The sequence below is a fragment of the Panonychus citri genome, unplaced genomic scaffold (genome assembly GCF_014898815.1).
Source record: "Panonychus citri isolate SS breed McGregor unplaced genomic scaffold, ASM1489881v1 Contig00063, whole genome shotgun sequence".
In the NCBI taxonomy this organism is placed as follows: domain Eukaryota; kingdom Metazoa; phylum Arthropoda; class Arachnida; order Trombidiformes; family Tetranychidae; genus Panonychus; species Panonychus citri.
The window spans coordinates 613403-729512 of record NW_026515468.1 but is presented as its reverse complement, the minus strand read 5'-3'; the positions used below and the strand labels follow the sequence as shown (position 1 = coordinate 729512).

The 116110-nt window shown below is 31.5% G+C and overlaps 9 protein-coding genes, 1 long non-coding RNA gene and 1 pseudogene across 17 annotated transcripts; 5 read left to right on the top strand and 6 right to left on the bottom strand.

Moving 5' to 3' along the window:
• The first annotated feature begins 1766 nt into the window (after positions 1-1766).
• LOC128385950 (keratin-associated protein 19-2-like) lies at positions 1767-3716 on the top strand. Its single transcript, XM_053344888.1, has 5 exons — positions 1767-1923; positions 2074-2248; positions 2347-2482; positions 2786-2910; positions 2981-3716. Exons 1-5 carry the CDS (start codon positions 1912-1914, stop codon positions 3187-3189), a joined length of 657 nt encoding a protein of 218 aa, XP_053200863.1. The 5' UTR covers positions 1767-1911; the 3' UTR covers positions 3190-3716.
• A 1468-nt stretch (positions 3717-5184) lies between these two features.
• Positions 5185-28068, bottom strand: LOC128386001 (muscle M-line assembly protein unc-89-like). The gene is made up of 6 exons (XM_053344953.1): positions 27714-28068; positions 26259-26427; positions 25743-26078; positions 24547-24843; positions 8008-8325; positions 5185-7222 (listed from the first exon to the last, which is right to left on the bottom strand). The coding sequence occupies exons 1-6, from the start codon at positions 27960-27962 to the stop codon at positions 7044-7046; spliced, it is 1548 nt and encodes a 515-aa protein (XP_053200928.1). The 5' UTR covers positions 27963-28068; the 3' UTR covers positions 5185-7043.
• A 1417-nt stretch (positions 28069-29485) lies between these two features.
• Positions 29486-31095, top strand: LOC128386204 (uncharacterized). Its single transcript, XM_053345200.1, has 4 exons — positions 29486-29497; positions 29696-29850; positions 30153-30277; positions 30348-31095. Exons 1-4 carry the CDS (start codon positions 29486-29488, stop codon positions 30554-30556), a joined length of 501 nt encoding a protein of 166 aa, XP_053201175.1. The 3' UTR covers positions 30557-31095.
• Positions 31096-33766: 2671 nt separating this feature from the next.
• Positions 33767-34516, top strand: LOC128386203 (baculoviral IAP repeat-containing protein 7-B-like). Its single transcript, XM_053345199.1, has one exon. The coding sequence runs from the start codon at positions 33959-33961 to the stop codon at positions 34514-34516; it is 558 nt and encodes a 185-aa protein (XP_053201174.1). The 5' UTR covers positions 33767-33958.
• A 10879-nt stretch (positions 34517-45395) lies between these two features.
• On the bottom strand, positions 45396-45824 carry LOC128386202 (uncharacterized). Its single transcript, XM_053345198.1, has one exon. It carries the CDS (start codon positions 45822-45824, stop codon positions 45396-45398), a length of 429 nt encoding a protein of 142 aa, XP_053201173.1.
• A 21325-nt stretch (positions 45825-67149) lies between these two features.
• Positions 67150-71624, bottom strand: LOC128386003 (ATP-binding cassette sub-family C member 4-like; annotated as a pseudogene).
• Positions 71625-77529: 5905 nt separating this feature from the next.
• Positions 77530-84002, top strand: LOC128385948 (mediator of RNA polymerase II transcription subunit 14-like). Its single transcript, XM_053344883.1, has 15 exons — positions 77530-77755; positions 77931-78063; positions 78202-78296; positions 78369-78447; positions 78526-78655; positions 78739-78867; positions 78941-79048; positions 79130-79413; positions 79484-82243; positions 82341-82436; positions 82528-82620; positions 82722-82829; positions 82994-83122; positions 83249-83453; positions 83537-84002. Exons 1-15 carry the CDS (start codon positions 77631-77633, stop codon positions 83611-83613), a joined length of 4551 nt encoding a protein of 1516 aa, XP_053200858.1. The 5' UTR covers positions 77530-77630; the 3' UTR covers positions 83614-84002.
• Positions 84003-84323: 321 nt separating this feature from the next.
• LOC128385949 (atrophin-1-like) lies at positions 84324-95602 on the bottom strand. Of its 3 annotated transcripts, none has more exons than XM_053344887.1 (5): positions 95173-95602; positions 94828-94921; positions 90453-90520; positions 89654-89697; positions 84324-87367 (listed from the first exon to the last, which is right to left on the bottom strand). In XM_053344887.1, exons 1-5 carry the CDS (start codon positions 95291-95293, stop codon positions 85037-85039), a joined length of 2658 nt encoding a protein of 885 aa, XP_053200862.1. In that variant the 5' UTR covers positions 95294-95602; the 3' UTR covers positions 84324-85036. The 3 variants fall into 3 exon arrangements, with proteins under 3 accessions (XP_053200862.1, XP_053200861.1, XP_053200860.1); XM_053344886.1 differs by having other exon boundaries at positions 94828-94930; positions 95173-95601; XM_053344885.1 differs by lacking the exons at positions 94828-94921; positions 95173-95602 and adding an exon at positions 91653-92141.
• A 5709-nt stretch (positions 95603-101311) lies between these two features.
• LOC128386133 (uncharacterized) lies at positions 101312-103799 on the bottom strand. 3 transcript variants are annotated; one of them, XR_008324875.1, is made up of 5 exons: positions 103661-103799; positions 103089-103466; positions 102756-103014; positions 101940-102179; positions 101312-101815 (listed from the first exon to the last, which is right to left on the bottom strand). It is a non-coding gene; the product is annotated as an uncharacterized LOC128386133 (long non-coding RNA). The 3 variants fall into 3 exon arrangements; XR_008324874.1 differs by having other exon boundaries at positions 102344-103014; positions 103089-103460; XR_008324873.1 differs by having other exon boundaries at positions 103089-103460.
• On the top strand, positions 103556-115708 carry LOC128386131 (thioredoxin domain-containing protein 15-like). The gene is made up of 4 exons (XM_053345114.1): positions 103556-104210; positions 104342-104598; positions 114502-114701; positions 114822-115708. Exons 1-4 carry the CDS (start codon positions 104093-104095, stop codon positions 115174-115176), a joined length of 930 nt encoding a protein of 309 aa, XP_053201089.1. The 5' UTR covers positions 103556-104092; the 3' UTR covers positions 115177-115708.
• On the bottom strand, positions 107366-113400 carry LOC128386129 (nuclear transcription factor Y subunit gamma-like). Of its 4 annotated transcripts, none has more exons than XM_053345111.1 (5): positions 113110-113400; positions 112972-113030; positions 112693-112802; positions 109437-111340; positions 107366-108980 (listed from the first exon to the last, which is right to left on the bottom strand). In XM_053345111.1, the coding sequence occupies exons 4-5, from the start codon at positions 110763-110765 to the stop codon at positions 108495-108497; spliced, it is 1815 nt and encodes a 604-aa protein (XP_053201086.1). In that variant the 5' UTR covers positions 110766-111340; positions 112693-112802; positions 112972-113030; positions 113110-113400; the 3' UTR covers positions 107366-108494. The 4 variants fall into 4 exon arrangements, with proteins under 4 accessions (XP_053201086.1, XP_053201085.1, XP_053201088.1 ...); XM_053345110.1 differs by having other exon boundaries at positions 112693-112763; XM_053345113.1 differs by having other exon boundaries at positions 112693-112763; positions 112972-113000.
• Positions 115709-116110: the final 402 nt, after the last annotated feature.

Below are 116110 nucleotides of genomic sequence, written 5' to 3'. Positions count from 1 at the left end.
TCCAAGGATGATTAACAATTTAAATTGTTTTAATCAATTTTCACCTTAACCTGTCCCTTTAAATATTGTTAATTGTCATCATTAACAATTATAATTAAACAGTCAAAATACTGTTGATCATTAATTAACTGATTCATTCCTGACAGTTGCTCATCAATTAATAACAACAATCAGTTAACTGCAACAATTTAGCTAAAACAAAAGTTCAAGGAACAATTTAAATTGTAAATATAGTTTAATTCAAAGTGAAACAATTAAAAGGCAAGTGAAAGTAATTTTAATTGTTGAAGGTGAAAGATCAATGATTATGTTGATTATTATGATTATGATCATTTGTATTAGATACACTGATTACAATTAACAATCAAAATAGACAATGAGTCGATGATATAATGTTAATTGAGTCCAGTTTAAGTGTTGTGGTCAGTTAATATTCAAGAAGTTGTAAGAAAAAAACTTTTTTCCATCCATTTAATTTTGAAGGACAATTGTTGTTCTTGTGACTATTGTTAATTCAGTTGCTGACCGCACAACAATTTAGCTACAATTTAAATGGTTTTAAGTGAATTGTCGATAAGATAAGTTGATAGTAATAGTAAATCAGCAAACAATTAACCCTAAAGTTATCAAAATGAGAGAGAATTTTCTGATCATTAAGAATTTAGAGTTGGTCAGTTACTTGATTGTCTATTTAATCAAACTATTGAATAAAGATTTAATTGTAACTATGATAAATAAATTATTTCAGAATGTAATTATGAAATAGTTAATTAAAAATTGCGAATGTGAAAGTTGTAGCCAAGTTATTGATCTGGACGGAAGTCTAAGCTTACTCTTTAATTTCCGCTTCCAATTGATTGTCAAATGGACATTCATATGATGGTCAGTTGTTTTGCTTTTGTTTTTGATTCTGATTGTTGTGAATCTTTTTTTAATTGTAATATATTCACTTTCTGCTGGACAATGGTAACAATGAAAAACTTTAATGATTTAACAGGTTGACCAACGTGAGAGTGAAAGTAGATCAACTGATTGTTACCTTTCTCACGTCCAATTAAGGTAATTCAAGGCCTGAGTAATCAGCGAGTTAATTAAAAGTAATCAAATTTACTGAGATAAGTTCAACATCATTTCAATTAAATTGTGTAATATTCAAATTGTTGCCCTGTTGACCATTTGATAAGGGGCAAGTGATAATACGAGAAGATGACAGAGTTAATGGTTAGAGTGAAAATTACGAAATAGTAGATAATATGAATGGACAATCTTAATGAACGAGATTTGGAAACAATAGAGAAAAAAGTGAGTAAATGAGACTGGTCAGTAAGAGAAAAGGTGAGCCTTTATTTTATCCTCTTTCGTAAATGTCTTACTTTCATCCTGAGCAACCAGGAAAGTTTATTCTTGATATATAAAGGTCAAAAGTGGGTAGTGTCCAGTTGAATTTCTTGTCATCATCATCATCAGCATTCGGGGGTGATGATAACAACAATTAAGCATAAGAAACATTTTAACTCTTTGTGACTCCCATTTGTTGTATTGGTCAAGCGTAAAAAAACATCGCAATATTAGAAAGTGGCCACTTCGGGTTACCTTTGCGCTAATCTTGAAGAGGTTACCTAAAGAGAGAAAGAGAGAATGAAAGAGAGAGAGAGAGAGAGAGAGAGAGAAAATTGAAATAGAGGAGGAGAAAAGGAGGAGTGAAGTTCATGGACATTAATTGGAGAGAAGTCGAAAAAAAGCGAAAATTTCAGTATAAAAAGTCGGTGAAGCTCATCCATGTTCATTCATTGGTTGACTTGAAGTCGCAAAGTGTTCGTGTCCAGTGTTTCTCGAAATTGTATAAAATTTATCGCTTCATTTTAGTGCTCAATATTTTTCGAAAAGAAAAGTTTTCAACGAAATTATAAAATGAAATACTTGGTAAGTTTCCTTTCTCCTGTGTGTCCATTATACTAGTGGTCATCAATTGGATTTCTTACCTTTTCCATGTCTCTTCGTTAATCATTCCTCACGAATTTGTTCACAATCGGATTAGTTTATTGATTATCTGTTTCTCTCTTAAATTATCAGATTGTGTTAACTGTTTTATCCTCATTTTCCCTGAGCTTTGCCTCTGAAACAAAGGATCTTGTTGTTGCTGAAGCTGCTTATTCATCATCTCACTATGGATACCCTTCATCAAGTAGTCACGATGATTATGGTAAACACGCTTCCTCATGGGGCGACAATGGTCATGGTGCTTATGGTTAGTAAATTTGTTTAATTGTCAGTTGTTAGTTATCATACAAATTGTATTATCGTTTACTAAAAGAGCATCGAATTAACTTGATTGTGATATAATAGGAAGTCATGATGCTTATGGTGATAATGGTTGGGGATCCAATGGATTGAAAAAGTATGGAGGTTGGGGTTCAAATGCAGGTTACGGAGGTCAACATGGTAGCCATGGACATAACCAAGGTTATGGACTTTATTCAAGGTAAGTTGACCATCAGTCACTTAAATTTATTCCTATGAAATTATGAACAAGAAATTGGTTAATTTCAATTTACAAAAAGATCAGAAGAAAATCAAAATCAAAAGTGTTCAGTCAAGTTCAGGTCAGTTCCATGAAATCAGCTTTCCGAGACATTGGATTGGAACTTTTGACCTGGAAATTTTACTTCAATTAAGCAATTAGTTAATTAATAACAGTTTCACGGTTAACAATTTCTAATATTTCATTGCCAATGTCCATCACCAAATGATCAAATGAATGATTATCAACTTTTAATCAACTTAGAAACCGAGGTTATGGTTACGAAAAGCAATGGGCTTACGATAAAGAATACGCCAAAAAGGCTCATAATGGAGGTTATGGTGACCATGGTTCGAACTGGGGTCATCACAATAATCATGGACACCATGGTAAGATTGTAATGGTCAATGTGAATCGAATGGTCAGTTAACCATTTTGTTGTTCTCTTCCAAATCTCAGGTCTTGACTCACATGCCAACTATGGACACAACAAGTATGGAAACCACGACAAATATGGTAACTCAGGGCACGGACGATATGGTCACATTTTGGGCGCTTATGGATCGTCAGGCCATCAATACGCTGCTCCATCTTATGGACACTCATCCGGTGGCTACGGTGACCACGAACCCTATGCTAGTGCTCCCGTTGGTGTTACTTACTATTAGATTAATTATCAACTCTTATCATTATAATTATCATCAAATTCACATGAAAATTGGTTAATGGAAAACATCAACACTTATAAACTCATTTCAAGTTAATTCACAATTAACTTTTGTAATTAAGATCATTTATATAAACCTCAATCTGTTCTCATATTATTCTCATCAAACAATCAACTTTAATATCAATTGGTCAACAATATCACCAGAATCAAAAGATAAAATCAATGTAATGATCATTGATCAAAGTTTTTTTTCACTAGGAATAATTAACTAATTGGTAACAATTTAAGCTTAAAAATACAATGTATTTACCATATTTTACTTTCCTAAAAATGTTTGTATTTAAAACTAATTGTTGGTTAATTAACTGTTTTCTTTAGCTAAATTAACTTTGATCATTTTTTATTATTTCCTGTCACCAATACTCATTAATCATCTGAAATCTTGACTAATTCAACAACAATCAACCGTTTCTCAATCATCACAGACTCACAATTGTAATATTTAAATAAAGATTATTTTCAATTAATTAACTTCTGAATTATGAATATTCTCACTACCAATTGATAAACAAATCAGTCAATCGATTGTGCGTGAACGTGATTAGAACTTAATTTGGATAAAAAGACAATTATTTTAGCCGAAAATATTTCGTGATTGAATTTTAGATCAATTTACAAATTTTAATTGAGTTTCAAGATATTCAATTGAAAAGAAAAGGTAAACAAATACAATAAGAAAATATTTACCTGAACCACTTTGAGTGTTTTGTGAAGGTGCTGATGACATTAGACTCAGATCATTGTTATCGAATGACCCTGAGGGCTTCCTAAAGGTCCAATCAGGTGTGGGCAATGGACGCTGAGGGTAACGTTGAGACCAACGAGGTGAAGGATATGGTTGACGGGGATTACCCGGTGATCCTCTATTATGATTATTATTATTACTGCTATTTTCTGGATCGTTACTCAGATCATTATTACCGCTCTCTGGATAAACTGGACCATCAGGGGGAGATCCTTTGGATGCACACATTACCGAATCAATCAATTAATCAAATATATTTACCATATTTTGCTCTCTTAAAACTTTTCTAATGCAAAAACTAATTGTTGGTTAATTAACTGTTTTCTTTAGCTAAATTAACTTTGATCATTTGTTATTATTTCCTGCCATCTATACTCATTAATCATCTGAAATCTTGACTAATTCAGCAACAATCAACAGTTTCTCAATCATCATAGACTCACAATTGTAATATTTTCGATTGATTAACTTTTCTGTGTCAATCATTGACTAATTAACTAGAACTGTCTAACCTTAACAATCAATCACAATTAAGGGTAAACAATTTATTCCCCAATATAATTTACATTTGATTGTAGTAATTTTCTAATTTGTGTAATCATTTTGATTAATGAACATGCAAGAATCAATTAATTGTTTCAAAATTCATATTATCCTTAGAGGCAAATATTTGATACTAAACTAATTGGTTGGTAATCAATAATAGCTCATGAGAAACATTAGTCTACCATTAATGAACAATAATCGTCATAAATGAATTCAATCGTCCTACGACTATACTTACAATCACAATCAACTCATTCAAAACATTAATCACAACAATTAAAACTAAATTTGAAACAATTAGTTATCATTGCAACTTCGCCATCTACCGATTAAATTGGAAAATTTTTCTTTTTTCCTAAAACTTCCACCAGATGTCACTCACTTTTCTATTAATAAATCAATTTTTGTGGAGAAAAATTTTTCTCAACAATTAAAAGTTTTCTGGCATCGATTAAATTATTGATTAGAATTAATTACTGTTGATTAGATCAACTCTTTTGATAAATTAATTATCCGTCTAGGGATAAATATCAACTTCAAGTTTTATCGAGAGAAATGTGATAACAATTTCCCTTCACTATCATTTTAATTACTTTGCTAATTAAATTAAAATTCAATCATGTGAAAGATGTTAATTAACTATTTACATTGTATTAAATTTCATTTATTAATTAAGTATATGTGTATTTATATATATTACATTTCACTATTTTATACATTTATCATAGTCAAAGTTATTTACAGATTTAAAAGTTTAAATAAATTTACAAATAGTTGCAGTTGAATGAAAATTAACCACAACAATTAAAGATTCAATACCGAACCCAATTAAATAGTGTGTACACAAAAAAAAGAGTGAGAGTTGATTAACTGATTAAAATCAATTGTGGAAATATCTGATAATACAATTTGATTGTTTCTCATTGAATCAATAATTAAATTACCAGACTAGAAGACCATTTATCAAGATGGAAATTAATTGATGTAAATTTAATCAGCTGATAGACAGTTAGATGATTTGAAGCATCAAGTTAACGGTAAACAAACAGAATGAAAAAAAGTACAATTTAGCAAAAAGGTAACAATTTATATTGATAAGTAAGATTAGATTTGAAATTCAAATTAATCTCATTCAGATGATTGGATGGAAAAGTTCATGAATCTAATCAGCATGATGATGATGATGATGAGGATGCTGATACAATGTATTAGATGAACCCAATAGCCTGAGAGAGATAAGCTGATGATTCAAGACCGATGTTGATAATGGTATTGATGAAAATAATGATACAAGAAAAAAAAAGGTTGTTACAATATTGTTATTACTTGAAATTGATTCAATCGATATGTTCAAATTGATTGTGTTACATATTCATTCAGATGAAATAACCTCATGTAATTTGCACTTTTTTGCATGATAAGTTCAGTGAAAGATACTGAGAGAGAGAGAGAGAGAGAAAGACATGATAGATCATTTTCTTTATTCTCGAAAAAGATAATTTTTTGTTATTATTATTATCATCATGGTGATGATAATATTGTCTAAGAACTGAAAGGAAAACAGAACTTTTTTTCCCTGTTTCTTGCTATTTATCAGAATAGTAAACAGAACAAAAAAAGTTCTGATATCAACATGACTATTATTATCATCGTGATTAGATTGACAATAGGAATAAGATGTTACTTGCTTTGTCTGATTTGACAGAGGAAGATGAAAAATGATGATAGAGAGAGAGAGAGAGTTACCTTCGCTGTAATTGCTGTTTGTTATGTTAACCTGAGCTTCAGATCATCTGAAGACTCAAATCATTATCACAGTCACAATTAAAAGATTACTAGGTTTTAGCCATCAGATGTAGATACTTAATCGATGATTGAATAATTGTAAGGCGATTTTATCGATTGGCTTGAAATCGTTTGAAGCGGGAAGAGAAAGAGAGACAATTATTGTTAGTCCGTTAATTGTTACAGTTAATTAAAACAATCAATTGATGAAAGATTGTTGCTGAATCACTTTTAGGGGTTTGATGGTAAAACGAAAATGATAAATCGCTTGGGTGGATAAGCTTTTACACTTGGTGGGCTAAGAGATTTGGATTTGCTTCATCTTCTTGATTCACTTTGATTGTGGACGATTTCCCATTGGCTTAACAGCTTTTCAAGGCTGATAATTCATCCATTTCATTAGGAAAAAAAGTTCAATTGCTTTTTTTCAGGACCATTTCTGATTATTTCTTTTTCCTTCTTTATGATTCTGAATTATAATTCTCATGCAATCTCATGAGTCAATAGAGATGTTCCTTTGATCTGGTTTCTTGTTGACAGAGTGATGAAATGTCAAGCCCTTGGTTTGCTTGGGTAAAGTACGTGCGTAGGTTTTGATCATTTCATGATTGTTGGTTGATTGTTTAGGACAAAACAGCTTATCCTTAATTCATTTCACCGGCATCATTAAGATTAATTAATTGATGTTGATTATCCTTGATTACTTTTGACTTCTTTCAAACGATTCCAATTACTATTCCTCCTCCTTGTAATTGAGTAAATACAATTAATGCAATATTGCAACCAATCAACATGAAGATTACCAATTGATTAGGATATTGAGCTAATCCATGATTAAGTGATTTTCCAGATTTAAAGCGACTTCGCCCATTTTGTTGATCCTTTGAACTGAAAGCTAATGGAAATGGGAAAATAAAATAAATAGAAAACAAAATAAGAAATTATCATTTAAACAAACATAAATGACAAGAAGATAATGATGAAAAGGGAGGAAAAGAAGGTTAAAGGTCAATTTTGTTAAAAGCTTTTTAGTGACATTTCCGGTTCCCGTTGACTGTTGCCCGTTAATCAATGTTGACAAACAATAAATGATAAAAGGGGTTAATCTATGTTTACTTTGTCTTGAGGTTCAAATGATAATATAAAAGTGACCAATTGAAAATGAGATCTAATAAATGGATTGGTCAAGTGATTTATGAGAATCATGGTCCACCCTTACACTACGATAAATGAAACATTATTTGAATGTTCAACTAATCATGATTAACTTGAAATTATCTGAAAGATCAACCAGTCGCTCCTAATGATTGAGAAAGGAAATTGATTTCAATTGATTGTAATAACAATTAAACAAATTGGACATAACTGTCAAATTGATCATTCAAGTGTATACTATGTTTGTGTGTGTGTGTGTCCAGTGAGAAAGTGAATGAAAAGGAAGATGAAAAATGACCATCACATTGAGTTGATTGACAAATAGAGTAAATAAAGAGCAAGTCAAACCAGAAAAGGATAGATGACAAAAGGATAAAGATGGAGAAATCAATGAACAGGGTGGAAATAAATAAACTGAGAAATCAGTTTATCCACAACTGAGTAGGCGTTTAAATTGAGTTTCAAGAGGTTTAAGATGTTCAATTGAAAAGAAAAGGTAAACAAATACAATAAGAAAATATTTACCTGAGCCACTTTGAGTGTTTTGTGAAGGTGCTGATGACATTAGACTCAGATCATTGTTATCGAATGACCCTGAGGGCTTCCTAAAGGTCCAATCAGGTGTGGGCAATGGACGCTGAGGGTAACGTTGAGACCAACGAGGTGAAGGATATGGTTGACGGGGATTACCCGGTGATCCTCTATTATGATTATTATTATTACTGCTATTTGCTGGATCGTTACTCAGATCATTATTACCGCTCTCTGGATAAACTGGACCATCAGGGGGAGATCCTTTGGATGCACACATTACCGAAGACCATTCTTTAAGAAAGGATCGACCTGTGATGATGATTAGAAAGAAAATGAATTAAATTAATTAACTCTCTCTATATATAATCGAATCAATTAATTAATCAAATTTGACTTTAAGCGATCGCTAATTTCATGAGTGAAAATGGAAGCGGGATTTCACTAATAAAAGGTGTTGCAAGATTATATGAACAGAAATGAGGCAAAAATGATGAAAATATAATGATAATAATAGATGATCAAGATGAAGAGGATTAGGTGAATGTCCGTAGGGATAAAGTGATGTTGGGCGGTCTGAGGGATGATGAGGATCATAATCATCATCATCATCATGACTATGGATGATAATATAAGCTGACCTCTGATATACTATTTATACCTTGGCTTAAATGAGATTTTTCCAGATAAACTGGTTCCTTGGGTTCTAAGATTTTTGGTTACCTGCACCCTTAGGTGTTGTTACTTGATTGTTGTTCACTATTATTATGCTAACCTTTTGTTGTTAAAAATTAATTGTTTACCTTTTCATTAACTCTAATATCTACATTAATGGGCTAATTGTAACCTTTAATTTACTATTAATTTGTATTACTAGACCTTTCGTTTACCTTTTCAAAGGAAAAATGACCGAAAAGAGGAGGCGGATGATGAGGATGCTTAAAGATGATAGAGGAGAAGATGATATTAATTCGAGAAGAGGAGGAAAGAGAAGATGAAAAATTATCATCAACTTTCTTGCCTCAGAACAGTTTCATTAATATTACACAATTAAACTTTTTTTCATTTCAATTTTTTTCTCTCCTGAATTTCAATTGTTTCAACATGTTTACCTCATGACAGTCTAGTTTTTTTCACTCTCTCTCTCTCTCTCTCATATATTTCATGATAATAATAATGATGATGACGGTGATGATGATGAGTAAAGTTGATGAAGTTAACTAATTTTTTCTTCTTATACATTAGTTTTCCAATTTGATGTTGATGCAGGAATCGTGATAACAATCATGATTCCTTGTTACCTGTGTCAACACTTATCTTGAAATTGCATGTTTATCAAAAATTTTCAATGCAAATTAACTGGTTGAAACATGGAGATTCAATTGAAATCAAACAACAATCTAATTGCAAATTGTTTCAATTTTGTTCAATTGACTCAAAGTAAAAAGGTAATTGTATTTGATTATTTTATGTATATATAGTAAATTGGGTAACAATTGACTTAGAGGAGAAAATAAACTTTTTCAAATTGCAATCCAGTGGAAATCAAATTTGTGATTTAGGATTAAATTAATGTGAATTTACAACAATTGATTAGATCCTGGAACACAAAGAAACTGGGATTGCATTAATGATGATGATGATGATGATGATGATAACAATAATGAAAATGTATTTGAAAAGTTTGTTAAGTTAGTTAATCAATTGAATTGTTAACAGAGTTGATGGATAAGATTGATGATGATGACGATTAAAGTAAATACATTGTGTAGTATTGAAGGGAAACAAAATGTTACCTCCTAACAAAAAGGATAAATAAAGGATGAGGTTAAAAATTAACGAAGGATAAAAAAAGAGAGGGAATGAGATTCATAGTTAATCCACTAATTAGTTGATAATTAGGAATGTTTCGTAAGGTTTAGTTTCAATTAGAGTTTAACTTGAATACCATTCGTTGATTAAAGAGTAGCAATTACAGTGTAATGAAAAAAAGAGGATAATTTTGACGTTAAGTTATGCACAGCCACTTTTGAACATCATCTCTCCATCCTCATCTTTTTTTTCTGGTTTTTCTTGTTCACATTAATTTCAAGGTTACTTGGCATCAGGATGACAAGACAATATGAGATGATGAGGTGTTGGGATGCTGAGGTTGATGGTAATGGTGAAGATGATGTGTGATGATAACAAGCAAGTGAGTGAGAGAGAGAGAGAGAGAGAGCAAACTAAAGTGATATAGTGATGCTAATTAATATTATCAACCTCTATGGTTACCCTAGATAAAAGGATGAGGAGGAGATGATGATGATTGAGACCTCAAGATGAGAAGGTTTAATATTAGGAATAGGAAACAAGATATTGTTATGTTGAAGCTTTTGTTTATGTCTAAAAGGATGTATCCATTTTATTCACATGAGAATAGATTAGAGAGAGAGAGAGAGAGAGAGAGAGAGAGAGAGAGAGAGAGAAGAAAAAGACGAAATGATGATGATGATTAGGATGAAAAAAGGAGATGAGAAGATGCTGATAATGTGAAAAGATGTGATTAGATAAAAAGAAAGCATGATGATGATGATCAAGAAAATTCTTATGGTAAATATTAGCTATTCTATCTTCCTGGCTTCTGAATTTCTATCACCATAATCACCATCAATACTATTATCATGATCATTTGAATCTTTTGTTTGAAAATTGTCCTAAATTATTGGTTCTGTTTTCCGGAAAATTGGTTGACATTAAAATTCAATTGAAAAAGAAACAAAAGAATGAGAATGGCAACAAAAAGAGAAGAGGAAAATTCATTCCATTCTGAGGTTTTCTTCATGGTTTTTGCCTCAGATAACATGATAGGTGAAGATTGTGTTGAAAAAGTTTCATTTCAGTTTCCGAATTGTTATCAAAACCAAAAGAACTGACACTTAAATAATAGCCTAATGGAAACCATATTAATCTGTGCACTTTGTATTCAGGTGATGATGAAGATGAAGATGAAAATAATATCGATGTTTAAATTCAATTTCATCCTCTGCTGAGTTTTTGCCTCATGAAATAATGATGATGATAATTGACGAAAGTGAAAGAAAGAACAATAAAAGAAAAAAAGAAAGAAAGAAAAGGAAGATACGATGAAAAGAAGATGGATGAAGATGATGAGAAAATCAAGTGCAAGAGTTTGGTGAATTGGAGATGAAGACGAATCTTTAATACGAAAAAAAGAAGATCACAGAGATGCTAAAGATGAAGGATGACTTTCTCTCTGGACTTTCTCTGTCTAATCTACCAAAAGGAAAGATGAAAAAGAGAGAGAGATGATAATCATGATGAAATTTCCTCAGGAGAGATATTAAAAGTTCAATTGTATGAATAGCTTATTACTGATTCTTTACCATGTTAACTTTCATTTCCAATGGTAATTCACATTATCTTTCATCTAAAATTGGAGATTTTTATTCAGCCTCGTTCATTATTTTTACCTCTTATTCCATGTGAATGATGCTTAAGATGCTGAAGATGTTTAAATAGAGAATAAAAAAGGATACACAGGAAGAAAATATTCTTTTCAAGAGAAAATTTTGCCTTCAGGGTTTGATTTTATCATGAACATGGTTAGATGAGGTTAAGGTTTTATGGATTCTTCAGATTTTGAGTCATTCTTTGTTACAAAGAAAGAGTAAAAGTTGAAAAAGAAAAGTTCTAAAGATAAATTGAACTAAATGGAAACATAAAATAAAATAATATAAAACATATACAATAAGGAGACATAACTTGATATTGATCTAATGTGTTCGCAGTTAGAAAATCATAATATCGCAAAGGCAATAGGATGAAAGAGGAAGGTGAAGGAGGAAGAAGAAGATGATGATGATGATGATGAAGATGTGAAGAGATTCTGAAGAGGGTGAAAGGAGAGGCTATATAAAAGCTTTTCACTATTGGGTGTGAATCAAATTTTTCGAAAATTGATGAGATCTTAAGATGAAATGCTCATAGTCATCAGTTATATTATTTTGGAATCAAGTTTCATCCTGGGGAGAAGATGAGAGAATAAAAAAAAATTCGAACAAAAAAGTGAGAGCAAAAAAAATAGTGGGAAATTTATGCAATTCATTCATAAGAAATGACTTGATGTCGGGTTTCATATTGGACATAAGAGGATGATGAAAGAATGGAGGATGAGAGATGATGATTAGAATGGTAAAAGACAAAAGGAAGATGGTGATTATGAGACTAATGAGAAAGACAAAAAAGAGAGATGCTCAATGATGATAACTGTAATGATACTGATGGAGATAAAAATGATTAGAGAGAGAGAGAGAGATGAAAAAAGAGATGAGGATTAAGGATAAGGGATCAAGATGAGGGTATATAATGAAGGCAAAACGAGCAGAGACTTATAATGAAAGGCAAAGAAATGATAATAATATTCTGAGTCCTTGGGATGAGGATGGAGATAAGGAAAATTTGATATTATCAGTTATCTTCATGACTTGTGAGTTGAACCATTTGAAAGATTAGGTTAAAGGTTTTTAAATGCAGTTACCTTCATCTATGGTGAACTTTGTGGTTATCATGAAATAGTAACATAGCAAAAAGGGAAAACAAGTAATAATATCATTCTGATTCTAAGTATTCAGTGTGTGGTTCAACCAGATCAACTGGAGCATGTACATAAATACACATGCATTATAAAAGGGATTAACTATACGTTGCAACTCATTAATTAAACTTAGAGTCTCTTTAATTGTCATTAGAGGATTAGGAGGAGTTAGTGTAATAAAAAAAAGGTAATAGTAAAAAAAAGTGATATTCATTTTAAATGGTGAAAGAGCAATGAAAAAATCCTCATCTTCGGTGTAAGTGGTTTAGATGCTTTTTTTGTCACATTCTTGTTGTTATTATCATCAGCTTTTAAATCTCTCCACCCAAAATAGTTGCCCAGGATGGATTAAGGTTACTAACCTCGATAATTAAACTTGATATTTGGGTACAAATCTAATAACAACAGATCAAAATATATAAAGAAGATGAAAACAAAATATACCAACAACTTAAAACTTAATCCAGGTTATATCTTGTTGTTCATCTTCTTCGGGGATATACAAGCAATTGTAATGGAAAACAATTCGGATGCAACTTTGCCTATTTATCTGTCATCTGAACAATGAAATAATGATAAAATAAGATGATCATCTATGGGTTTCGAGTAAGGAGAGTGAGTGAGTAAGAGAAGGAGAGAAGGAGAGGAAGAAAAGATGAGGAAGATAAAGGTAGATGTGAATTGAGATTTGATTTTTTCTCTTCTCTTTCTCTCTCCTTCATCTCTCCTTCATCTTTCATCCATTTTGTAGTCATTATTGTAAAGGTGATTCTCTTTTCAATCTTGGTCTTTATTGGATAAAAATCAACATGGAAAATTGGATTCACTGGGTAACTGAGAAGTAAAATAACCCCCAATGGTGCAGACCAACACACACAAAATGCATTCTCAGCATCGATATTTTTTTTTCTTCTTCTTCTCCATCCTCATCATAATAATCATCAGCTCAACTCCACCCATCTTTACATCAATACATTGAAACATAGTTTTCACATGGTCTCACTTATTATTATCAACAGAAAATAATAAAAACAACAACACAACCAAATGCCCACCGTGAGATATACAAACAAAAGGTATTAAGGTTAAGCAGTTACACGGTGTTGATGATAATGAGGATGATTATGATAATCAGTGTGATAATAATTATCATCATTTGAATGGAGTTTATAAGTTGATTGAGTAAAATGGAAACACAGAAAGAGGATGAAAAGGATTGATCATTACTTGGAATCAACATTAATATTCAAATTATCATTATTAGTATTGGTCAACACGGTTGGTGTTACCATGAATCAAGAAAAATGATCGTGACCATTGGCTAACTGATTAACCTTCCTGGCTTTTTAGTAACTGATTAATGATAATGGGAATACATAATCATGGAGTAATATCATTAATTATAATCAATAATATTTAACTTAATGTTAATCACAATTATCATGGATAATCATCATCAACACTGACCACCAACTAATCATAATTAAAACCTATTAATATGGTTTTTCCTATTATCGTTTCCATCATGATTACTATCACAATCAACATTATCATCGTCAAGATGATGATAATTACGATTAATTTAAATGTGAAAACAAGATCAAGTGTTTGCTTGACTCACAATAATCATCATTATAATTATTAAGATTGGAAGAAAAAAATTGAGACCTGAATACAAAATAGTCTAACATGTTGGGTCAAAAGCGGATTACAAGTAGATTAAGAAATGAGATTAAGAGCTGAGATGATGAAATGGATGATAAAAGAGTGAAAATGAAGAGATGGCAAAGAAGATGAAAGATGAAAATAGAATTATTAACATTGCAAGATAATGAAAAGAAAAGAGAGAACTAAAAATATGAACAGAGAACATGATTATCTTCATGATGATCATCATCTTCTCTTAAACCGTGATTATCTGATTCTCGATCAAGATAATTGTTAAGAATCAATCAACTAAATAGTTACAATTCCTCTAATTAACTTGAATCAATTTCATTGAGAAAAATCAATCATGAAATACAACATGTAACATCAACATACAATAAACAACATTTATACTCACACATAATTGTTACTAATAAAAACTATGATTATTGTTGATTGAACAAACAGCAACAATCAACAAAAGCAATCAAAGAAATCAACTAAACAAAAGCAAAAATCTATTACAAATAATAGTAATAATCTAATTGTGGTTTGTACTTTTTTTTACTGTATTAGTTTTTCACTATCATCTGATTAAGTTAATTTACTTTGCCAACGACTAATAACAAGTCACTGATTAAGTCAATTAGGTAACAGTAAATACCATCAACATGGTTAAGATGAGAATGAACAGAAAAAAATGAATTGAATTCACCATCATGTTATTGTCTCTCTATTGCAATTCAATGAATATTTGAGTTTATATTTGTTGTAATAGTTGAAACAATTTATCACAATTAGAGTTGATTAAGTTGATTTTTTCTTCTTCTTCTTATAATATAACATGTATTAAATCACATTGATTCAGCTTTTTGATCTAATAATAGATTCACATTGGTAAGGAAGTCAATGTATTGAAGGGAAACTGTAATTGGCTTCATGGAAATGAATATATTTCATCAATCGGAATGAGTTATGTTGGAACATGGAAACTTCATATTCAATTCTATTATCATCATCATTATTATTATTATAATGTTGATGATGATAGCTAATTCTTCAGATATATTATCATAAATATCATCATTATGGTGATAGTCTCATATTGAGGTAATGATTATCTTGATGAAATCTGATTATGGAGGCAGAAAGTGATGAAAACTCATAGGAAACATGGAAAAGGAGATGTATTTAAAAAAAGAGAAGATGAAGAAGAAAATGATGATGATGATTCTGATGAGCTGAGGGAAGACAAGGGTGGAAAAGGAAGTCAGTGATTTGAATATAAAGTAATTCATATGGAGGGAGAATGGAAATATAAGATAAGGAATGGATAAGTTAAAAGATCTTTTCTATTCTTTTTCATTATTTGGATGATAGGAGTAAGTTGAATTAGTTGTCATGGAGAAGAAAATAGAAACGATGGTAGAGAGAGAGAGAGAGAGAGAGAGAGAGAGAGAGAGACAATGAAATAGAAAGTGGGTTTTGAAGACAGTTATGATGATGAAGATTGGATGTTGGTATCAATTCCCTTGGGTGAAAAGTAATGATAACTATAATGTAGGAATAAAAGAGTATCTATCCTGCTCAGCATCCTTATCATCCTTATCATCATCATCATTTTCTTTCTCTTCTTCTGGACTTGATGTTAAAAAATGACAAAAGAGAGAGAGAAAAGGAAAGAGAATGAAAAAATAAAGAGAGAAAGTATATAAAAGACTGAGTAATTTCAATGCTCTTTTCGATTCCGAGAAACTCAATGTCTCTTGATTTATGAATACTCAATTAATCACGATAAGATAGAAAAAGAATATACGATTTTTTTCCTCTTTCTTTCTTCTCTTTCTTCTTGTCAAACTCCTGAAGGATGATAATGATGGCGATGATGATAATGAAGGTGATGATGATGAGGAGGATGAAAAATGATGCTGATGACAGATACAGAGCAGTAAGAGAGCTGAAAAAAGTCACGATGTTTCATGAAATGAATTTAAAACTCAAACAAATAAACTGTAAACAAGATGCTGTTAAACCTTCACATGCGGTTATTTGCAATTTTCAATCAACATGTTAAATCTGATCCATACAATCATCATCATGGTGATAAGAATCAACTAATCATAATGTAGAGATGAAAGGACCACCAGAATTGAAATTACATATCATGACATTTATATTAAGGAAAAAAAGGAAAAGATGAAAGAATCAAAGGTTTAGGAAAGTATTTCATTTCCATTGTGATCTGATTGGTGAAATTGATCATCATCATCATCATTCTGATCAATATAATGGGAATGATGGAAACCAGAAAATGTTCAACAGAAAATTCTTATCATCATGATTGTTGATTGTCTTAATCATTTTTTTTGCTCTTCTCTTTGATTATCGATATCAAAGAGAATGAGAGAGAGCAAAGGTAAAATGATGGAGATAAAAATGATGATGGTTATAATGATAAGGATGATGATGATGATGAACACGATACTGATAAGCAGAGGTAATAATAAGAAAAGATTAGGGATGATAAAAGGATAGATATTAGAATGATCCAAATAAACCATTAAGTGTGAGCATAGATCATCAATAAAGTCATTCTAATTCACATCTTTCTCATCATCCTTCTCGTCATCATCATCTTTTGCTATCTTCCAATCACCATGGATTACCTTTAAGACGATACCTTTATTGAACATGGAAAGGAACATGATTTGTTGCTCGATGAACCTTATAAAGAGATAGAGGGAGAGAAAAATGATTATAATGATGATGAGGATAAAGATGTAAAAAGAAAGAGAGAGAGAGAGAATAGAAAATTTTCATCATCATCCGTATCCTGATAATCGAGTTCACAAAGTTAAGAATTACCATCAACAAAATTGACAGATCTCTGAATTTCTATGACAATGAAATCTGTTGAACCAATTTTATATTTCTAATCTTCCATAGACTTTTTTTGTTTGTTTGTCACCGAATTAGTTTTAACTGTGACAAGAAGACAATTTTGTTACATCATCTTCTCAGCTTGTTTCATGCATTAGGATGACTGGAAGACAAGGGGATGAAGATGAAAACAATAATAGTAATGATGAAGATGATATGGAACAAGAAAACATGGAATAGAAACAGAATGGAAAGAGGAAGATGAAAAAACATGAAGATGAACAGTCAACATGAAATATCAACAAACAAGATTTTTTTTTTCTTTGTGAAACAGTCAAAGTCTTCAAGTTATGGTTACTTGTTTGTCCACATCATTTCTGTATCTATCGTCAGCTTCATCCTTGATAATGATGACGATAACAAAGTGAGCATCATCATCACAACAGATTAAATTGTTATCCATGTTGATAATTTATCTGTCTAACCTGTTAATAAGTCAAGTTACATGTTAAAGGAAATGATCAGAGTCAATATTCATCATGATAATTGAAGCAAAGATTATCAGTTAGTGAGCTTGTCAATCGAGTAAATGATCATTGTAATTGTTTCTTTGTAAATGTTCATGATTAACATTATGATGATTAGCAAAAGGATGAAGGAAAAGGATGAAAATGAGAGAGAGAGAGCAAAAATTATCCAATTAACTCGTGAAAACCACACAAAAAGGTTTTCAGTTGGTGAACATGTTTCTTGTTTATTAGTTTGTTATTATTGTTGATACTTTGGCTGATTGATCAGAAGCAAGTAAATTGTTGATAATCATTGGGTTTCAATATGAAGTTGAGGCTACTCGATAATTTACATTAATGAAGGAGGGAAAATGCTTCCACCATGAGATGACCTTAAAAGGCCCAAATATAACCTGTTTTCTTTGTAATAATTACATTCAAATAGCATTTGCAATAATTGAGAGAGAGAGAGATGATGATGAAGATAAGGATAAGTAACTGAATGAATGAAAGGCACAAGATGAACGGAAAAGATGATGAAGATAATGAGAGAAGATGAGGGAGTGATTGATGTTGAAACAAAGAGGATACAAAAGGGAGACAGTGAACAAGACTGTAGGATGATGCTCATCATCAAGCATAATCATCATCACGATAATTAAATGATGGATACAATTGATAAAGATAAATCTAAATACCAATTGAAAATGTTTATCCAAAAGTCTCAATGAAATATTAGATTGAGTTCTAATAATAAATGACGATTCCTAGAAAGAGGGAGAGTAAAAATTACGAGATGATGAAAAAGATACAGTCAAAGGAAAAGATAATTGAATGTAACAGTGAACGTTAATCAATGTGCTTTCTTGTGTGAGTGTATCAATAAGTTTTTATATGGTAAAGTTACTTGTATATCTACACAATATAATGCAAAAAAACATCGTTCAAATAGCCTGAGGGTATTTGCACATATTTCAATCAATTAAGCAAAAATCTATTGGGAGGTAACTGATGAGGATAATGTGTACACCGAGATGGAGGTCTTGTTTGAGAGAGGGAGAGAGAGAGAGAGCAATAAAATGATAATGAAGATCAAGATGAGGATGACAACGATCAAATGATGACGATGATGATAAAGGAAAAATGATGAAAATGATGATGATGACCGCGACTTTGAGCATCTACAATTTAATGTCTTGTTTAGCTGATTTATATTTTTGCTATTACTTTTTTTTCAAATACCCTCAAGTATTATAATCATCCTACTAATGATGATGATAATAATGATAACAAATAATATGTTATTGCTTTGCTACTGCTGAGCTCACATTAAATCAAACATGAAGGTATCAACAATGATGGAAACCTCATCATGTATTATCATTATTATTATTGAGTAGCATCAACAAGATATAAAACTATCAACAATAATCAATATCATCAATGAATGATCATCATTAATAACACCAAGTCAATGTTTTGTTTGTATGTCTGTTGACATTTTGACATGTATATATATTTTTACCACTTATCATGATAAATATTTCAAATAACATTCACAGAATCAACTGAACTGAGAAAAAAAGAAAAGAAAAAAAAATTTAGAAATTGAAATTTCAATAATAATAAAGTTGAAATTCATGTTCATGTGGATTCATGATTATTTGTCTAATGTCAAAATGTAACAAGTTCATTGAAACAGTAATCGTTTGTTATCTTGATCACTTTTAAAAAGCTTGATTATCATGATTAGAGGAGATAATTGTTTAAATAGTGAATATAATGATTAAGATTGGATCCAATTAAGGTAAAGTTAAATTAACTAACAACGACTAGTTACTTATTACTTTTGATTGCAATCAAAATACATAATGATAATAATAATAGTTAATGCTGAATGCTAATAGCAACCATGATGATGAGGATGAGGATGATGAAGATAATGTTAATAATAATTATATTCTTGATAATGATAATGATAATAACTTTGTCCAACCCTGGCAATTAGTTTCTCATCATGTTAATTAAAAACGCATTTTGATTGGTAACAAGATAACAAGTTGGTTAATCTTTTTTTAGCAACAGAAAAGCAAAATCTCAACAGAAACAAAACAAAAATTAACTTAATCATGATAATAGATAATAAAAATTACTCAAGATGATAAACTTCATCAACATTGAATTGATTGCAATCTTTTAAATTTAATTTTACATTATCGATACAATTGATCACAATCAAAAGCTATTCATCATTTTTTCATCTTCTCTATGTGATTCTCTACCTGATCATCATCTTCAATCATCATATTGTCTTAAATTTTTTTCTCATCTATTCATCATATTTCCTCTTTCTCTCTCTGCGTCAACTTATCTTGTGTCTTCATCATTTTTCCATCCTCATCATCAACATAATCATCTTTCTTGTCTTCATAATTCAGTCTTGATATTATTTAATTGCTGAGTCCAACAGAAAAAACTAAGATAAGAAAACCCTTATAAATGTAAGATTGTGTTGATTCCTAGTTAAGAGTTGGCTCTTTTTTTGTTCAAATTCACATTCAAACAGTCATCATGTAGTCTTTCATGGTTGAGGTAAGAAGATGATGACAAGATGATGATAACAAGATTTGTTGATACTGTAGCGACAAGAGGAGGAAGAAGAAGATGAGCAGAGAGAGAGAAGACAAAATGAAATTAATTCTGTTTTATTATTAATTTCAAGTCACTAACCATGAAGAAGGTGAAATTTAAATTACCATGTAACCCAATTTCAATGGGAATTTAATGTAACAAGTTACTTTCAATGATAGAAATTGGATTTCAAACCTTTTCTTTTCACAAAGAATCAGATAAAAAAAAACAGAGGAAAAAGATTATGATGATAATGGTGAAGATGAGAAGATGAAGACGATTTACAAAAGAAAAAAAAGAGAAAAAAACAAAAGTTCATTCGGTATTTCTCATTGATGGTAACAATTCCAATGATTAGTAATTCATGGAAAGAGCACCTTACAGACCAACCTTTTCATTTAATTCAAACTCTATTTGTCTAAAGAACTTGTTTCATCCTCATCCTCATCATCTCCATCATCTTCCACTATCATTATCATCCTTTTTTTCTGCTAAAACTTAAGACGAAACCATCATTCTCATAATCATATTATTCATTGCATTCAGCTATCAACTTACAACCTTAATCATCTTTCATTTCAAATGATTTTCTCAGCATTTTTTTTCCAGTTTTTCCTCTTCCTTTAACCTCAACATGATAATATGGATACAAGAATTCAGATAAAACCTAAAATAATGAAAAAAAGAGGAAAAAAAAACTGAACGGATAACCTCAACATTGCTTTTTCTCAGGTTAATTATAATGTTTTGATTTGGAAAAGAATATTTTTCTTCTTTTCATCTTGTTCATCCTAAGAAATTATTATAGCTCATCATTTTTTTTCTTCATCATCATCAGAACAACAACAACCAATTCAATAGATATAAACATAAAATTAATGTTAGAAAGAAGATAAAAATTGATGAAATTGTTGGTGGGCCATTTAGACTTCACGCAAGCTCAAGTTCAGTTGCGTTAATATTAAATTCAAAAAGTGATTAGATAGAAAGTAGATGGACAATGGTCACTAGATGTAAAAAAAGAGCTAAATTTTCTTGATCAGAAAGCAGAAAGAAAATCGTACTTCTCTCTATCATAGAAAACTCATCATTTTATATTATTATTATCATTATATTAACATTATGGCAAAAAGAATATCATTTTTTATTCTAAAATGGAATAAAATTTTTTTCTTCTATTATTGTTTTTCACTTTCACCTCTTCTTAAGCCAATTTTATCAATTACTTTGAGTAGTAACGGTTTATTGATTTTCATGTTTCTTTTTTGTTCCCATTCAAGGAATCAAGATTCTGATAGCATGCTGATAGCATGGTGACAGTGAAAATGGTTATGCTTGGTAAGTGGGAGGTGGTAACATCAGTGTGGAAAACTGGGAATTCATGAGATGAACTCAATTCAAAGTGATGAAGATAATGGATAAAAAAAGATGAAGACAGAATGACAATGAAATAGACAACTTATTACACTTAACCACTTGATTTTGATGATGATAATGATTATGGTTTTGTCTCTTTACTGTTGTTTTCTGATTTCAATCTCTCATGAGATAATTCAGTGCAACTATAACTCTCAAGTAAACATAACCATAATCTCAAGTTTTACTTTACTCATTGTGTCCAAAATAATTAATATCAATTGATAATCTCATCATTAACTTGATATTACATAATAATAATCAGGGTAAAAGACAAGTAGCAACTTAAATCACGGAAATCGCAACAATAATGGACATGTAATAATAGTTATTCATGTCCAGATTCATTCAACATTCATGATCAACTCAAGTGATAATAATGTAATGATTAACTTGATGAAAAGTGAATCAATTCACTTACAAGTAAACATTTAGATACAAATTATTCATTAACTAAGGTTATTAATTTACTATCATAAGCGGCATCAAGGATATAAGATGGAGAGAGACATGAATGAAATTGAATTTGAAATGTAAAGTTATACTATTTGAATCATTTGAAGCTCTTTGTAAACAGTAAATTGCAAATATAATTCAGAATCTAAAGGGAGAAAAAAAGTTCTGCATCATTGAAAGTTACATCAAAGTCAATGGATAAAAATCTCATTTCCAGTTCTTCTCATCTTCATCTCTTCATCAACAAGACAAGTTATTGAGAATGAGAGAGAGAGAGTCTGTTTATTTTCTTGTGTAACTAATAATAACATGGATATTGAGCTGATCATCATGATATATATCAATAAGAAATGTTAATAACAACAATGGTAACAATAATGATGATAATGGTAATAATAACAATCAGATAGGCAGAAATCAATGATATTTACATGGGGAGGCTGCTATTGGAAAGACTAATAGTTAGATAAATAAATATGTCAACTTTGATAAATGTATCTTTGTTTTTCAAGTAGAATTGATAAATTTTATATTATCTCCATTTGCTTGACCATAAAAGGTTGTATTAGTTTTTTGTTATTTATTTATTCATTCCCATGGTTAATACACTATTCAATATGATAACTGAATCAGAATCACAGATTACAAATGATAATTCCGTTACTTCTTCTTCTTTTTTTTATAAATCTAACTGTCAACTGATATTTCACAAGTCAAAGATAAAGTGATTTCCATGATAATGTATATTAAATCTGAAAATCTGACGCTAAACTTTTTTTCTTTGCTTCTTCTTCCCTATCCTGCCAACTCAAAATGCAACATGATAATATCACCATGATGATATTTCATGTGGCCAGAAAAAAAACTAACAAATAATATAAAGTAGCAATATAATAATATCCATATAAACGTTGGTAAGAGAAGCATTTTGATTGGAATCGTCATGTAATGAATTATGGTTAAGGAAAAAGTGAAAAAATAGTAACTGAAAACCATGAAAATTATTTAATAAAATTATTCAGATTCATGATATTAAAGTCAAGATGAATCTTTGACTTTTACTGATGATATTTCAAGGCTTAGAAAAAGAAAATGAAATCAAAAATGAATACATGATGAAAAGTTGAACAATATTCATGAATTATTTAAGTCTCAAGATGAACAAACATATTTGCCTATCATGTTTTATTGTAATACTTTTCAAAAGTAATCATGCAAAAAGTATGAAATCATTGAATGAATTTGAAGAAAAAAAAGTTCTGTAATTGAAAGAGGATTTTTTTTCGCTTCTTCTTTGACAATGGAGAGAGAGAGAGAGAGAGTAGAAAAGCAAATAAGTAAACAAAAATATAGTGGAAACAAAGTAAACATTCATCTTGATTGTGATTCTAGAAAAGTGATTATCATGATATACTCATCATAATGATCATGTTTATGATTATTATTTATGGTTATTGATATTGGCTAATGATTTATATTTCATAATTTAAGATAATTTAAGATGAACATGATGATAGAATTATCTTCACCTAAAGGAGACTTATAAATATATCACTTCTTAAAGTATCTCTCATGAGGGTTAGAGGTTGACTGTAAGTTGTTTACATGGTGAAAATGAATAGTTTCAAGTTAAAGTAACTGATAATTGTTGATAACCTATTCCAATGTTACAAATTGTTTTTATTATCATCAGCCATCAATTCAAGTGATGCAAAGTTATTAATATTTCAATTTCCATGGTAAATATTAATATATACAAGAGGTGGAAGAAAAAAAAAGTTGCATTACAGTTAATAACTAAATTATTCAGGCTCAGAGAAATTTCAACAAAATTTTATCACACTCACTGAGTATTTTCATCATCAACATCAGAGTGTTTTATTTTCATAGGTATCATGTTTATCCCCTTTCAATTTCATGTTGACTATTTTGCTCTTTTCTTTTCTCTTGGTTAATCTTTTGATTTTATTTCCAATCCCCTTAATTCATTTCATCTTAATCTTTTTTTTCTTATTCAAGCTTTTCCTTCCTCTCTCTTCCTATTTATCCTTTTCTTCCTCTTCCTTTGCATCATCTCCTCTGATTCTTAATATCTTCATGTTGTTTCATTTTGACTTGAATGTTTTTCTTTTTCCTGTTTAACTACTAGGTTTCAATCGTGTCTCTTATTTGATTCTGTTAAATTTGGTTAATTAGCTTTTCTCGTGCAATTGTCAGTTCAAATGAAGCTTAAATAGTAGGAGAATCATGATCACATCATGAAATGAGCCAGAATGAAATTTGTTACCAGGGAAACTTAGTGATGATAATAATATCAAAATCATCAGAGAAAAAAGGTAGAATAAAAATAAAAATAACCAAACAGGAAGATAAATAAAAAAGAAAGTGGTAACTTACTTCTAACATTAAGATAATAACTGAATGAATCAAAGTGTCCAAATGAATGGTCAGTTGTACATCTATACCATCCAGTATCTGCGAATGATACTGATGCAATGTTAAGAGAACCGTCAAGTGATGTGAATAGATTTTCCTTTGTTAATTTTGAAGATCCTGGTGTTAATGAATGATCACGAATCCATTGAGGTTGACTTGGTGGATTAGCATCAATTACACATCTTAATAAAATTGACATTCCTTCAACTATGGGATAACCAAAAACTGGATCACGGATTAAGGAAAAGGCAGGTTCATCTGAAAGAGGAAGAGGAAAAAAAGATGAAACCAATTAATGGTGATTAGTACATATATTAATAGATTATCTCACATCATCATCATCATCTTCACCATTTTAATGAGTCAAAATTATTAACATAATCATGATAATTTTCATGGATAATCATCTATGTCTGCATCAGTTGAAATTCATCTCTCTTTCTTTCAAGTTTTATCAAAGTTGTTGTGTCAGTATCATTACACTTAATGAGATGACACAGAAAAGGATGAGGATGATAATAATAGATTGCCATTGGCGTTCATCACTTAAGTGATTATAATGATCAACAATCAGTTGATCACCTCCCAAACCATGTTACCCTCATTGAAATAAGGTTAAACCAACTGTAAATGTATCACTAGTAACTCACACTCATTCATAGTTAACTATTAACTCCCTGTGACCAAAAAAGAGGGAAGTAGACACACACACACACACATACAGGGTGGAAGAGGTTCAATGTGAATGAAAGAGTAGGAGGAAAATACTTGTTACTCATTTCACTTTCTTTCTCTTTCTTTCTCTTTCTTTCTTTTACCCTCTTCCAGTTGAATTTATCTTCTCTTTATCATCATCATCATCTCCATCTCCATCCTCCTCCATTGTTATCATTCAATGTTTACATTGTTTGCTTATTCATCTTTTTCTAAATTTCTACTTCTTTCTTTACTGTCTAATTATCTGTCTAAACCATTTGTCTTTCTATTTTATCAAAATAAAAATTTTTCTACAGCCTATCAATCAATTGAGCTATTATTGAATTCTTTGTCATTATATTATTATTATCATCATCATCATCATCATGGAAAAAGCATCCGCATCACTTGTATTCATTTTCCTTCAAATTATCAACATTCCTCTCTTTTCCAATACTTACATTGAATATTAAGATTTGTTCTAACGGACATTGGCTTGGACCAAGCAGAATGTTCAGCTTGACAGACTAATGTTTTCTTATGATCTTCCTTGGTAACATTGATTGTTAGAACACTAAAAGATTCATAACTATTATCATCAGCTGAATATTCCATTAACAATTGACTAAAATCAGTAACATTGATTCCATTGATGGACCAGCTAATTGAACGAGTTGCTGGTGAAGCTCCTTTAACAATACAAGTGATGGTCAATAGCCTTTTATCTCGAACGGTTACTCGACCATTTTCCTCAATTCGTTGTCCATCAACTTGTAAAAATGGACCTTCAGGCACATCTAAAGAAAAGAGAATATCAAAATAGTGATGACATTGTGAATACAAATTAGATTCAACCAATCAATAGCCCACCAACCAATCAATAGGGGCTGATTAATGAAATTAGATACAGTTAGTAAGGAAACAATTGATTGGTCAAGAGTAATAATAATGTTACAAATGTATCAGAATCAACTTACTTGCAACCGTTATCTTCATAACATGGGATTTCTGTTTAACATTACCATTGTTATCCAGTTCCCAGCATTCCCAGATTCCTTCATCAGCTTTGGTTACCCTATTAATTGTCAATGCTGCTTGACCATCTTTAGTTATATTCCAATGTCTCCGTTGGGATGAACTAAAATCCTATTATTGTTCAGGGTAACGCAACACATCATTCATGGTCATCCATGGTCATCATCATCATTATCAGTATCAAAAATATCACAATCATCATGGTAAAAGAAGAAGATGAAGATGAGAAAGCAAATAGGAAGAGGAAAGATGATAAACAAAAGGTTAGCAGGTTGAATGTAAATAATCAGATAAAAAGGGAAGCCAATAACTTGGACGAGAAAATAATTCTCAATAGACGATGAAAAGAGGAAGATGAGGATAAGGATATTACAAAGAATGAGAGAGAGAGAGAGGATGAGGATGAGGAAAGCGGGTTATCCTGGTAGAAAAAGCTAAAGATGAGGAGCAAAAAAAAGATGATGAGGATGAGAAGAGACTCAAGAGACCTCTTTAACTATAATTGAATGCAATAAAATTGGACAGTCGAGAAGGAGCAAAGTAAGGATGAAGATGATGATGAGATACATGAGATAAAATAAAAGATGAGAGAGAGAGAGAGATGAAGATGAAGAAAAAACTGGATGATTTGGATGAGAAGAGGATATAACCTGACGATTGCCATTGGATAGCGTTTTCTTTTTTTTCCTGATTAATTGCATTTCATTTGCAATGAAATTGTAAAGAGCTGCATCAATTTTGATAGCTTTTTGTTATCTAAAGCATCCTCATCCTTATTCTCCATCTTCAAAACCTTATATCATCATCATTATCTTTTTCATTGTTCATTTAACCATAAACATTGAGCCAACAGCTTTTCATCGTAATTATTATCATTGGTAATTCTTCAATTGAAAACTAATCGATAGACACTCGAAATCGAAAGAAAATAACAATAAAAGTCTAATACCCGAAATAAGTTAATCAACAGTCACCCCACTTACACTTACACTTGGAATTGTTTTGATTAAACTAACAATCAACAACAATGAAACCAACAGTTGATGAAAATGATTAATGATTTTTAGATTAGATAAACAGTTGAGATGGAAAGTAAATGTAACAAAAACTCAATTTCAAAACTTAATCCACATTTTCTGATGATCATCATTCTCATCATTGAAGATAAAGATGATTACCAACAATCTCCTTGAGGATTAGCATCTCTCCATGATTCATGAAGTAAACAAAAAGATTGACACAAAAGCCACACACAAGGAAAACAAAACAAAAGATGATCACAATCACTTAATCATTTTCTCCTCTCACTTGATTAAATGATACAAAATGGCGATTTAAACAATTTAGATGGGCGATGAAGGTTTAACCTTTTCTTTTTTGAAAACCGTTTTACTTACCAATAAAATGGGTTGACCATTTTTAATCCACTGGATTGAACCACCAGGATTAATCATAGTACAAGGGATGTGAAGCCGTTCACCGGGATTAGTCATCCTAATGTCAGTTGGATCACTTTTAACATAGCAATTTAAAAAAGAGAATTGGATTAATAAGAAGATCGGAGTAAACTTGATGACAATTAGTAAACATTTTCTGATGACACTTGATTGATTTTTCAATCGATTGATTGAAAACTGAGGCAACATGAGTAATGAAACTTCAGAAAGAAGAAGAGAAAAAATTAACTATCGAGACATTTGTTGTTCATTCAAAAGAAAGAGACAAAAATGTTTCTTTTTTGCCTCTTCTTGTTTTCTTTCTTCTTCTCCCGAGAAGAGAACAGCTCACATGAAGGGGAAAGAAAAGTTGTTCTTTTATGCGCAGTTTCAATCAACTGAAAGTACTTTTGGTCTGATGCGCATCGAAAAAAATTCAGCCCCCTTAACGTGTTTTCTTTTTCAAACTGTTTATATTTTCCCTCCTCTCGGTTGACCAATTTGAGCGAATCTGCTTCCATCTATTGATGCTCGTTACAACTGCAAACCATTTTAATTTAGAAACGTGTCTAAAATTTAAGGTGAATTGATTCATTTAGAAGAAAATTATTATAGTTAAAACATAAATTGATGAAATTATTGATGATCATCAAGTACAGCATCAAAATGGATACAAATAATCAAGGCAAGAACAATAATAGTACAAATTAATATAAATTTATACTGAGACCCACGCCAAATGTTATATGCAAACTATGGTATTAGGTAGATCGGAAAGTTTTGCACGAAAAAATGAAAAAAAATCTTTTTTCACCATTGAGCCTATGGAAAAGTTTTGACTTTTTTGAAAAAAAGACACAATTTAGATTTAAATTTTTTCGGTAATTACAATTAGCTGATTATTGAATTTGATAAAAATTGAAGAAAAAGTCTTGAATTTAGACCAGTTTGATTAAACCTAATAAAAAATGAAAAAAAGGCCATTTTTGGCCCTTTTAAAACACGAAGGAAAAAAATCTCGAATTTAGGTCATTTTCGAAGTGCTTTTTAGCCTGGTTCGAATACAAAAAATTATGATTTTTTTAGATATTTATGTACATGCAACTATGAATTTTATACAGCCAAAGACTTTGAGTTTGCACCCACTTTTTAAATCATTCACGCAGGTAATGATAAGCAAGTAAAGATAACTTTTGATATCTAATCAGTTGACCATTTTAAGACTAAATCGCTTAAATTAGTGGACAAATTCATCTTCATATCTCTGGGTTAACTTTATCTCTCATTGATTAGATTCAACTGCGTGAATGATTTGTAAAGTGGTAGCAAACTCAAAGTCTTTGGCTGTATTCTCAGGAAGTTTTAACTATTACAATTAATAACCTTTGCTCAATCACACTTTTATTGATAAGCCAGATTTTCGTGCAAAACTTTCTGATCATCCTAATACAGATTAAAATGGGATTTTATATTTCGTTATCAATTGTATTTACATTCATATAAATTGTTGAACTAATCAAGAACTACTGTTTGGATATTCACTTCTCAAATCAAATAATGTAAAATTCACCTTCACAAGTGGTGATTGTACCACTAGAGTAGCTAAGCTATTCAACACTGTAAAAGTGATGTTTATATTAATAAAGAACTTTTGTCCAAATTTTTATAAAATTTATCGCTTCATTTTAATGGTCAATATTTTCGAAAAGAAAAGTTTTCAACGAAATTATAAAATGAAATACTTGGTAAGTTTCCTTTCTCCTGTGTGTCCATTATACTAGTGGTCAGCAATTGGATTACTTTATTGATTATCTGTTTCTCTCTTAAATTATCAGATTGTGTTAACTGTTTCATCCACATTTATCCTAAGCTTTGCCTCTGAAATAAAAATGAAAGTTATCATACAAATTGTATTATCGTTTACTAAAAGAGCATCGAATTAGCTTGATTGTGATATAATAGGAAGTCATGATGCTTATGGTGATAATGGTTGGGGATTCAATGGATTGAAAAAGTATGGAGGTTGGGGTTCAAATGCAGGTTATGGAGGTCAACATGGTAGCCATGGACATAACCAAGGTTATGGACTTTATTCAAGGTAAGTTGACCATCAGTCACTTAAACTTATTCACATGAAATTATGAACCAAAAATTGATTAATTTCAACTAACAAAGAGACCAGAAGAAAATCAAAATCAAAAATGTTCAGTCAAGTTCAGGTCAGTTCCATGAAATCAGCTTTCCGAGACATTGGATTGGAACTTTTGACCTGGAAATTTTATTTAAATTAAGCAGTTAAATAATTAATAACAGTTTCACGGTTGCAATTTCTAATATTTCATTGCCAATGTTCATCACCAAATGATCAAATGAATGATTATCAACTTTTAATCAACTTAGAAACCGAGGTTATGGTTACGAAAAGCAATGGGCTTACGATAAAGAATACGCCAAAAAGGCTCATAATGGAGGTTATGGTGACCATGGTTCGAACTGGGGTCATCACAATAACCATGGACACCATGGTAAGACTGTAATGGTCAATGTGAATCGAATGGTCAGTTAACCATTTTGTTGTTCTCTTCCAAATCTCAGGTCTTGACTCACATGCCAACTATGGACACAACAAATATGGAAACCACGACAAATATGGTAACTCAGGGCACGGACGATATGGTCACATTTTGGGTGCTTATGGATCGTCAGGCCATCAATACGCTGCTCCATCTTATGGACACTCATCCGGTGGCTACGGTGACCACGAACCCTATGCTAGTGCTCCCGTTGGTGTTACTTACTATTAGATTAATTATCAACTCTTATCATTATAATTATCATCAAATTCACATGAAAATTGGTTAATGGAAAACATCAACACTTATAAACTCATTTCAAGTTAATTCACAATTAACTTTTGTAATTAAGATCATTTATATAAACCTTCAATCTGTTCTCATATTATTTTCATCAAACAATCAACTTTAATATCAATTGGTCAACAATTAATATCACCAGAATCAAAAGATAAAATCAATGTAATGATCATTGATCAAAGTTTTTTTTTCACTAGGAATAATTAACTAATTGGTAACAATTTAAGCTTAAAAATACAATGTATTTACCATATTTTACTTTCCTAAAAATTTTTGTATTTAAAACTAATTGTTGGTTAATTAACTGTTTTCTTTAGCTAAATTAACTTTGATCATTTTTTATTATTTCCTGTCACCAATACTCATTAATCATCTGAAATCTTGACTAATTCAACAACAATCAACAGTTTCTCAATCATCACAGACTCACAATTGTAATATTTAAATAAAGATTATTTTCAATTAATTAACTTCTGAATTATGAATATTCTCACTACCAATTGATAAACGAATCAGTCAATCGATCGTGCGTTAAACTTAAACTTAATTTGGATGAAACAACTTATTACGATTATTTTTTGGCGAAAATATTTCGCGATTGTATTTTATATAAATTTACGTTTTCATTACTGTCATCAATCACGGGAAGTTCGCTTGATAAGATACGTCATTCAACGTCAGATAAGAAATCAACCTCCTTATAGACGAAATGAAAATGATAAATTGCTTCCCTTTAACATGGTGATTCGATATGCTGATAATACGGTGGATGCAATAAATACTAGAAATTCAATTATTCGTATGATCAAAGTGAAAGAAAATCGATCAAAGTTATTGGATATAAGTCTATTAACTAAGGAATTAATAGATGTTCATGATGTTTCTTACTTCGTTCGTTTGAAACGTCGTCAAAAATGAAGCCCGTAGGTCCGATCTTTTCTGCGAGGGGAACGTGTTACTTTATATTAATTAATCGCGATTTAATAAAGAGATCGCAGGTCTCGATCACTATCGCCCTCTCATCTCAACAGAAAGATGAAAAAGAATAAGGACAAAACTTTCCCAATTAAGCCTGACTACATCCCAATTAACCAATTATTCTAATTTTAAGTTTTATTTTATTTCCCCTTTATAAGATACCCGATGATAATTCTCCTTTCCTCTTTATCACTAATATATTAATCCTGACTCGATATTTACGAGGAATATTCAACAAGTTTGGTGTTCCTGTTTCCAATTCAATTAGGAATAACAAAAAATTTGTAGTTCAATGAACTCAACTAGAAAACAGAAAAAAGGTCAAGGTAACGATTTCTGCTGGAAATAAAAAGGATTTAGATGACGGTTATCAAGAAACCAAGAAACTCCTTAAGTTTTGCTCGATAGTCTCCAAATTAAGAGAAAAACACTGTGCAACCTGCTTCAGATACGCCCACGAAACGAGAAATTGTACCTTCTGCGCTGCTTGTCTTGAGGATGGTCACAAAATAGCTCATTTTTCCTGGTTGAGAAAAGGTGAAGAGCCTCCACGAGTCAACCTCATCTCCACGGATGACCAATCTGCCTCAAAACGACGTAAATTAGAAGAAAATCCCATCTATTGGAAAAACGTTGGAAACTTGGACTTCAAGTTGCTCGAGAAATTAAAGCTTATTGGGAAAGTTGGAGAAGAAAAACCAACCCTTGTTATTGACACTGAAGGCATGGCCACTGATGGGAAAGCACTTTTCGTCACCCTCGCTGGCTGGTTCAGAAGCAATATTCTTGATGACCAAGTGATTTACAGCGAATATATAAAGACCATGAACGTCACTCACTTGACCATTCCAATTCAAAGGGTCTAAAAGGAGATTCAAATAATCCAATCAATGGTCATAACCCAGGATTGGACTCTTGTTTCACCATTAAACTTTATCGAAAGTATCTTGAAATAAACAAAGAAGGAAAACGAATACCATCAGCGGATGAGATAAGAATGATGTTAAATTCCAATGTAAATTATTCAAATTACAATCTACTTTGTTACCTTTAGACATTCGCAGGTACTGCTTCAAATTGGTCAGTCGGAAGTGTTATGAAAATGTCAAACAGAGAGAGATTAAGTTAATCGTTTTATTACTTTGTTTCCAACAACAGGTAAAAGTCACCTTGACTTTTATCTTTCTCTCTCTCCCGCATAAAACACTGTATTTTAGACTAATGGATTAATCAAGTGAGTTGAGTCTTCGATAAGTGAAGATTGAAAGGTTTTAATTTAATAAATAAAGTGTCCAAATGAATAAAAATCAATTGTTTATGTTCAAGTGAAAGTTTGTGGTCACATTAACGGTTAAATCAACAACATTAGCCAACAAACTATAATGATGTATTAATATGGTAGATTTAATCAATATGGTTGAGTGAATTTTAAGATGTTAATTAATCGTAAAAATTAGATTTACATATCAACCTTAAGGTTGATATTAATTTCAATCTTTTTGTATAAAAAGTAAATTGTTTTTGATTAAAATAAAACTGTTAAAAGTTACTATTATAAACAATTAGTTAATTAAATTTGTTCAACAGATTGATAATGCTTTAATAATAAAAATTTTTGTTCTCAAGTACGCATCAACTTCATCTTCATCTTCATCCTTATTTTATCCTCGATGTTTTTCGCGATTTTTTCAGCAACTGAGAGTCAAAGAGACTTGAGTGGTATGAGTTTTGGTGATGTTCAATTGTCATATTGAAGATTAAGGTCATTCAGGTCTTTGTTGAAATAGAACATTTAAAGGTCATAGGAAGGTAATTCAACAAAATAATGTTCAGAGATACTACCGGCAGGTTTTCAGATTTCTATGAGCTACGAGCTTTGCTATGCATGTTAAGATAAATTTATTGGATGGGAGATTTGCAACAATAGTAGTAATAAACTGCTAGCTTTGAATCATGAAATTAGACAAGGTTCAGAATTTTAATTATATGTTCATTAAAATTTTCCATTCATTGAATGTTTACAGATTCGAAACAAAGAAAAAAATCCGTAATCTGTTTGCTTTTTTCAATCTAAAATTGTAATTCCAGTGGTTAGAGCACTTGCTCATCAAGTTAACCCGCGTTCAAATCTCACTTGTGATAGTAGTAGTGAAAGTACACAAGATAGCGCAGTCATTCACCCCATGTGACAAACATTTTAGACATTTTAATTAGATCAATTATTGACAAATCTATGAATAATTATTGATTATTGATTTCCAATTAAAACTATTTATATCTGAATTTGACCTACTAACCGAGTGAGCAATTAGTATAAAAAGAGTGTTCAAACTTGGATCAACATTCAGTTTCAAAATGGAATCTTGTAAAGCTTGTGGTTTTGGTGCTAAAGCTGATTTCGATCAATATACCATCGATTATTATGAAAGTATTGGTTATCAAACTTGTTACTCTGAAAAGTATAGGACTCCACAGAAACGAATGGAATCATATGTCAATTGGCCTAAACCAGAATTGGACATAAAAAAGTTGGTAGATGCTGGATTTTTCTACAGGGGGGTAAGAGATTTAGTATCTTGTTTCCATTGTGGCCTCAACGTACATGAATGGAAGCCAGATGACGATCCATTAATCGAACACTTGAAGTTTAACGCCAAATGTGACTACCTATATGTAAAATGTGGTACAATGTTCCTGGCCAAGACATGCTTTGACCTAGAAGGAGAAATACCACTAGCTGAACTATCAAGAACCGAAATTGATCGATACAACTGTAAAGTTTGTAAAGAGATGGAGGTTGGCTGTATCTTCTATCCATGTGAACATGCAGTAGCATGTACAAATTGTACTGTCAAGCTCTCGAAATGTCCGATATGTGATCGTCTAATCAGAAAAGTATTAATAGCTTACTGATTAATCTTTCATTTAACGAGGATGACTCTTTGTGAAAACATTACAGTTAATAATGTTGTCATGTCATTTACTTTGAACTCAAATCTTTCTCGAAGTATAATAAAAATGTATTACCCATCAATAAGGTACCCCAGGAGATTCTCCGGGGGAATATTAAAGTATGTTGATGGGTGTTTATTAATTTTTGATTCTGGTAAAATTATTGTAACTGGAATTAAAAACTGTGTAATCTCTTTCAATTTAATAAATCGTTTTTGTATCAATTATCCATCAAAAATTGATTACATTAATTTCAAAGTTGTCAACATCGTGGCTCACTCAAGGTTATCAAGTGATTTTGATTATTCAATACTCAAAAGGTTTCCAAAGTACTCATACGAGCCAGAGTTATTTCCAGGAACACATATAAAAGTGGACAATACCAAGGTTATTTTTATCGTTTTTAAAACAGGAAGGATAACAGTAACCGGCATCAAAGATTATAATGATGTTTCAAAATATTTTGAAAAGTTTAAATCTTTAGCAGAATCAATATAAAGAGAGACAGGGCTATAAATAACCTAGTTATTCAAAAACCATGGATACAAACGAAACCTACAGAATTTGGTGTAAAAAAGTTCTTTTCACTGTACAATTAGTTGTATTGATATCAATGTTGATAACAGCTATTGTTAACATTGTCTTAAAACTGAAATCTACCGTTATGGACAGCTTTACTTGGATCTTCACTTGGTTATCTTCTTCCAACTCCAAGGTTTCGATCGGGCAAGAGTTCAGATAATGGTGCTACAAGCTCAGCTCCTTCCTCAATTGTATCATGAGAATTTAATATAAAAAATAAACTAAACTTGAAAATCATCATCATGTCTTATTCAATTTATTTAAAACACTTTCACAATGTACATATCAGGCCAACTGGCTCTGGTAAAACTTATTTTGTACGTAATATGATAAATGCAGCTGGTAAAATATGTGATCCAGCACCAAAGAAAATAACATATTTCTATGGTGAATATCAGAAAATGTTTAATTCTATGCCTAATGTAAAGTTTATAGAGGGACTATCAGAAGAACATCTATCTAATGCCGGAGGGGATGAACCTGAATGGATAGTGATAGATGACTTAATGTTAGAAGCCAGTAACCAAACATTGATAAGTAATTTATTTACAAGAGGTTCACACCATAGAAATATCTCTGTAATACTCATAACCCAAAACTTTTTTGTTAGAGGAAAGGAAAGTCGGAACATAAGCTTAAATAGTCAGTATGTTGTTTGTTACAAGAATCCAAGAGATAAATCTATGATAACAAACATTGCTAGGCAAATGTTTCCATCAAAGATTAAAAATTCCAAAACATTTTGAAAACGCTACAATTAAACCTTATTCATACTTATTCATTGATCTGAAACCTGACACAGATGATAAAGTAAGATTAATCACCAATATTTTCAATGAGAATGATGATCCAATGATAGCTTATTCTCTTTGAATTTATATAAAAGAAATTATCAATTATCAATCAATCAATATGTCTATCGAAGGCGTTAAAAAAGTTCCCTACATTAAGAAAACTTGCAACGCAAAGACAAAGAAAGAGAGAAACATCATATTAAAAAGGCAAAGTCGTGTATCTATTATTCAATATCAGAGATAAGTAAAAATACATTAAACGGGAATATTCCAATAGATCAACAACAGAAGATAAAGATTTTACCCTACAAAAAACAATTGAGAAGACTTTCCAAGAAATCTGGTGTTCCTTTGAAAGAGAGAAAAGAAATTATTATTCAATCAGGAGGAGCTTTTCTTCCTGCTTTACTTTGGCCAGCACTATCTTATCTCGGTGGTAAACTGGCAGATAGATACATGTAATGAATGTACTTAATAAAATGGTTTTGATACCAGAGAAGGAATATCAAATTCTTAGAAACAATGAAATAAAAGTAGACCTCTCGGAACCAGCTGAACAAGAAAAACAATCAAGTATTGATAAAACTGTATTGAAAGATTATCAAGATTCATTATCCAAAGCAATTAAAAACTTTAAAAAGAATAAGGTCATAAGAAAGTCAATAAAAAAGGAAAAATCACAATCGGTTCCTTCAACTAACATTAAATGGAGCGATATCAAAATCTTTTGAAAAGTGTTTACTATGATATCAAGAGTAAAGGAAGTTTTGGTGGAGCTGATAGATTGTTCAATGTTGCTAAACAAACCGATTCAAGTATACAGCTTCAAGATGTAAAGGAGTGGTTGAAAGGTCAAGATACATACACTAATTTTCGAGCCAAGAAACAAAGGTTTTTACGATTACCTATCTTGGTTGATAGAGTCGATGAGCAATGGCAAGCTGATTTAATGGACATGTCTTATTGGAGTTCGGAGAATGATGGTAAAAGATACATTCTTGTAGTTATCGATGTCCTTAGTAGATACGCTTGGACAGAACCTGTGGTCAATAAATCAGCCAATTCAATTATAACAGCATTCAATAAAATTTTTTCCAAAGGAAGAAAACCTGAGAAATTACAGACAGATCAAGGAAAAGAATTTAAAAACAAATTTTTGACCCAGTTCTGCTTAACAAATGGAGTCCATTACTTTACAACGACTGACAATTCAGTTAAGTGTGCTATTGTTGAAAGATTGATTAGGACTTTACGTTCACGAATATATCGTTATATTTATTGGAAGCATACACAGCGATATATTGATGACTTACAGTTGATTGTTGATAATTACAACGATTCATATCATAGAACAATAAAAACATCGCCTAGCTCTGTCAACACAGAAAATCAACAATCGATTGTCACAACTATCCAATCATCATTGAAATCAGATAAGAACAGAAAAAGAGGTTTCAGTGTAAACGATAAAGTTAAAATTCCTCTAAATGAGACATCTGATAAAGGAACAACACAACGATGGACAGATGAAGTATTCAAAGTAAAATCTGTTAAAGAAACACCTACCAAGTTCGTATATAAGCTTGAAGATCTAGCTGGAGAGAAAATATCATCAATTTTCTATCCAGAAGAGCTTCAAAAAGTTTCATTTGACCCTAATGCAAGATTTAGAGTATCAAAGGTCTTGAAAAAAGATTACGATAGAGAAAAAAGATTATATAAGTACTTTGTGAGATGGGAAGGATGGCCAAAGAAATTCGATAGTTGGGTCTGGGATCTGGACAATTTATCTGAAAAGAAATGACAGAACAATCATCATTCACAATTGACTTAGTTTCAAATGGGTCAATGGACATATATCCAACAACACAATTTCTTCTTTTCAAAACCGAATTGACCTCCTTTAGAGTTATCTGGTGATTGGGAAGTTGCATTAACTGAAATTTATTTTCCTCTCAAGTTCTCTGGAGAAGCTGAAATAAAATATAAAATAAAATCCAAATACTTTTACAAGGCTACAGGACAAGATCCTATTCCAGGATGCTGAATGGGTTGATGCTTCTCCTGAACAAACGATTAGTTTTTGTATCAGAGCCTCGTAAAAGTGTTTGAAAAGTTAAATCAGAGTTTTAAAGAAGCATTCAAACCTCCTTCCTTTGCCCCAAATGATGTCACAAATCAGAATCTTGAAATAAGTGAAAATAAATTGAGCTTGGGGATGATTTTTGACAATGAAACAACAAAACATATAATTGAACACGTGCTCCCAGAACACAAAGACACAGTTTTATTTGACACTTGGCTTGATGGTAATTTTACGAAAGCAAATCAGTTTGCTTTTGGTAAAGCTCCATATCATTGGGTTTACAGCGGTCTAATTTATGCTCCATTTTTCACTACAGAGGTGAAAAAATATTTAGGAATGAATCATGTCCAAGATTCAGACCTCAACTTTCATAAGCCGAAGATTTATCTTCAACCTACAGAAAAATTTAACCTTGAAGCCAAGAAAAATGACGCGATATTTCTAATGTATCTATATACTGATATTATCCAAGATCATATAGTAGGTGGGACTCAATCACCTGTGTTACGTGCTTTACCATTAACAAGTGGTATCTACAAAGATACTGGATATTGTACGTTCTCTCATCGAATATATTACCCTGTTCGAAAAAACCACATTGGTGAAATATCAGTGCTTGCTACTCATGACTCTGGAGAGCAGGTATACTTTGAATCTGGTGGAAGAATGTTTTTGAGTTTAGATTTTAGAAAGAAGACAAAAGTTGTATAAAGAACAAATATCAACTATTTGTCATCTAAACATGTATCGTAAATCATATTGTCCTAAAGATAGTGATTTTAATCACTACTACACAAATCAAAGTGGTTCAGGGTTTAATGACATAAGAATTGTACGTGCTCCTAGATATCAAAGAGGTTATGGATTTGGAAGTTTTTTCTCAAGACTAGCCATGCCAATTTTGAAATACATTGGAAAAGAAGCCTTAGATAAAGGTGTTACTCTCGGTAAACGTGTTGTACAAGATCCGCAGATTCAGAAAGCTTTCAAAGACAGTGTTTCTGATTTGGCCACAAAAGGTTTAGAAAAATTAAAAACAAAGTCACAAACCGGTAGTGGAAACAAAAGATTATATAAAGAAAGAAAACTGTCACAAAAGTAACTTTACGAAAAGTGAAGAAACGCTCACCCAAGAGCGTAATCAAAAAGAGAAAGACAACTAAACGAGACATTTTCAATAATTAAGATGGAATTTATTCACAACTCCTCAACACCAGCAACAATAGCTGAACTAGATTTATTTAGTGTTCCTTCAACACAAACTGTCATCGAGACAATGTATGATGTAGAGTACCGCCCAGTTGGGTCATTAGACAATTCAAAAATATTTGAATTTGTAGTTCCCGCTTCTGAACACTATACTGATCTTTCAGCTACATATTTACATGCTAAATTAAAAATTGAATACAAAGATCCAATAAAAGATGGTGATAAAATTGTTCCTGTTAATAACTACGCTACCTCATTGTTTGAACAATGTGATGTTTATCTTGGTAGTGTCAATTTAAATCCAGGTAATAGTTTATTTCATTATCAATCACATCTTGATGACTTGTTCTTCAAACATGAGTCACCAATTGATGCTTGTCAGCTGATTGATGACGATGAAAATGTAAGAGTTGAGCGTGTTAAAAAGGACTTTGATTTGATTCTTCCGATACATGCCCCAATGTTTCAACAAGAAAAATTTTTGATCGATGGTGTACCGATAACATTAAGATTTAAATTGGCACCAGATACATTTGGATTGACCTGTTCCACTCAAGGACCAATCAATTTGAAATTTCAACAGCTTTCACTTTTCGTAAGACGAGTGAAACTTTTTATGCCAGTTCAGATGACAATTGAAAAAAACTTGACCAACTCAATGGTAAAATACTATTTCCAGCGTAATGAGGTTAAATCATATCACCTTGTGAGTGGATTCGCTGCCAATAGCATTGACAATGTGTATAATGGTCAACTACCCCGAAGGGTCATTATTGGTTGTATCTGACAAGTCTTTCAACGGAGATACAAACTGATCCGTTCAAATTTGAACACGGAAATATTAAAGAGATTGCTTTTGTTGTTAATGGAATAAAGATACCAGCTTCTGCTTATAAACCGGATTTCAAGAATAGTATTTATGTTCGTGAATACTACAACATGTTCCGTCAATGAACCAAGAGAATGGAATACCTAAAATTAATATCAAGTACAAAGACTATGCAAAGAACCACCCTTTGTTTGTTTTTGATTTAAGTGATGACGGTACTCTTACCAATGAATCTGGGGCTCTATCATTGATTAAACGAGGTAGCGCTCGAATAGATATTCAATTTACTGACGCTTTAACCACAGGTCTACACATGATAGTTTTTGGTGTTCATGACAACGTACTACAAATCGATTCATCGCGGAATATAATTACAGACTATTGATGGCATTAACTACAATCGATATTGATTCGAGATTGAAAAGTACTCACAGTTCAAAGGTGTTTATCCTCTTGATAAATTACCTTTTGAAATATTAGCTAAACCTTTTGGTATGGTGATAAATCTTGATCCAAGTTGGAAAACTGGGTCCCACTGGACAGCTATCTATATTCCAGAGTATGGACCAGGTTTATATTTTGATTCATTTGGTAATAGACCATTGGATTTAATCACTTCCTTTTTGGAAAGAAATTGTAAATTCAATGGATTTAAATATAACCATTACATCTACCAAGGAGATTTATCAATAAAATGTGGATTGTATTGTATTCTCTTTCTAGAGTCTTGTTTTGAAAACAAGGATTTACCATTAATTAAATGTAATTCAGAAATTAATGAATTTATAATAAAAAATATTTATTAAAACAACTATTTTTGTACAATTTTATAATGTCCGTGAGCTAGTGTAGATACTCCATCGTCAAGTATAAATCTTTTATCATCCATTGGTGATAATGAAACTTTGTTTAGTCTTATAGAAGAAATTTGATGATTTTTAGATTGTAATCTATGATTAATATGATGATAAATGGTGTTGTCATAGAGACAATCTCTGTAGTTTTCTATTGAGATTTCATTTTTAATCACAGCCTTTTGTACTCCCTTGGCGGTAAGTTTTTTTCTAGTTCCATATTTGATAGCATAAAGTTTTGATTTCAGGGCAATAACTTCATCAATGGTTTCTCCATTCATCTCATCTTTAAGGTACCCGAGTTTTTTCTTATTCGAATTATCATGGAGAATATGTGATGTTGGATAATCAGAAAAGTCCATGATATAATCTAGTTCTTTTAAATCAGCTACAATGTCTTGAGTTTGTATATGATATATGAAACTGTCAGTGTCGGTATATACAAGTGATAAGTTTTCACCATATTTGGGCCGGAAACAATCATAATGAAGTTTATACATGTGTAACTTAGATAGTTCCAACACAGTGAACCCCAAGTAAATGGGTTTATCGAGCTTGACTTCAAACTTTCGTAATTTAACAATGGCTAAATCATTTTCTAAGATGAAAAACTGTTCAAACATTGGCTTACGAATTTGTTGAAGAGCTTGTTTACCATTCTGTATCACCTTGACTTTAGTATGTTTCCTCTTATCTTCTATACTTTTTCCATACAATGAGTTGACCATGAGTTTCCAAAAGTCTTTTTCAAAGGTAGTTGCCGCTTTTTGTCTGTTACTTGTACACATTTGAATATAAGGTGATAACCAAGCTGATTGATGAAAACTAATTATTCTATGGATTTTATTCAATTTTAATCCTTGTCAAGATAGAAACGTAAATTTCGACCATGAACGACGTAATGATGTTTATCAAACAAATTTGGGATGAGCTTTTCAGTTTCAGTACGTTTTAATCCTTGACTTTCTATTTTAGCAACCAAACTTTTGATACTTACTCATCCATTCAATTTTAACTGATAATCTTTCAGGCGCTAAAGGATAGTCATTATGATAGTCATGTAATTCACTTGGATATAACAAGTCTACTTCTAAAATATAACCAGTATCACCATCCAAATTACCATTTCTTATCGTCTCAATTGTAGAATCAAACAAATCTGGTGACACCCAAGAAAAGTTCTTCATGGAAGGACATCGTTCAGTGCAAATCCATACAAGTTGTTAACATCCAAATATGTGATGTATGATGAGGGTTTTGTTTCATCATAATTCTCAGAGTTTCGGTTGTTAGCAATGACGTGTCTCTTCATTGCACACGAGATACCACCTCTGATACCTTTTCCAATCATTAAAATCATATCAATATCAGTGAGAAGATCCAACTTATTTTTCGTTGACTTGAGAGCGGCGTCCCATGTTAAACCTGGTGTTGAAAAGTAATGACATGGGTCCAAGCCAAACTGATTAATACTTGTAGCTCTGAAATTTTGAAAGATACAAGTCAAAAGTAGCACATCAATTTTCAAATAAATATCATGAAATTCACCCAGTGTTTCACAACCAAAATGATTCCACATATCAATCAATCGATCATAAGATTGTTGATCGATTGATTTTTTCGTGAGATGAGAGTAGAAACATTCGATTGGTGGTAGCGCGCGCTCATTGAATCTATCCCAAGAGTCCATGTACTCATAAGGTAGAGATCCTTTTCCAAGTATGTGGGGTAGATCATCTTCTTTGAACATTTGTAACAAGTATGTTGATTTAGATTCAGTAGACAAGTTATTAGCCAATGTATCTAAACTTGAAAGGAGAAAAGCTAAACTATCTAGAAAGATAAAGTCATCCATAAAGAAAGCAATGTACTTTTCTGTATTTTGAGGGATGACGGCTATGTTCTGAACTAAATTTGATCTTAACCCACTGATTATAAGGTGAGCATCGTAACCTTTGAGATTATGAAAAATAATAGGTAGTTTATGTGGTAGTCTAAGTTTAAGATTACATGAGTTATGAGCTGGCCTCGATATGATCCAGTTAAATGGCAATGATCTAAAACCTTATCATTAACTAAAGGCTCATTACATACATAACACTCTAAAGCTTGTTCAAATGCTTCACGTTCCTCATTGAAAGTATTGCTGGTTTACTATTGCTTTCCAAGTGTTCTCTTAAGAACATCTGTAGCTCCAATAAAGTTTCAATAAGTTTTCAGCAGCTTTTTCCCTCGATAAAATTTCTTTGATAAAATTTGATTATTCCAATCAACTGCCACGAGTCCAAATGAACAAGCTTGGTGTTTTTGATATTCAAAGGTATTATTACCTAAAGTTTTATCTGATTTAACAACCAGGGCCTCAAAATCAGCGTAAACAACATAAGGATATGCTATTGTTTTATCTAAACGATAAAACTCACAAATCTTTGGTACTTTTCCTTGACCTGGTAGTAATATACGTTGAGCGGTGACATCTTTACAGTAGGTTTGATGGTTCGATAACAAATACTCTTGTCTGAATCCTGATAAACAATAAGGACAGTAAAACCTTTCCCAAGCCCTGTTGTTTCGTACAAAAGCATTGAAGTTGTTTATACAGTAATAATGGTCATTATATAAAAACAAGTTTACATGTTTACTTGAAGGGTTTTTATTGACCCTCAATGGAACAATCTTTCGATGTTTATCCATTGTCAGTGTATAAATGTTGATTGAAATCTTGTTTCTCCTTTCGAATTTATCGATTTGGGAGAACGGTGTAATCGGATCAATACCAGTAAAGTCGTAGAGACTAGTCAGGTTCCTATACTTTGATACTCTTTTTCTATCCTTAACCTGAGGATGTAAGGATATTAAAACAGCCCATTTAAAACAATGGGTTTGACAGTTTGGTGAAATTAAACTTTTCTTTTTCAAGAGCATTGGTGGTAATTTAACTGATGAACATCCACCACTATTTTCTTTCAATTTACATATTCTTATTTCGATTGTACTTATCGATTTAAGTACCCAGCCACTTCCTCTTTGAGTAAATTGATCAACAACTGAATCGAGATGTTGAGCCCAGGCTGACATCGTTTCATCGAACTGTGATATATGAGTAAATGGTCTCATTTGAGTCACTTTGTAAATCTCAGTTGTATCAATATCACCATCCATTTTTTGTTTAACAAATCTTAGTAAAACACAGACTTGTACTTTATGTGACCCTATTGTTTTTAGAATTGAATCTAATAAATTTTCAATATTTTGACGCTCATTTGTAAATAAACTTTCCAATGATGACCATTTTCCTGTTTTGACATAGATGGCAAAACATTTTGAAAGCTTTCTTGTGTAGGGTGTAGGTGAAATCACTGGTTAAAGTTGATAAATTTCTGTTGAAATTTTTGCAGAGTAGTAGATGGTCTACGAATAGACTATTTTTATTGAAAATTTTATCACATGTTGAACATTTAACAGACTTGAAACTACAATCTCTTCTATGTATAAGATAAGATTTATGTTTGGTAAAGCTTTCCTGACACTTGCTACACTTGAACATGTTATACTCTGAATTGTAAACAGATTTTGTATTCGATTTATATAAGGTTTTAATCATGTCAATAGGCGTATCTATATCCTGATACCATCATATTCTAAGCTATCTAATAGATATATTCTTAAAACAAGTAACAGAAGGAGTATAATAAGTACTAGAGTAATGAAATAAACAGCCATCATTCATGTAATTATTCTTCCTTGGTTTCTTTTATAGTCACGAAATAAGTTAAATAGGTCATCATTTGAGCTCATGTTTTTTTTTATTAAAATTGAATTTTAACGGATACAAAGTAAATAGGATAAAATATAGTCAAAATGTTAGTAAATAATGATAAAGATAAAAAGATTAATAAATGAATCAAGTTTCAATTCACCCCCAGATGATTTCCCCATTGCAGCAAAGACACTGTTTGGAATTGAATAAGCCGCAATTTACTTATCTCAGAACCAGTAAGAGTAAGAACAGATTCTTTCACCTCAGTTTTGATTGAAAAATGCCAACATCCATCAACTCGAAGATGACCGGATACAGTTCGTCCTGGAGCTATAGTAAACTCAAACTTCCGTTGTTCACCTTCAGTAATACATACCAATCGATCCTTTAGCTTTTCATACTCTTCCAGACGTAAGAAGAGTCCAGATTTTGTAGGATAAACATCTTCACCATTGACCATCTTTTCTCGTTTCTTCCGTATATCAACAAATGTTGAATCGATTGATTTTGATTTGTTTACGGAGATCCAGATAAGAGGAGCGATTTCACAGGTCATGAGTTGTTGAAAATTGTCCTCGAAACGGGTCGATCTTGGTCTTTCAGCTGGCGGAGAATTTTGTTGAGTTGGAACATTATTGGAGTTGCTGGAATACATTTTGATGTTGTTTCACTGATGAATCAAAACTGAATGATGAAGTTCTCTTTTCTATCCTTCCTTTTATACAATTATCGACCTGAAGAGCCAAACCCACAATCACATCGAGTAGTGATTGTCTCCACCTCCTCTTTCTGATAAAGAACAGCAAATGTAGCTTTTTCACATATCATTTGAGCGATACGCATACCTTTTGTGATGATAAACTGTTCATTTGTATTGTTAGACAGAATAACCTTAACTTCCCCAGTATAGTCAGGATCGATAACTCCACCTTGAACTGTTATTCCTTCTGAGGCCAAACTAGACCTTGAAGCTAAACGTATATACGTCCCTTTAGGTGGAGTCACTTTTAACCCAGTTTTAATAATAACTTGACCTCGAGCAGGAACAATGGTATCTTCATAAGATGATACATCAAATCCAACAGACCTTGGTGTAGCTTTAAATGGAACAGGAACATCAGGAAACATTTTAACAAAGTAGAGTGATCGAGACATGATTGATTAATAAACTGTACATGTTAGTTGTTGGTTTTATATTGAAATCAAGTGAGATAATTGGGCGTTAACTGACTCATTTATCCTTGATAAAGTTATTAAATTTGACCTGAATCTTTCCATTGAATCTGATGTAATTGAGTATTTATTTATGTCAATGCCGAAATAATCCAACAGATAAAGTAGTTGAACTTTATCTCCGATGGTTAATGGTTGAAAAACCAATTCGTTGGACCAAAGAAAGTATAGAACGACATCTATCAACCAGTCATCAACATTACCTAAATGAAAAAAAGCTTTAGTTACGATTTGTTTCTTGAAGGGATAGGTTGATCGTACATCTCATTTTGATTTCAAGCTTGTTGGTTCGAATATAAGGACCAAATAATGTCGACTTCAAGGTTAAAGATTTTGTAAATGATATCGTTGGGTATTGTTTTTTAAGTCTCTGTATGAACACTGGCTTCAACAATCGATACTTAGTATTCGAAATCCAAAACACAATATCATCTTTCTCCTTATTCTTAATGAATGTTTCGACATAATCGCGTTGGTTGAATAAGATTGATGAAACCATCTGAAAGTATGTATATAAGAAAAAACAAAATTTTATTAATTAAGGTTTTATTACACTAATTCTCTTTGTAATTGTTTGTCAACAAATGGGACAAGGACTTTTGTTTCTCAACAAAACTTCATCACAATCAATACATGTTGCTAAATGAGCACAAGGTAAATACAGCATTGTTTGTCCCTTTTCAAGACAAACACAACATGAATCCTTTTCATTCGTCTCATAACTCGACTCTGCTATAAAAGGACATTCAGGTGAAAGTTTCTTATGAGCCACCATAGGATGTTCAGGTAATTTTCCATCAATTGCAATCCGGCAAAAGGCACATTGTACAACCCTTTCAAAACCGGTCCAGAAGAATCCACTTTCAACGAAATAGTTTTTATGAGCTACCGGAGGAGGAGCGTTGTTAAAAGAGAAAACACGGTTCATCCTTATCTTGAACAGGTTAAAAACTTTCTCAGGGTTGATGACAAACTCGTCTTCAGAGAAAATTTGTAACAAATCTTCTTGAGTCCTAACAACCCGTGAAACTTTCAATTTGACTGGTAAGTCCTTGTTTGGTATGGAATCGAGTATTGGTTTTGATGAATATAAATTCACACAACCAACTTTTTTCAGTTTCAAGTTTGGTTCTTTTCCATTCACGAAAGAACACTCTGGACTGAAAAACTTGTGAATGTATGGGATTTCCTCTCTAACAAGTGACATTTCAAGCTCAAGACCACAAGCAAAACATTGAAGACATTCATCTTTAATGAAAAAACCATTTTGAATTGCTGTTGTCCATCTACCTTGAGCCCATGGACATGATGAATATCTGTTTTTTTCTTGTTTCATACAAAGATATTTTTCTAGGGAAGCTTTCATAGTGGGACAGTCCCAAACATCAAATATTGGTGAAAACATTACCTTTATTTCCTAAAATGAAAAAGAAAAAAATATTAAATTATAACAATATTTTATTTAATAGAATTCTTTTCAATTCTATTTCTTTTTTCAGGTTCAATGTATACAGTCGATGGTCAACACATTTCTTCATTTTGTGTCTCAAATATCGACACTTGATCAACCAAGATTCAGCTTGACTGACCCTAGGACACTTGAAAGTTGAAGCAAAGATACAAAGGTTAATATATTTTCCATGGTTGATTTTACACTGAATTTTTCTACTATCATCAAGTGATAATATTTTGTTTTTAGAGCAAGGGTTACAATGAATTGCTTTGAGCTCCATTCTTTTGTGTATCTTTTTCAAAAGTTTAACAAGTGATGAAGCTAAACAAACAGAACCAGTGTTTTCCGTTGGACAACAATCATTTATGGGAATTGAAAGGTAGCGCTTCATTTGAGACTCAAGTTTATTCACTTTAATTCTTTTTTCAAATGACGAAACCTTCGATGGAATTATTGAACCCGAAATAAAAGGAGTGGAAGAAACTGTTTCCGAAATTATTTTCATCTTACCTTAAGTAAAAAAAAACAAACAAAAGAAAATAAAAACAAAATGTAAGTTTATTAATAATATTTTGTGTAGGAAATGTCAATATAATCATAGAACAAAGGGTCATATTCATGACAAAAATTGTAGAATTGACGATTATTGATTATGAAAAACCAATGTTCATAATCAATTGAAGTTATTGTGCTTAACAGCTTCTTCTGCCATTCAGCATCGAAATGCTGATAAATGGCGAAAAAGTCTGTTATTTTGAAACGGTAATCAGCAAGATTGATTGGTTCATCATCTTGCTGATCTTCAATAGTTGCTTCAGAATCAATATCTGATTCTTTCACAATTTTAAGCTTAAGAGGTGACATTGGGAAGGCTTTAAACATGTTATTTACCTGTGTGATGTAAAAATAAACAAAGATGATTAATAAAATGAGAAAAGAATTATAAAATGAAACAAGGAGAAAGTGCAAATCTAAACTGTCATGGGACCAAGGAAAACGAACAAAAAAAAATTGTTTGGCTAAGACGATGAAGTACCAGTGACCAAACCAAAATGAAAGAGAACCAAAATCCAAATAGGAAGAACAGGATAGAAATAAGACCAATTTGAATAAGATGACCAAGATAACCGAGATAACCAAGATAACCAAGAGACTCAAACAAGATTCCAGAAAGATTCCAACAAGATTTCAAAGACCAAAAGAAAACTGATAAAAATTAATGAATCAACAGGTGAATAGAAAAAATACAGTGACTAAAAATATAACAGAAGATAAGACTGATGATGATGATGAGCACAAATAATGTTGAAGTGAATGGTGTGAAGACTGAAATGAACTGATAATTTACTCTCTCTCTTGCTTGTTTTTATACTTTTGTTTGAGGAAACAATTCAAAATGTTTGTATTGTTAAAGCTATGATTGTGATTGAGGAAAATTTTCAATAAAGAAATTAATTGAGTACAGCCTTTACTCTACTAAATTAATTGATATCGTGATGTACGATTTGATTGATGATCAAATAATCCTTGACTTTTTGAACTTTTGACCATTCATAAATCATCAATATCCTCAAACTGTCAAACATGAATTGTTTGAAGTTTTTCCTTGATCTTAATTGACTTTTGTTGCTGATAAGTGACTGAGAAGGTCAACAAATACTTTCATTAGTCTTTTCCTTGTTTTGAAAATGGAGCGAGAGCAATAAATAATCAGAGTTTCCTTCAATATCAATTAACTTTATGCTTACAACAATCCTCCATGTTACGGAAATGGAAAGTAGGTCAGGTCATCAATTTCGTTTTTTTTGTCATACAATGATTGAGAGTAGTCTGTTAATCCGTTGAACACTATGTTTTTCAGTGAAAACTGTATATTTCTATGATTAAGGGCAGAAATCATTGAAAAGTGATAACAGACGATAACGGACTATTGGTAAAGTGTTAATGGATATAGCATCCACCCCATCTTGTAGAGAATTTTATGCCGGTCAAGAATTCCTATCGCATGTTGGTTAAGTCATAATAGTTTACGTCGTAGGAATTTTCAAAGTTTTCAATAGGGTCACTCATGCCCCCCTTCGAAAAATTCTCCGATTTAGACGTGTTGTATATTGGCTGAAAGAGCGTAAAAAGTTGATTATAATGACATGGAAAAACATATGAAGAATGACATTGGCTCTCTGTATTAAATACATAAACTGTTATTTTCAGTTTTAAAATGACCCATGTGGGTAACTTTGTTATTTTTTATCGTAGAGTAATTTTGAGTACATATTCTGAATGGCCATTAAAAGACAAATTGAACGGTGAAATCTGTTTTCAAATCGGATAAGAAATAAAGGATTTAATATTATATTAATATTTCACATACTAGCTGTAGTAGCTGCTGCCACCTATTGGTAACAATTAATGATAAAATGAGTGATTTTTAGTGATCAAAAGTCAATTTTGCTATTTTTTGAACGGTTAGAGTTACATGGATATCTTAGACATTTTTGAACTCGTCTCGTCAAGACGAATCCAACGGTAGTCTTCTTTTCACAATTGGACCAAGAATGACAAAGTTGACTTTGTGCTCCATAGTCAATTTTCGTATCCTTCGAACGGAATGAGATAAATTTACGTGGAGGATTTTTTTGGAATCCTCGTAAAAAACTGAGTCAGGACATATACAACACTGTCAAATCGGTTGAGAAATGACGATTTTGACAAAGTTAGAAAAAAAGTCCTTCTCTATGTAATTTTTTTACAGAGACAATGTATATAAACGTCATGTATATTTTTAAAAATTTTTGACCCAAACCAGTACCAGTATATAACGAATACAAAAACTGACATGTTGGCAGATTCAACGCGCACTCTAAAACGCAGGTGGGCGGAGTCTAAAAGTTTGAATTTTTACATCGTTCTGTTTTATTTACCGTTATAAAAAGTTTCTTTGTTAATTATTTTTCACCCTTTACTCTAATTACAAATATGACCCGTGTCAACCTTACACCATTCTCTGCCATGCTGATTGCTTCCTTTCTCTACCGTCTTCTTCTAATGGTTGCCAGAGAAAATCGTGCTAATGCCCGGCGCTTCATCATCACCAATTGTCATCGCTTGTTCACTGGATTTGGTCGAACAACTATGGCTGAAAGACGTCTTTTTATCGACCCTGCTAATGGTGCCCATTTAATCCCGTTACGTGGTGATGATAATCCCGAAGAACAGGAGCCGGACAGTGATTTACAGGATAATACTGTGTCTTCATCAATTGACCCACTTATTAACCCTTTACCTCAACATGATCCCCAAAATTCCAGTCACAGTGAAAGAGAAGAGTTGGTAAGCACAGGTGAAAGTTCAGATGAAAATGAAGACCCAGAAGTCAGGTATTTGTCAAGAGCGAGAGAATTCTTCGATAGAATGCGTCGAAATATGTCCTTGGGTGCTGCTCCAGTTATCTCTGCGATTGCAACATTGGAAGAGGCAAGAAGTGTTTTCCGTCAATTGCGAAGGAGAAACAACCGTCAACCCATTATATTGGCCGTAAGATTAGGACGTTTTATAAGTATGGACATATCCCAGACAAATGAAACAATCGCCCAGTGGACAGATCGAATGAGAGGCCGAATATCATATACCCAGCTTATGTTCGATTTCTTTTATCTCGTTGAATTGACAAACGCTATCCCAGGCTACTGAGAGTCACTTTAGCGCTTGAGAAATTCATAATCACCGTTATTTTGATGCTTTTAGATTAGATGATGAATTAGTTAACTTTTGGGAACGAAATTAATCATTATATTCATTTTAATTGAGAAAATGTAACAATAAAAGGTTTTGGTTAAAGGGAAAAATATATCAACAATAAATCAATTAAATAAATCAATCAAAAAAAATCTCCATTAAATTACCATTCGAATGATGTGTCACATGGTATTAATAATTGCTCTGATTTAATTGTCAAAAAATTATCTATTAAATGATGTGTCGCATGGGGTGAATGACTGCGCTATCTTGTGTACTTTCACTACTACTGTGATAAAAATATTTTTTTTAATTATTGAATCATCGCTAGATGCTGCTAATGATAATGATGGTGGTAATGGTGATGGAGGTATCGATGATGAGAATGATGGAGGAAATGTTAATGAAGACAACGAGTCTCAACGAGCTGAACAATCAACAGCTGCACTCGATTCCCCTGCTTTTGAAACCACATAGTCACCAGCATCCCGTCATAATGTCGATATAACAACAAATAAATCCACCTTCATAAACAAAATTATACAGAAAGCTCAAGCTGCCCCAATTCTTTTAAGCCATTGTAAGACAAAAATGTGAACAATTACTCCAGAGAATGAAATATTAACATGGCAGACTTATAATGAGATTAGAAAAATTTCAGATTTAATTGACCCAGAAGAACTGGACTCTGATACTTTATGAAGAGTTCAAAAAATTTGCTGATAAAAGTGTACCAATGGATTATGATGAAGAGGTTAAAAGACAAAACTCGAATTGAAAAAGGATCCTTTCAAGTATTCATGCAATTATGGCCATGTAACCATGACAGACGTGCCTTGTCACGTAAGACGATTAGAAGAAAATATACCGACAAACCGTTGTCCGAACCGATGGAAAACCATAGGCCATAATAAATTTCTATTGGCTAGCATTATATGCGATGACTTGAACCTGACAATGACGATTTCGCCATTCCTGAAGAGCATCAAAAGCAAATGGACTTGTACCAGTTCGAGGATAGAACTGATGAACAAAATCATGATTCTGAAGAATAAATTGTAGCTTTTTTGTAAAATTTTTAAACAAAAATCCTTTTTACATTAAAACCATCATTAATACTTGCAAAGTTTGATCAGTTAAATTTTGCACAAAGCTACGGGTTCAGCAATTTGTTAATAGTCTAGAAATGATCAATAGAGTTGCTCAACAATAAGTTATCATCAAAATTTGCACCAGAAAGTTCATTGTCTTCTCTCTCACATCAATGTTAACTTAAGTGTAAATTTGTTAAAATCTAATTTTTTCACAAAGCTATGAGTTTCGTGATTTGTTAATAGTCTAGAAATGATCAATAGAGTTCAGTTATTAATGAAAAGTGTTTATTCTAATGGCTATTCAGCTATTCTTATCGATGTTTTTTTGCGATTTTTTCAGCAACAAAGAGTCAGAGAGACTCGAGAGTCGAGTGGTATGAGTCTATGGATACTCAATTGTCATATAAAAAGATCAAGGTCATTCAGGTCATTGATAAAATAACACGTTTTAAGGTCATCTGGAGGTGATACAATTATTTTCCACATTTTTAACTGAGAATGAGTTTAGAGGTCGTTGTTGTTACAGATCTTGAGATATCAAAGTTAGATCGCATAACTGTTGAAAATCTTCTTTTCAATAAATTCATCTTAACGTGTATAGCAAAGCTCATAGAAACCTACAAACTTGTCAGTAGCATCTCTGAATATTATTTTTATTGGACTACCTTCAGATGACCTTGAAACGCGTTATTTTACCAATGACCTGAATGACATTGATCTTTCGATATGACAATGAATATCGCTCAAACTCATTCCACTAAAGTCTCGTGTCTCTCTGAGTCTTAGTTGCTGAGAAAATTGCAAAAAACATCTGTAAAAATAGATCAATAGCCCTGTATTCTTTGGTTAACAATTAACGTCGTAAAATCTAAAATTAGATGCGATTCCCAAGAACCATTTTCTTCTTCTCACCAATCACAATATAAAGCAGCAACTTTATGAAGATGATTAAATTTTCATCTATTTATTTTCATAGATTGTTTCAATATTCAGTTCTTATTATCATATAGAAAAGTTATTTAAAACTTTTACTACAAATTGTTTGTATTACAGAGATAACTATCCTGTCCATCAGTTGAACGTGATAATAGTATCGCCAATAAAAATAGATTCTACTAAATGTAATTGGTGAAATTTTGGTTACTGTTTTCGTATTTGTTTGTGTTTTATCACTAAACTATTATCTATTGAGTGCTGGCAATAATTTACTTGCAAGTTTATTGGTAAGTTAACAATGTTTCACTATATGTTATCTTATTACTACATTTATTCTAAAATAAGTTTTTCTCTTAATCATATAATCGAAGGGTGACTTAAAAATTCAAATCAAATCTTGTGATGTATCTTTTGGTTAAGATTTCGAACCTATTGACGATATGGAATTTCAAATCAAGTCTTCAACTGTGTCTATTTATGCAGATTTTGAATCTATTGACGATACGCGTCCATATGGTACAATCATCCAAGTTCCGAAGTAAGTTGTTTCTTCGACCCATTGGATCACGTCAACGTCAATTTTAACATAATATGAAAAAAACCGTTACTATAATTATTGATACAATTCGGTTTTAATTGATTGGATTTTTGTGAGAAATGCCCGAAGAAGAAGTGAGAATTGACCTGAAATGCACATCAAAGAAATAAGTTTAAAGGCAAAGTGTTGCCAACTTAGCGATAAAACGACGCGTAAATAACGGTTTTTAATGGATACACAATCATCGGTATCATCTTGTATACAATTAAAGTAATAACTTGTAAAAAAGGAAGTTTTTATAAACAGAAATTAATTATTATGCGTAATAATAAGTTGATATCATCCTATGAATTACCTTTAATTTGATGTAAATTTTATCTGAAATTAAATTTACAATCATTCAGAAAAAATTAAATTATTTGAATTAATACATTAATTATTAATCTTTTAATTTGAATTGTGAGCTACAGCCAGCAATTTATTACTACTAAAAGTTATTCAATTAAACTGTAATATCTCAAGATCTGTGTCAACAGCTATCTCAAAACTCATTTTTCATGGATAAAAATGTGGAGAATGACTTTATTACCTTCAGACGACCTTCAAACGCTTTCTTTCAACCATGGACTTGATCTTCAAGATGACAAACATCACCAAAACTCATACCACTTAAGTCTCTTTGACTCTTAGTTGCTGAAAAAATCTCGAAAAACATCGATAAAAACAGATGAATCACCTTGTATATATTATAACTATAAATAGTATAAAATTTGAAAATCTTTCATTAAATAAGGCAACAATGGATTCTTAACTTTAGCTTGAGAAATTCACTGGTAAGTTAAAATTTATCTGTCTGTAGATTTGAGCATTCCTTGTGTTTTTCTCAAGGACAAAAAAGTTATCCAAGAAAAGTTTGTTGGAAAATTAGTGCTTGTTTTAATTTTTCATCCAAGAAAGTTTTTCTCCCACTCACTCTTCTGCGTGAGTAGTATATAAGCGTACGTTTCTAATGCATCTGTGCATCTAATTTCATTTGTTATTCATCGGCATCTTTAGTTCTTCTCACCAAAGTTTTCATCTCAATTCAAAGGTAATTAATGTCTGTTTCATACTTCAGTTCTCTCAAACTCGTACAAATCCTGATCGAGCTTCGATCGACTAAGGGCTCAAACGAACCCTTGAATTTCGCTGATTTCAACATCAAATCAAGTGATTTTCTTTCGATAGTAAAGTTACTTGATCCTGAAGCAAAAGAAAAATTTCTGCAATCAATCATTTCTTTTGATATACAAACGTCTTCAATTAAATTCAACAACAGGAAGTTTTTAAGCTCACTTGAGTGAGAATTGATCATCAGGCTGAAATTCATCGCAATTTCATTAATAAATTTTATTTGATTTAAGATGAAAATAATTTCAACGACGATTTCAACAAACAAGGTCTCCAAAGGTAAGGGCCCGTTAGCTCCAACAAAGGTTTCGAGCTTCAGGAAACATATGGATACAAAAAAGAAGAAAACACCAATTGTTTGTCACTGTGGTCAACTATTATTAATACTTAAAAAATTCATTTAAAACTTGAATCTAAATTAATTAATCGTAAACTCTGTTCATCATTTACCGATGATCAGAGTGTTTTTTCACATTTGTCAACAAAAATAATCACTTGTTCTGCAAATTGTAATAATTTTAATGATGTTAAACTTTGGTGTTTAAAATGTAGTCATTTAAAACTAATCATGAAAAATTGTAAACTACATTCAGCCTATCTCAAGATGATGAGACAAAAAGCTGAAAACCGATTAATGATTTTTAATAAAATTATGCTTTAATCCTTTTTAATTTAATTTTTTTCTCTTTTACCTTAATGATGAACACAAATATCACGCCTGCGATTGAAAACTGGACTTCCAAGATGACTGGTTGTCTTAGAACGTATTCAATAATGAAACAAGAGTTGAACAGAATGATGTCCTGTATCGCCTCAAACGAGAGGTGGTTCGATGCTGTAAAAGATGGATTTGATCCGATTTAACTAATTACTATTATTTAACGCTAATTACTTGCAGTGTTTCTGCTGTGGACTTCAAATCCCATTCGAATTTCTGGACGAAGACGTTATCGCTCTTCACGCTAGCTTCAGTCCTTCTCGTAGCTTTGTCCTCAAAAAAGAACCCAATTTGATGCACAGGATTGAAGGCGATCTACATCGATACAGTGATGCTGTGCAGGTGCAAGAGATAGATGATGAAACGTCTATATCTCTGCCGATATCTTCTCTTGTCCGTTCAACAGATGGACAAATAAACTTTAATATCTCAAGATCTGTGTCAACAGCTATCTCAAAACTCATTTTTCATGGATAAAAATGTGGAGAATGACTTTATTACCTTCAGATGACCTTCAAACGTTTCTAATGCAGTGTACTCTTCTAATGCAGAGGAGTTTTTTAGTGCAAGTACGTTTGTTTTGCATCTAATTTCAAATATTTACTCGAATGCTAACCTAATTAGTTTTTTATTGCTTTTTTCCTGAAATGAAAAAAGGGAAAAAATAACAGTTATCTAATGAGGCGAAAATAAATAAGAATGCAGGGTATAAGAGGCGCTTTACATTGAATAAGCTAGTAACGAAAACACGTAAAAATAATACGTAAAAAGTTCAAATCTAACAATTGATTAAATCGTGTTTCAACTTGATTTGTAAGTTTAATCAGGTAGTATTAAAAAATAGTATAAAAAGCCAGAGAATGATAAAGAAAAGTACCATTCTGCAAAGTAACGAAGAAGAACTTCTTATCACAATCAACAACGACATCGTCATCGATCTCTCTCTCTCTCTCTCTGACGAACAACTGGTCTAATCTCTCCCTCTCAAGAAGTCCTCTAGAAATTCGGTTTCATCGCTATCTTCAACTTGTCCAATCTCTCTCTATTTGGCGAATCATTTAGATAATTGTCGTCATCATCTTCTTCAACTGGTCCAAGCTCTCTCTCTCTAAGGACATATTCGGGAATATGATATGATTAAATGCAGTCAATTAAGAGAATATTTATAGCTGGAGCAAGTAAACTTTTTAGTAAACCACCTTTTTGAATTTTTTCAGCTTTTTAACGTGTTATCTTCCCACCAGACTTCAAATTTCTTTCATAAATTTTTTTACACGAGCTTTTTGTTTAGTTGTTAAATCTATATGACCTTTCAATATTTTATGAGCTATTTCTTTTATAACTTGCATCATATTACATGGACATGTAAGCATCAATTTTTTAGACAATTCATTAAGTGATTGTGATGAACATACATTTTTATGGGCATTGGGTCTGTAGCTGTTGGCAAAATAATGTCTACAGGATGTACACTTGAATTTCACTTTTTCTTTGTTTTTTGTTAGCTTAACTTTTCCAGTATCACTGATAATAGATTCTTGTTGAAGAAAAAGGTCCATTCGTCTATCCTCTGTTGAATTACACTCATGAGATATAAAGGGCAATTCAGCTAGCTTGTTGGTTTTAGCACGATTACTCCAATATTACTAGAAATTTTTTAAGTCTACCTGTGATGTTTCATCATTCATGTACTTACAGGGTCTGATTCAATTTATTTTCTGTAAAAAGTTATCTAAAGTAACTAATTGTGTTTTAGTGCAATACCAACGTTGCTTTGCGATATTTTTATTTTTTAACTTTATGACCAAACTTGAAGAAATTTCTAGTTTTCAAAAAGTTTTTCAAATGACCTTCAAATACGTTCTTTCATGAATAACCTTTATGACCTTGAAATATGAAAATTGAGTATCAGTCAAACTTCCGTAGACGAAATATGGACCTTATCGGCCAAGTAGTTTTGGAGTGCTTGTGAAAAGAAAACCAACAAGTTAGTTGAATTTCCCTGTATAGTCAATTAATATCTCAGCTTCAAATTGACAACTTGAACAAAAAAAAGTCCTTAGATTTTTTAGCTAGGGATTGCTCAAAAAAGTCTATTCTTTTACAATTACTGACACAACAATGATGGGATAAATATTCAACGAGATTAGAAAATGAATGATAGCAACAAGTGCATTTCATAACCTAAAAATTGATAATTAGTTACACATTAATCGATTACACGATAAATGAATGAGAAAAGAGTTTAAAATTGATTTCAGTTAATAATTTTGTAAATAAAACTTCCAATGGTTTACACTTCGTTTCAATATGGAAATTGTTTCATTAATTCTTGATATAACAATAAAGTTCTTAGAATTTTTAACTAATTTTCTTTTCACTCTTTCAAGCTCGATTATCTTTCCATAGAGTTCAATAATTTTAGATTTAACTCTTCCTCGCATTACAACCTTTCTCAGTCGCTTCTCTCTACCGTTGAAGTATCCAAAGTAGCTCGAGTCTCCCACTGTCCAATTCCATAGGGTCAAATATATGATATACAGGGCTATTCAACTTCATTTTACGCAGATTTCTAGTTGTAAGTCAAGACCCAATGAGTTTAAAAAGATCAAACCTCGTACAGATACATATCGAGACTGAAGCACTTCGTATAAAAAGTTTCAAGGTCATTGAGGTCATTTCACGATAAACCTATCTAGAGGTCATTTGAAGGTTTTTTTTTGAAAAGAAGAACAAAAAATTGGTCCATGGTCCAATCTGCAGGATCTTCAATACAATCGGTTAATATGACCTTTTCAATCCTAATGTATGGATCATGTAACAACGGAAATCGAGATTGAAACTCATTTGCAAATTCATTATTTGCTTTCAACAAATTTTGCAAAGAATCTCTAGACTCTAAAGTTAAACATTTAACTTTTAAACAACCATAACCAGTTGAAACTTTATTCACCATTGATGAGCAGTTTTTTGTAGCAAAAATTTTCGTCACCTTCTTAAATAAACCAGAAACTTCCATTTGAGGATCTTTTAGCTTGATTATCAACATCGGAAATAACTGGATATTCTTGAGATCCAACCAAGTTTCGGGTTGATGATACTTAGAGTACCAAATGAAAACTTCAACATCTCGTTATTTAGCGGCAGTTACCTTCTCTAAATCCAAGCTGGAACTTTCCTTGATCTCATTGATAACTTCATCAGAATCCAAATTACGCCAATGCTCATATTGAATTAGAAATGCCTCGACCAATTCCTTTGCAGTTTCTTCCAACAATAAATAATTTTCAGGTCGCTCATTAAAACCTTTCAGAAAGGTAACCAAATCATTGAATGCATTTCCACCATAAGAATTTATTAGTTCATTCATCATATCTCCAGCACTACCATGATGAAAACGGTCTAATGTTTACAAACAAGAATCAATGTCTGAAAAAGGTGTGGATGATAAGGCTATCTGATTGTCAGATAAAACACTTTTCCTCTTTTTCGAAGGCATCACTTTATATTCACAGTTGGGCTCTATAGAGATTTCAACAGAACTAGGTAAAAGCACAAAACCTTGATTGATCAAATTAAGATCTTCGAAATTAAGATGTAATTAATTGTTATGTTTTCTGTTATCTTCAGGAATTTATTATTTTTTATTGGTTTGGGAGTGAAGATTTTAATCACATAATTTTTAAGGGTCATAAGGTGTTTGATTTTGTTGTCAATCGATAGAGTTCTCATTTCTTGAAGATTAACATCATTTACATCGATTATTTGATATTCATAAGACTCAAGGAATCGGATATCTCATCCTTTAGACAAAAATTGCTTAGAAATCTATATTCACAGTTGGACTCTAAAGAGATTTCAACAGAACTAAGTAAAAGCACAAAATCTTGATTGATCAAATTAAGATCTTTACGTTGTTGTAACCAGAATTCCAGATGAGTTTGTTCAATTAGCAGGTTAGATTTGTGGTAAATACTAATTTGATTATTTTTGATTAATGGAAATAAAATTACTTGATATTTCATTATATTGTTCCAGCATATTGATTGTTTAACACTTTTAAAGATGTTGGATTGATTGTTGTCGGAAGATGTCGAATATCAAATAATGAATTTGCAAATGAGTTTCAATCTCGATTTCCGTTGTTACATGATCCATACATTAGGATTGAAAAGGTCATATTAACCGATTGTATTGAAGATCCTGCAGATTGGACCATGGACCAATTTTTTGTTCTTCTTTTAAAAAAAACCCTCAAATGACCTCTAGATAGGTTTATCGTGAAATGACCTCAATGACCTTGAAACTTTTTATACGAAGTGCTTCAGTCTCGATATGTATCTGTACGAGGTTTGATCTTTTTAAACTCATTGGGTCTTGACTTACAACTAGAAATCTGCGTAAAATGAAGTTGAATAGCCCTGTATATGATGAATAAAGATATGCTATACCTATTCATTATTTGTTCAAACTGCCCGTTTGATTGTCTCTGGCCCTCCGGGCCATTCTATGTTGATTTTGACCCTTTTAATGAAGACCTAACCTAACCTAATTTAAACAAACATAGGGATTAGTGTGACGAATAGCCGTTAGCTCCACCTCAAACCATTAACTAAGATGTTACCGATTTGTTATATCTGAATGGTAACGATTTATATTTTCTTTGATATATTTACGTTCGAACTTTTTGTATCCAATATACAAAAGATAGGCAAGATAATGAATATCTGATTTGATCCACATATTTTCCCACTCTGATCGTCCATTGCATCGTATTTCAATTTCCAATAGTTTTTCGTGGCCGAATATTGTAGCATAATCATTTATAAATTGTGTTTTTCCTCGGTGAAGCACTCGTCCGCTGCTTTTTTCATTGTGTGTAGAGGTAATCTCAACCTAAGTCAACTTCAAGTTGGTCATAACCTAAACGCTTTCGATGTTTTCCTGGAATTTGAAAAAAAGGGTGTTAAATTATTTAAGTAGATGTCATTTAAATGCGCTACATAAGTTACATAAGTATTATAGTTAGTATTATAATATAAAGTTACATAAGGTAGCCAAAAAAGATTATAATAAATTTCCCCGATCTACTTCTATTCACCATAAGTAATTTTAAATTACTCTTCTATTGTCCGGTTAGATAATTATATTTTTAACTAAATTAAATCATTCTTAAATTTCATCTTCGGAAGCTGGCATAGTCTCACTTGTGGTACTACCAGAATATCTGCTTCCACTTGACCAACTGGATGATGATGAGGCGCTAGATTTTTGTGGCGACTTTTTTCTGGCTGGCATTTTTCTGCCAGCACGGTGATCTTTCCGATACTGTTCTATATATGGAAGAGGACCAGGACAAGGAGCTTCACATAGCCCTGAACATTTGTGGTTAGGAGCGCCAGGAAACGTACATGCATTCAGCTCATGGCGCTTCAAAGTATCTTTTCGAGCCAGCGGAATGTCACAAAACTGACAATAAAATTTACTTGGGTCCTTATGATCTACCAAATCTGGTCTGCTTGACCAAAGAAGAGCTTTATCAGCAATGGTTAAACCATAAGGAACCTGTGCGAATTTCTCTGCATCAACAATGCTTCATTTTTTTACAAAAAATCTATCAAACTAATCAATTAAAATGTAATTAAATAAAAGATTAATTAACACAGAATTAATTAAATTCATCAGATGGAAATTAATTTTAGTTATCTAAATTATTTATTGCAAAATCGCTAGATCCTTGATGTATTCAAGAAAGGATTCCGCCTCAAAAACGCTATATCTCAGCAACTAAAAATGTCCAAAAGTTGTAAACTCGTAAGGAGCCTCATGATTGCTGATTAATTAGATTGTGACCATCAAATGACCTTGAAAACGTATCCTAACAAAATGACCGGAATGACCTTGATATTTTTATATGACAATTGATTATGGCCTAAACTACCATAACTCTAGTCTGGAGTCTGAACATCCAAAAACAAAAAAGTTATTCAAGAAAAACTTGTTGGAAACTTGGTGAAATGCCCAGTATATGATTAAATTTAACACCGACTTCCTTATTTAGAAAAGAATTTTCCAAAACGAGTCATCGTTAAGGTGGAAGGTTTTGTGTGAAAAAACCTAAGAAGGAAAAGGAAAAAGAAAAGAATTGATATTAAAAATATTAAAAGAAATTAACTTACCATTTGTTTTAATATTTGTTGAAGATTCACTCTTCTTTATACTTAATTCCAACACTTAATCTTCATTATTCATCGTTGCGTTCGGCAAAGAAATTAGATTAACCTCCTCTGCAGTTCCATAGCTTTTATAACAATATCCACATTCAAACATATATAGATGAGCTGCATAAATTGGCACTAAACTCGTAGCATCCTTCATCAAGATTACTTGCGATTGATCGATTTTTCCCATTTTCTTGAGGAGGCATTAATTTTTCTTCTGTAATTTCCATACAATCCTGTTCAGGAACGAGGTAATCTTTATTGTGGTTGATCCAAATACAGCGTCCAAAAGGCGTAGATACGCAGGATTTTCTTATGCCTTCGAACACCTTTCATGTTACGATGTCTGATGACGTGTTTAGTTTGTATCTAAAAAGATTTCGTAATAGTAAATTCTAGTCCTTCCGTCTGAGGTCCTGGGTCTTAAGCTCCTAGAGGTCATTCCTTTCTTGAATACAGTTTCTAGTTTTCAAAAAGTTCTTCAAATGACCTTCAAGTGCCTTCTTTCATGAATAACCTTTATGACCTTGAACTTTAAACTAATCAATTAAAATGTAATTAAATAAAAGATTAATTAACACAGAATTAATTAAATTCATCAGATGGAAATTAATTTTAGTTATCTAAATTATTTATTGCAAAATCGCTAGATCCTCGATGGAGCAAGAAGATCAGATTTCAGATAGGACTGAATACGAATCTTTAGATACAAACACAAATATCGTAATATACATAAGAAAATCCTGCTCACGTTTGACGCTGTATTTGATCAACCACCGTTTTGAACGATTACGGGTTCATAGACCATCACCGGGAAAATCGAGGTCTTGATGAAGGACGCCTCGAGCTGGCGTCGATTTAGTCATCTATATATGCTTGAATGTGATATTAGCAAGTTAGGACAGAGGTTACATTTGCCGAATGCAACGATGAATGAAGATTACAGAAGTGCTGGTCACGCCCACCCCATTATAGCTCAATCTCAACACAGCAAATGGTGTTACTTCATTTTAATATCAATTTTTCTTTTCTTTCTTTTCTGTTATCAAACGGATGACCTTCAGCCTGAAAATTTTCAACAGTGAGGTCAAACCTATATTAAGAGCACTGTGCAAAGTATCAGCTCAATCGTTATGGAGTTTGAGCGATACTCAATTGTCATATTTCAAGGTCAAGGTCATAAAGGTTATTCATGAAAGAAGGCACTTGAAGGTCATTTGAAGAACTTTTGAAAACTAGAAATTTTAACGCCTAGTCATGAAGTAAAAATAGCAATAACACTAAACAACGTTGGTATCGCAAAACAAAATCAGTTACTTAAGATAAATTTTACTGAAAGCAAATTGAATCAGACCCTGTAAGTAAAGGAATAATAAAACATCACAGGTAGGCTTTAAAAAATTTCTAGTTTTCAAAAAGTTCTTCAAATGACCTTCAAGTGCCTTCTTTCATGAATAACCTTTATGACCTTGACCTTGAAATATGACAATTGAGTATCGCTCAAACTCCCATAACTCGAGTCTGGAGCCTAAATACCCAAAGACAAAAAAGTTATTCAAGAAAAACTTGTTGGAAACTTGGTGAAATGCCCAGTATATGATTAAATTTAACACCGACTTCCTTATTTAGAAAAGAATTTTCCAAAACGAGTCATCGTTAAGGTGGAAGGTTTTGTGTGAAAAAACCTAAGAAGGAAAAGGAAAAAGAAAAGAATTGATATTAAAAATATTAAAAGAAATTAACTTACCATTTGTTTTAATATTTGTTGAAGATTTCCGAGAGAATTATAATTCCAAAGTGGAGAAAAACGATAACGCACTCTTCTTTATACTTAATTCCAACACTTAATCTTCATTATTCATCGTTGCGTTCGGCAAAGAAATTAGATTAACCTCCTCTGCAGTTCCATAGCTTTTATAACAATATCCACATTCAAACATATATAGATGAGCTGCAATAAATTCGGCACTAAACTCGGTAGCATCCTTCATCAAGATTACTTGCGATTGATCGATTTTTTCCCATTTTTCTTGAGGGAGGGCATTAATTTTTTCTTCTGTAATTTCCATACAATCCTGTTCAGGAACGAGGTAATCTTTATTGTGGTTGATCCAAATACAGCGTCCAAAAGGCGTAGATACGCAGGATTTTCTTATGCCTTCGAACACCTTTCATGTTACGATGTCTGATGACGTGTTTAGTTTGTATCTAAAAAGATTTCGTAATAGTAAATTCTAGTCCTTCCGTCTGAGGTCCTGGGTCTTAAGCTCCTAGAGGTCATTCCTTTGATCGGATCAGTTGATGGCGAAGATGTAACATCAACATTATTCTGATTATCAGTTGATGATGTTGTAGCTTGGACATTATTTGAATCAGCAACACCGCTTGCACTTTTGGTAGAAGTATTGATTGTCAAATGGTCTGAACTCTCTTCGGTTTCTATCGAAAATGATATGAAACCTAATTCCTAAATCCGATTGAGATGAAACTCATAACTATTAATACTATAATTATTAGTCATCATCTGACACCCTAATTATCTTTCGCTGCTTAGTTTAACATAATCTATTTATATTATCACAATTATGTTATAGTTGGTTCATAAAGTAAACTCACCATCAGAACTAGTTTCAGTGGTTAATGGAGCTGTGATACGTTGTTCCAAACGCGTTTATTTGGCCGCTCGCAATTCATTCAATCGAGTTTCTGCCTCTCTGATCTCGTCATCCTCTTTTACAGTTTGCTGGTTAGCTTCCGGTTGGGTCATTTGAGAATTTACATTTTGTTGATCATTTCCTAATACAGAAAAAATGTTTATAACTATAATAAAGTTTTATTGAAAAAGAAAAAAATTGTCACTGCCGTGGTTTGAACAAATGCCCTTGCATACACAAAGTAAATGTCTTACCACTACGCTATCATTGAGATTGAAGAGAAATTTTTTTTAAATTGGAGTTTTAATTGTGTCTTTCTTTCAAAAATGGGTACGTGGCATTTTTTCTATTAATATGGGTCACCTCATTTCATCAAAAAATCGTGAATTTTGTATCAACCTTGTCAATTCTGACAATAAAAATGATTTAAAATAGCCTGTATTTTGTTTAAAACAACTCACCAGGACCGCTTTGAAGGTTATTTGTGTTATATTCCGTGGTTGATAAATCAAGGTTGTCCTCATAAACCATAGCTTCAATTTATGAAATTGATACAAAACCAGTTTTAGTATAAAAAACTCTTTAATAAAAATTCATACCCAGAATGAACAAATAAATGATTGGAAATTTAAAAAAATAATTTAAAAAAAATAAATTATTAGGTTGAACAAATTCAATTAAACAAAGATTTCAGCAAAAAAGAAAAAATTACTCGATGAATGAGAGGTAAAAATGTAAACAAAAAAAGATTCATGAAAAAGCGAATCCAATATCATCGATATTAAAAGAGCGAGAAATTCAATTTGTGTTATTTTGAGATTAGTATTATTCATTTATTATTTTGCCCTTTCAGTTTCTGGTTAATTCTTGCCCCACTTCCGCTTTTTGAGTGGCTGAGAAGCGGAGGTTTTATAACTACTGATATTCTGAATAAAAATAGGTTATCAGTGTTGGTACTCGACTGATTACTTTCTCTCTATTTCAATTAGTGTTTTTACCCAAAATGATTTACCACATCCACTTGGTCCAGAAACCATCATAGTAAATGGATGTCTCAAGTAAATTGAATGCATTTTCACTCAATTTTTTCTCTCCCCAATTTACTCATCTTATATAATTCAAATTTTCTTTTAACAAATTTTTATCTACCACAATCTATATTTCAGGGTACATGCTTTTAACAGAAGAGCTACATTATAATTATGTGCATTAGAGGCGTACGCTTACATACTACTTGCGTGAGTCAAACTTCAGAATAAATCAAGCCTAAAACCAAAATGATCGAAGTATCATAAGTTCAGCAACGCCGATCAGCATGTTTCGAATAAAATTTACTTCAACCCAACTAACCTTAACTTCTCCAAGTTAGTCGACTTAGGTCAGCCTAAGTCGACTAACTCACAGTCGAGTCAGTCAAGTCCAAAAGGTATGACTGGTAATGTTTTGGACTAATTTTTTAAAATTGATTAGCGACTGACTGGCTAGACTTATTGGCTCCATTAAGACGCTGAAATTAAGATCAACTCTCTGGCTATGATTGGTGAAAATTATGAAAGAGGAAATCAAATTCCGACGCGCTCATGTTTTGACCTCCGTATTTTTTTAATCGTACGCACCATAAAATTGAAATTTTCACCAATCATAGTCTGAGAGTTGATCTTAATTTCAGTGTTTTAATGGAGCCAATAAGTCTAGCCAGTCAGTCGCTAATCAATTTTAAAAAATTAGTCCAAAACATTACCAGTCATACCTAAAGTAACATAGACTCAGTCGATTTAATTTTGACTGACTGACTGAATCGACTGACTTCGATTCTCTATTTTAAGCCCTTCCACTTTCACAAATTTCATGTAGAAATGTGCGATATTTGAAAAATATCGAACGATATCGATATTTAGCGCAAGAGAAAAAGAAAATTTTTAAAAAATTGGCAAAAAAATCTTGAAGAATCAAATATGATGAAAAGAAAGAGACTTATTAATCACTATTCTTTTTCTTGTATCGGTAAAAATTAAGAAAGACACCAAAATATAATTTAAGGGCTAGAAGACCTTGTGTTTCGGGCTGTTATTCGTTGGGTCAAGTGTCTCTACCTTTATTGATTATCTGTTTCTCTCTTAAATTATCAGATTGTGTTAACTGTTTCATCCACATTTAGTCTGACCTTTGTCTCTGGAATAAAAATGAGTTATCACACAAATTGTTTTATCGTTTAACTAACGTTACTATTAACAAACTACTATTACTACTACGTTACTATTAACGTTACTATTAATAAAAGAGCATCGGATTAACTTGATTGCGATATAATAGGAAGTCATGATGCTTATGGTGATAATGGCTGGGGATCAAATGGATTGAAAAAGTATGGAGGTTGGGGTTCAAATGCAGGTTATGGAGGTCAACATGGTAGCCATGGACATAACCAAGGTTACGGACTTTACTCAAGGTAAGTTGGCCATCAGTCACTTAAACGCATTCGTATGAAATTATGGACAAGATCTTTCCAAGACATTGGATTGAAACTTTTGACTGGAAAATTTGTTCTCCAAACAATTAGTTAATTAATAGCAGTTTCACAGTTGACGATTCTTAACATTTCATTGCCAATGTTCAACATCATTTAATGACCAAAATGATTGATTATCATTTGGATTGTACCTCATTAATAGTTTCGCCTTAATTTAAGAATTTACATCAAGTCATGTATTCATCAATCATTCATAGATTTCTCTGGTGATTAACTCACTAAATGTGAGCTAGAGCTTGATTTTAATAGTGAGTAAAAGTGACCAGTTTTATCTTGAATAAGTTTTTCTGTTTCATCAAATTGAACAATATGTCCACAATCAATGACCATAATTTTATCCGAATCCATGATTGTATTCAACCGATGAGCTATTGTCAAAATTGTACAATTAGTAAATTGTTCCCTTATTATCCTTTGAATACATTCATCTGTAGATGGGTCAATATTTGCTGTTGCTTCATCAAGGATCAAGATATTGTTGTTATTGAGAATGGCGCGAGCTAAACAGACAAGTTGCCGTTGACCGACACTCAAATTTGATCCACCATCAGTTAATTGGGAATCCAATCCATTTCCCATGGAGCTAATTGCCGACATTAGTTGAACTTGATCCAGTGCTCTCATTAGTTGATCGTCAGTTCGTTCACCAAACGGGTCAAGATTATATCTGATAGTACCCGTAAATATGATTGGATCTTGAGGGATTATCGAAATTTTTTTTCGCAAATCAAGTGGATTAATTGTTTTTGTATTAACTCCATCGATAATTATGCTACCAGAAAAATCAACCAATCGAAACAATATCGTGATCAGTGAACTTTTTCCAGCACCAGTTCTACCGACGATGCCAATTCGTTGACCATGTTCAATATGAAAGTTGAGATCGTGCAATACAAATGGTGCATCTGGACCATACTGAAGATGAACATGTTTAAAAGCAATTGATCCTATTCGAGGCCATGATTGGTCGGGTTTAATGTAAGGTGCTGATTGAAGGATCGCTTCCGATTCAATATGATTCAACTCATCAACTCGTTCAACCGAAGTCATCATTGTCTCGGAATCAGTTAATTGTCTTATATCTAATGAAGATGAAGAAGGTTTAGTTAAAATTGACCAATTCATTGCAAACCGTACAGATCACTTACTCCATTGAATTGTATTTGCTATACTGAGAACGGCAACAATGATTAGACCAGCGCTACTTCCGTTTAGTTGTTTGATTGCAATTAAGACAATGATAATTGTTGAACAAGTGAATAGAAACGATATTGTATGAATAATATTCACGAATAATCTTGCAACCGAAATCCAAGTGAAATAGGCACAAGTATGTTCGTCTTGAAACTTATCGAAATCACTGATGAATTTTGATTGTGCTTGAGTTGACCTGATTGTTACCAATCCGTTGATTGTTGTAGATAAATGTGAGAAGATTGGACTCTTAGTTTTACCTTCGAGTCTTTTTACATGTTGGACAACTTTCACATACTTCGATCTGCAAATCAGTGCCAATGTGATCAAAATAATTGAAGGTATGAGTAGATAAATGTTCACAATGGACATTAAAATAACTGAACCAACGTTAGCTGTTAATCCAACAACAGTATCGTAAATGGCTAAAGGGATTAGATCGTCGATTATTCCAGTATCTCGAGATACTCGATTCAATATTATCCCACTTTGATTGTTGTCGAAGAAGCTAATTGTCGCTTTACAAATTGAAGTGAACATTTTGTTATGTAAATTGATTGAAGACCTCATGCAGATCTTAAAAAATGAAATACTTCGAACTATTTCAAAGGTGAACGCGATTCCGGTGATCATAGTGAAGAAGATTATGTTTTCTGTTTGGTCAAATTTATCAACAAATGATTCGCCATTATGATTAGTTTGATTCAATATTTGGTTTGTTTTTCGTTCCTCAGAGTCGGTCCATAGAGAGAAATAATATTCAATGAATGAAACTACTCCTTGAGATGAGAGTATCAATAGAATCCAAATAGGAATCAGGATTGGAATGGTTCCAGACTTAAGGTAGATCCAAAATGGATTTTCGGTTGATTTTATTCCGGTTATTTCATTGGTTTCGAGTTGATTGTCAGTTTCATTGAATGGAAGCTCATCTTTAATCTCCGTTGAGATTTGATACTGATCTTCGGGTATCGATTCGGACTCACTTTTCAAAGCCTTTTCCGAGTCTTCGCACTTTTTATGGTCACTTATTATATTCTGAATGAACTTTGACCTCCTTGAATCAGGAACTGTTGAAAGTTATCGTAACAGATTTGATTACCATCCGAGATAAATAAAATCTTATCAGAATACTTGAGAAATTGTAACTGATGGGTGGTCAATATGGTCAATTTATCGGATAAGAAGCTTTTGATACTCGAATGGTAAATATGATTAGCAACATTCGCATCAACCGCTGACAATGGGTCATCTAGAATATAAATATCAGCTATCGCATAGAGACATCGAGCCAAATTGATACGAGCTTTTTGACCTCCGCTCAGTGATGCACCTCGATCGTTGACAAAAGTCATATCATTACTATTGAACAGTTTAAGATCTCGATCTAAAGCTGTCACCTTGATGATTTCAGAATATCGATCAGGGTTAAATTCATTATTGAATAAAATGTTTTCACGTATGGTACCTGTTCAGTTGTGATGAAGAAATTGGTGAGTGATTGTAGATCAGTTTAGTTACAATTTACCTGCAAATATCCAAGGTTGTTGTGAACAGAAAGAGATTTTTCCATTCACCTGAATCTCTCCTTGTGATGCTTTGATTTCGTTCAAAATTGAATTGATTAAAGTTGATTTTCCAGAGCCAACAGGCCCAACAACGGTAACTAAAGATCCTTGTGTCGCTTTGAACGAAATGTTTTGTAAGATCAACTTTGTGTCTAAACTTAAGTTCACTTTGTCAAAGTTCACTCCTGTCCGAGCTTGGACATCAGTTTTCGTTTTTGTATTTACATCGACCTCAGGTAAAAGTAAAAACCTTTGTATCCTTTGAACTGATATCAATGCTTCAGCTGAACTTGAGACGGCGAGAGGTATAAACTCTGTAATTGTCCATTGAAGTTGTCGAATCAATGAGATTGCTATAAAATGGCCTCCGCTTTCAAATGATTTCCAAGTAGCACAAATGAGCTCAATATGACGAACATGATAAACTTTTCTGAAATTGCAGCAATTGACATGTTGATACTTTTCAAATATGTCGCCAATCGTATCTTGCTAATTTCGTTCTTTCGCGATTTATTGACCAATTCGACGAACGGCTTTTCCCATGTATACATTTTGATTACTCTCATCGCTGGAATAATTTCATTCATCAAACGGATCCGTTCATCGGTCATTTCAGCTCCTTTCGATCGTAGCTTACTGAAAGCTTTGCCCATAAAACTCTGCAAAGGTATCGTAAGGAAGAGGACGAAAAATCCAATCAGCGACGAGACTCCGAGAAGTGGCCACAAAATGTACAAACTCATAATTAACTCGAAGACTCCGATGATCAAAAAGAATTGAAACTCAAACGCAAAATCAAACTTTGAAACATCATTGGATAGATGATTGATAATTTGACCTGAGGTCGTTTTACCGAAAGCCAATTGTGACAGCTTCAATATTTTCGAGTAGATTAATCGACTGCAAGCGATTCTGACTTTCATTCCCGTTTGTTGTACCATAAACCAATAAAAGCTATAAGAAAGAGCCACGATGATCTGAGTCAGAGCAACGACCAATGCGTTCAAATAGACTTTTAACTTCAGGTCATTTACGTTCGCATCATCACCGTTAGATATCAGGTAGAGTAACTTAATCAAATCACCTAGGCAAATTGTTTGCACAATATTTGCTATCGACTGTAAACAAAAATGAACACTAATCAGTTAAGTGGTAAACCCATTGATAGTTTGTTTCAAGTAGCACTGGAAGTTACTGATAGATAACAAATAAAGTTTTTACTCATTAATCCTCATCGATACTTAACCTTGTAATGTATTGACTGGTAATTAAATTGAAACCATTTAAAATGTTTGAATGAGGAAACTTGTGATTAACTTACTCCTATTAAGACAAAAATGAATGACAAAAGATGAGTGATTCCAATTGATTTGAGAATTGCCCATAGTAAACTCGGCTTTGATTTAACTTTCACTTTTTCAATCTGCTTAATCCATATCCTAAAATGTAAGATGATGATAACCAGTTAATCCAATCAAATCGTATCCAAAATAGTTAATTACCTTTCCAGTAGTTTACTTAATGTTTCAGATCTCAAAAACGATGGACAAGATGTCAGGTCCGAAACTTTGATTTTTTTACTTTGTAATTTGATGAAAAATCCAACCATCCACCTAATTGATTTTAAATTGTCAAAAATTGTCATGATTAATGGAAATTATCGTATTAAATTAAATATCAAATCAAAAAATTAAATTTAACTTACCAGAAGGTGAATTTAGATAAAAAGTTTGCTTTTTCATAGGCTGAAGTTTTCATTATTAATCCAAAAATAAACTGAATTAACGTATTAATCAACTAATTACTCAAAGAAAACTTTTCAATGCCATTGTGATTTAAGTTAACAGCTAAGATATATCTTATTCACATGTACTGACACTGTTAATATCCATACATAATAATTAATTGATCAATCAACTATTTACATCAACTCTTTTAATTAGAGTGAAGTTAGTTTTTCTTTCAATATCGAATTAATTAGTAGCTACAATTGATTGATAACTGATAATCAAGTGTTTCTTTGATAAATAATCATATCTCAAAATACATATCGATAGTTACAATAATATCTATGGTTTTACCTCGTAACTTGGTATACCAAGTAACCAACTAATGAAACTATTCATAGGTACTTTACTAACGTGTCTATTTAGTAAATTTGAGGTTAATCTATTGATACATTTAATCAAAACTAAATACTGTTTTCACACTTAAATTATAATTTTGTATAAACTACACAAGTCTGTTCATAATGTACTAAAGTTTTTGTTTGTATTTTTACAAAATATACCCCATAGTCAACAGTGAACTATAGCTAATTTGATTCTCTCAGAAAACCAACCATTCAAATTTACTCATCTAAACTCACTTTTGTTGCAAAGTATCTGTGAGAATATATGATATAAAGTATATAAGTTGACGAAAAAGCTTGCAAGAGATTTTTGTGGAAGTGGTCGATCGACACCGTGAATCGGCCTGTTCATGATATTGTTGTATGAAATCGTGGCGAAAAACCAATTCCCGTTGATGTTATTGATAACACTAATTATTCCTCCATTATGTTTCATTATTAGGCGTATCAAAGTATCCACAATTTAGATCAAGATGGTACAGTTATAGTTTCCTTTTCCTTCATTCAATGTGAACTATCAAAAATAAATAACTTTAATTGTGTACAAACTAAGAGCTTCTGTGTAAACTGAGCTCTTAGAGATCCATTTGTTATGATACAGAAGAAAGAACATGTAGAATGTGTAGAAGAAAAAACATTAACTGTAAACAATTAAGTGACTTTCATTTGTCATTTAAACTCAATTTTCGTTTAGAATATATCTACTGAATTATAATGCAAGATAATTGAAAAGAGTTTGCTACTTGGACAGTTTACCTGAATTCACTAACTTTCCCCAAGTAAATTTCTCATGATTAATTTTGACTCTTCAATCGTTAATTGTTCAACTTGAGAAACTTCAGAACAACATTTATTCATTTAAACTAATTGTGCTTCAGTATCATCAATATGAACTTCGTGAATATTACTTCGTTCACCTCAGTGTTGATAATTTTATATATTTTTTTGTTTACTTTCGTTACTAGTTATGGTGCTGAAGAAAATAAATATAACAGTCAGCTTGATAAACGAGAAGCAAAGGACAAAGAGAAAGCGATATTAGACCCGCCGAAGAAAACTTCTGCTGATGAGACTGAAGACGGAGAAACTCAAGAATCAATTATTGATGAACCAAAGATCAATGAAAAGGCAATTTCAAAACCAATGGTGGAACCTTTTGTTGAGATCAACGATGATGAAAAAACTTACACACGTAAGAATAACTACTTCACAGGTAGCGTTAAAATTTCGACGAAAATCCTTGAAAGGAACTTTTAAACCGTGTTGCAAACTTTTACAGAAAATTGTCGAACGACTAAAAAAGTAATATACATGTATGATAGGTATCGATAATTATCAGGTAAATTTCAATTCCAATAATTTTTCGATTATCTTTGTGTTAAAATGAATGATTACAGTTGAATTAAAATTTAACATAATTTTCATTATCCACTAATCAAAAAGTCAATCTCGAAACTGAGACTGTAGACTTTAAGTTTTTCGTGCAAAATTTTCCAATATTAGGACTTTGATACCGTTAAGTTGACCGTTCAGAACATCGCCACCTATCCAAAATTTTAAGATAAACGAGCTTGGGTCAAGTTAAGAGTGTAAGTTTGTTTCGTGAAGAATCTTCAACGACGAATATGTAAACTACACTGCTAAGCAAAAATACTATACACACTTTGAATTTTAATAATTAATATGATTTATTTAATTGTGGAAAGATAATAGCACAATTCAGACGTTTTCAGCTTTGAGAAGGGCTCTAATTATCTTGTTGAAACCAAAATTCGCGTGGTTATTATGCGAATGACCAAGATTACGAAACATTTTAACTGCGGGCAAATTTAGGTGCTATTACATTTTTTGACTTTTTTTTTCAATTTAAACAATATTTCTGTCAAATATTCTTTTACAAACTAAACTCAAGCAGATTGTTGTGACAATCTTGTTGAAAATTCCAATTGAGTTTTTGTTCGTAAGAAAATCTATTTCAATAAATTGTCTCATTGCCTTTGGACCACCTTTTATTCGATAACTGCATAAAATTAATCATGAAAATTTACTCACCTGAAACAAAGGAAAACAATAAAATGAACGATGAATTTTCCTGAAATAACAAAAGAACAAAAATTCACAAGCTTACAATAATCTCATCACCGGCGAAAAAAGTATTCAGCATCTATGGAACTCATTCGGCCACAACCTTGGCGAAACTAAATCCTGAGACAACATTGTTCATCATTGCATCTAAAACTTTCACCACCCAGGAAACAATTACTAATGCGACCTCAGCTAGAGAATGGTTTTTGAGAGCGGCCAATAATGACATGAGCGCTGTTACTATGGCTGTTCTGAGTTTAAATAAATAAGTCGACTTTGTTAATTAGTTCCTGTCAAACCTTTTCGCAATCAAATGTTTGAAAAGTATGATCAATCAAACTTTGTTACTTTGTACGGAAAATAATCAAATTTATCCAATCAACAAGATGAAAGATGCATCAATAAAATGCTCCCAGTTAATTTAATCCTATTAGTGATGCTAATTTTAAACCATCTACTGATTTAGAGACTAAGTTTATCTCAATCATCAAAGGAATGTAAACTTGTGATAAAGCTTTCGTCGTACCCACTTTTCAATATGCTGAAGCTCCTAAGGTAACAATTAATTTCTCTCTAATTAAATTAATTTACATCTGAATTTCGTTTCAAAGCTTACGAAGCGAGTCATCGTAATAAAGAGGAACTGCTACAATTAATTACTCGAGACGATCCACTGGTCAATTCTTTTAGTAAGAAAATCATTTGGTAGAATCATTGATTGAGTTTATTGTTGTGTTCGATTGTTTCTCTCTTAAATTATCATAGGATTATTGGAATCGATTGATGCTCATAAATTAACCAACTATTGGAAATGATATTCGTCTAAGGTTTTCCCCGTCTCGAAATATTCAGATAAATATAATATTAACCTTATCTGATCATAGGTCAATAGGTAATATCATCACCAAACTCTGTTGGTCCAATCAGATTGAAACTTGTCAAAGACGAAACAAAATTGGGCTCAATTTTTGTTGTCAATAATTCATCTATAGAATAGTCAGTTGAAATCTATGGTATTGACTCAACCAGGTACATCGATTGTTGCAATTACCGTTATGGTTTTATATCATGGATACAAAGCAAGTGTGACTTTTTCCCAATATTCAGTTGATTTCTCTGAATGATAAATTGAGACAATTAATTTTTAATCTATTTGATTACAGAAAAGCCAAAGATTTACCTTTATTTGATGAAGGATTTTCGGGCTACGGGATGAACAAAGTCACTCTTATAACTGAACTTTTTGCTTTGAAGTAACTTAATTAGTCGATTGTTTCTCGGTGCTTATTCATTTTCTTTTGTACTAATTAATTGTTACTTGATTTAGTTATATTTTTCTAGTGATTCCAAAATTTTGGTTGATTCATTAGACTCTCAAGTCGTCAACATTCAATCAAGAATCATCTTCAGAATTCAGATCGGCGCTTAGGAACCAAAGGTCAACGTTTCCAATTTTTCAAAAAGATAATTGAAAGATGGAAAGTTACTCAACATCATTGTAGATAAATTAATCCGTTAATCAATCTCATAATCATTAAGCAACAATCAGACGAGAAATAACAATTTAATTATCACCAAAAACCGTTATGCTCATTTAAAGGTTTCTAATTACATTTTTCTTTGTAAAATTAACGATCTTGGATTTTCAGTTCGGCAAAAACAAAGTCAATTATTTAGAGATGAAGGCAAGCTCTATTACAGGGTATACACTACAAGAAAGTTTATCTAATCCGAGTCAACTAAATAAAAGGCTCTGTATACCCTGTAGCTAATCTTATCAGCTGAAATTGAGCTGATCTCAAGTCAATTTAGCTGATGAATCTCTTATCCTTTTCCTAGTTTTTTATAAGTCGACTTGTCACCAACTAGATGACAAAATCAGCTCTAGTCACACTTTTGAATCTGAGCTCAGAAAGTCTCATTTTCAACTCTGTCGAAGTTCAGACTAACTGTTCAAATTTGTTTTTTTTTTTATCTACTTGTTCAATTTTCAATCTTTTTTTCAATTGTTTTGTAATCAAAGATATAATCTGAGAAATCATCATGCAAACTCAGAAAGAAATGAACTACTTATCAAAAGGCTTAAAAACCTACAACATAAGTGGACAACATAATTTCTTATTCATTGAAACTTTAGAGAAATTAGAACTTGTAAGTACCTTTCAATTTATTTCGACTTTCGATCCATTTTAATCTTAAATTTTGTGTACCATGTTGATAGCACTTTGGTAACGATAACGAATCAAAAAAGACCGAAATCTCGGTAAATTTGCCAGCATCTGACGTCGACTCACGTAACTCAACCGAAGGCAAGGAACCGAGAAAATCCAGGCAGGAGACAATTGCTAATCGAAAACCCAATGTTGAAATACCATCCACTAAACCGAGCGATTAAGAAGATGTTCAATATCAATGATAATTACATAATGTTATCAAGATTCTTGAAATGGATTCGATTTAATTTCATTGTTGTAGTCTGAATTTGAAACTTCTCATTAAAATGGTTATTCATCAATAAAGATTAAGCACTGATTGATTTCTTAAGTTCTAACATTTTAATATTTAAAGGATGAAATTATGGTTTTCAAGTTAATTAATTTCTTAACAATAGTCAACAGGATAATTAAACTTTCAGACTTAAGATAAACATATTGATCTTGGATGTTTTCGTGAGAGAATATCTAATTACTATTGTTGGAAATTATATTGTAAACAAGTTCCATTAGCCAATTAGTTCTCGCCGAACATTTATCATTAGCTTACAATTAAAATTTCTCTTGGATGATGTTTGTTGATTTCTTTTCACAATCAGCTTAATTACCGCTTACTGGTTTTTCGGCTAAGTCTTTAAAATTCTCAAGAGTTAACAAATCAATGATCAGTCTTTAAAAGCATCTTGTAAGGAACAGTTAAAAGTTATTTCGTTTTCTAATTTGGTGCGATTTTCGTCTAATCAACAATTTAACATGGACCTAAACCCCACCAGGAAACCATTCAATATTTCTGGAAATTATAATTCAATAGTTTATATAGAAAACTGTCAACAAGTAGACCTGGTAAGTATTAATTATTTCTAATTAACTTTTCTACTACTTTCAAAACTATTTCATACAAATTTCCATGATTTCATTCACTCATAGCACTTGGAACGAGATGGAAACTTGGTAATGGCCAACAAGATGAAACCAAAGATTCCAACATCAGATCAGACTCCAAGTTCAAGATCGTCTAATTCACAATCAAATCGCAACCTGAATCCTAATACATTCAACTACTTGATCAGAAAAACTCAATCATGTCGAGAACCAGTTAACAAATGGTGATTACATGTACTAACATTTCCAATCCAACAAATTTCCATCGTACACTGCGAGAAACGGCAAAGAACTTCCAAGCCACAATTAAAATTTGTTCATATAAAAGAAAATTTTGTAAAACAGTAAAACAATTAAAAAAGATGAATTGATTTTCTTTAATCGCAATTTGACAAAAAAAATTTTCTTCTCCAAATGAAAACCGAAATTCGATATCGATACATCGATGTTGAGTATCGATATTCTATTTGAATCCGTGTTAAGTATCGATAGAAAAGCGAGTCCGTCATTTTTGGTTGAGATGAGAAAGGAATGAGAAAGAGAGAGATTTGTTTTTCTTAGTCATTTGTAATTTTATTTGTAACTATTTAATTAATTTATTTAATCATGTCTCTTGTGGAGATTAATTCATTCCAGAATCGGCCCATTTCAATGCCGACCATGTCACTTTCTCGATTGGTTGATTTTACGGTGCAACGTACATACCAAGAGCTTCTTATATTGACTGACCTGTAAGTACATTTTCTTTCCATTGGTTTTTTCTATTCTCTTTTCCTTTCTCCATCTTTTTTCTTTATTAATTGTGTGTAAACATTTTCAATTTATCTCTTTCTAAATAATGATTCTATTTTTTTATTCTTTTTTGTGTCTTGTTTCTCTGCATTTTATCTTCTTTTCTCTTGCCAGACTACCACAAAAGTCTGATATTGAAAGGAAAATAGAAATCATTAGCTTTGCCAACAGGACGAGACAGTTATTCATTCGGCTTTTGGCCCTTGTCAAATGGGCTGGAAGTGCTTCTAAAGTGGAAAAATGTTCGGTAATTGTTGTTTCTTTTTCTTCAAAACTGATGAGCATCCACTTGAAATGATCACGTTTTTATTTATTTGGTCAACATTTTCTCCATTCATTTCATCCTGTTCATGTTTTTTTCATGTGTCTTCTTCATTGTATTTAGACAATTGTGGCTTTCCTGGACAAACAAGCTATGTTTTACATAGATACAGCAGATATGCTTGCCAAAATGGCTCGAGAAAATCTAGTCCAAGCAAGGTATTATCAGTTTAATTAAGAATCTCTTTTGATCTTGGCTTCACAACATTTTCAATTTTCTATTTTGATCAGACTTCCTGCTCTCCAATTACCGGCTGCAGTTGAGGTTCTCACTCTTGGTTCTTACACCCGATTGCCCACATGTATTAGAGTAAGTTTTAAGCTTACCGTTATTATTATATCAAATTCAACTTTATTTTCATCTTGTCCATTTTCTATGTTTCCACAGGATCGAATAGTCCCACCTGATCCAATATCGCCAGCGGAAAAAAGAGCAACTCTCCAACGCCTAAATCAAATTATCCAACAAAGATTAGTTGTTTCCAATCTAAGTCCTCAGATGAAAAATTTCAAAATCGGTAAACATTGAATCTTAGCTTATTCATATCTATTTAAATGCCTTGTATTTTATTGACTCTTATTTCTGCTTTTTCTATTTCAGAACATGGTAGAGTTATTTTTCATGTTCACCATGAATTCGAAATGGCTTTAACTTTGATGGGAGATAATCCAAATTTACCCTGGAGAGTTTTATCTATTGATTTCTTAGTTGAAGACAAGGAAACCGGAGGTAAATAAATTTTACTAATCAGTGGAAAATATCAAAATACTAATGAAAAGTTTTTCTCTCCAAATCTTATTAGGTGGTAAAGATCTAGTTCATCCATTCCAAGTGCGATTCATTCTTGACGTGATTCAAGCTCGTCTCAACGATAACTCAAAATCCTTATTAGATCCATATATTGTACTTCGTAAGTATATTTTAGTTGTTTTTTTTTCTTTTAAATTGTTTAACATTTTGCTAATCTCTTCATCTCTACTCTTCACCCTAGACACGTTTTGTCTTAGCCTTCAACTGGAAGTTCTTCATGCTCAGGCATCCAGACTAAGCAGGGAAAGACTTGGAGAATTAGTTAAAGTAGATGAATATATTTTGGGACGAAAACTATGCATCTCTTACTGGAGAAATCAAGATGATAAAAATGACAAAAGCGAAACGAAATCTCCTTGTAAAATAATTATCGAAATTGACAATCAAGATCTGTCCAAACTTTTACAAGTTACTCATTTACCTGAGTTAGATTCAAGTACAACTCTTAGTAATGAACCTTTCAAGGTAACGTAGACCAATTTCTTTAATTAATTGTATTTGATATTCATAAACCTTTTCTTTTTTTTTACTACAGTTTACTCACTTATCTATTGAGAAACTTTTAATCAATACTTCACATGAAAGATCAAGGCAATATCTTAACTCTATCCAAGATCAAATTAAAAACAATCTACCAGGAGAATGTTCAATCAATGGATGTCCACCAGTTCTTAAATATTCATTTGTTCAAAACTCATCGGCTCACGAACAGATTGAGATTAGTGTTGACGCTTTTACCGGACAATTGTTGGCTGATATTCCAATGCTTGAAGACAATGAACTAAAAGAGGAATTAACAACAACCGTTAGAAAAGATTTATCTTCTTGGTCTTCTCTTCTCGATAAATTAAAAGTTGTCATTTATCGGGAAAGATTTAAAATATCAGCTGAAAGTCTAACAGTGGCCACTCACGATCAACTACTTTGGCATTCATCTGTTACCCATCCTCTTGTTACCGACACATCAGTAGCTAAACTTTACGTTCATCTTTGTCGTTATCCAAAGAACTACATGCTAATCACCTTTAAACCAAATAATCGCAATAAGGAGAAAGAAATTGATCTCCGTTACTATCTATTAACAATTGAATCGGTGCCTGTTGAAATTTGTGACGATCAAGGTTTACCTCCAACTGATCAAGATATTCCCAAAATTTGTTACAAATTAGTTTCATTTCTCGAAATGGATGTTCTTAGTGCTCTTGGTTCACCAAGAGCATCATTTGACTACTTTGCCTGCTCATCAGCATCCGGGAAAAGGAAACTAATTAGTGATGTTTATAATAATAGTTCGAAAAGATCACCTTCCAAAATATCCAATTTGTTTACTTCTGAATTTATGCATCTAATTAATTTCTGTGATGAGAAACTTTTCTTTGGAATTTTGTCCGCAGAACTTTTAAAACGAAATATTTGTCATCAAGTTAGATCTTGTGATAAATTCGGTTACATGCATTATATTGACATTACCCAATATCCACCCGATTCCATGGAACCTGCATCTCGACTTCGTTCAAATTTGATCAGTTGTAATGTACGTTTACAGTCTCGAGGAATATACAAACTATGGGTTGTATCATTAACCTTTCACAATAGTCCAGTTCTTAATTCAGCTCCACGAGATGATTCACAAAAGAGAGTTGTCTCTTTCTGTTACGATTTTTCCAGTGGATTTTATTCCCAGTTAGTACAAATGATCCAAGATCTTCACGCTGATTGGACAATCTGCTCAAAGGTTTACGATATCGTTGCCGAATTTATTGATCAAATGAATGTCACCAATTCACCTCCCATCTTTGAGATTAAAGCTTTCAACTATAAAAAGGTGACCTTATGTTATGGTCCAAACAAGGGATATGTTATCGCCATTATTTGGAAACCTTTTGAGAAAAGGTATCTCCTATCGTTCACTATCAACAGCGCTGCAACTTCAGCAAGTAATCCATCCGTTATCATTGCTGCTCAATTACAACATGAATTTAATCAAAACCGTTCAATTGCTTGGCTCTTGCAAACACTCAACTCAACCTATTCACCTCTATTGACCTTACAAAATCTTTCCAGTACTCCGCTTCTCGGTGTTGTCAACAGTCGACCTCATGTGCCTGTTCAAACATTTTGTATTGTCCCTCAAAAAAGTGACCACCTTAGATTGATCTATCGAAACACTTACTGTTTAGACGTTATCCTTAGTATGGATGGTTTTGTCTCCATACGAGATGGTGCTTATAGTTTGTTTGACAAAGCCAAAGTAATGGAAGAATTAAGTCCAATTCAAGGATTAAAAGCATTTCTCAATAAATTTGTCGATAAAAATGCAACTCAAATGCGAAGATTATCCCAAACTGAAGACGATAATCCACCTTCACCTATGACACAAATCGATCATGTTGAATCATATCTATTCCAACCAACTCATAACCAAGCTGCATCTCCGATGACAATAACATCAAACGCCGATCTATCAATGATGAACACTGTTACTGGAGTTCGTGGTATGCGACAAGCAATGACTCCCGGTTCATTGTCACACCCAAATACACCAGCATCTCCACATACCTCAATATTAAATCAAAATGCATATGCATCATCACCTAATCCATCATTTGCCCTCGCCTCACCTCCATCCCATGGATATCAAACAAATCAACAGGGAGCAGGTCAAATCGCTCCTTCACCCTCCATTCCCATGTCTCATCCTGAACAATCTCCTGGAAATATATTTGGTGTTAATTCACCAATGAATCCTCTTCATGCACCCTCACCATCATTTTTACCTATCGCAAGTCCATCGGCTCCCGGAACAAATATTCATTCACCTGCCTCTAATTATATGAATACCTCATCTCAAGGTCCCCATGATCATTCAGTTAACTCACCATTCCCTGGACCGGGAGGATCAAACATCTCAATGCCATCACCTGCATCTGTGCCATGGCCCAATAGCCCATCAATGCCTCGACCCTCACCTAGACCAATGAGCTCTGGTCCTAGTCCCGTAGGTGGAGGAGTAGGAGCAAGTCCACAAACACATGTATCCCCTAATTACCATAATATCCCTGGACACATTTCTATGTCAAATCGTTTCTTACCTCAACGGGCCTGGGCGGCTGCCAATCCAACCTTATTGACCCATCAAGGTTTTGATAATATGTGCCGTCCACACGCTGCCCTCGAGTCCCCTCAAGCTCAACATCATAATCCAGTTTACGCTTCATACTCACAATTGGAACGATTTTTAGGATGTGTTTTCATGAGAAAGACATTACAACGAGTACTTTCAGGGGAACAAGGAGTTAGTACTTTTCTTTAGCCTCTCGAGTTTTCATTTTCTATTCTTCAATTTACTAATCAATCAAAACTTACATCTTTTCCTTTTCTTTCTATCATAGTGGCAAGTAATTACTTCCAATCCAACTCCAGGAATAATTCAATTCAAAAACGATACTTTCCAATTCAAGATAGCCGTTCATCCAATCACAATGCAAGTAAGTGTATATGCAATCATACTTTTAAATCTCCATCTAGTTAATTTGGCCAATTTTAATACTTAATTGATTGTCTTGTCTCTTTTCAAAGTCTCTTCAAATCAACATCTTACCTTGTCCGGAACACGAAAACTCGTGGCTACCTGAAGAACTGGAAATTCTCAAGCGTTTCTTTGAAAGTCGCGTAAGTTTCACACCACTTAAAGTCTAAAAAGCAAACAATTTCATCTTTTCAATTGTTCTTACACATTTTCCAATCTTTAAACTGTGTTCATTTCTTTACAGGTTGTTTGTGCTCCATATAAACCGAATCCATTTATTTCCTATTCTCGTCTCTTAAATGCTCCACTTCGAGCATTAAAAGACTGCATTCAATTGATAAGACTTGAATTGGTAAGTTATATACATTTTGAATTCTTATTTATCATTAACAGACATTTAGTTGTTTAAATAGATAATTGTTTGTGTTAAATCATCAATTCTCACCTTTTTTCTCTCTCTCTTTTTTATTTCATGTTCTCATTCATTTTATGCTTAAATAACTATAAAAACAACAGTATCCTGATCCAAACCTTAAATGGACTCTGCAATGGACGTTAACAATACCGCCCGCTCAGCTTGGAGCTATTGGTAAACCTGGAATGTCGGCAATATTTGTGCTTAATAATACGAAAATACTTTTCTTTGTGAGTGAAGATAAAAAAGATTCTCTTTTCAAACTGAAATAATTGATGACACACTCGCCTGATTATTCAGCCATTTAATCTTATTCTCTTTTTTTCTCACCTTAATTTCTTTCTTTTCTTCATTAGTTGCAACTTACTCGCGTTATGCATAATCTCCCAATCGGTGTGGAACCTCAAACTCTGGTGATACCTTTCTTTTTCGATGGAGAACGTAATGTCCTACGAGTTGCTACCGATAGAAGTCAAGGAGCCTCTGCCAACACCGTTGCTCCAGTTCTCAATGTAATAAATGATATTTTGAATCGTTATGGTGAATATCATATGCAATCAGGTAATTTCAATTTCTCTACTCGACTCCTTTTCATGTACAGTTGATAAAATTTCACTAATTATTTTGTTTTTCTCTTCAACTAGGTGAATTTTCAATCTTCAATGCTATCCGTGAAGTTATGATTAACGATTTGGTATCACCAAATCAACCAACGATTTAAATGAACAACTAATCCTCTCTCTCAGTCCAATTTATATATAATTCAAATTCGGATCAAGTTTTTTTTTGTAAAATTTTCATAAATCGCCAACCCCTTTTCCCCTGAATGACTCTTGTCATAATTGTACGAATCTAATTATCGTCTTTTATCAATCACAAATATCAAATAATTTGGGAAACAATAATTTGCCTGATTGTAATTAACCTGTAAAACGGTTAATTACAATTGTTCAAAGATATCATTTTTTCATTATCATCGTTATCATCACCATCACACCATCTTCATCATTATGGTTAATTAATTAACACTAATCTTTGTAACTTTATCCTATCAAGATCATATGATAAATGTAAATATCTGAATAATAAACATAAAAATATAACAATTTAGCTAAATTGTTTTCTTAATTATCAGATTGTTGCAATAATAACAGTTAAATCCTGACATTTATGGCAAAAAACAAACTAAAATGTTGTTGATTGCGATTATGATAAACCTTAATCATTAATCCCTATTCACAATCAGCTGTTGAACAAGAACGAGGTTAACTGATTGTTAATCTAATAGTTGATGATTAACGATTGTGATGGTTGAATTGTGATTCTGGTTAACTGGTAAAAGGATCAATGATGTTGATTAACTGACATTAATCTGGTTTATCCTGTTAATTGTAACCGATTAAAAATAAGGAAAAAAAAATCTCCAACGTGTTCAAGTGTCAACAATTATATCAACATATTGATTATGATTAATAAATTGATGTTGATTTATTATTATCATTAAATAGAAACTGTTAATTTCTTGATGATTCCTCTTTCTCAATGTAAAGTGAAAATGAGAGACAATAAAAAAAAAGGATAATATAGTTAATTGTTGATCGTTACAATTAATCATCTTTTTTGATTGATTAGAATAAAAATTGTTTCCTTCATCTCAATTATTGGATACAATTAATTCAATTAATTCTGTTCCAGGTTTGAATTGTTGTTTAATTGTGTTGAAGATTAACTTTCATGATTGATTTTGGTTTTGTCTTCATTTCTGATTGAAATCCATTTCCTTAATTGATATCATTTAATTGATATGTTGGTTTGACTTTCGTAGTTGATTTTTTTGTGTCTACTGACCGGATATAGTAAAGATGAAAGATTAACGTTGATGATGATTATGATTGTGATGATGAAGATCAAGTGGATGTGATGGGAAGTTGATTGTTTAAAAATTGGAGAGAAAAAATTAGTTAATCATTTCTGTCTACCTTTTGTTTTCGATTTCAATTGTTGTTATATTGAAGGAGGAAAATTTTGTTTAGAGGTCGAGAGAAAGAGGAAAATGTAGGAAGTGGGATGTTGGATGGGAAGGAGAACGAGATCGAAATTGATCATCTCGATTATATCTTTTTTATTTAATCATCTTGGTCAGTTTAATGCTCTTCTTGGTCAGCGAGAACGATAAATGCTGGTTGGGGGATAGTTTCGGATGTTTGCTCTCGAGGTCCATTGGGCTGGGCTACGAAATGATGAGGGTACGAGTGGCTTGGTGATGGTTGATGATGTACAGATGAGATTTGTGAGGCCGAAGGTGAGGGTTGGGATGATGGAGATGAATGGGAAGAGGGTGAAGATGGAGATTGTTGATCTTCAGGACTGGCAACTGTAATTGGGATGAAACGGACTCCTTGTTGTTGGGAGGAAGCAGCGGCTTGTTTGGCGGCGATTATTTCTCGCCAGAGTTTCATCTTGTTTGGTGTAACCATTGGGGACGAGGATGGAGATGGGCCACTTGGAGGACGACTGATGATGAATGTTGGTCCATTTGATTTTGGTCCATCTGAGGCTGAATTGTCCATGTCATCGCCAGCGGATCCTGGGCCACCTTCACCATGGTGAATCTCAGCGTCGTATAAGAGGACGATATGATCTTGGTCTGAACCTGATGGATCTTGATCTGATGGAGACATTGGATGGACAAGAGCGGGTTGATGTTGGTAAGCAAATCCTGGTCCATGGTGTGGATGTGGGTGTGGGTGTGGTGGAGGGGCGACTACATGGTGAGGATGGGCAGCCATAGATCTCATGGTTACTGGAACTTGAACTGGTACATGGTAGGGAACGTCAACTGGAACCTCGATAACGGGTCTTGGGTGTGAATAGGCAGTTGACATTGATCGTTGTTGAACGGGATAATGGTAAATGGGACGTTGAGCTGGATAGTAAGCGGCACTTGGTGGAGGAGGAGGTGGTCCATATGAAACGGGAACTGGAACATGAACAGGGACAGCGTAGGCTGCTTGAGGAGCGGGTGAGTAAGATGGTCGCATGTAAGGAACGGAATAGGGAACGGATGGGTAGAAAGGTCCAACATGACTTCGAGCGTATGGTGATGAATGGTAACCAGGGTAGTTCGAAGATGAACTTGATTGTTCAGGGATTGGTGATCGACCATTTTCCCCAGAGTTAACGGGAACAGCGAGCATCACAAGAACGGGTTGGACATTTTGATTGTTTCCTGATTCTTTTCCTGAGGGTGATGTGTTTCTGTCATTTCCTCCTCGTCGTTGGATTACCATTGGTCCAAGAGGTGATCGATGGACTGAAGATAAAATTTGAGACGCTGAAGTTGGACCTTGTGGAGGTGGAGATGAAATGAAGGTTCGTTGGCTCATAGCGGGTAAACCACCGGGAAGTGATCGAGCTGAAGCAAGTGGATGTTGGTGAACATGATGGTGAGCATGATGAGCGGCAAAAGAGGGAAGTGAATTCTCTTGTTGTGGTCCCATGTGTTGACGGATCAACGATGAGGCTCGACCAGTGGGCATTGGTCGTCCATACATTGGTGGTGCTTGAGGTAAAGGTAATCGTCCTGGACCAACTAATCGTTCATCTCTCATTGTTGCAACGATAACGGGAACAGTTTCGTCATCCGATTCTTCATCTTTATCTTTGCCTTCAGCTCGAACGATCAAAGTGTTTGTCATGGCCTCACGAGCTTGAGCTTCCATTTGAGCTCGAGCAGCAGCAGCAATCAATCGGGACATCATGGCTGCAGCGGCATAACGAAGCATTGGATTGGGTCCAACTTCGGATAAAGGATTAATTGGATCACTTGAATCAGAATCAGAATTTGAGAAACTTGATCCAGATGAAATTGGAATTGTAAATTTACGCATTCGACTTGCCCATTTAGCGTTCACTTTATCCAATGAGTTTTTGGTTTCCTTGTCTTTTTCATTTTCCTTTGGTGCCGATGCTGTTGATGAACCATTTACAGAAGATGAGACGAGAGATGAAGATGATAAAGGTGAGCCTGAAGATTCAGATGAATCTTTATCAGAATCATTGGCATTCAAAGCTGAGAACAATGGATTTCCTTCTGATCCTGGGGCAGAACGTAAAGGAGCCGATAAATGAAGACCCATGAGTCTCTCAATGAAAACGATTCTTGGATTTCGATCACCGGTTTCACCCTTTTCTTCATCATCATTACCAGAAAGGGAAGAAGATGAATCAGATGAATCAGAATCTGAATCAGTAGATTTTGTTGAATTTTCTTCACCAACACTGGTAATTGTTGTCGAGGGTAAAACGGTTGACGTTTCCCTCGAAGACTCTTCAGCATTTGGTAAACCGGAAGATTCACCGGGAACACCAGAAACCGTGGCAGCGATTGTTAGTGAGGCAGCAACTCGACCATCGGCCTTATTAGCGGATGCAGATGATTCGTCAATTGGAAAAGCCATTCCGTATTTCGATTGCTATTTTTCCGATTCGATAATTTTATCAATAATAATAAAAAAAGAATAGAAGAAAAAATTATGAGAGAGAATAGAAAACATAAAGAACAAATCAAATCGGAAGATGAAAAAATGTTCAACATGATGATAAACATGATGGAGAAGATGAAGAATGAAAATAGTTGAACAAATAATGAACAGAACATTAAGTAAATCAAATCAATCAGAACAATCAAAAGTTGATTGTTTATCTTTAGAAAGGTGAGATTCAAGGAGAAGATGAAACATGTTGGAGAAAAAAAGTTCTAAAATTAAGAATCGAAATGAGAAGAGAAAAAATCAATTCGATTGATTGTTAACAATTAACAGAATTAAATTGGTACAAAATTAGAGACAAATTGTTAATCCGAGTGATTAAAGATTCACTATCAACTTTTTAATGGATTTTGATCACAATTCTTATTGATAATCAATCGATTGCTAATTAATTGACCTGGAAAATTGTTTTCTAATGTTATGGTTTCCCTAATTGTCCAACAATTAACCATTTTCGTAATCTAATTTACCTTGAGAATTAATCTTATCTAATTATCGTTTCTTGATTACCTTTTAACCTGTTTAATTTAATTGTACACCAGTTCATCTGATTGTGTTATTATTATGATTTATATGTGACAAAATGATTAACAGTGAAAATAATTAAATCTTTTGATGATTTAATTGTTACATCAACAGATACACACTATGTAGGTTACATAAATGTACCATGTTAATTGCTTGGAATCAAATTAAGTTAATCATCTACTCACTTGGGAATTTAAAGTTTTGTAACAAAAAGTTTCTTCCAACAATTAACTAATCAACCTAATAACTAAATAACCATCATAATGATTTATATTTAGTCGTAATCATCAGTATAATTTAACCTGACGGGTGGAAGTAAATTATTGATCTAATTATCTCTCAAAATCAATCTGATTCAGAATAGATTGTCAACTCAACCATAATATTAATTACTCTAATTAGACTTGTTGATTATAAAACATCTAATTAGAAATTAAAATCTACAATTAGATGAGATTTAAAGTCAATACAATGAAAAGAAAACGGAGAAAATAATTTCAACAATCAGCTGATTCTCCCTTTAATTTGCATAATCTTTTCTTAATCTATTTTTGATTATATCTTATTAACTTAATTCTCCTTTAATCCAGTTGTTAATCATCATCATTATCATTCACAATCGGAGTTGTTTTTTCATCTTCTTTCTGGTAACAATCTTGTTCCCAATAACCTGAATTGGTCTTATTTTTATTTTCTGGTTAATTGTTGGTGTTTACTCAAAATCCATTAATTTACAATTCAAGTTTACCTTGTAACCTTATTATTAGTTAACAGTTTAGTTGATTAAGTTGACTGGCAACAATTTAAAATTGCTGGACAAGTAATTGAAGAGCAAAAAACAGGAGCATCTCCAGTAATCAACGCCAAGAACAAAAAAGTACACAAATCGCAATTCAAAGTCTCACCAAATGATGATCAAAGTAATCAAGCTCTTTAAACTAATCACTATCATCATAATCATCCCAATTAACAGTATCAGAATCAACGAGAGAGAGAGAGAAGAGAGAGAGAGAGAGCAAAGGATCAAATGAATACAAGATTCAAGTGAAGAAACTGAATTTATATTATCGTTCCAATTTCATGTCAAGTTGAATTGTTGGTGTTTACAATTTGCAATAAGGTGAATCGAGACAATCAAGAAGATTAAGTTAATCGTAAAAAAATGAAAGAGGGAGAAGATTAAAGTTACAAGTATCATAACGAATTGAAGCCAACTACTGATTCATGAAGCTACGATAATGTAACAATTAACCTACGAACCTGTTGATCTTTGACTGTCTATTACTCTGATGATGGAAATGAATCTAATGATAATAATCTATCTGATTGTTGTTGACGGAAAATAACGGAAGTAACGCGACATAAGACGCAACAATTAACATGATCAAGAATGTTAACTAACAACAATCAACTAAATAGAGGGGAAAAAACAACAACAATCAACAAGCCAATAAGTGTAACTGGAGATTAAGTGATTCGCCTTATTTTTATCAACTAAAATCGGCTAATCAACTATTGGCTTGAATGAGAAGCTCTAATTGTTACGCAGATTTGATGGCGAAAGAGAATCTATTGATTGTAATCAACGATCATCAGGATAACAATTAAAAGGGGAAAAGTTTGTCATGATAATCATTAACTACGATGATTGACAATTAGTGAGAAAATGATATTAAAACTTACCGCAGCTTCATCTCGTTGAGCCAGAACCAGTGAAAGAACCGCAACTAAATTGTTGTTGATTTGAAGGAGAAACAAAAATCAAATTAAAAGATTTAAATTAACGACAAAATTAACTCATTAATATGATATCACAATTAAGATTCATTTGAATGAGTTTGTATTAGTTAACTGATTGTTGTTAAGGTTCAACAATAATAAAGTAAATTGTTTAGTCTCAGAAAGTTTTGTTTTTCTTAACGTTGATAACGAATGATAAACTAACGATAATTAAAAACAATCTACTAATTATTATAATCTATTACTATTTAACCTTAACAATTTAACCTTTTTCTTTCAACAATTAACTTGAACAATCAAACGTTCACAATTTATTCATAGTAAATATTATTCACATTGATAAGGTTATTAACTTTTAATTATTATCTTTTTAATTATCATCTTGGTCCGTTGATTGTTATTGTTTTTACAATCAAATCAAGTAATTTTCAATCAAATCTAATTAGCATCATCATCAACATGATTGTCTTTATCAAATTGACTTTATTTTTAATTGCTAATTGTTATAAGATTTGTTTCCTTGGTGAATTAACTTTTATTATTACTTTCGCTCTTTGATTATTATTATTCAATCTCATCAACCACGAATGAATTTAAATTGTTTTCATTAATTATTCAATTTTCTCAAACGTAAAAAAACATCAACAACAATTAAGAAAAGTTTATAGTCGTGAAAGAGAAAGTTAATCAGTTTAATTTGGTTAATTTTCGTTAATTGTAATCAAATTTGTCTTCTACTTACAGAAAAGGATCAAAGATGAAATCAAAGCCAAATACTTCATTGTTCTGGGAGGAGTTGATTCGTAGATTCTGTAATTAAAAAAAAAGAGCAATTAACGATCACAATTAGTTGATTGTCGTAATCATAATGATGTATTTTAATTTATGGTTATCTGTTTATCTGTTGGTTGATAATCATTTTAATTGTGATACAATTTTCACCCGAAAAAGTTGATCAACTTTTTTTACCATTGAAACTTTGATTAATTAGTTAGTTAATTGGAAAACTTTTTCCCAACAATCAGTAAATCAGTAATCAGAAAAAAAGTAAGAAAATTAAGAAGATGAATTAAGTTAATTGTCTTCTTGTTGAATCAACAAACAATGACACAATTAAATTAATTGTGTTCATATGATTAGAATTGAGGAAAAACTTTGATTCGTAAATAATTTGGAAAAAAAAGTTTGAGAAGATTTTAATTTCTCACTAATCAAGTTAATCAACATCTTCTTTGATAATGATTAACTTGGTAATTTAATTCTGTTAAATCTGTTTAATTTACTTTTCCTTATTTAATTAATTTTACTGCTAATCTAATGGATTAATTAAATAATCAACTCATCTTTTCATTGATTAACAATCAACGATAACGAAAGTGAATCAAGGTTAATTCAAAAGGTAAACAATAAGTTAATCTCATGAAAGTTTAACAACAATTAACTGGCGAACAGGTAATCAACATTAAATTGTTAATCAACGAAAAATAAAATAAGGAAAAAAAAGATTGTAACAATTAAAAGTACATCTTAATTGTAATCAGATGCAGAAATATTAACAATTGAAATTGTTAATCTTAATTTTTTTCTTATTCATCTGAGTTTCAATTTCAATTAACTTTCGTTGATAACAATTTAATGCTGCTGATTGTTATCATGATTGTAACAATTGGATTTTTTAATAATCATGATTATTATGATTAACAATCAAAAAAGTAATGACCGATTTAACCAATTTAGTTAAATTATAATGATGATCAACCAACAATCATGAGATTGTCCTTAATAACTTTTCATTCAATTCATTTTCAATTTACAGTTAATTGTTTACAATTAACGATCATAACTTTATGATAAAGTTTGATCAACTAAACAGTAAACAATTAACTCTATGGTGGTTATTGGTTGATTTAATCAAGCGAAAATGTCCAAACAATTAACTAACTTAGTTGAGTTTTCAGTTACAATCCAAATGATTTTTTTAACTTTTTTGGTTAATTTTTGATCCCAATTAAGATCTGATTGTTGATTGTCTTCATTTAAATCACCATTTCCATTAACGGGAGCACAATTAACGGTATCATTTTTATTTAATCCACTGGGCTTAATTGTTGATGATTTATTATCTTCTTGTTGTTTTAATTGTTTACAATCAGAATCTGATTTCTCAGACATTTTTAAGGTTGGGACTTCACTTGGTAGTTTAGTCATCCTTAAATTGTCATTGATTGTTGTTAACACTTCACAAATTTAAAAGACAAGAATATAACAACAACAAACAATCAAAACTTTAATTGTTGTCAATCAAATTAATGGAAAACAATTGAAAATTGAAATGGACAATTAATAGTCAAATATGATTAACGGATGATGATGACTGTTCACTTTGTACAGTCAACAGCATATAACATGAATATGGATCAATTTTTTGGGACATCATCTTCATCTCCCGTTCACTGATCTTCCCTATCATCCTAAACCATCATCATCATCATCATCATCATCTTGTCTCTTTCTATCTTCTCTGTCTACATTATCTTCATCTCTCTCTCACTTTTATCTTTCTCATATCTTGTTTCTCATTCATCCAACCCATTTACAGGTTAAACTATGATGATGACCTGATAGAAACTCATTCTCTCTCGAACTCCCAAATTTATCATCCTCATCATCATGTATTATCATCTTTCTCTCTCTCACTTTCTTTTACTTTATCATCCTCATCATCATCGTCATCATTTATTTTTCATTCGTACTGTTACTCGATTGTTGTAAACAAGTTTCTATACCTTGTCTGGACTGGGAAGGACTCACTTTTCATCATCTTCATCATCTTTCCTCTTTCTTTTGTCTCTTTCTCTTCTTTGTTACATATGATGATGACTCTCTCTCTCTCTCTCTCTCTCTCTCTTGGTTACTCCTTCATCATCTTCATTTATCATTATCATTTTTCCAGGTTAGAAATGAGTTAAATGGAAGATGAAACAGGAAAAGAATAAGAAAAAAAAATCTCTCATTCGTTTCTTCATCTTTTACCATCTTCAATTATCTTCTTTGTCATTGTTAATCACAATCAATTTAAATGATTATCATCAACAGTATCTTCATCACGTTGATCATTATCATCACTGATCAACTCAACATGATTAAACAAATTACCTGAACCCAATCAATGGTAAATGTTTGTTGACTGTAACCAGAAATGAGACCAGAAAAAAAACTTTCACTTTATTTTGGGACAAATTACCAGTTACCTTAAAATTGAACAATTAAGCTAATTGTCTTCTTTTTTTTCGAATCACCATTTTCACTGATCACAATTAAATCCAAATTATCACACTTATTGTCTCCACTGTTAATCAATAAATCATCATCATCACAAAGGTGAGTGTTTCATTAATCAAGGTAAAAGTTTTTAATAGAAAAAAAAAGTTTCGAATCAAAATTTCTTGATGAACACAATCAACTGAAAACAATTAAATTGAACGATTCAAAATTAGAACCATAAAAGTGAAAATAATCAACATCCCAATCAATTGTCTTCACAATTAAATCACTTGGTAAAAGTTAATTATGATCAGGGTAAAAACTAATTACTCCAATAAGAATACTTCATGAAACTGTTCATCACAATTAAGATTTTAATCAATTTAATCATGACGCCTTCGTCCTCCACCTACACCACCCACTAACCATAAATAATCAACTCCAATAATAAGACAACAATCACAATTAAATTAATGAGAGGTTTAATTTGTCTATTAATAGATTGCCTTTCTCACAATTAACTAATTCAGTTTTCTATTTGCTTCCTTCCTTAATCAACATCAATCACCAACATGGTTGATCACCAAAAAGGTAACTTTAATTTACAACAATTTAAATTGCTAACCACAAACTCTCACCGGTAAATCAATCACATACGGTTAATATTCAACAACAATTAACTAATTATAAAGATAAAAATGATAACAAATAACAAGTTTTAAAAGCTTGAATTTATCGAGGAAAAAAAAATCAATCAAACCAAGTTGATTAACTTTTACAATCAGAATCAAATTAAACTGTCATCTGAACTGAATCAAAGCACACGCCAAATCATATTCATTGTAAATAACAATCAAGAAAAAAATAATCTCAATTGAATTAAATTAAGAAACTCAACAATCAAACCACCAGAATTAAATTGTAATCAGTGAATGAATCAACAATCAAGAAACTTTTTTTTCGTTTCATCCTCATGATTATTATATTAAACTGATTACAGTTAAAAAGCATCAATTTTGTTACTATTTTTTTGACTAATTTTCATCTTCATCTTCATCTTCATCTTCATCCTCATCCTCATCCTCATCCTTATCTTCATCCTTCTCTTTCTTTATCATTCATCTTCTCTTTCTTTTCATCTTCACCATCAAATCCTTTTATATTGACTTACTGGTCCATACAAAAAACTATGTTGATGTCAACCTTTAGGTTAGTCAATTGGTTTGCTATTTTGGTTTCATCATGATGACGATCAGACTCAATTCAATATTGTTCATCCTCATCATCTCCATCATCCTTATCATCCTTACAATGCATTGTTACCAGATGATGACGATAATCAAAACGAGGACAAAATTTTGACGTAAAAAAAACGTCCTAACGTTATTGAAAGAAACCAATTCATTTGCATAAACGTTTAACTCTGTCATCTATTTGATCTGCTGGTGGACAATTAAATTTGATTGTTATCTAAATAATTGTGACTGAATGTGTTTATTTTTGAGTGTTGTTGATGCTTGATTCAATTGTCAGTTGATTGTATAAGATGATCAAACAATCAGATATATTTAAGGTAAACACTTTCAATCAGACACAATCAAGCTAAAATTAATCACCAATCCTGAATCGGATTATCTCATACATTTCATGTTGTTCTGATCTAATTGTTACAATTAAACATTTATAATCAGTTCAACTAATCCAATGGACTAAAATTTGAATATTTAAATATTTAAATTGCAAATGAAATGGTTAATTGAAATGAAAATCCAATCACAATCAAATGTCATGTTAACCAATACATAGAACCATAAATAAGGTTAACAATTAGTTGATTTAATTAGTGTACTCACCTTACGATATCGTAAATAACTGTTTTCGCAGTTCGATATGATTTAGATTCAGTTGATTGCGATTTAGCTGAATCAGTAATAGCACCTTTTTCACCTTTAATACCTGAAGATGGAGACAAATATAATCCAGAGACAATATAAACAATTAAGAAAAACAACAATTAGTTAATTGATGAACATGAAATTGAGAAAGGAAAAAGAGTAATCAACTAATTAACTAAGAATGTAAGAGAAAATAAAAATTGAAATCGAAAAATATTGAACATATATGATAATAGATTTTGATGTTTTCGATGAAGAAGATGTTTAATCAAAGTTAATTGTCGACTAATTAGTTAAACGCACCTTCACTTGTTAAAGGTCCGTGGGTTGGTGGTTGATTTCGAGCACAATCACAGGTAATATAAATATTGGACTGATTTTCTGTACACTGTTTACACGAACTCGAAGGCGACTGAGATTCCATCGGGAATCGATAAACTGATTTATAGTGAAAATTTTTTCTTCCCCGTTAAATATATAAGAAAAACTTTGATTCTGATTAGCGATTTGTTCAAGCTTTTTGGTGTCTGATGGTTGGTTGATGTGTCGACTATTGTCGCAGAGGGAGTTTTAAAAAGTACCTAAAAACCAGTGCCAACGCCAAGTCAAGAATCAGAAAGTTGTTTAATGAGTGTAACTAAATTAAAATTGTTTTAATAATAATAATAAATTGATCAACATGGTAACACTTAGTTGGAATCGTAAGGAACCAGAACAGAAAGAAACAAATGAAAAAAATTCAATCTCCACCTTAACCAATCTTTTCATTCATCCTCCTTGAGCCAACACACAAACACCACCACCTCCACCTCCATCCCCCTCCCTCCTCATCTTCTTCTTATCTTCATCATCTTCATCATTCTCATCATCATTTTCAAACAATTAGCGCCTCCTGTTGATTAGAAACTCACGCTGAGAAATTGAAACGTTCGGTTCGTTGGAACGAAATATTATTTTCGTCCCGAAAAAGTTTCTTTTGTTTTGCGATTCTCTCTCTCTCTCTCTCTCTCTCTCTCTCTCTCTCTCTCTCTCTACTGTCTCTTGATTTCGAATAAACTATAAAAAAATTGTTCTTTTTTATCGAATTGTATATTAGAACTGTTTAATTTGATACGATTTTTTTTCTTTTTTTTCTTTTTTACTTGTTCTAATTGTTTACTTATGTAATTTGATTCAAAGTTTTTTCTTTAATTGTTCATCTTCATTTCTAAATCATCTAATTATATCTTTTGAAAGTTTTTAATTCTCTTATTCAAATCAAGTACAAATCAACTAATTATCCTATTAATTAACAACGATTTTAATAGGAGTTAGTTTTTTTATTACTACAATTTAATCAACGAAATTGTTGTAATCTGATTGTTAGTTTAATGTTTTGAGACAAAGTTTTCAGTAAATGTTTTATTAATACATCAAGTTGGATTGTTGTAATTTGAATTAATTTTTGTCACTGTTGTGATTAAATTATCAGGATTAGAATCTAAATTGTTTGATAATGAAGATGAAAAAAAGTTTCTTTATTAAGATGATAATTAGCCAGTTCGATCAACGAACTGTAAACGATCAGAACTTTTCAGTTTTCGATTGCTTTTTTTCCTCTTCTTCATGTTCGAGATTATCATTTTTTCGTCTATTATATTAATACAAATCATTTAATTTCTTAAATTTAGTTCTAATTGTTGAATATCATGTTTTTCAAATACGAATTTTGTTTGAATTAATAGTTACAATTAAGACCAATCAGTGACGGGAAAAAGTTTAGCCAAAAGTTTTTTGATCTTAGAGTTAATTGCTGAGTACAATCAATAAGTTATAAATGAACAATCAACTTAGAAAAATAATTAATTGTTTCGATTAAACATCCAAACCAATTTTAATTGTGATTAAATCAATCAATTAACCAGACAAACGCTTGAAAATTTGATTGTTGGTTAATTAATTATGGTTATTTTGATCGATAGCTTATTGATGATTTCTAATTGTTATTTGTCTGATTAATTCAATTGACTCTTATGGTTTTCTTAATTGCTGTAAATACCAACAAGATGTTAACAATCAACATTGTTTTTCAATCAACTAATCAGTTGGTTATACTGATTGTGTTAATCAATTCAACTCATTGGATCAACAATTAGCCACTAATTATCAATTATTTAAAAGTGTTTAGGTTAATGATCTATCGAGAAAAAGTTAATTGTTGGTTGAGTTAATTGTTTTCCCTACAAATTCATTAAATAAGGGAGATTCAAGTAACCACAATTTGTTAATCACTTCCTAGTTAATTAAATTGGCAATGATAGAGTTGATTGTAGACCAAAAAACGAAACTTTTGGCGACAATTTGTACAATTAAATTAAATTTTTTTCTCCTAAATTGCTGATGAACCTTAATTCACAACTGATTGTTACAGCCAACAATCAACACCAACCACAATAATGAATTAACAATTAATCATGAAAAACATTGATTGTTGATCACATTGAATTAATTTATTGTGAAACTTATGCAATTTTGTTTATAATTAGCTAATTGTCAACTGTAAATCATTTGATTGTTTGAAAGTGAAAACTAATTGTTGTTGGAAAGTTTTAATCATCGACTGTGTGTTTATTGATTGAGGTCAAGTAATCATGATGATGATGATCAAATATTTGATCGTCACAATTAATAAATTAAACAATGATTATCCTCAGCTAACAATCAATATTTAACACGGAAATGTAATCAGTCAATTGTTATCATCATCACCACAATATTTAATTGTGATTGTTTAATTGTTAATTCATTTATTGTCAATTGAGAAAAATTATTTTCCAGGTAATAAGTTTTTCTTGGTCACAATTAACTAAATTTTTAATCATAAAAAAAAGGTCACTATTAATTGTTGATTGTTAATAAGTTAGCAAACAATTTACATGTTTAGTCAATGGCAATTGACAATTATTTTAATCATAATCAGTTGACAACAATTAGTTTTGATTGTAACAAATTTTCAAGAGAATAAAGAAAAATAAATCTCCGTTTAAATTGTAACAATTTAATTTAATTCCAGTTCCGATTAAGTGTTTAATTGAAGGTTAACCAGTTTGTTAACCACTCGATTATCATGATTAGCTAAATTGTTATGATCACAATTGGAAATGTCGATGAACTTTAATTGTGAACTTTTTTTTTTCATTCAATTGATTATTTATCTTTTCACTTTCATTTCTTAATTGTTAATCATGATTATGGTTGATGATGATTATTCAAGCAACTGAATTGTGATTGTTAATCATGTTAATCATAATTAAATTGAGATTCAATTGTAACAATAAGTGATTGCATGTGAAAGTAACAGTTAATTGAAAATTAATTTTCCTTAAAAAAAGTAAATCATGATTAGTTAATTGTTGTACACTTTCACTCATCACAATTAACCCTCAGTTCAATCAGTTGTTGCTAAAATTAGTTAATCATTGTTGATTAATTTAAAGAAATTAAATAAACTCCAATTTGATCAAATGAATATTTTAAACTAAATTAACTTTTCAATGAGAGTTAATTGTTATCAATGATACACAATTAGTAGTAGTAGTATTTTGATTGTTTACAATTAAATCATCAATTTGATTAAATGATTATAAACATTATGATTGGTTGAAAGTTTGTTTAACTTGATTATGATTATTACGAGAAAATTAAATTGCCAGTTAATTGTTATTAAAACTCAACAGTTTATATTTAATATTTTTGATTACAAGTCAATTTAACTGTTAACTGTTAACAATTAGCCACAATTGAACCGGACAATTTAGATCAGTAGCTTTAATTATTAACTATTTTTGTTTGTTATTAATAAATTGTTATAACAATTTATATAAATTCAATTGTGTCCAATTGCTTCACCAACAATTAACTGAACGTGTTCTGGTCATCAACATTTTGATCAATTTAAATTGTGAACAATTTAAAATTGTTATGCTAATATGATTAACAAGATTTAAACAATTAAGTCAATTGCTGGTTGTTCAAATTCACAAAATTAAATCATTCAGATTTGATCAATTATAACAAGACAATCAGTTAATTGTATATATATATAAATTGTCATCTTAAACCGTAATTAACTTTACAAATGATCACAATTAAAACTGATCGTAGAGGATTTAAATTGTTGTAATCAATTTCTGGTGATTATCAGAATCAGTTAATTGATAACTAATCAAGCTTACCAAGTAATCATCAAGTTGATTGTCTATAATTAATTGTCATTTGGATACAATAATCAAATTGTAATGATGATTTATTTTCATTTCACTTTTCAGATTTGATTGTTAAATTGAAAGTAAATTAACCAATTCAATTGGTTAACGAATTAATCAGTTAACACTTAATTTAATTATCATCCTCACCTACGCACCCACATGAATGTATATTGGTTTTAAATTGTAAATCAAATTGTCACGAAACTAATCAATCATCATAATTGTAATTACGAGTTAAGGTAAATTTAATAATCTCCCGTTCAACAATTAACAGTAGATTATGATAATTACAATTATCAAATTGAGATTTAAATATAAACCGAGAATTATTTTTAGTTAATATTCATAGAGTGATACCGGTTAATTGTTGTAACAATTAACAGTTACTCAGAAAATTATGAAACACAATTAACTAGATCTTGGTGAGAATTGGTAACAATTAACCAAATCTGTTGGTGTTTAATTGTCCAGAGTTGATCACAATTAAGTTTATTCAATGACCGTTTGAATGAGTTATAATAACTGTTAGATTGGCGGAAGTTAATTACAATTAATTAATTGTCTATTTAAAAGGTCACTGGTAATGATTATCGTTAAATTGTTGATTATAATAGTTGCCCAACCAAACAATTAAAATTGACAACAATAAGTGATTAAATGAGAAAATTGCAATTCAAATTAATTCAATTCTTAATCAAGAGCAATATTTATGAAATAATGTTGAGTGACAATCAACAAATTTCATCAATTGATTGTGAAAAATTAATATTAAATGAAATTGAATTAAATTTGATTACGTAAACTCAGCGTGAGTAAAAAGTTTGGTCAAACAATTTACTAATTGTTACTATTGAATCAATGAGTTTCAAATTAGATGATCAAACTGTTACTTGATAATTAAATAGACGGGGGAGAGATTAGTAAATTTAATCATGATTAACTTGATTGTTATCAGGAAGTTATCAAACAATTGTTTATTATCAACCGGATTTAATTTAATTGGTTAGTAAATCGTTTTGTTTTTTAATTTATCTAATTGTAATTAAAATCATAATTACCTCTGATTTATTATAACTAATATCAACTAACTGATTCTGTTTAATTGTGAATTGAATTAAACAATCAAATTGACGATGATTTGATTGTTGGTTGATTGCGTGAGTTTTAATTCAGTTACTTTAATTTGATTGTGTACGAAAAAAAAAATTTACTCCCAAATAATATTGAAAATTTTTCCCCGAGTGAAAAAAAGTTAAATAAAATTAACCAGAAAACAAATTGACACTCACACAATTTACTAATTATGAACAGTATTATTATCAACCATTATCATTAATTGTAATGATCAGTTGATTGCTGACACAGCAATCAACAATTACTACAGTGGTTAAAGTAGGCCAATGATCCTGATAGAGTTAATTAGATGAATAAGAAATTTGTGATTAATATAATTCAACGTTAATTGTTGGCAAAATTTTCATCGTTATTCAACAATTAACTTCCGGATTTCATCACAAATATTAATTGTGATCACTAGTGAATTTATTTCCAGAATCATAATTTATAAATATAAATTTAGTAATCAAAGCGAAAAGATCAAAGTTAATTGTTACCACAAATGTATTAAGTGATATTCAAAAAGTGACAACAATTAACTAATCATTGAATAAATTAACAATAGTAACAAACTACTGGTTTTTAAAATCGGTGTTGATTTAATCATCATGATTAAGTGTCTCCTTAATGATGATTATATAACAATCTAATTTGTTTCTTGATTGTTTAAATCATTTTACTGTTAATTATTAATTCAAACAATCAGCTAACGATTAAAAGTAGAGACTAAAAAAAGCGACAACAATTAAAGTTTGTTTATCTTAGTTGTGCTTCAGTTGATTAAGATGATGGTGATTAAGATAATGATGATGATCAAGTTAACGATTAAGAAAATGATGAAACAACTTGACCGTTAATAAATTAAATCTACAAGTTAATTTAAGTTTTAACAGTTCGATTACCTACAAACAATTAACACAATTAAGCTACTTAATTGTATTTCTAATGATTAAGGGTCAATTTAATTATCTAATCTACAATCAAATACATCAATCGAAAACTGATCACGTTGGTAAGATAATTGAAAGAGTTAATTGTCATCAATTGATAAGAATGAAAAATTATAACAATTAACATCATACACAAGGTATTACATTGATTTAATTGTGAGATGATTAATAACTAAATGCTAATAAGTTATCTTGACTGTAACAATCAATAGATGATTAAAATAAGCACATAATAATTAATGTTCACTTATAATCGTTACAATTGACATAGAAGTTAATTGTGTCTCTTCAACAATTAAAACATGATTAGCATGTGATCTTCATATGGGAATTGAGTGTCCGGGTGATGATAGAGATTATTACATGATGAGGATGAAAGAAAATGATTACAATTGTGACAATTAAGGAGAAGAAAAAATTTCGCTTCAATTAATTATCGAACTGTAATTTTCGCACTTGGATGATTTAATTATTTCCATGGTTGTTATTGACAATTAATCTTCAATGTTGGAGGTAATTGTACTTTCCATCATCAGGTATTAATGATACTCGTAAATATGTTAACCAATTTGATCCTCGTAATGGTAACAATTAAATTAATCCAATGAGTTCATTCAACTTTGATTCGTTTTCCTAATCAACAAAAAAAAGTAGTAAAAAAATTATGTCAATAAATTAATGGTTAATTGAATTGAACAATTTATGTAATTAGGTGATTGTTAGCTAATTGTTTTCTAACGATATATAATCAACTTACTTTGATTAGTTACTTTTTATCATTTTTTCACTACAAACAATCAAGAATTAGGTTAATTCCAGATTAGCTAAATGATTTTCTGAATAAAAAATTGTTGATCAAATTGTCAAGTTGACCATAAATAAGATCACCAAGTTAATTGTTACATCAAATACCAGCTAATCATCAAGTTTAAGTTACATAATTAACTTAAATCATCTAAATCCAGTTGAATATTATATTGGTCATCAATGGTCATTTCTGGAAAAGGTAAAGAAATAAAAAAAACAGCAATTACTAAATTAATCGTAAACAATTGAAAGGATTAATCTAATTATGGATGATAAGTAAATAAATGGCGATTAACTATTGATTGGACAGATTAAATTGCGATTAATTAAGAAAAAAAAGGTAAATCAAATTACCTTGAGATCAACGATAAATTGATTCAATTATTAGTAACGTTAATTGTTACTCAAGGTTGATTTGTTTGGGAGAAACTTAATTTTGTACGAAAAATTTGTTCTGACAAAATATCTACACTTAATTGTGTTGATATTTTGATTACAATTAACCAAAAGTAAACCGGTTAACCGTGTCTAGGAACATTTATCAAGGTTAAATAACAAATATTCACATAGAGAGAGACCTTGATTATCCTGGTTGTTAGATTATTTTAAGACTATTATTGGGAAAGTAATTCAAGAAATATGATTAAGATGATTAGAATTACAATCATGATCATCATCAATGTTGATTATCATCATAATTAATCGTATAACTGAATTGAAGGATAGGTTATGAAACTTATTTTTCCTCTGGAATGACAATATTTACATGGGAATAATGAAATAGCCACAAGGAGTTAAATCTCATGTTAAATTGTTCACTGAGAGGTGAATTGATTTAGCAATTTAATTTTCCCATTATTTGGTATTGAGTATTTGCTTTCGTAATTGACAATCATCACCATCGTCGTTGATTGTTGTGTTTTGATTGACCATTAGCAACGTTGATTGAGATACGATTCCTGATTATGTAAGTAAATTGCCATTGATTTGGTCAAGGAAAGTCTTAATTGTGATTAACGGAGATTCTATTGAGAGGAAAACAAAAACAAATCAATCAGTTAGAGATACAAAAACTATAAAAATTCAATTGAATATTTACCTTGGGTCAGAGATAATTGTCATTAGAAATTAGTTAATTATCACCGAATCGTCAAACATTTGTGTCTCAATATCTCCCATGTCATAGTTGAGGATGAAATAGTGACCAACTCAATGGTTCCCATTGATTTCCATAGTTTATCAGGTCATCAGGGTGACCTGGTACATTTGAGATCATTAATTGTTCATGATCATTGAGATAATCCTAATCCTTTGTTAGGCCTAAGCCTGTAACTTGTTAATCATATTCACCAACAAATAAGGTTAACACAAATTGACATTTCCACCAGTTTTTAACACAATTTAACGATTCCATTGAATTCTGTTGACTATCACCAAGAATTGTGAGTTGAAATGAAATTGAAACTGTTTTCTTTTTCTCACAAAAAAAGAAAGGAAAGAAAGAGAAACATTGAAACCGATAGAAAAATAGAAAACCAAGAAAACCAGAAAAAGAAAACAGCTGATCAAGAGATAGAATCAGAATCTGATTGAGTTTCTCCCTAAACCGAAAAGTGAAATTTGTTTACCAATCTAATAGATTGTTTGGAATTACAATTAATTAATTCTTACCTTTTGTTGATTGATGAATTTACTGTGTGTCACAATTAGAATTTAATAAAAGTGATTAACTGGTTAAGAGAAACAATTTCAACAACAACAACAGTGAACAAAAAGTGAGAAATCAACAAAGTGTTTATCATAACCAAGTCTCCATTTTGTTTTGTTGGGCCTTAATCATTTATGGTCAACAATCAATTCTAATTGTTAACGTGATGAAAAAGAATCAGCTGTTGAATCAGTGATACAATTAGACTGATTTCTTTTTCTATAAATATAATATCATTTCTTGTATTTTCCCCATGTGATGATTTGTTTTTCTTGTGTTAATTTCACCTAATCAAGTTTTTTTGTTGTTCTCTGGTTTTCTTTTATAATTTTTGTGTCCTAATTGTGTTAATTGTGCTAATTGTTTGTGTAAGTGTGACATTAATTTCACTGGACATGTCTCAGTGCCACCGGACAATCAAATTAAATCAATGGTGTCTATTGATTATCATAATGTATCTTTCACTTGACAATGTTTCTGGTGAAACTGATGAAGATATTGTTTCAATTGAAGGTAAATTATTGTAACTAATTGTGACTAATTAAGACACTAAGATACTGTGTTAATTAGGTCACGTTTAGAATCCTTTATTGTCAACAATTAACCATTAAATTGATTCTCTCTCATTTCCTTGTGACTTTTAGAGGCAATTGATGCTGGAAGGTTGGATGATTCCTCTGAAGAAATTGATAATAATGTCAACATCGAGCTTCTTAATTCCAATGATTTTGATGACATTGATTCTAACAATTTAACCTCATCTAATGAATCCACTTCACAAGCAATCGGATTAATTGGAGAGATTAAATCAAGTGAAGAGACTCTAATCAATCGGACTTCCAATGCAACAATCAATGAAAATAGAGTGGGTTGTACTCCAGTCAATCTAACTGAAAGCGAGGTGATTATCAAATTAATTAAATTCCTATTCATTAATAACACAATTAATTGTTGTGTCGAAATCAGTTAATTTGTTGACGAGCTAAAATTTAGAAAGCAACATCAATCAAACCAGATTAACAATCAACGTGTTCAACGATCAGCTGTTCTCGATCAATATTATTACCGATTAATATTGAGTTTTAATTGTTATTAATATTTCCTCTTGGTCATCATTGAATAGCAATTCTAATTGTTGCAAATTCATATTGTTAGTTAATTGTTCAATCATCTTAAGCTTGATTGAAATTCATTTTGAAAATTTTCTTATTCTTTGCGATTTGAATGATTTTTTTGCTCTTTATCAGCTAATTGTTGTTAATCAATTGTCTTTGTATTTTGATCACTTTCAAGGTAATTTAGTGAAATTGACTTGTCTCTCTTTCCACCTTTCTAATCAATTAGAGCTAAATCATCATTAATTGTTAACAATTTACCAATACACTCTGATGATTTCTCATTGATTTGATTTTCAAAAGGCAAAGATCAATTTAAATGTTATCTTACCCATTGGGAGACTCATTGATTTATCCTAATCAAATCTAAATCATTTCCACCGTTGAGTTTAATTGTTAACATGATTTATTTGTATTCCTCTCCTTGTAACTATCTTACTTGATAATATATCTAATCAACTGATTAATTTAATGATCTTATCATAATTAGTCAGCTGCCAATTACTTAAACTTAGGATTATATAAAATTGTTGGTTAATCAATCCCTTAGACCAAAAACAACAATTAATCACGAGTGATTAACTACAAGAAAAATTCAATCTTGTCCAGTAAATCAACAACAATTAAACATTGCATCAGTATAAAAAAAAATTAGATTCCTAATCAATACATGTTAATGATTAACTAAATTGTTATGATAACAAAAAGTTAAAAAAAAATCAAAGTCTATAACCTCTTATAGTTTATATTATCCTCTAATCTTGTTAACAATTAACTTAATCACTAATCATCATCTAATATATTAAGGCTATTGGACTTTTCCTCCTGAATTTACAATTTAATTAATCATGCCACAGATTCATAATTCCCACAGTTAATCAACAATCAACTCCATCATTAACTAATCATACATTTATTTATTAATTTCCCTTTTGTATCTTAATGTTTATTTAATTTACTTCCTTTACTAATTGTTATCTTAACAACAATTAGTAAATTAGATAGTATTATCTAAGATGTTCAATGATGATAATTGATCATCATCATCATAATTATCATGTATTTTCAATTATCCCCTGGTTAGTTATTGAGAAGATGTAACAATCAATATGATTAACCATCAATGAAATGAAATGAACGAAAAAAAAAGTTGATTAGACTTTGATCCAACAATTAAATATCTTGAAAATTTAATTGTGATGGTTATTCAGTAACAATTAACATTTCCAATTGATTGTATAATTAATTATTTCATCAATTAACTGTTGTTTTCAATTTTTTACCTGACAAGTTGAAACAATTAATTAGGAAGTGATGACAATTTAAGTAATATGAAAAATACACAACAATTAATGATGATGATCAACTTTAATCATTGTTGTTTTCCAGAGTACAAAATTCAATAGTCATTTCCAATGATAATTATTAGATGATTGTAATTATATTAATTGTAATTACCTTTATATTAGTTGACACCAATATCAACCTTGTTAATTGTTGTCTTCCTATTGTTGTTACCTAACCCAATTAGTTTAGTTAATTGTGATTTTTTTCTTGATCATGGATTCAGATAGTTAATCAACAAGTTATAGACAAAATTTAATCAACATGATTTATAAATTGATAATTGTGAAAGTGAAACAGTTTAATTAACTAGTTTTTTTCATCAATCTTTTATCATCATCATCATTTAATTACTATAGCAATTGTCTAATTGTTGTTTAGGAAATTACCATGTAATCAATTAATTATAATGATAATCTCACATAATCACAATTAATTAATCATCTTAACCTAATACACTTTGTATCTTTGTGTTCATCTCAACCTTGAATATAATTATTTGATTACAGTTAGTTAATTGTTACTAGAAAACCCTGTTAATTATCACAATTTAGTTAATTAGGTGTGTAGTTTTTTTTTTGATTTAACATGTTAATTAATTGTGATTAATCTGTTTTAATTTGTTCAAGTGCCTCGATTGATTGTTAGACAGTAATCAGTAAAAAATTACCTTGACAATTGATCACAATTAACTGATTGAATAAAAAAATTTTCCTACTGATTACCAATGATAAATGTTAACAGTGAAAACGTAACAATTAACAAAATTGATTTAGAGATGTAATTAGATATCAAATATATTTCATCAAGAATAAAGGGAAAGTTTAATTGTTGAGTAACAATTAACTAGGGGAACAAGAATACCAATGAGATTAGTAGCAGATAATTAAGAAGGTTAATCTTAATCAGTAGAATCTAAAATTCAGAATAATCTTCATGGTGGAAATTAAGAAATTTGCAAAATTATCACTGCTGATTAACTGGTAACAATTTAGATGGAAAATAATAAGCAACAGGTTAATCAAATTATCGCAATTAATTAATGATAATCAACCGATTTCCATAATCTCATTTCAATGAAAATAATATATTCAAGTTGTGGTTAATCAGTTACACTCTTACTTAATTTAATACAAAGTCAGCTAATTGTATTAATATTTAGATGATCGTCTATAATTAGACTGTTAATTACCACAAATTTTGAGTTAATTGTTTTATCAGGTAAATTATGAGTTTTATTAATTTAATACAATTTGTGTTTTTTTATCAATGATTAAATCCAATGGCACTTGAGATACATGATGATGAAGGTTAGGTCACTTTGAGAAACTAGCACCAGGTTCCGTTTTTGATCCCGATCGTTTTTTGATCATTAATTGATTGTTGACTTGATTGTTGATATACATATTTATATATATTTGATGATGTGTATTTACTTGGGTGATTAGTTAATTAAATAGGATTAGCGATTTACATCTTATCAGGGGTTATTTTTTAATCATCAAGGAGTGAGCAGTATTGTAGTAATTGTGTTTCTTTTCAATCCTCTGTGAGCAATTTAAATGTGTATTGAAAATTGAGTATATGAAACAATTTAAATTGTTTATCATTAATTGTTTGATTTTTGTATGGTTATGATGTCCGTCAATGGGCTGTTTTGTTTATCGTTGCGTTGTTTTATATATAAATTTAAATATGTATAATGCTAATCAAAATATCGTTTTAGCAATTTAAAGGTGGGGTCAAGAAAATCAAGTTAATTGTATTAACTTCAGTGGTCTTTGAACAAGATTAATTCGTCTCAGGAAGGAGTTAAGGAGAGCAACAATCAAAGTTAATTAACAATCTCTCTCTCTCTCCTTTTTCTTAAATGATGATGATGATTACAAGAAAATGTAATTATGCTTGAAGCAAGAATAAGACACAAGATGAGTGAAAAGGATGACATGTTGTTGATGACGATAGGAAGATTGATAAATGATGATTAATTTAATTAGAGAGTGAGAGAGAGATTAGAAGGAAAAAGATGAGCAAATTTTTAAAGGAACCATGAAAATGTTGAGGAAAATATTGAAGATATGAACAGAATTGAGCATCAGCAAGAATATAATGGTTATGATTGTGTCGCGTTGAAGGAGAAAAAAGAAAATTTAAATTGCTTTTAAATTGCCAATGTTAATTTAATCGGTATTGTTTTCATTTAGCAGTTTGTTGATTGTTGATTGTTGAATCTTGTATTACCCTTTTCTCTCTCTCTCTCTCTCTCTCGTTGTTTAATCACAAACATCCATAACTTGAGGTGAAGGTAATTCACCTTTTACATGGGAAGAGTTGATTCCTAGGAATCTTTACTTGCTTCGTTGATCAACATTTGAGAGAGAGGTAGAAAAGATGAACCTAAGGATGTTGGTGATGAAAGTGACCCTAAACCGGAACTTGATTGACTGGGTGATACATTGTATTCTTGTTTAATTATCGGGTGATGGTGTGAAGATGGCATCCTAGATGTCCCGTAAATTGAATCGACCAGATCACCACTTATATCGATATGATGACCCAGTGAACTTGAAGTTAAATGTTGAGAGTGACTTTGTAAACTACCAGTATTTGGATTTTCATCCAAGGTGATACCACTGTTAATCCAATAATCTGTTTCAGTTGTTGATTGATGGAAACCATGAGAAAGATGATGTGGAAGGGATTGTGGATGAGGTGGTGGAGTGGGTGTTCCATGGTGAGTTGAATGATGAATATGATGAGCATGATGATGGAGATGTGGTTGATGTCCAAATTGTATTGATTTAGGTGATGATGAATCTGGTTTCTGTTGATTGAATATAAAATTAAATCATTTTAATTAATGGAATTAAATCGGGAAATAGTTCAAAGATAAGATGGAAAGGAAGTAAAGTTAATTTAAAATAATCGATTAAAATCAAATTTTAACCCAAAAAGTTTTCCTTGCCATCAGCGATCAATTATAAAAAGAGAGAGAAAAATTTATCACTTCGCCATTTTCCTGGATGATTTCAATTCATCGAAGAAGCAAAAAGACATTATAATCGTTATTGTTTCATTAGATTCTAATCGAAATTAACTTGAGGCTTATACTATTCGTTAACTCGGTCAAATTACATTATCATGCCTTTTACATTATTATGTAAAAGGCAATTGAGAGAAAACTATCACTGATTTATCTTTGATTGATTTTATAATAATGGACAACCATCATGAGTAATTAGCGAATATATTTTCTTCAATTAATGGAATAGATTCTTACATATAATCCATGTTGCTCTTCACTAATCGAAGGACGAGTTCTTAAATCTTGTTCCAATTGTTGTAATTTCATGGACATTTTACGATTTTCCATCTCCAATTCGCGGGCTTTTTGTTCTAATTCAGGTATTCGACTAACATCTCGTTTCAATTCTCGAACAAAATCCACCGAAGCTTTTAAAATGGTTCCCTTATTTTGTTTCATATCTTTGACAAGATCGTAATAAGTTTCATCTTGAGTTGGTAACAAAGTGCTCAATTCTTTAATACGATCATTGATATTGTACCTTCGACGTCGTTCAATCTTATTGTGAGCATCTTTCTTTTTCCTTTCCCGCTCCCATGCACTAAATTCCGGATCTGAAGAAAGAGGAGGACATGATGTGGATAATGGTGGACAAGATGAGGACATTTTTGTTACATCAGATAAATGGCTGGTTGATTGAAGACTATCTTCTTCTTCTGTATACATTTGGTGAGGGTTGAAACCGTAACTTATATCAGCAGGTAAAGTTGAAGCGATTGGATCCATGGGACTATGATGAGATGATGATTGGTGATGATGAGAATGATGGTGGATAACATTTATACTATTACTAGCAACATGTTCTGATCCCATGGGATCACCAGCATCATTACCACCACCGCCATTTTGATCCATTAGATCAGGCATCTCAAGGACAAGAGTTCGTTGAACATCTTCCCAATATTCATCAATTTCAGATGCTGAAGATCTCGGTCCTGATAACGGACTATCTGGACTTAAAGGGAAAGGTGACTGTGGGCCACTTCCATTGGTATTACCACCCATAAGTGTTGAATGGTGATGATGATGATGATGATGATGAAGGTTTGCTTTAGAGGAGGGGGTATTTGATGAAGTTGCTGTCGTTGTACTAATATTTGTAATCAGAGTTGAAGATGAGGATGATGAACCTCCTGTTGGAAGATTCGAGGATGAGTGTGGACCACTATCGGAACTATTAAAACCATCGGTGAAAAAACTTGGACATGATGCTGCTTCCGATAGTTTCATGGTTCCAATTGAATGGGGAATAGATCGTCCACCTCGATGTTCACTACCAGTTCCTCCACCAGCAATGGCAATCACACTACTGGTATAACTGCCAATGTTGTTATTATTGTTGTTGTTACTGTTTAGATTTCCATTATTATTAATCAAAGATGAACCAATGTTAAGATGATCAGATGTTAATCTTGAATTAGTTTGCATTTTTTGCAATTGTTGTTGCCTCAATAGAGCTTCTTTCCGCTCTTGTTGAACCATTTGCTCTCTCATTAGTTGTTGCTTTAAACTTGTGCGAGACATTTTCACTAATGATGATTTAAACGATTCTTTCCAAAGAAATGAGTTTTTAACATATAAACAAAATTAAGGAACAATTAACACTTAAACGCTTGATTACTGCTTCTTTTGAACAACAGTTATGACCAATTATTCCACAGTTGTATCAGAGCACTTTGTAGAAGTTGTTTTCCTTTTTCCAATAGACACATATACAAACACTTGTTGATTTGATTTGAAAAAGGTGTTAACTGATAATGACGAAGGATGATGATGATGATGATGATGATGAGAGGAGATAAGGAGGAAAAGAGAATGGAAAACACAAAATAACACGAAAAACACGAAAAAGGCACAATCAGAAAATTAATTCATAAAACACGTTAGTTTTTATCCAATGGTTAATTGTTGTTGTTGATAAAAGTTAATATCTTAATTTGAGTTACACATTTGGTCAATAATATTAATATGATTTAAGGTGAAAAGAGAGCGAGTAACATCAAAAACAATAATATTATTAATAACTGGTTAGGTTGGTGTTGTTGTTGGTGATGATGATGATGACGATGAGCCATGTGATCAAAGAAAGAGAAGAAAAACTATGAAGAAAGAGAAAAGAAAGAGAAAAGAAAGAAAAACACGATTAGTATTAAAAAGAATGTTGTTTACAATTAAACTGTTTACAATTAATCTGTGCGAGTGTTGAATTATACTGCCAATAGTTTTGCCTGCCAGAGGAAGATACCATTGAGAGAGAATGAGTGAGAGTAAGAGAGAGAGAGAGAGTATGTGTGTAATAGAAAAGGGGGAGAGGGAGTGATAGATAGAGAGTTACTGTGTAGTTAAGCCCTTTGCTCACTTAATGAGCTTTGGGGGTTAATAAGGGATGTTCCTTAAGTTGTTCCCCCATAGAAAAAAAAAATACTTTGGTAAAAGATGATGAAAGACCTTGGAAGATGAGATGATGATGATGATGATGGAAAAGAGAGTAAAGAAGGGGGATATATTAATCTCTTTCTTTTTTCTATTAGAAAATGAAAGAGGAAGAAGAAAGAGAAATGAAATGCACACGCCTTCGGTCTTTCATTTTCACTTTAATGTTTATGATGTAAAAAAACACTGAGTGAGTTGGAAGAATGATGATGATGACGAGGGAAAGAGTAGATAGAGGGAGGCAGTGAGAGAGATGTAATGAATATAATATTCGAGACAAGGACATCGAAATTTACTCATAGAGTGAGAGATAGAGAGGGAGGTACATTGATAGAGATGAAAAAGGATGAAGAGAGGAAAATATGAAAGAGAGAAGGTGGGAACAGAAGGACAAGAGAACGAGTATGAATAAAAAAGAGAGAAAATCAGAAGAGTTTTTTTTTCGATAGTTTTAAGTGGAAAAAAAAGAGAAATAGATAAATAATTCAGAGAAATTCTGAGATGTAAAGAGAGAAAATTAGGGGGATGGGGAAGATAAATGATGATGATTAAAGAATAAAAGATTTAACAAGAGGCACTTTTGCCTTTGCTTGCGTAGATCATCATCATCATCATCGTTATCAGAAAGAGTTGAGAGAGAAATAGACAGAGGCAAATATTGAAAACAAATTCTACTCTAAAAAGTGATAATCATATTCACAAAAGAACATTTTCTAATCAAAGGCCTTAGTGATTTTTAGAAATAACTTGTTGATCCTCTTAACTTACATCATCTCTCTCTCTCTCACTTTTATCATCATTTTAATTCTCATCAATTATCAATTGATTATCTGAGAAATTAATCTTTTGTTTTGAGGTTGGAATTTAGAAAATCAGGTTTTCATTTTCTCCATGTTTTCCCTCCTTTCGCTATTTCAAAATGTAAACAACTCAATGGAATCAGATTTAAACTGTTGGACAATTTAGAGGATCATAAATACAGAGATAGAAAAGTGAACAAAGAGAATCAATTACTTACCAGTTAATTTAATTGACTCCAATTAATTAATCACCACAATTCAATAGAAGGCAACATATTGATAACATGAACTGTTAGAAATCGAAAGCAAAAGAAAAGAAAAGAATATTCTTCAGAAAGAGAAACAGAGAAAGAAAAGAAAGAAAAGAGAGAAAGAGATAAAAAATAGAGAAAATAAGAGAGACAATTAACCCAAAAGAGAATAGAAAATTGGAGAAAACATAACGGCCCTTCCAATGGAAAAGACTGATAGAGAATCGTCACTAATTAAATACCAACCTGTTGATGATACCAAATAGATAGAGAATCTGTGGAGATAAATAGAATTACAATTGTAACTGTGAAAAAGAAGATGAAGAGTTAAAGATGAGAGAAATTAATTAAAGAGATTAATTGGAGAAAAAAAAGAATACGCACTTGAGAATATGTTTTGTCTTCTTCAAGTGAGAGAGAACAAAAAATAGAGGGAGGGATAAGCACGTTGAAAGTAAATTGTGGTTACAATACACAGAAAAAGATGTTGATATAATTATGATGATGATGATGAAGAGAAACCATGAAAACGTGTCTTGCACCTAAATTAACTTGATTACTTTAGAATCGTCACCAAATAAAATAACATAATCACCGAGAAGAAGATGAAGCAAAAGTGAAAACAAATTCCATCAAAAATCAACTCTCTCAATAATCTCTCACTCTCTTCGTTTCTCTCTCTCTCTTTCTCTCTCTCTTGCAAAATTATCTCACTTTCAATCTCTTATCTTTATCTTCATTACTCTCTCTCTCTTTAATCATCTCTTGTCTTCTTCTTCATCATTACCTGTAATTAATTTCTCGATAAAAAATGTAATTAATTTCTAAATGTTTGTAGATGGCGCTAATTCTTTGGGCGATTCTCATTGGTCCATTTTGATTAGAATGAAAATTTTTCTCTTGCCGCCATTTTAATTGATTGATTTTCTCTCTTCGATTTGATTGTTTTGATTATTGGTTTTTGATTTAATTTAAAGTTTTGTTTTATTTGTTTTGTTTAATTGTTTGGTTGTTTGTTTGTTTGTTTCTCTGATTTATGTTTTTGCTTGGGTTTAAGTCGTTGGCTTTGTGGTTTTATTTACTGTTATGTTTTTATCCTATTTAATGGATTCACCTGACAAGTTTAATCTACTCTTGTTTTCATCTCTTGCAAGGTTAACCCCCTTAAGTTGATTGAGTCTTTTTCTTTGTAAGTGTTTATCATTTCCTCATACATGATATCAACTATTTGTTTATTGTTTTTGCTCATTCGTTACTTGAATTACATTTCATGGCTTTTTGGGTATTTAAAGGGTTGACAAAAATACAGCTCACTCTTTATGAGCTGGTGAAGTTTTTCTTTTCTCTCTCTCTCTCTCTCTCTCTCACTTTCCAGGAATTATCTCTGGCGTATCTTTTACACGTGTTTGTTTTTGTTTTATTTATGTGTTATTATTTTCCACTAAATGAGAAACAGTTAATGACAAAAAAGCTACACTCATTTACGTAGTTAATCTGAAATTTTAGCTTCTCTTAGCTTTGCCCCTGAGCTTTTATGATTACTCCTTCACTCACTTTAAACAACTTAATCATGATGATAATCATGAAAATCTTCTTAGCTGAATGCGCACAACAATCAACTACCATCTACCATCTAACAACTTGATGCTTGATTATGATCCAAGAAAAATTCGACATTCAAGTTATATATGAAAGAAAAATCTCACCGAAAAAGAAAGGACAAAATTAACTAATAACAAACTTTTCTTATTCTCAAATTACTATTTTTCTCTTTAGATACCTGAAGTTAAGATGGTTAATTCGAAACAATTTCTGGAATATATTCTACCAAAAGGAAACGATTCCGTATGTGCATTGGTGCTTTTCTATTACCCTTGGTGCACTTTCAGCATGAAAGCAACTGAAAATTTCAATGCAATTGGCAAAGGGTATCCTCAGCTCAATGTGATCGCTATCAATGCCTACCTACATAATAAGTAAATCTGTTTTCTCATTACTAATAATATAATATTTAATCGGGACAAATTACATAATAATCTTTATTACAATGGCAGCAATAATCTAATCATTTCTATTCTCTCTTTTTTTTCCTTCAGCATCAACATGAGGTTCGGGCTTGTCGGTGTTCCAACAATACTTTTCTTTCATAATGGTAAAGTTGTCGCTAAATATAATTCGACTGAAACAAGTTTATTATCTCTTGTCACATTTATCTATCGATTAACTGGCTTTGAACCCAATCTATCAGTTTTTAAAACGGAAGACGATTGGACAAGCCCATTACCGACAACACCACAACCATCAGTTGATTATGTTCTCATTCTTTCAGCCATTTTTCTTCTTCTAACGACTTTCTATCTAATCGGGAGATCAACTATTCTCAAGAAAATCATTGATTCGATTCGAAACACATGGAGAGAAGCTGAAGTTCAACATCAACACGTTGATTAGAAATTGCCTAATTTAAATCTATCAAAAGTTTTATCACAATCACAAAATCAGTAACTTTAATGGCAAAAAATTACAACTATTAAGCCTAATCTTTACACATTAATACAACAATTAACGACTTGCGTTCTTGATTGTATTCCCTAAATTTTTTCATGTCCCAAAGTGTAATTAACTAACCCAAAACAAACTGTGATGTAATTAATGTGCCTCGTGCACTAAAGACAATATTAAGGATCACGAAAGTTAAATTTAGTTGTAATTTAGCAAAAAGTTCTTACAATTAACTTAACTATTCTGTTACCTTTTCATATTGTTATTTAAAGTTACGAAGTCAAACTAGCTCATCTCATATCAATTCCTATGGATCGGAATTAAAGATTAATCAAAAAATGATGAAAATGATTAAAAATTAATTTCTTAAAATTCAAGTATTGTTCATAACTCGATGTTAATTGTAACATTTGAACCGATTAAGTGTAACTATTAACTTTTTATCGCTGAAATAACAAAGAACGAGATTACAATTAGTAAATCATTTCCATTCTTAATTGTCTTTGTTCACACATTGTTCATGTACTGATCATATGGTGATAGTGATTTAATTTACAGAAATAATTGATTAATTGTTATCTAATTGTGATCTATGATTGTGATTATGTTAATTTAACGTCAATTAATCGTAGATAATTAATTACAATTGATTCTTACTCTTTGATTTCTGATAAATTGTTACAATTGAATGATGAGCTAATTACCTGATTATTTAACTAAATTGCATACTAATCAGTGTTAATTGTAACTCTAATTTACCTTAGTGATTAAACTTGATCAGAATGCTTTTTAATTGTCAACATTTCACTCAAAATGTTAGTGATTTGCCAATTAAACAATTAACAAATTGACTAATTACACATGATTAAGATCAATTTTTGAA

Bases quoted from the DNA above. Each gene is read 5' to 3' on its own strand.
- LOC128385950 (XM_053344888.1), top strand. The intron at 2,249-2,346 runs GTTAGTAAATTT...GTGATATAATAG, and splicing joins CAATGGTCATGGTGCTTATG to GAAGTCATGATGCTTATGGT. The intron at 2,483-2,785 runs GTAAGTTGACCA...TAATCAACTTAG, and splicing joins GGTTATGGACTTTATTCAAG to AAACCGAGGTTATGGTTACG.
- LOC128386001 (XM_053344953.1), bottom strand. From the start codon at position 27,962: ATGTTGCCTCAGTTTTCAATCAATCGATTGAAAAATCAATCAAGTGTC. The intron at 8,326-24,546 runs GTAAGTTACCAC...TCATCATCACAG, and splicing joins TTATTATCTTAATGTTAGAA to GTCGATCCTTTCTTAAAGAA. The intron at 7,223-8,007 runs GTAAATATTTTC...CATTTCCATTAG, and splicing joins AAACACTCAAAGTGGCTCAG to CTTTCAGTTCAAAGGATCAA.
- LOC128386204 (XM_053345200.1), top strand. The intron at 29,851-30,152 runs GTAAGTTGACCA...TAATCAACTTAG, and splicing joins GGTTATGGACTTTATTCAAG to AAACCGAGGTTATGGTTACG. The intron at 30,278-30,347 runs GTAAGACTGTAA...TCCAAATCTCAG, and splicing joins CAATAACCATGGACACCATG to GTCTTGACTCACATGCCAAC.
- LOC128386203 (XM_053345199.1), top strand. From the start codon at position 33,959: ATGGAATCTTGTAAAGCTTGTGGTTTTGGTGCTAAAGCTGATTTCGAT.
- LOC128386202 (XM_053345198.1), bottom strand. From the start codon at position 45,824: ATGTCTCGATCACTCTACTTTGTTAAAATGTTTCCTGATGTTCCTGTT.
- LOC128385948 (XM_053344883.1), top strand. From the start codon at position 77,631: ATGTCTCTTGTGGAGATTAATTCATTCCAGAATCGGCCCATTTCAATG. The intron at 78,297-78,368 runs GTATTATCAGTT...TATTTTGATCAG, and splicing joins GAAAATCTAGTCCAAGCAAG to ACTTCCTGCTCTCCAATTAC. The intron at 78,448-78,525 runs GTAAGTTTTAAG...ATGTTTCCACAG, and splicing joins GATTGCCCACATGTATTAGA to GATCGAATAGTCCCACCTGA.
- LOC128385949 (XM_053344885.1), bottom strand. From the start codon at position 91,918: ATGACTAAACTACCAAGTGAAGTCCCAACCTTAAAAATGTCTGAGAAA. The intron at 90,521-91,652 runs GTTAGTTAATTG...TTTTAATTACAG, and splicing joins GTAACTGAAAACTCAACTAA to AATCTACGAATCAACTCCTC. The intron at 87,368-89,653 runs GTAAGTTTTAAT...TCGGAAAAATAG, and splicing joins CTCAACGAGATGAAGCTGCG to CAATCGAAATACGGAATGGC.
- LOC128386131 (XM_053345114.1), top strand. From the start codon at position 104,093: ATGTCTCAGTGCCACCGGACAATCAAATTAAATCAATGGTGTCTATTG. The intron at 104,211-104,341 runs GTAAATTATTGT...TGTGACTTTTAG, and splicing joins AGATATTGTTTCAATTGAAG to AGGCAATTGATGCTGGAAGG. The intron at 104,599-114,501 runs GTGATTATCAAA...TTTTCTCTTTAG, and splicing joins TCAATCTAACTGAAAGCGAG to ATACCTGAAGTTAAGATGGT.
- LOC128386129 (XM_053345111.1), bottom strand. From the start codon at position 110,765: ATGTCTCGCACAAGTTTAAAGCAACAACTAATGAGAGAGCAAATGGTT. The intron at 108,981-109,436 runs GTAAGAATCTAT...TTCAATCAACAG, and splicing joins AAGAGCAACATGGATTATAT to AAACCAGATTCATCATCACC.